Genomic DNA, 102,667 nt, shown 5'->3' on the forward strand with positions numbered 1-102,667 from the left:
AGCAGACTTTCTTTCTAGCATCTTTGAAACATGACTTGCATATTCAAAGTAATGATATGATAATTGGCAACCTTATCATTTATTGAAGACCAACCCCCCTTTTTCCAGCGTGAGCTACTTCTCATAATATAAAATCTATAGCTGTGTGATCATTATGTATTATGTAGCGGTTTCTATCAGATGCGAACATATCAGTAGCTTTGATGGACATCAAATTATAGTCATCCGTGCCAAAGCTTCACATCATCGGAGACCTGTCACAGTGTAACAGATCGTGTCCTGGAAATAAGAGATAAACGATCGAAAGCTCGCTGCGCTAGCAGCCAAATCGATAAGTTAAAAAAGCATTTAAAATAAAATAAAAAATGATTCCCAGTAAATTAAGTAATCATTTTGTGACCCCTAATATAATCATAGTTAATCCTTCATTCTCTTTGTCCTCAAATATAAACCCTTACATAAAATCACAATTTTCTATTTATAGTTTTCATTATATAAACCAAAAAAATTGAATCACGCAAAAGTCTGTTTTTTAAATGTAAGCAATCTTGGAAATTAAAGAGATCTTTTATGATTTTTCTTCGGCGTTACTGGATTTGAACTGATTGAAAAGTGCACTTGTAGTGACGTCATTGTACCGGGAGCAGGTAAATTTACGTTGGTCTCCTCCGTAAAACATTCAATATGCCTTCGGAATATACAAATATACAAATACATTCAAAGGGGAAAACCAACGGTCTAATCTATATGCATGCTTGTGATAAAATGCAGAATTATATATTTATATATTTTTTTAAAGCTGTCGCAGTTGTATTGTATCTCAGTCCTGTCTTTCTGAATTTGTATAGGCAGATCTCTGGTTTTATACTGACTTTTAAGGAGAGTTTTGCTATTGAATAGCCAGATTTCATTTAGTGTTTTATGGAATATTGTTAGTCTAGTATAAAGCCGACAATCTAGGAGTATACCGACAATCTAGGAGTATACCGACAGAAAGGTGCTAAACAAACAGTCAGACACAATGTAAATGTTGTGGTGTCTGTTACTTAAATAAGATGTGGGGTGTGGTCATTGCCAAGGGAACAACTCTCCACAAGAGACCAGTTGGCGCCAAACCCTCCCCTAACCTGGGACAGTCGTGAAACAGCATAAAACAAGAAACAGTGGCGGATCCAGAAATTTTCATAAGTGGGGACCCACTGACTGACCTAAGAGGGGCCCGCTCCAGTCACGCTTCAGGAATTCCTAATATAAGCAACCAATTTTTTTCCCCAAAAGGGAGGGCCCGCCCCCCCCCCTAAATCCGCCTCTGCACACTCGACAAAAGAATAAAATAATAGCACATGTGATAAGCAGCAACTAAGAACAACCACTAAATTACTAAATTTCAGGTTCCTGACTTGGGACAGTCACATATTTTGTTGCTCGAAGATGTTCTTGTTCTTGATATCTATGTCTTCGTCGTTTATGCATGGGTCCCCATTAGTGCCCATTTGTGTTTTATTAATGTTTGGGGACCTTGTATTCTTTAACTGTTGTTCATGGATTTAATGAACCCTTTAAATTTTCATCGGAAGTAAAACAAACACTCAATGATTTTGAACAGCAGTATACTCAGTGGCGAATCCAGAAATTTTCATAAAAGGAAGGAGACACGGACTGCCTTGAGGGGACCCGCTCTAGTCATTCCTCATGGAGTGATTCCTACATGTATATAATCAACCAAACTTTTCCCAGAAAAGGGGCCCCCTACTAAATACGCATCTGATACTATACATGTTGCCTTTGTTTATTCCATCATAAGGTTGCCTATGATTAAGAAAATATAAAAAAAATGCTTCTCTTAGGTTGTGGCCTGTTACCTTTTACCACACTACGTGACTCTTTTCTCTTATGGTTGAGGCCTGTTATCTTTTTCTTGCGCGAAGAGATATTTCTCGTATCACACTGTATTTAGTGTGATACGAAAAAAATGATAACACCCATCAAATGATAGCTCCCTTAGGCTTAGAGGAAAGGGTTTACATCTTGTGAGTTGGGTGAACGCTTAATTTGCATTGCAATGGTTTATCTATCTCTCACTATATATATATATACAACTATAATACGAGTTTTTTTTAGAACTACACTGTTTCATATCCACGTTTCCGTCGGATTTAAAGCGCTTATTTATTTAGTTAGTTTAGAGAAAAACTATATATTTGTATAGTTTTCTCCAATATTTATTGTTGCTGTTAATTATCATTATTATTGTTATTAAAATTAATTTAGTATTTCTATGATTGAATGGTGCGCATGGTTTGTACCCAATACCTGAGCAATACTAAAGCAAATCCAGTAGTACAGAGCTTATAGAATTTGGGATATCACAAAGTTTAGAAATCCAATGTATACCTCAATCAGAAATATAAGGACACGAACATCTAAAACTGCATTGTTTTTAATGAATTGTTCCATTATAAAAAAAAAAGGAGATGCTTTATTTATCTTAAGTTCCTTTTCTGATAAAAAAAATAATCCAAAAACAAAAATCGAAGCTTAAATTCGATTCCTATTCAACTTTTTTATGACTTATCTTTCAGGTTGGCTCCTTAAATCTGTCACATACAACGACACAAAGTGTCCTTGTATATTTATATATATCAGTATTGGAGCAGAAAATGCATGAGCACTCGGCAAATATCATGTACTAAGCAAAAGGCAGTTTACAAGTTAATGGATCGAAAATTAACCACAAAACATTTGTATATTGTCGGGTTATTTTTCTTCACCGATTTTTCGTCTTTTTTTACTAGGCACAAAAAAAATCTATATTCTATAACATGGAAAACAAACTTTTGAATTGTTGTTTTAAAATGAAGTTATTACTTTCAACAGTTTAATTTACAAAGATGTTTATGGAGTGATTACGTATATAACTCTTCTTGAAAATCATAAAAATTGCGATCTTATATTAGAACATATGTACGTAACAGAACGTTTTAATAATGACATATCCACTGCAAAGACTATAAAGCCTATATCAATCAGTCAAACTAAGAATTTAAAATAAACCCACATTCACGGAAAGAGCATCACAATAATGACTTTTAAGCACAAAGCTTGCGGATACAAGATCAATATCAAACAACACTGTCAATCTAAAAACAGTAGGAAATAAAGTACTCAATTAACAAATCAGTCAAACCGTTTTTGAAATCGATTTGCCAATAGAAAACATATTGACAATAAGCACCGCCATATGAAAGCTAACTGCATGACACAAAGTATATCGTAGAATTATCCAGAAAAACACAGCATATAAATATCTATGTTTCAACTGGAAATGTATTGGTACAATCACGAAGCGTTAGTGAATGAGCTTACCAAACACAAATAAGACACAAAAAAGAATAGTGTTGCACTGGTTGGGACCCATACACAAACGAGAACACGATTTCTAGAACAATTACTTCCTTGAGCAGCAAGATATGTAAATAAAAAACACCACAACATTAGCGGTGTGACTGATTATATGCTTGACACCTTCAATTGAAAAACACTCAAAGATATTTTTAAGGAGTAATACTAGACTAATATTGTTCCGTAAAATAGTAAACTAATGTATTGATATTCAATAACAATTAAAACACAATTCCTGAAAGTCATCATAAAAACGACATATTTAGGTAACAATTACGTATTGATTATAACTAATAAAATTAACGGTACCAATTTTCTTACACCAGATGCGCATTTCGACAATACATGTCTTTTCAGTGATGCTCGTGTCCAAAATATTTGATATCCAAAGCTTATATAAAAGATGAAGAGCTATAATCCAAAAGGTCCAAAAAGTATAATTTAGACCAACAAAAAAACAGTTAAATACATCGTGTCATCTCGGCCTCTTCTTAGTGTTCTACAACTAATATCTCAGTGATTTTAACTTCTATCAAAAAACTTATCATTAACTTTTGTAATAAAATATTAGAAAAAAGTGAAATAACAATTTTGTTATTGTATAAAGTTCTTTGGATGTTTAAAATAAATTACGTGCTTTTAATGGTATTTTTGATTCTGTTGACAGTTTAATTTGACTCTTCAACTCTTCAACACTACATAATCTTATAAAACAAATTTAAAGTTTCCTATTTAATGTAATGGTCGTTTGATACATCTGAATGCGAAAATATTTGTTTGCAACTCATTTAACATGTTAAAGCCTTCTTTTCTAATGAGAAAGATAAATACGCTATATATACTAACTGGAGGTTATAGGTATTCCTTTGGGCACTAATTGCGACCTTTTATCAGATTTTTTTGGTACTGTTATCAATCACAGGTTATGACGTATCACAGAAAAGAACCGTCTAAATTGCATTTGATTGATAAATTAAAAAAAAAAACTTACCGTTATCTTGATGATATTTGTTCGTTAAATAATCAAGAATTTTCTAAATATACTGCCGCCAAAAAATACCCAAAGGAACTTACTTTAAATACATCAAATGTGTTATTTCCTAGATGATTTCATCTGATGAGTTTATCCTTTTTTCAAATGATTTTTATAGTTTTTAAGTTGTACTGCCCCCACATATTTGTTTTTTCGTTCTATTTTTTAAACATAAATTAGGACGTTAGTTTTCTAATTTAGTTTGATTTACCTTTTTCATTCCGTTTGGGAAGCTAAAAAGGCCCCAATATGACAAAATGGGAAACAATTTAAAAGAGAAAAGGTACCGGATTCATGTCACGACAGTGAACTAAATATATATTATATCTGACAGACAGTGACCACCGATGGCCACACCATGCACACAGTGGATAAAAATTTATTGAGAATGTACTAGTATTGGGATTCAACATGTTTGTAGCGACCAACGAACCTCACCAACCATGAACATGTACAGTGGAAAAACTATGTACATAAGAACAAAAAGTAAAAATCCTTTTGTACTATTCATTAAATATGCGACCTTGACTGACTAAAAAGTAATTGGTAATTGACCAAGTAGGTGCTTGTTTTTATAGGATCTTTTGCAGCGCAATGTCCTATCAAATCATCAAAATTTCAAAGGTCTGGTATTTGCCAGTATTTACTGGTATTTAAATTTAAAAAAATATAGAACAAATATGTATTGATCTATATTTACGTCAACTTTGCTTCCCTGCATTTCAGCAAAATATATAATAAATCTGTCATAAATATGTCACAATAATGTCATAATAATATAAAAAAAAACTGTTCATATATTAATGTGTTTATATATACAGCTTAATAATCAAAGAAAAAACATGTTTATTGCTACATGTATGTTTCAAACTAGTTTCCCTTGGTTGATGTAATTGGTTTGCCCTTCTTTATTTATCCCGTATATGAACTCAAATCAATATATTGTTTAATACGTGTTTTAAACAACGATTGCGAAGTGAAACAAGAATATGATTATATATAACATATATCTGTCTAATTTGCATCTTCTTCAATTGATATTATACTAAATAACATCTCAATTATAAGGTTATTTTTTGAATATTGGTTTATGCAGATTTTTTACTGCACAAACTTGCTTGTGCAATATAAAGGTCACTCCCGATCAGTACCAGATGAATCTGAATTTATAAGAGAGGTGATCTTTGATTGAGGTTCAAAATGTAGATATGCATTACTACAGAGAAACACGAAAAGCATCAAGAGGGTGACATGACAAGACTAGCCTTGAAGTCATAAAACTTTCGTGTCAGTTTTTTATAATCCATAATCAACCAATTAAAGAGCTGGATTCTATGTTTCATTTTTGTGCTCCAAGCACTGAGCAAAGTTTAGTTTATGACTTCAACCCCTGGTTTTTGGTTAACTAGAGGTGACCTTTCTGTGGCACTTATTTGATAGTTTTTGATTATATATTCACAATGCATAGATTCTGAATGATTTATAACTTAATAGAATATTGTATACATGCAGACATCTGTCTAATAATTCGTTTAGTAGGCTAAGACTGTTGGGTGCCCTATATATACATATAATAGATGTCTTTTGGATTATAATTGCCTTTTGGCAATTAACTGTCTCGTTATTATAAAACTCATAATTTTTTTTCGTCTTATATACGTACCATGTATTTAAAATAGACATTGCATAGTAACCTGGTAACTTGTTGTTTTCATATGAAAGCTCGGTGGTTCTTACCTGTCATTCTGACTTTCTCCACCAATAAAAACTAGTTACCACGCAAATAGCGTAAATGAAGGCAACAATAGTATACCGCTTCAATAGCAATAATTCGGTTAAACAAAAACAAAAAGGGACTGTAGTTAACAACTGCCATATTCCTGACTTGGTACAGGACCTTTTAAGAAAACATGGTGGTCAATTTTATGGATTAAACATTATTTTATGGCTAGCCAAACCTTCCGCTTATATGCCAATGTTGGAAATACCGCTCAAGTGACAACACTATGGCTATAGTTTGCTGGATGTGTGTGTGTGTGTGGTGTTTTTTTAATTGAGTTCAAATGAAAGTATGATATTTAGGGTTTTTTTTATCATTAGGAACATATATAATATGTCATCGAGCATATATATATTAGCAGATTTTCTCTGGTATGATTGGCATAATAATACACTGGGCATGGTTGAATGACATACTAGAAAGCCAGTCAGAATTCCAATCGATCCTCTGTCTTAATATAAAGTAACTAATAAACTTGATTTTTGTTTGTTTGTTTTTTACTCTTTCATTAATGTGTTCAGTATAGGGGGAGAAAAGTTTATAAGCGAATACCTTGTACTTGTTTTTAAATATATAGATACAAAAGATCCATATTGGGAGTTATAAATAACCTGAAAAAAAACATGTTTGGAGATGTTGTTTTTAATTGAAGTTTATTAGTTTTTCTTTCAAAAGTTTAATTTATAAATCTTTCAATTGATAACGTACACGATTATCCTTTACAATCCTTATAATAACTATGTTATGACAGATCAAATGTACGTAAAAAGTAAAATCACAAAAATACTGAACTCAGAGGAAAATCCAATCGGAAAGTCCATAATTATTTGGCAAAATCAAATGACAAAACACATCAAAAACGAATGGACAAGAACTGTCATATTCCTGAATTGGTACAGGCATTTTCAAATGTAGAAAATGGTGAATTGAACCTGGTTTTATAGCGCTAAACCTCTCATTTGTACGGGATTTGCATAAAATTTTATAATATTGACAATGATAACAGAACAATAACAAGATATCAAATGGAAAGTAAAACATGTATCGTCAGTCTATCAAAGATTTATATACAAATATATCATGCTTACAAGGGGTATTTGCCAAAAATACCGGTTGAGAGGTACAAATTTCCAGAGCCGATAGGCGAGGGAAATTTGATTACCTCGAAACCGGTATTTTTGGCAAATACCCCTTGTAAGCATGATATAATTGTTTAATTCCACCGAATGTTCAACCCCAGTAAGTTTATTATAATCAGGTATCATATGTAATTTCTACTTGAATGTATAATTTTTGTATAAACTGCCGCTGTGCTATTTGCGCAGTCAAATTGCATTGACCGTATAATCATTTCTTGTCATCGTTTTTATGTACAGTCACAAGCTGACCTTTTTATGATAATTTGCTGATTCTCGGCTGACTACTATACTTAGTTCATCAGTTTGAGTGAAACGTAATACAAGTGGATTCTCGTATTATGAGACCAGTTGACAATTCATTTCCGTTGAATTTTATTTATGACGTCATTAAAAGTACAGGTTCGCGGAATTTTTACGTCATTCAAATGATGCTTTTTATCCTTAAAATATTTCATCTGGATCCGTATTTTTAAAATGACCATGAATTTGTCATATTAGAATAGGAATAATTCATTGAGCTATTTTTAGACATGGTGTTCCCCATCTGCCATGGTATTTGCTAGGGTATTCCCCATCTGCCATGGTATTTGCTAGCAAATACCCCGGCACATGGAATTCCCTAATGACAAATACCCCGGCAGAGAAAAGAAAATCTCAATACATCGAAATTGGTAAAAAATACCACGTCTCTCATCCAATCAAAATACAGCATTATTACATAAGGTGGAATTATAAAAAAAAAACCCACACAAACACACGGAAAGAAAATCACAATATTATAGCTTTTAACCACAAATCAGAAACATAGATCAATATCAAACAACACTTTCAACTGAAAACAGTAGGAAATAAAGTACTCAATAAAGAGATAGGTCATGCCTCTATAGTAATCAATCTGCCAATACAATAAACAGATTGACAAAAAGAACCGACATCTGAAACATTAGATAGAATAGATTGCCATGACAAAAGGTTTATAGTAGAAAGCTCCGAAAACCACGGAAAAAGACGGGCACATGAAAAATTCCGTAGCAACCAAATATTTGTTTCATCCGGAAATTAGGTACAATCACGAAGAGTTATTGAACGAGCTTACACGAATAAGACAAATAATAGAATATTGTTGCACTGATAAGGACACATACACAAACGAAAAAATACGATCTTAAGAACAAGTTAATTTTTTAGCAGCAATTTATGTATATAACAAACACCACAACATTAGCAGTGTGTTTGATTATATGTCTGACACATTGTATTGACAAGCAACCAAATATATAGGGCTTAAAACTTAATAATTTTGTTCCATGAAATAGTAAACCAAAGTATTGATATTCAAAAGCAAAACACAATTCTCAAAAGTCAGTTTAATCTTATGGTTGCGGCCTGTCCCCTGATCAGCGACGAATAGATATTTCTCGATCACTGAACTGAGTGTGATATGTATAAGTGATAAACTATTTTAATTTGTTAACAAAACACTCAATTTCAACCTGAACCTTTTCTTGTCAATTTTAATTATGAGCGTCCAAAGACCCAAACACGACTGTTGTAAAGGTTTTTTAATACCATAATCAACCTCAAAATGAAAATTAAGTTTGCGAAAACGAAACCATTTCACCAGGACAAAGACAACTGTACAACTGGAGAAATAGGTTTAACAGCTGGATAAATTGGAGATCACCTGATTTACCTCCCGTTATTATAGTTTAAATGAAAATAAATAAAATGAAATCGCCAACATCTCGTATATTAACATAATAAAATTAAACAAACCGAGTGAATATCAATTACTTGTAAACGATATCCAATTCTCTTTCGTTATGAAACATATATCAAAGTTACACAAGTCGAAGAAATCACTAAAATACGATTTACAAAGACAGTTTTAATGGGAAAATTTATAATCTCGTTAGTCCATATGTCAATCGGAAGCAGTGGTTACATGGATGGATTGAAAATAAAATTTATTGATTAGTATTGAAAGATCATCATGGACTTACGTACTGACTTATAAATACTAATGGGTTGATCTGTATCCAATAGAATAAATGAAGTGTTCAAATTAGCAAGCAATTAGTTAAACTAGCTTCAAAACGCAATGACATACAACGGTCACACGACGACATAGGTTTTCCTCGTTAATTTTATTGTTGATTGATTTAGATGCCTTAAATCAGCTCCTGATTCAGATATTGTTGCAAATTTGCTTAGTAGATAAACTCCATTCTGTTATGTAATTATAAAAAAAGAGCGAAAGATTCCTAACCAATAAGTAGCAGAGTAAGTGACAACACGGTCGTGCATGTCAAGAACGAAATAAATACGATTAAAATCAAATATAATCTTTGAGGATCTGGATGAATTGATTGACTATTTGTTTGTGATAACATTTAGGGCTTACGTAGTAGTTGCAATGGAACTTCTACTACAAAACAAGTGGAGAGGATGGAACCGCGACTTATATGGGCAATGAAATATTTGCAACCGGCAGAAATTAACATGCTTTCTAGATCACTCTCATAATTGTTTTCAGTATTATTTTTTGTGGGGGGGGGATTCATAAGAAAATGTTTCGTACCAATCAACAGGCTGTTTTCGAGCTAAGAAATCTACACAAGAAACACACAACACTTGCAGTTAGGTAAATATACAATCTATCTACGTTGGAAAATTACCATAACCGAAAAATACCCTTGTTGTTCTTAATTTTAAAAGTTCATTAGCTTTTACTTTCGACAGTTTGATCTTTTTAAAAGTCTTTCAAGTGTTTACGTATATAGCCTTTACAATCATAAAAATTAGGATATATCATGTAAATACAAATGCACGAACAAGAACCTGTTGATAACGACGTTTCTAATGGAGATTTGGTAAAACAACCACAATAAGAATAAAAAAAAATACACTACGTATAAAACCGCGGTAACAAAACCGAAATAATAGTTCCCATGCACATACCTGATACTAGAGCATTATCAAACAACACTGTCAACTAAAAAAGAGTAAAGTCATTAACGGTATAGTAATACATGATTTTGTGCAATGCCAAATAGAAACTATTACCCATAGTTTGACTATTTTATTAATTGTGACTGTTTATTTAACGCATCATGTAAATGCAGCGGAATTTGATGAGACTGTTATTGAAGTGAGAGGGTTAGCGATATAGAACCAGGTTTAATCCACCATTTTCTACATTTGAAAATGCCTGTACCAAGTCAAGAATATGACAGTTCTTGTCCATTCGTTTTTGATGCGTTTTGTTTTTTGATTTTGCCATGTGATTATGGACTTTCCAAATTGATTTTCCTCTGAGTTCAGTATTTTTGTAATTTTACTTTTTACTAGTAGTTTAGTCATTCTATCAGAAAAATCATACCTTTAACAAGTTGCAAATAAGATAAATCAATTTTCAGAAAACTACTAGACTTGTATATCTGATGAGTTTAATTACCAGTGGGTCAATGCCTCTGCTGGTGAACGTTTCGTCCCTGCGGGTATCACCAGTCAAATAGTAAGTACTTATAAGCTAATATGAAATATCTCACTATACAGACATTTTCTGTGAGTATACTGCTTATTCGAAACATATTGATGACCTTATCAAGATTTGGCATAACCTTTTCGTTATCTTGTGTTTTTCAAATTATCTTCAGCTTTATAATTATTTGGCCTTCCCAATGTTTTGATTCGATCGCCATTATGTATGAACATTCTGTTATGTAAAAAAAACTTATCATATATAACATAAATTTATATTGTTTGTATCTTTGGTAAACTTATGCACCGCACATTCAGTATTTCATATGCACGAACACGAATGTAATATCCCGAACCTTTTATGAACATTGTAACAGTAAAAAAAACCGGAACAAAAGATCAATTACGTCTTTGAAGAAGTCAAATATGCGCTTGTCAATGAAAGATATCATGCACACTTGTACATAAACGATTAACTTAAAAAGAATAATATTAATGATAGCAATATGTTATGTATCCTCTAGTTGCGACATATTTCTGCTTTCATGAATACGTGCTTTTCCCTTTATAGTGAACAGGTCTTACCTAAAGATACGGGTATAATAATGTAGTGGAATAAGAAGTACTTACTCACATTGATTTTGCGTTATTCAAGTAATTTTGATTTTAATCTGTCTATTTACTTAATAATTGTGTCCCATTGCCGATTGAAACGTGGAGTCACATGGTAGATAGTGCAAAAAAAAAAGTAAAATCACAAAAATACTGAACTTAGAGGAAAATAAATTCGGAAACTCCTTAATCAAATGGCAAAATCAAATAACAAAACGCATCAAAATGCATAGCATTAGACGACCCGGTTTTCACAACTTTTGGCGTTTGTGCAATACGCTCAATGTATTTGATTTTATTCTTGATTTTATTCTTGATTTTATTCTTGATTTTATTCTTGATTTTATTCTTGATTTTATTCTTGATTTTATTCTTATTAATGGATCTATGAGATTTGAACATCAATAATATACTTTTGTCTTTACTTATAAGGAGGTTTGAATAAAGCATTGGTATAATGACTTTATCCAATTAGCAAATGAAATCACAAATTTAAATAATAATGTATGTATATTGTTAAAAATGATGCAGATACCGATGACCTATAAAAATATGTTGTTAATAGAAATATAAAGAAGAATTTACCGAAAGCCAGGTCAATTTATTTTTAAAAAATATGGGCACCAGTGCATGCTTTAAGCACTTTTTGGTCTTCAGAACTGCAGGGTGGATTAACCCGATCAAGCCGCTCTTATAATAGAATTGAACGACTTGGTTTCAAACGACATCCCATTTAAAATCGTTATCAAACATAAAAGTGGCATAAATATCGTGCGCAGAAATCGACATCATAATGGGTTTTTTTAGGTAAATATTTAAATAAAATCACACAGTCCCTAAAGATAAAGTGCATTGAAATAAGGGACGCAAAAAATACCAAACGGATATACGAACTCATAAATCAAAAACATACTGACAATGCCATGTCATCAACCGAAAAAGTGACGTCATCAACCGAAAAAGTGACAAAAAGACAAACAACGGTAAAGTTACACAACTAAGAAGACAAACCACTGGCCAATAAGAACCCTTAGAGGGTATCGCAGGTGCTCAGAAAAAGTAAGAGAATCATGCTCCACATGCGAAAAACGTCTTTACTCATCAAAACGTATAAAACAGAAGTTGAGTGAAAAGGAATATCAAAATTGCGGATTGGTTGTTGACCCTAAGATATCATCCAAAATAATTAACCGTCAGGAAAGGAAAATTTTATCCCCTGTGAAAATTCTAAATAATTTATTTTTTTAATGACAAAGAATAGTTAAACAACACAACACAAAGATCAATTTAAATGTTAAAACTAAAGCATAAATCCTCATTAAACAAAACTATGGGGGATCTCAGTTGCTCTTGAAAGGTAGTCAGATTGTGCTCCAAATATGGGTTAATGAATGGATTCATAATAAGAATGGCCTTAATAATAGATTTTGAAGGATCATTATGGACTAACTAACTAACTTTTAAATCATAAATGTATAAAAAGGGAGGCAGGAAATAACACGTAGACATAATAAACTATAGAGACAAATAAAAACAACGAAAAGGCAAATACGTCTACAAAGCATTACATAGACTACGAAAAGCTTTAAACATCTGGATGAATTGAATTGCTTTCGTGTGCGAGAACAAGTCAGTAGTTTCAATGGCAATTCTCTTACATAGCTAGTGAAGAAGATGGCCTATGCAATGCAACATGGACAGGCACCGGACATGATTTCTAGATCAAATGCATAAGCAAACAACTCAAACATATGAACAGACAATTTCAACGTTAATGGATCGAAATCAGAGCTGCAAAACACTTGAAGTCAGGTATACAAAGGGAAGATATATGTTTGATGCTGACCGATAATAAAATTAAAAAAACACAACTTTTGAGATGTTGTTTTAAGTCGAAGTTCATAATCTTTTACTTTTAACAGTTAGAATTTTTTAAGAAGTTTAGCCCTTCAAATGTTTAATCATGTATTTTTAACAATCCTAAAAGTTACGATGGTATTTTAGAAAAAAACGCACGTAACATAAAGTTTAAGCATATCCAATACAGAGATGGTAATTCTTGTATTAATCAGACACAATTGAAATTTTGTACTTAATCCACGGGACACCTGATCAAATAATAAATCTTAAGCACAAAACAGATACAATTTCAATATCAACCAACTCTGTCAACTTAAAAGCAGTAGTGAAAATAAACGAATAAAAAGATCAATTGTGCATCTATGGAGATCAATCTTACCAAAGAAACCAAAGAAGAACCGCAAGAATGTGCAACAAACCTTTTGCAGAATATAATTTACCACTGTGCCCGATTCAATCATCGAGGAGTTGCATATATAAAATAACCTTTGGTGTGTGATTAGATGCTATGTAGAGTTGGTAGTCCAGTAAACTGTAACTTCTAAACTTACCCGAAAAGAGGATGTGCCATTAAATTTGCAATGCAGGTCGAGTTATCAAGATAAGCATACTTATGTTATCTATTGTCTTTATCTTTGCGGTATCGGCATTAGGGGATATAACAAATATGTTAACATTTCGTTCTTGGAAACAGTCAATACAAATCCACGGAATCGGACGAAGAACTGATGGTTGGTAAAAGGTTGACATTTAAGCCAATATATATATGTGCCTATAACCTGAAAAACCTTTAGGTATTTATATGTAATTGTGGTTCAATTTTGAGGTTTTCAAATATCCAAGTGTTTATCAACATATCCTTGAGCATTCTATAATTTACATACAAATAGAACTTGTTAATAATGACCTTCAAAATTATTTTAAAACAGGAAACATGTCTGATGACATCGCCTACATGTATCCAAGTACCAGTAATGAAAACTAATAAGTGTATCCCTGCAACAGGTTGGCACATTGAAAACATATATATGTCAACCGCGCTGAGTAAATAGGTTATGCAAATTAAAATGGATATGCTTTAACCAAATTATCGAAGTCAGTGAAAATATAAACATTTATACCAAGTCAATTCATTTTGTGATGTAAATGACTGGCTACATTGAAACAAGAAAATAAATCGATTTTTTTATAGGACTCACACATTCAAATAACTTAATTGAAGACAGCCTTTTGAGGACTTTTGATCATCAAAATTGACCGTTCGAGTTCATTTTTTCCTAAAACAAGTGCAAGTAATTTGGAATGCTTCTTTAAGTTTTCAATGATCTTCAAGTCAACTTTGGAATTCATTTGCCTATATGGGCTAATTTCTGTATGATTTATGCGTTACTGTTGAGTCTTATATAGACGAAACGCGTGTCTGGTATGCTAAATTATAATCCTAGTATCTCTGAGGTGTACGTTTTTGCAACTAATTGGGCGATGTCACTGTTGGTAAATATTTCGTCCCCGAGAGTGTCACAAATTGAGTATTCAGCACGTCTATGTTGACATCATATATAATTCAAACGTCAATTTCTTGGGTAAAATGTTTATAAATGGTAAATATACTTCGAAACTCTTTTTTTAATTTGTTCTTTTCAATGCTCTTCAACTTTATATTTGATTTGGCAATTCACCGTGAAGAAATCAAATAAAAAAGAGCATGGAGAACCCAAAATTGCAAATGGGTTTAACAAATGTTAAGGTTCCAATAAAGAATGAGTTATTGTACAAACAAAATTCATATATAATATAAACATGTGTTGTTAAACAGAAGTATGAAGGTGAAAATAACTAGAGAGACTGGGAAATTGTTTTTTTAAATGTGGGACACATTTTCATGGCAAAAATACCTTTAGGTAATGAGTACTTAAGGCTCGATTAAAGTACATAAAGATTTTATACCTGAAAATGTGACAGAACAAAATCAGTTTGTTATAAGAATGGTGCGGATAAAGTCACAAGGAACGAACCAATCCATTCTAAATTTGACTATTTAGGCATTTTTTAGCTACAGAAAATTTAATTGTTGATATACTTTCACAGAGCTTTCATCCACAGCCTATAAAAAATACATCCAGGTGGCTTAAAATATTTATTTTTTCGGATGGGTAAGTTTGGCATGGTAGAAGGCTGATGCCATGTGATATTATTGAATATCACACAAAATGAGACATGGTAAAAATCAATTCGAACAAAGTAGTGGTAAAATGCGTCGGCATGACTGGAAACAAAAGAGATAACAAAGACAATTTTGGAGGAAAAATTCACTAAACAAACATGAATCAGATGCAAGGCTGTCTCAAAACCAGGCGTGCGTTTCGCCTTCATAAGACTAAACACAGTTAGAATGTCAAGTAAAATACAAAGGTGAATAGCATTAAAAACCGAAAACCGAAAATACCTCTAGGGTAAACTAGAATAAAGTAAAACAATCTTAGTGTTCTGAATAATTAAAAAATCTATAAACGGTAAATTTTAATTCCCCTTTTCCCAACCTTTTTTTATTTTAAAGTTCTATTTCTTTTACATTCTTTATGAAGTAAAATAAAAATATGCAAGCTGAAGACGGAACAACAACGTACTCTTATGGCAAAATGGCATAAATGATCAACTTTATCGTAAAACACCAAAAAGGTCACAATTTGGTTCGTAAATGGGTCTATATTTTGTATTTCAAAATGCTAAATAAATCAGTTATTTTAATTAAAGTATAAAATATTCTACGAAGTAAGACCATTTAAGACATTTTGTCAAAAAATGATGATTTTGTTACATTTTCAGACCTAACAGCTAAAGTAAAACCTTGGCCGCCACCTCCAAAATGTTTTGTACCCAAAAGATTCCAAAGTATGGAAACAAATGGTAGATTCATTCTACCAAAATTGACCTTAAAATACAAATAATGTTTAATTAAGGGGTTATAGTTCATAAATTTAAAGGATTTTTAGTACAAAGCGTTGAATTTATTTGTGATCAATGAACTTGTTTTGGTTTTTTTAAATTCAACATAAATAAATATTTATTTCAAATATTGGCTTGTCACAATATCCTTCAGGAGTCCAAGCTCCTCCTGATGTTCCATGTTACAATCCACTAATCACTCAGGGTAGTGATTAGTTGTAAAATACAAATAACATTTTTAAAAGCATATATATGGGCGTTTTTCAAAAAAAGTGTAACTGTTAGATAAAAAAAAATGGAAAATCAACTTGTCTAAAATTTAATTTCCAGAGTTATTTTGAATACCTCTATTTTAAACCTGTTTGTAAACAAAAAGTGCAATCTTAAATATTCTTTAAAATGATAGTATTTTCATAATTTGTGTACTGTTTCAAAGGGGACTTTTGTCCCATACGAAACTTCTTCTAAACACACATTTTTTTTGGCAATTTTAAATGTTTCCTTTAGACATTCCAGTTTGTTTACTCTAAATACTAGAAAAATCTCATTTATTTCTGAATTGGAAAACCATTTTTATTGATAACGATTGGTCAGTACTTCACATATGAAGGTACAACTCATGTTACGTAGTGGACATTTTGATGCGTTTCGTAGTGGACAAAAAGTTTCGTAGTTGACATCAACCCTATAATATGTTAATAAATACATCATAAAAATTACATGAAACTAACCCTTGTTATTTGTTTTGCACGAATATAATTGAAAAAAGACTGCATGGTAGTGTTAGTGTCTACGACGAAACGTTTTTCTCCCATACTTGTGTCGTAGGGGACCGTTTCGTAGGGGACGGATTCGCATGTTGTTCGTTTTTTCCCACAATCCCTATATTGCAATAGTAACAAGACTGATTGTATTTATGAAAGCATTTATTAAGCTGTACACTGATATTTTTTTCATAATTTTAAAACCAGATACTGAAGGAGATTTGACCCGTTTCGTAGTGGACATTAACAAAAATACAGTATCATTCTGGTCCATTTGATGTGCTCAATTTTTCTTACCAACAATTTAATTGTCGTTATAAAAGCATCACTTTTTTTGTAAGACCCTAATGTTTATATCTCTTGCAAACAAAAATTACATTGATTTTATAAAACTGTTTATTGACAAATTTTAATGACTACGTTTCGTAGTGGACATTTTGTGAGAGACATACCTTCTGAAATTAAAAATTCGATATTGAAAGCTGTTTATTAAAATATGTTGGCTCTGAACATACTTTTGAATTATTAAAGAACTTATGTAAAGTAAAAATGACATTTATTTCTTATTTTTGTACGATATTTTAGAGTATGAATGTTGAACAGGCGGTCTAGGGACATGCCATTTTGGTTGTTTTGGACCATTCAGGAGTCATCTAACAATAAACTGTTTCTTTGCTTAAAAATGTTAAATCTAATTCAATGTACTGACTGCACAAAAAATTACTCAAAAAGATCAAACACATTTTTTTTAAAGTGGCTGGGACAAGAAAATACGTTTTTATTGAAAAAGCCCATATATGTTGTGTACAAGATGTAAGTTTGTACAAATTATAATTTGTACAGGGTCTTTGTGCTAGTTATAAATGTTTTTACACATACCTTCTTTCACCAGGTGAAACAGGTTGATCTTCTAAAATGTACCAGTTTAATGTTTTAAATTCATATTTACATACGTCAACCTAACATTTAGTGCTAATCTCCTTGTCCTCAATTTTGAAATGAGGATACCTGAATGGTTTAAATTCTAATTTTATTTTTCTCCTTATACCATATTCATACCCATGAAAAGTCTTTTTGTGGTCTTATAATATTTTTTGCACCTATTATCAGTATAAGACTGCATGATGATGAAGTTGTGAAAATATGACAGACATCTGCGAAACAAAAGACTGTGAGCTTGCATCATCCTTTTGTTCCAAAAACGTTTTAAATACGGACGCAGTAAAAAGAAGTGATCATAATCTTCTTCTTGTATACAAAAATTACAAGAACTATTGTTTTTTACAATTTTCCACCTGCATAAAAGTTTCTTTGTAGGTAGAATATGTTGTAGTAATTTCCATCTAAAAATTCTAAGTTTATATCTGAATAAAAATTTATGTAAATAGTTTTGATATAACACATCATCTGTATCAAATAGCTGGTTCAATTTTTTTTATTTATCAGAGGAATTTTTGTGAAAAGCTTTGAATTTATTTGTGATCAATGACATTTTTAAGGCTTTAAAAACTACGTTCGTCGGATCTAGGATAATGAACATGATCATGTTATTTCGTTCGATTAAGATTGAATACGTGTGATGTACGTTTAAAAATGTATTCTTGCTTTTATAGCAACATGCCGTATTTGACAAGCCGCCTTTTATTTTCACACCAGTTTTATCATGCAGAAATCGTTTCGTACTGACAGGTATTTGAATCAAAGCAAGATCTCATGTTTCGTGTGCTTTTTGTATATAAATTCGCAAAATTTGTGTAGCTTTGTTAAAACTAAACACCGTGTTTGAGTAAGAAATAGGAATTGTAGGCTTTGGAAACTCGGAAATATTCCAGTATCGCTTCTCGGCCTTTTGGCTCAGATACAAGTGTAGTATCGGTTCTTAATGTTTATTTAAGGGGTCATAGCTTTATAAATTTTAAATGAATGTGCCAAAAAAATATTTTGTTGTCCCAATTTAAAAAAAACCCAAAAACTAAAGGGTCAATTTAAATCCTTCGTAAACCTTCTCTAAATTTACATAAACCCAATCAATGTTTGAAATGTTGCCAGAGCATCCGTTCAAGAAATGACTATTAAAGGTGTATTTCCCTCACTACTTGTATACTATGGAGTATATTTTAGGTGCAACGTGTTGTTAACAGAACTCGTCACCAACTACATAGAACCAGACATTCACCAACTTGTACGCAAGGTTCTTCATTTTTGGAAAGGCTAACAAGCCGAAGTACGACTTAGCACCATTAAGGGTGTCACAGCGGCATGAAGAGATGATCCAAGAACATTAATTTTGTTCAATGCCAAACATATAGACTATCATCATCTACTTTATGGAGAGCAGACAGCATACAAAGTAACAATCATCTCGTGGTAAGTCTAAGGAATACGATCAAAATAATAACATATTGCTGAACCAACGACTACACTAACGCCATGAACGTCTTCACAATGTTGAAGTATGAACCAGTATGCTGGCATTGTCTTATGCTTGTTACCTATGGACTGTAAAACAAATATTTGATTTGTTTTGTTTGTGTTCTGTGTGTTATATTGATGTACGTTATGTGCTTTGTGTGCATCATTTTGTACTGTAGGTTCATTGTATTGTATCCCTTATTGTTATACATTATTTATTGTGTTTGCTTTATTGTTTTACCGTACTTATGTATTGTGTGTGCTTTATTGTTGTACTGTGTGTACATTGTTTTGTCCTTTATTGTTGTACATTGTGCTATCATATTGGCAACACATGATGATGATATGTATTGTGCACTTTTTGGTTGTGCTTTATGTACATTGTATTGTGTTCTTTATATTGTACACAATGCACTGTGTGTACTTTTATTTTTGTCCCTTTGTATATTGAATTATTCCTTTACTGTTGTACCTTGTGCTTTAATTCTTTACCAAATGTGTTGTGTGTGCTTTATTGTTGTACATTTTGTATTGTGTGAGATTGATAGTAGTACCTTATGCAATGTGTGTGCTTTAATGCAGGTATGTATTACCCAGTTCCAGTATGTGATTAAAAATTAAGTAGTGATTGATAAGTATTGATATGTTGTTCGTGGCATATCAAACTTATATTGCATGTTTGATGAGACCTACATTTCACCTTATATATGTGCAAAATCAAACATGAAAATTGTAGTGTTGACAAAGTTAAACCAATTAACGGATTAATCTTCGGAAGGTCTGAATTCTTCTGGAATACCAAAAGCTTTAACCGGTTAGTCGAACTCTTAAGATTCTCATACGATTTAATGGAAATGTGTATTGAAATCATACTGGCAGTGCCGTATTCGAAAATGACGATATATACCAGAGTGACAGTCATACTCATAAATCGAACATAAAGTGTCAACGCCATGGCTAATAATAAAAAGACAAACAGACAAATAATAGTAAAAAAACAAAAACTTGGGGTATTTCGGAAGGGTAAGCAGATACTGCTCCACATGTGGTACAATCAAGGAAGTAAATAAAGCCAATTGTCCAGTATATTGATTACTTGATCAACAATGAAAGCATTCCATTTTATATAATTGATTAGCACCAAGACGTATTGTCTATCACCTTTCGGTAAAATATAAAGTAAACACAACTTACATGGGGGATAGGTGTTGACAATACATATATTTTGAACAGTTGTTAGTGGATCAAGCTGAAAATCATTTCACATTAACATGTATTGTATGACGTAAATGTGAAATGACAATGCATATTTCATACACCTGATTAAAAGTTGTGTAACCCAAATTTAGTGTTTACTGATCGCTGTAAGAAACTCCTATACAGTATCATATACCCATATGCATGCATGCACAAAGAACTGAAGACACTATCTTTGATATTTTATCCAATACTGATTTACCGCTCACATATCGAATATAGATTAAAATTATCAAAGGGAGAAGAAATTATCTTTCAACCAAAGATACTAAATAGAAATGGTAGCAATTTCAACAAAATATTGTTATATTGAGTCTTATCTCAAATACATATATTTACATGATAATATGATAAGGTTATGGGAAAAGATAAAATCACAAAAATACTGAACTCCGAGGAAAATTCAAAAAGGAAAGTCCCTAATCAACAGGCAAACCAAAAAGCTCAATCACTTCAAACGAATGGATAACATCTGTCATATTCCTGACTTGGTACAGGCATTTTTTTTATGTAGAAAGCAAGCTAAACCTCTCACTTTAATGACAGTCGCATCAAATTCCATTATTTTGACAACGATGCGTGAACAAAACAAACAGACATAGATAACATTTTTGTTCGCTTTGGAGATTCCATATATCGTCAGGTTATCGGAATTCCAATGGGGACTAACTGTGCACCACTTATTGCGGACCTATTTTTGTATTGGTATGAGTTACATTTTATGACAAAAATCAGCAAAGACCCATCGAAACAACATCTGATAAACAAATCTAATAATACTTTTAGATATTTGGATGACATTTTGGCTCTAGATAATGACGACTTCAGTATGTATACTAAAGAAATTTATCCTGTTGAACTTACTATAAATAAAGCTAATACTATCAATGACCACTGTCCTTTCCTCGATCTTGATATCTGTATCACTAACGGAAAGCTTAGTACTAAAATTTATGATAAAAGAGATGATTTTTCATTTTCTATCGTTAATTATTCATTTTTAGATGGTGACGTTCCCTTGTCACCATCTTACGGTGTTTATATATCTCAACTTTTACGATTCGCTCGTGAATGTAACACTGTTTTAGATTTTAACGAGAGAAATTTATGTATTTCTGAAAAATTATTACACCAGGGTTTTCGATATCACAAACTAGTCAAAACATTTGCTTAATTTTATCATCGATAAAGGACATTATTCGTAAATATAGCTAAACATGCAAACTTCTTATACGTTTAGGTATTTCACATCCATTTGTTTTATGGAAATATTCTTTTAAAGCACAAAAATGTCGGTATTCACCGCAGAAACTAACAAAACCTTTGGGTGCAATCAACAGTTTTTGTCTATGACGTCATGTTTTTAGGGACCATGCATATGTGACCCTTACTGGTGGACTGATTAATAAAGATACTTGTATAAAACTAGATATCACTGGAATCAGAATGTTCTCTAGTTTATAATGAAATAAAAATAATGTGTACTTTTAATATATTATAAAAATTTCATCCAATGAACATGGGGGAAAAAAGGTATAATTGTAACATAAAAAACTTGAAATCAGGTCAAGTGCACACCCATGAAGACATGATCCATGCACATTTTTCATAATCAAAACTGTGTGAATTTTGTAGGTTTTTACCTGGCCTTTCAAAAAATTCTTGTTTCAGGGTACGGTTTCCTGCTCCGAAAAGAGCTACAGTGGCTGCAAATAAGTTTTCAATTTTCACTGCTAAAAAAACAGACTGTTTACAGTGTTGTCTCCCCTCGAAACATGTTTATTTAATATAATTTTTAAATTATTTCAATCATTCAACCTGTTTTAATTGAAAGCCAATTAACTAATTTTTACAATCAAATACAAAAAACATGATACTTTTTCACCAAGTAAGTAAATAAACAGGAGTTTTCCTCCATGGTTATTTTTAGACGGGGAATAACCCCTAGTTTTCAGTACGAAACTGTTTATAGCACCCTTAAGGCAAAACTTTGTATGCGACGAATTAAAATTTCTCAGCTTTTCAGAATCTGTACACTATACCGATTAAAATGATGTCTTACTTTAAGGATTGTGACCACAAATAGTGAAACTACAGCTCTTGTTTTTATGTCGCGTAGTAATGGCATTTTGGCCAGTGGCAAACAGTTTAACTGGCAAATTCCAAACATTTCCTCTATCCCTTTTTCATCAGTTTTACAAAGAAAATAAATCATAAAACAGGGTTTCTTTTGAATAAATAGAATAAAAACTATGAAATAAGCATGAATAAAGGTACTTAAAGCATATTTTGTACCTAGTATTATATGAACTAAGATTTAGGCTGATTTGAGAAAAATATTGAAATGGTGTTTTTCTTAGGAATGGCACTTGTGCCTTTTTGACTATAAAAAGTACCATTTATACAATATAATGAATAAAAATGTATGTTACTCTGATCAGTAGTAAAGGTCAAAGTAGAAAAAAATCTACACTGTTCATGTGCAACTTTTAGTTTCAAATATATGAGAGATTGAATAAAAATATCATGACGTCGCAAAAAGACGAAAAACTTCAATATTCGCACAGAGTCTGGTTTTCTTATTTCTGGTTGCTATGTACAAATCTGTAATATTTGCATTACATGTACCAAACTGATGCTTTTAAATTAATGTATACATGTCATATCATATTTTTCAAAATAATTTTACTACATTTGCTAACATATTTCTTTGCTAAAACATCATTATATTTTATGTTTGTCCCTTTAAGGGTGCAATCAACAGTTTTTGTCTATGACGTCATGTTTTGAGGGTCCATGCATATGTGACCCTTACTGGTGGACTGATTAATAAAGATACTTGTATAAAACTAGATATCACTGGAATCAGAATGTTCTCTAGTTTATAATGAAATAAAAAAAAAATGTGTACTTTTAATATATTATAAAAATTTCATCCAATGAACATGGGGGAAAAGGTATAATTTTAACATAAAAAACTTGAAATCAGGTCAAGTGCACACCCATGAAGACATGATTCATGCACATTTTTTATAATCAAAACTGTATGAATTTTGTCGGTTTTTACCTGGCCTTTCAAAAAATTCTTGTTTCAGGGTACGGTTTCCTGCTCCGAAAAGAGCTACAGGGGCTGCAAATAAGTTTTCAATTTTCACTGCTAAAAAAACAGACTGTTTACAGTGTTGTCTCCCCTCGAAACATGTTTATTTAATATAATTTTTAAAATTATTTCAATCATTCAACCTGTTTTAATTGAAAGCTAATTAACTAATTTTTACAATCAAATACAAAAAACATGATACTTTTTCACCAAGTAAGTAAATAAACAGGGGTTTTCCTCCATGGTTATTTTTAGACGGGGAATAACCCCTAGTTTTTAGTACGAAACTGTTTATAGCACCCTTTAAATAGACTTATTAAGAAGGGATATAGTTACGATACTATTGTCAGGTCATTAAAGATTGCATATTTTGGCGTTACTGTTGATTCACTTATAGGGTCTTTGCATCGGAACTAAACACATTTATTCAAAAGCCAGTTGTTGGCATGACAAGGGTTATGTTCTTCTCATATATGTTATGATGGTATGATACTAAACCCCTAACGGGAAGGATTGTGCCTGATATTCATATGATAAAATCATAATCTTTCAATTAGTTTAATTGAAGTCTGGAGCTGGCTTGTCAGTTAACTGCTAGTAGTCTATTGTTATTTATGTATAATTGTCATTTTGTTTATTTTCTTTGGTTACATCTTCTGACATCAGACTCGGACTTCACTTAAATTGCATTTTAAATGTACGTATTGTTATGCGTTTACTTTTCTACATTGGCTAGAGGTATAGGGGAGGGTTGAGATCTCATAAAAATGTTTAACCCTGTCGCATTTTTGCGCCTGTCCCAAGTTAGGAGCCTCTGGTCTTTGTTAGTCTTGTATTATTTTAATTTAAGTTTCTTGTGTACAATTTGGAAATTAGTATGGCGTTCATTATCACTGAACTAGTATATATTTGTTTAGGGGCCAGCTGAAGGACGCCTCCAGGTGCGGGAATTTCTCGTTACATTGAGAGCTGTTGGTGACCTTCTGCTGTTGTTTTTTCTATGGTCGGGTTGTTGTCTCTTTGATACATTTCCCATTTCCATTCTCAATTTTATAATAGGTAAAAATGTCAAAAATACAGCTCTCAATATTGTGCTATAATATAAATATAGAAAAGTGAAAAAAAATAACACGATACTGATACTTAAGAGTCAGAACCTATAGGCTGGTTACTTCCACGGAACTGTCACTGATATGGCCATAATCACATCTATACGGTTCCAGAACTTTAAATTTTTCGAAATAAGGACTTTCTATCGTAAACAAAATGATAGAAATAGATTACTTATCTGAATTTTTCGAAATCTTCGAAATTTTGGTCCATTATGCTCTTCGACTTTGTACTTTAGCCCTTTTTATTTTTTATTCGAGCATCACTATTGAATCTTTTGTGACGAAACTGGCATTCAAAGTCTTAATTCTGGTTTCTATAATTAGTGTATTTGCTACATAATTTGCATTAAGAATGTCGATTTTATATTGAAAATAACGTTCATTTGCAAATAGCGTAATAAAGTTAAGTTACAAATAAAGTCATCATAGATACAAGGACTAAACATTGTATATACACCAGACGCGCGTTTCGTCTACAAAATACTCGTCAGTGACGCTAAAATCCCAAAAAGTTAAGGCCAAATAAAGTACGAAGTTGAAGAGCATTGAGGACCAAAATTCCTAAAAGTGTTGCTAAATACAGTTAAGTGTTGATCTTTTTAAGATTTTTATTACCTATCTAGCTAATCTGCTTATGGATAACAAGTTTTTGGGAACTATTGTTTGTCTCTTAGTCTTTTTCTTTTTTTTATCTATGACATTGTCAGTTTATTTTCGGTAATGAGTTTAATGGTCCTTTGATATCTTTCGTCAATGCAGATTTTAAAAGTAATTTTAATTTAATCGAAGTGGGAGTACTCCTTCAATATACAAGGGTTCATAATATTCAAAAACTTGTTAGCTAAGCTTTTAGCTCTGTAATCCAAAGTTTGTAGTCTGTTTAACTTTACCCATGTATGTTCAGTGTCTTTTTGACTTATATGGAACTGATTCCTTGGGTATCTTTTTTCTTTAACTCTATATTGCGTCTAATTTCATTGGAGAATTTACTGGCTTCTTGCAAATTAATACTTTGGATTCAAAAAATTTTGAAGGCACATCATGTTTTGCATTGAAAAAAACCCTATTGAAATAAAAGTTTGTTTTAAAAATAAATTCTACATTATTCTTCGATAAACAGCTAAGTACGTGAACAATATTATCTAAGTTTATTGCTATTCACATTATATAATAATATTTAATTTGATATCAGTAAGAAAAAAACTTCTATTCATATTACAATCCAGTTTTCACTTGAATGGGTGAAAATACATTTAACAGTTATTCCTCAATAATTGTATTGTAGATTTTGGATTTGCCTTTAAAAATTGAGAAATTACACACTAAATTTGGCAGAAAATACTTTTTTACATGCTATATATCTGTAATCGTTTAATTTCACGATATAAAATTATATTTCACAATTTTAAAGTGTACATAGACATTCATATAATAAAGGTTAACATCACAATATAAACAAGATAAGAAAAGGAAAGAAAATATTGAAACAGATGTATGTCTAACCCAAGTTAACATGAAGCAAATGTTACAATTAAAATAGAAACAGTGTATGATAATCTCTTTATTTTACAAAACCATAGGATGAACATTCAGAATACAGATCATGTAATTCAAGTGACAGGGCCAAAATATATACCAAGAAAACAGATGTGCTGCTTACAAAATACCCTAATAGGTGGTACCTCTTACCAAATCACACTTTATTTTTTATGAAAACTTTATACTTAGTAGAACCACAAGTGGAGAAGTAAAAACTGTAAGGTTGGGTCATAAAATCTCAATGGAGATGTAACAATACTAATATAACTGCCTTTGAATTATCGTCAATTTCATATGAGTGGTTCTTCTTGCTTATGCTGTTACATGTCGCCTAAAATTGATTACTATCACTTCACTTTTTTTTTTCTTTCTTTTTTTTTTTTTTTAAATTATACATATTTTGATAATAATCACCTGTTACATCAAACCTCAGTTGCCTCGGGAAGAAACTTCACCACTCAATTTTTAACTATTGTGGATAGTTGTCTCATTAGCAATCATACCACATCTTCTCATTTATATATTATCACCAACTTTAACAACCTGCACTCTCACTTCTGCTTTTCAATGATAAAAAAGATTTTCAAATTTCAAAACATTGTTAAGATCATGCACCAATATAGTAATCATTCATACATTAGTCAATTATTACATTTGATGTATGTTTCATTATTATACTTTATTCTGATTGGCTAACTGCACATCACATGTTATTCCTTAAGCAATTGCATCACTCAATAAAACTTTTCATTCATGATAACACGTGGTCCCACAATAAAGTGCACAGGTGAATTGAATAAAAAGTTATAAAATTCGTGTTTTCTTGATCATAGCTAAAAATGTAATTATAAGTATTGAATGGTTCTTTTTGTAACTTCATAGGGTTGTAAAAGCGTTGACCGTGCGCACATTTTTAGAATGAAGCACTTCCACGCTTCATACAAACTGTACTTCGGTCAACGCTTTTACACCCCAATGAATTTACAAAAAGAAGCATTCAATTCTTAAATATATGTTTGACACAGTGGTATCTAAAAAGTATCAAAAACAGGAATGTTTCATTTTATTGCAATTGACCTTCTTCATCCTGAGTATTGGGCAGTACATTATTGTATATTGGTTTGTTAATCTTGAATTTTTAATATGTTTCTTTGTTCAATGTCCTCCATTTCTTTCAGAACAAATGCCACATTATATCGAAGTTCATGAAACTTTGATGTTGGTACCTAAAAGAGAAAAAAAAATGTTTTTGAAATATCAGAAAATGTCAAAATAATAATATTATAAGTTGACGAATAGACATGTAATAAAGAGAAACAGCAGTTTGTTTGTCAAGCTTTTCTAAGAATGGGTAGGTATTTACAACCAAATAAATCAAAATTATCGAAGCTGACAAATTCATTTGAATTCTAGCTATATTAAGGCCTGCCAAATATAAATGCAGGGTTCAACAAACTAAATATTACAATGCGATCAATGATTTGATACAATAAAATAAATGTTAAAAGATATTCTTATTGACACATGCGCTATAAGTTTCCCATCCTATCACAATAGCGGCGTAAAAAGCAGTTGCATCAAAAGTGTGTGTTATACCCCTTTTGTACAAATGCAATTGTTGCAGAAATAAAATCAAAATATTCAAAAAATCTAAATAGAAATGAGAAAAATGACGCTGAAGGAAGCATGCGGGAGGATATCTTAGACTTGTAAATTTTAGATCAAAAATGACTATTAACAGTTCTATAACTCTGGAATGACAAAAAAGACTTTTTTCACCTAACCAAAAACTGTAAATTTAGTAGTAAAATAATCCAAGCATACTTATGCTAGCATAGTGAGTGATATGTAAAACAAAATTGCCTTTTATAAATTTTAAGATCAAAAGTACCATAACTGTGCAATGACAAACAGGAAGATTTTGGGCTATCAAAAGAGCTAAAAAACTGCAATTACAAATTTGAAAATTTTCAAAATCAAGCATTATATTAATTCCTTTCAACAGTTCCAACAATTACGTAAAGTTTCCAGGAAATCATTCCAAGCCTAAACAAATATTAATGGACATGTGAAAAATTAACTCTACTTCAATCTGATAGCTAAATTACCGTGACTCTGGAATGCTAAATCAGAAATTTTAAACTCTTAAGAGAGCTTTTTTTGTTTATCAATTACAAAAGATAGTGTTAGGTTTTCAGGAAATCAATCATGGCATATGATACTGGAGAAACATAAGTCTAGTCTACGACAAATGTAAAAAACATGAGAAATTGACCAGTTCTCTTTGAAAGGTTGCGAAACTTCAATTATGATGTTAATTTGTCACATCATAAAGAGAACACTTTAAATACTTAACTGAAAAGATAAAAGGCTGTTCCTATATAGTCATTGTGATAATAGCTAATACATACATATCTGAAATTCAAGCTACAACACGATATTGTGGTCTTATCATTCCTACTGCTATTAGCACCTAGCACAATGCAAGTATGCAAACATTGTTGATTTGCGCTGCATTAACAAGACTTGAGTTAATTAAAATATCGAGCACAAATATTGTATTCAAGACTTAAAATTGCAAGCAAACTATAAAACAGAAATAAAAAATCAGAAATTTACTTGACTCTCATCTTGGGGGGATCATCTTGGGATATAAAGTTTATCGACCCCAAAATACTCAATACTATATATTTATCTCTGTAAACATAATATTCTGGAATATTTAAGTACACCTAAAATGATATTTAAGAGATAATAAATAAATATGTATTTATGTACTTTCATCCATTTGTTATTTAATAAGACAAGTAAGAGATCAAGGATTTAAAATAATTGTGGTTTAAGGGGGAGAGTATGGTATAGAAATAGATCAATCCCAAGCAATTAATATGACAATAAGAGCTTTTTTTATTGCCAAGAGATAAAGAAATATGTATAAAAAATTAATAATTTCGTCTGCAATTTGTGAGAGTTCTTCTGCACCTGAACAGGCTCTTTCTAATTGTCGCATTGCTTCTATTTTAGCTTTATGTTGCATAATTTCAATCTCTTGACTTTTTTCATTTTTTTCTTGCTTATCCACATGTTTAAGTTATGTAATATGGAATTTCATAACATACATAAAAAGTATAAAATTGTCCTTGATATATCATGGGTTATACAACCAAAGCTTTTAGTAATTTAGGCATATATTGATGAAAACATATTATATAGTATCTCTTGAGACAGGAAATAATACATGTAACTTCAATATCAGACCTCTAATGATAATTCATACATGTTATGAAATGATTTCTTCCTTTAATTATCTTAGCAACAATCAATAACAAATGAAACAAGATAGGTATTCATGATGAAATCTGGATGCAAACTTTTAAATAATGTAATTAGTTTCATAAAAATACCAATAACACATGGCCATTATAATAAAAAAAAAAATTGTCTGTCACGATTTCTTGGCATTTGATTTTTTTCATGTTTCGTTTTAAATTAATAGATTTTTTTTTTGATTTCAGGCAATTTCATTATTTTCTATTTCAAAACATACTAAATAGAAATCTCCCTCTTATATAATTATTTTTTTTGTGACATTTACCATACAATCTTTTTTTATAAAAGTTGATTCAGTAATATTGTAGTTTTACATTTGAGGAAAATATAAATCTTTAGAAATAAATCCATAATGGTTGGAAACAATATAAAAGCCCTTTGGAGAACATAAAACAAACCCACTATTATAAACCAGTTACATCACAAATTTAAGTATAAAGAACAGTGTATTTTTATGTATTTCCTCATTTTCACTACAGCAGCCATAATGAATAATACATTAGTAATAAGAATTCCTCAATTTATATATTAGACTACAAACATGATCAACATGTTTAACCCCGTCGTATTTTTGCGCCTGTCCCAAGTCAGGAGTATCTGGCCTTTTTTTGTCTTGTATTATTTTTAATTTTTAATAGTTTCTTGTGTACAATTTGGAGTTTAGTATGGCGTACATTATCACTGAAATAGTATATATATTTGTTTAGGTGACAGTTGAAGAACGCCTCCGGGTGCAAGATTTTTTTGCTGCATTGAAGACCTGTTGGTGACCTTCTGCTGTTGTCTGTTCTTAAATGGTCGGGTTGTTGTCTCTACGACACATTCCCCATTTACATTCTCAATTTTATTTACCTATATTTAGGTGTAAGTACAATATGGTAATGCAATCGACTTTACTTGATTCAAATATACCAATCAAACTACTTTGATATATCGATAAATTCAAGCGTCAGGTGTTAAATAAGCTTTTAATCGACTCATTCAACCAGTTATGTGAGGTTTCCATTTCAAACAAGACAGTCAAAGATTGCTTTTAGTCCGAAATGGACATGTACGACCCCTGTAATCTTGGATTTTTGTAAGATAGCAAAATTCCTTTTGATATTTAAATGCTTACCTCAAATTTATGAATGTTTCCATTACTTAAAGTCATTTCCATAAGTACTGTAGGTTCTAATGCTCTGTTTAATACACTGAAATCAAAAATAGTAAATTAAAATAGTTTTATTCAAAGAATATACTTCTCCAGCGAGTAAGGAGGAGCTATACACTATATGTATGTTACTTGTTGATGCTGTCAATGTCAGAAATTAAATTTCTATGTCAAGCTGTATGACACTAAATTCAGAAACAATCGAAATATTTTTTATACCTATATATGTTTAAAAGAAAAAAAATAACCATGACCAAAAGGTGACTGAACGATTAAATTCACCTAATAACAGTTTTGATTCTTTTTGCATTCATGGATTAAGTTTCGTACTCTCTGATAGCATTAGTGTATAAGTACTTGACTAACAATTTATATTAAAATAAACTTTAATTAAAAACTTAGTTATTACAGACAGACAGATAAATGACATGAGACAACAATAAAATGTCACACTTGACAAAAACAGATAGCAATAGTGCACACTGACAATGATTGATTTAATGTTGAGAGTTTTAAAAAATGATAGGTTTTACTACAATTATCAAATACACTTAACATTTTCAATAATTGATGACAATAAAGACTAGGTCAGATAGATACTGACAGACAGATATGTTTATAAGTATCCGAGAAATAGACCTAACTATGATAACTTGACATTGACCATTGAATGAACCATGAACTTGAGGTTAAATGAAACATGACAAGACATGACACCTTACAATCACATTTCATCAGTCTCTGAATGATGAAAAGAATAATAGACATAAAACAGACAGAAACTTAACATGGGGTATCTGTATACAAGGAATAAAACATCTCAGTCTTCTAGGTTCTAATATTTAAAGTTTTAAACAGACAGTTAATGCTGCTGTGGCCAAGTAATCACTATGTTTCCCATTCTGTGACTTTCTTTGCATGGTAGACAAAAATCTTGAATGCTAGAAAATCTTTATTATTATATAATATTCAACCAACCTTGTAGATATTGCAACATCTGCTCTCCACTTAAATGAATCAAGTCTGGGCAATCTGGGTCTGCTCTCCAAGGCATAGGTATCTATGTGTGGTCTCCTGTTAAATTTAATTTTATTTTGAATTGATTAAATATTACAGAAGGTTTATATTGTATTTTTGGGCTAATTGAAAGGTATTTATTGTATATCATAGATGGTAATATATGCAATCATAAGTGTTGACAAATTAAAATGTCTTCATTATTAGGATTATTTTAAAGGATAATGACCAAAAAACCCGACAATGAACCCAGAGAGAATGAGCTAGTTGTTAATTTATGTTATTTTCGTCACTTGTGGAGTTCTGTCTTATTGGAAATCATACTGTACAACATTTTCTTTTTTATATATAAGATAGCAAACAACCTTCAAAATATCTGGACAATTGTCCATCTTCCTAAGGAGATCTGTTGATTTTATTTTTCATATAATATGGAGAAATTAAAAGTGTTGCGTTTTTATTGCTAGTGTGTAAGTTAATCAGCCATGTTTATCTGAACTTTCAAGAAATAATTCAATGAGAAGTAAACAGAAAAATTATTAGTTAGTTTTTTTTTATCAGTTCATTCACAGTATAGTACATCAAATTTCAAAGGTATAAATGACATTAGATGTTTTTACAATATTCCGTTTTGTTTTGTTTGACCTTAGTGATATTAACGTTATACAATTTGTTTTGATGACCAGAGATTTATACATGTAATTGAACACTTATATATTGATAAAATATAGATCAACACTAACAATGATCTTATGATATAAACACTGCAGTCGTGCTGTGAAAATTATTGACATGAATATGATGTGATAATTTAATTTTCACTATATATATATAGCTTGCATTTTCAGAGGATTTTTTCCACCCAACACTGTGAATACATTCTTATTGGTTGGATATCAATCTTAGTGGATGTCTTGAATACAGGTGCACCACAAAATTAAATGTTCATCGCATAACAAACTTTCTATAGTTGTGTATGCAGTATGCAGACTCCAGCAAAACCAAGAATATAAATGTCCACGAACATGTTAGTTTTTCTTAATTCACGAAAATTGGTTCCCAAGAAAATAAATGAATTCACAGTTTCTTACTTTTGAGAAAAAACAAATCATAAATCCAATTTATGAAAATCATAAACATTTATAATTGTTTTTTTATTGATTATGTACTGCAACTACTCATGTATGGTATAAATATCAGAATATGTATTACTTTAATATCTATTGTAAACTTATGCTTTTAAACTAGTAGGAAAAACCTATTGGAAAGTTGATAGTCTTTTCATAATTTTATGTCTCTTACCAAAGAAGGAAAAAAGTAATGGAAATATTAAAACTCTTTTTCATGGAACGTATAAAAAATACTTGCTCCTTTAGAAAACAGTCATAAGAATTGAGGACAGGAGTCTTAAACATATTTTTCTATGTATTCATTTTTTTTTAAATTGTTATTACTGTGCTGTAATGTGTTTGCTTAAAAGAAAATTCTGTCACAAAACAATAATGTTTATATGACAAAAAAGATTTTTATTTGGAAACCAAACATAATATCATTGTCATGCACATAAGTACATTCATCAACTATTGAATCATAATAGGTAAGTGTCTAATTTCATTTGCAGTTCTTTGACCACATTCATTTTGTGAACCTATACTGTGTAAAATATCCAATCATGGAATCCAAATTCAGAGCAGTTTTAAGCTTAAATAATGTTGTGTCCATACTTGCTCAACTGTTTATTATTCAACCTCTGTGAGAAATAAAATTGAGAATGGGAATGGGGAATGTGTCAAAAAGACAACAACCCAACCATAGAAAAAAATAACTGAAGGTCACCAACAGGTCTTCAATGTAGCTAGAAATTCCCGCACCCGCAGGCGTCCTTCGGCTGCCCCCTAAACAAATATGTACTAAATCCAGTTTGCTATCACTCTGTCAGCCCCTTGAACAATGTATTATCTACATCAATTTTCACATGATTTAGAAAACAAGAATATATGTCCATTGAACACTATGCCCTGCTTTCTCAGTCACATTTATCAAACCATACAGGAGTAATTGTCCTTGAAGGATGAGTTTACCTGTTTTTTTATGTCAAAAAGGTCTAAAAGATCAAAAGCATTAAAATATAAGAAAAATAAGAATGATCAACATCATCATGGCTTTATATAAAATTTAGCACATGATTGTTGACTCTTTCTTAGAGCAAATTCCTTTAAATGATGATATTTACAAATATTCCTTTTTTTAGCAATGGGGGCAATGATAGTTTTCAGCTAGATCATTGAAAATATGTTTTAAGGATTATAGGTTCACGTTTGGTTCCAAATGACCCCGCTAGTTTCAGGGGCAATTTTTCATTTTGTTTAAAAGATGCAAACAGGGGACACCGAAAGATCACATTGACCTTTTGTGCAAAATAAAACCAAAGAAATCCTTCAACATTCAGTTGATTATTTTTTAACAATTGAAATTTAAGAGAGATATCATAACTGTGTGTGTTTGTTTAAAAATGTAGGCGAAAAAGGTGATTAATAGTGCTTGTAAATGTTCTGCACATAAAAATGACTATCACTGTTTTTATTTGTAGCATTTTTGTCTTAATGTTTTTTGTTTACAGGTTTATTTATTGTTATACTGGTAACAATTTTTTTTCAACAAAGTTTTCCTGTCAGTACATACATATTGACAATAAACTACATAACATATATTACTGTTAATTTGTTACATTATCAGCAATTGTATTTTGTTTACAGTTTTATATTATTGGTAAGAATGTTTTGCAACAAATGTGACACCTCTTGGTGCTTACACAATAAAATACATTATATATATAATATCTTAATATACTATAATCTGTGCATGTGAATTAACTTTTAAACATACATAATTATGTATATAGATGTTATATATCTCTGTATTCGATTGAGACATTGACACTAACAAAGGCTATGTGTCGAGGCAAAATATTTATCAATATCATTTCATAACATATTCTTCCTTTGGTTAAACTTATCGCTGTTATATTTCCACAACTTGATGCTACAGTCTTGTACAAAGTACTGTCACAAAATTTATATAAAAACACTAAAAATATATTTTGTGGACACAGAATTTGTGTTAATAATTTTGTTTTAATGTAAACCAAGCAGTTGTCCTTATTTGTAGTTTTATGACATAGAAGACAGTGCTTAATTTTAGGTTGAATAATATGAGTGTGTGAGTAGATTATCAACTGGATGTTTATTGAAGATAAACTTGTATAACCTGGTAAAAGTAGGTGTTTCAAAAAACGAAATTACAACTTGGACACAAAATTTATAAATATACATTAATAAACTTGTATGGTATGTATTGCTATATATAGACGCTAACATTATAAATTGATATTGTTGTTAATTATTTTCCTTAAATTTTGTTTACTGACTTATTCATTATATCATTTGTAAGATCAAATATGACCTTGGATGCCTTAAGGATAACCAACATTAATTTTTTTTATAACAGTTGCTAACCTTCTACATCATTTGGTTTTTGGTGTTAAGTATTTTTTTTTTGTATAACATCAGACCTTGAAGGCATAAAACTTTGCTCAGTGCTCGGAGCACAAAAATCATGCTCGAAACATGAAATCCAGCAACTTGATTGGTTGATTATCGAGTACGAGTACAAAAATCATGCTCGAAAGTTTTATGACCGTGAGACCAGGATGATTAAAATACTGAACAGTAAAAAAACATTACATCATAAACCATCAAATCCTCAAACAAAGGCAAGTAACATTGAAGTACATAATATAAATGTGACTCGCCATAACATTTCTATGCTGTTTGGTGTAAGCATCATGATGAGAAAGCGTTGAATAAAGGCAACAGTAGTATACTGCTGTTCAAAACACATAAATCCATGGACAAAAAACAAAATCGGGGTATCAAACTAAAACCGAGGGAAACGCATTAAATATAAGAGGAGAAAAACTATTTCTATTTAACAAAGTTTTCTGTTGGTACATACACAATATACTACATAACCTATAATACTGTTAATGTGTTGTACATGTATTATCAACATGATCAACACTTGTATTTTGTTTACAGTTTTGTAATATTGGTAAGAATGTTTTGCAACAAGTTTGACACCTTCTGGTGCTTACACAATACATTACATTATATATATAATATTAGATACAAATATATATATATAATCTGTGCATGTGAATTAATTTGTTTACCTACACAATTATGTATATATGTTATATATCTCTATAGTTGATAGAGACAATGACACTGATAAAAACTACGTGTTGAGGCAAAATATTTGTCAATACTATTTCATAACATATTCTTTGTAAATTACCATCATTCTTATATCAGTATTGTTGCGCAAATCTTCAAACTTATGTCTATATATATGTTGTTTACAAATTGTTAATGTTATGTTCATTATTTTTGTACAAGTAATCAGTTTTTTTTTGTGAATCTAATTACATATAATAAAATCAACGCTGTGTCTTTGGTTAAGGTTGTAACTGTTTTATTTCAACCTCTACATGCTACAGTCATGTACATAGTACTGACATAAGTTTATATAAATTACTCAAAATATATTTTGTGGGCATAAAATGTGGTATTAGTAAAAAAAAAAGATAATATAATCTAAACCAATCAGAAATCTTATTTGTACTCTTATGACAAAGGATAGTGCTTAATGTAAGGTTGAAGTATATAAATGTGTGAGTATATGTACATGGTTTAACATCAAATGGATAATTATTGAAGATAGACTTGTATCACCATGTGAAAGAAGGTGTGTCAAAATATTGATACATTATACAAAAACCCTGTACAGGTTATAATTTGTAGAAAATTACAACTTGTTCACAAAATATATAAATATATATTTAGAAATTTGATAGTTGTGAGTTGTAGCTTTTTTTAGGCCCTAACTTTATATTTTCATAATGTTTTTTATTATTTTCCTTGAATTTGTTTACTCATTGTATCTTTTGTAAGAACAATTTGTAACATATTTGACCTTTTGGTGCCTTTACAATAAACAACATTAATTAATTTTACATAAACAAGATAAAAGGTGATAACTTTCTTCATCATTTGGTTTTTGGTGTTAAACGTTTTTATTTTCATAATAAAAGGAATAAATAAAATACTGAACAGTAAAACAAAACACCACATAATACACTAACTCCCCTGGAAAAATTAGACCCCAAACAAATGCAACTTACATTGAAGTACATAAATGCTCCTGTTTTAAAAACAACTATAACACACCTGTGATATTGCGGGTCCGTGACTTAAATAAATTATAAAACTATGTGTAAGCCTTATTTTAGTATTGGTATTGTCATCTGATAAAGTCATGCCGATTCTGCTTTGAAGATACACAGTTTTCACTGCTTTCAAATCTTTCTGTTTAAACTCGTCAACATGAAACTTATCAATTATTGGTAGTATTAATTATTTGGAAAACAAAAGGTCCTGGAATGGAGTATTTTTTAATCAACAGCATTGTTCTATATAAGTTATAAATAAAGTTGAATTCTTTGATTCGCTGTTTTAAGTCATGCCCACTAACAATTTGAAAACTGTACCTATATGCTTTATTTAAAGTCCAGATTTTTTAGTATTCGTATTGTTATCTTAGAAAGTCTTACTGATTAAAATACTACAATAGGGAATAATTTGACAATGATTGAATTGAGTAGTGTCAATCCTGTGATTATGACCCGTGTATATATATAGCAAAATCTTTAAATACACCGTTTGGTGGTGTGCCTGTCAGATGCGAAACGTACAGATAAGGTAATAGGTAACAGGTTAGTGTTCTATTGGTAGCGGTATCGAATTCGACCCGGAACCTGTTAATTATTGGCAATATTAATTATGTGGATAACAAAAGGGTTTGCAGTGCTGTAATTTTTAATCTACACCATTGTCCTATATCAGGTATTTATAAAGTTGAATTCTTTGATTTGTCGTTTTTACCTATGATAGCTGACAAATTGGACCTCGTTATTTTAAAATTATAGATAAACAAAAGATTCAGGGAATGATGCATACATTATTACTGCTTCCAAGAGTTTTAACTTTTACAACTCATCCCAATTGCATGTTTCCAACAAAAAATAAATTAACAACAAAAAATACACTGTGCAACTATGTAGATGTCATGAAAGATACAATCACTAGTTTTACTCGACAATTGAACTATATGTATAATGTTCTCACCTTGATCCAAAAATAACACTGGATAAGTCTTCATGGTATGCTTCTGGTATTCTAGGCAAGAAAAGAAATTATACCTATGTTAAAAATGTCCGTTGTCAATTAATTGTTTATAACAGTTCTGAGTGAAAATAAGTACACAGCCAATTTTGCATATATACTATTTTTGTACTTAAAATCTGTAGTGCTAGAAATTTACTTTTGATATTTAGTACTATTTACATACCTGTATTTAACAGTACTTGATTTGTACTTCAAATTTTTGTAAAGAAATAATACCAAAAGCGATCACAATATTCCATGTTTGAAAATCATAATTTTAAGAGATTTGAAATAGACATTTCTATCAAAATGCTGAAAATGTAACATTGTAACCAAAAATATGAATAATTAAAATTTCAAGTACAAATCAAGTATTGTAAAATACAGGTACCTAAATATTACAATAATTTTAGAGTAACAAATAGTACTGAATATGAAAAGTAGATTTTCCAGTTCTTCAGATTTGTTGGTACAGACAAAGTACCTATGCAAAATTGGATGTGTATACAAATATTTAAACACTTAAAGCATTGGTCATTATTTCAATTCATTAATGTCAAACTGATTAACCAATATTAACTTATTTTGATCAGTACTTTCTGAGAACCGTGTAATGGAAATGTTTTGTTGAAAGAACAGCTTGACAGACAAATCAGCAGATGGACAAACAGGGTAAATCAAATATAGCCTTAGCTATAATTTAGAGTGGGGTTATAATATACATGTATGTAAATTAATGATCTATCAAATGTACATTGTACTACCTTGAAAGTGACCTACTGAACTAGACTTATCACATGGTTTGACAAATCCGGTGTACTTACATTAGCAAACACAGGTGCCTAAACTAAGTCTAGCGGAGCAGGATCTGTATACCCTTCTAGAGCACCCGAGTTCACCAATGGTTTTTGGTGTTTTTTGTGTTACTCAGTCTTTAATTTTCTTTTTTCTGGTTTATATATGGTTGGTTTTTTTGGGTTTTTTGTTATGCCATGGTGCTATCATTTTTTTACTTATAAGTTATTGCTTTGGTGTCTTTTGCATTCCTCTATAAACATTCCAAGTCAATTTTCATTAATTTCTAAGGAATTATTAAGTTTCAGAACCGTATATAAATTCATGGGATGTGACATTAAATCAGACAGCTTCAGCAATCTTGTGTGTCATCTATGATTTATAGGTTGCATGGCATGCAATATTATATTGACTTCATTTCATAATTGAATATTACATAAGCTTCTGTAATAGATAAGGAAGTGTTCTCAAATTATTAGTGCAACAACAGTTTTTTTTTTAATTAACTTCAAAAAAGAGGAATTACATGATATGAAAAAGTCCTAGTACATTTGTATTGTACATCAGGAAGTATAAACTCATAATATCATATTGAATTTTGAGGACAAACATAAAATATTTCCCATGAGCTGACCAAATTTTCCCACAAAAGGGGGTTGGGGGGAGGCTCACACTTGTTTCACATCTATTTCCTAATGTAACAGCTGCTTAATCTTTAAGGAAAAACATGATGCTCAGTTGCTAAAATTAAAGATTTTTGTCTGAAAAAAACTGGAATTGAAGACACATAGATAAGTACAAGGCTATCAATTTAATATTTCTCACTATATTTCAACTTAATTTATTGTACAGAAGTGGAGTAATTTGGACTGCCAAACAAGAAAGCCAAGTGAAGTATATCAAATACTCTAGGAATGGGGCTATAAAGTATGTGACTGTCATACAAGATAGAGGAATAGCTAGCTATAAAACAAGTTTTCCTCAGAGTTTGGTATTTATGTTTGTTTAACTTTTTAAATTCTTCAATTTTCAGTATATGCTATACTGTGTAGGGGTGCCCATATTCGCCGGGGACACAATTTCGCCGTTTTATGAATTTGAGGTATAAAAACTTCAAGGGATGGCTGAAATGAAAAACATATACCAGTAAATGATATTATATAACAAATATAATTATTTTTTAAAACTGAGACAAAATTGCGGCACCTACTGAAAAGGACCGAAAAATGGACAACGATTTTCGGCCAATTTCATGAAGAAAATACACGAATTCAAAGAAATATTTCTTAGTAATTCTCTGTCTGAATGCCCTAAATTTCAGTTCTTTTAACACCTTTGAAATGTCTGCTATTCATCTATAATGAAATTGATTTGATCAATGTTGTTTAAAGCTGCGTTTTTTTGGTTTTAAATAGATATGTAAAAACGGCGAATATGTGTCCCCCATTGACAAAAAATCAGGAAATTTCAAACACCCTTTAATCTAACATTTCAGATGATTATATTCAAACAAACACGTTTTCAAGCTTAATAATATTTTGCGTTTGAAGTTATCTTCATATAGAAATATCAGTATACTTCAAAAACATTTAGACCTAAACATAAACTGTAGAAAACATGAAAAGATGTGGCGAAAATGAGCACCCCACTCCATTTATTATTAATATCTAACATTGAATTTTGGTTAAGTTATGCAGGGATAATTATACTGCTATATAATAATAAAACTTACTGTAGTTCAACTAAATCATCTTTAAACATCTGAAATCAAAAGTAGAATAAACTATTAACATGTATTTCAATAAAATTGTAAACTGAAATATACCAAAACATTAAAACTAGAACTTAGCAGGGCACAGCTTTTTATGACCGCGCAGAGGTCGAAACCCTGAACATTTGGGGCAAGTATGGACACAACATTTAAGATTGATACAGCTCTGAATTTGGATTGTGATTAAATAGTTGACACAACATAGGTTTCTGACACAGAATGAACGTGGTCTAAGAACTTAAACTTGAAAACTTAAAATTTTTAAATTGAACATTTACCTATTATGGTCCAATATCCAAAATCTAAATACATGATTAGATACAGCATATGATAGAACCCCAAGAAATCAATGTTTGAAGAAATCATGTAATGTTCAATTTTAGACCCTTTAGACCTCATGGTGGACCAATTTGATAACCGGGCCCAAATATTAAAAATCTAAATACATGGTTAGTTTCAGCATATCAAAGAACTCCAGACCTACTTTAGCATTTTAGAATACATAATTGAAATAAAATAAATGCTAACAAAAATGTGTCCATATAAATAGTACATGGATGCCCAACTCACACTATATTTTTCTATGTTCAGTGAACCATAAAATAAGGGTCAAATTTTTCAGTTAAATTAGAAAGGAAAGATCATATCTTAGAGAACATGTGTACTAAGTTTCAGGTTGATTGGACTTAAATATAAAAAAAATACCATGACCAAAAACTTAAACCAAATCTTTAACCTGAATTGGGAAATAGGGCCATTAGGTGGACAAACAATTGAATGAATGGATGGACAAAAGAACAAATGGATGTACAGACCAAAAAAATATAATGCTCCTTAGTTGGAGAAATGAAAACAAAAGGGATAAAGAAGTAAAATAACAGATAGATAGTATGTATACCAATCAATTCTATCGGTATTTTTATCCCCAAAAAAATCTCCTTTTTAGATGCATACATGTACCGATAATTGGCATGTTTTAATAAGAGAAATATACAGCCAGTAGAAAAATATACTGAAGTTGCAAAAAAGTACAAATGTAAATTAAAAGCAAATTGAACATTGTACTGTAAGATTTAAAATAAAAACAAAAGTTATGGTTAAAGTTGAGAATGGAAATGGGGAATGTGTCAAAGAGACAACAACCCGACCAAATAAAAAAACAACAGCAGAAGGTCACCAACAGGTCTTCACTGTAGCGAGAAATTCCAGCACCCGGAGGCGTCCTTCAGCTGGCCCCTCAACAAATAGCTGTTATAATGTGCTTTCAGAAAAATAAAAATAAAAATTGGATTATAGATTTCATTTTCTTTTCATCCAAAAATTAGGATTGGTACATTTCTTATTAAAATTGGTGTCATTTGGGTTATCACCCTTTAAGGCTAAGTTTGAAAAAATGAATTAATCAAACAAAAAGTTATTATGCATTGGTAAAAAAACAGTCATAAGTAAAAGATAAATCACATTATCCTGTGTAACTAATAATATTGGTAGTTTGTTTTTTTAAATTAGATAATAAAACAATATGAATGAATTGTGTTCCTTGCTAAATAAGAAGTTCATTTAAAGAATATAACCAATAGAATTCCGCTATTTCAAAATCCAATATGGCAGAAATTGTTTTGGAAAACTGAGAGTACAAAAACAATTGTCGATTACCATTCATAAATATTGTAATTTCCATTATTATCAAGGATTATCCCATAATCAATTTCTCATTAACAGCTGATTATTTTTATAAAACTCACACACTCCTTTGTCTATTTCATATATTTTGATAATTGGCTTCTCTTTTAATAACTTTGGAAACAAAAACATAAGTAACTGGAGGCTCCAAGTATGTCGATTTCAGTCTTTGTGACTTAATTCTAAATCTTGGTGTATAGTTTTCCTCTATTTATCAATAGTTTTCAAGATACTGTGAATTCATTCATTTTCATGGGTACCAATTTTCTAGATTTGATAACAAATAGATTCTTTGAAACTTGATTTTATATGAATTTGGTTAAATATACTTACCATGAAATTACATCTATACAAACTGATAGATTTAATTTTCACATCAGCATAAATGTGGAGTTAAAATCTTATAGGATTTAGTATAGTATGTTTTATTTTATCACCTTGCACTTTCAAATGTTAATTGTTCAATTTGTTCAAAATTCTGACTAGTTGAACAGTTTGAATTTATATAACAAATTGCAATTTGGTCAGAATTTTGAAAGAGTTGCAATAGTCAGAGAGAGACACTAATAGTCAATTTACTGTACACAAAACATCAATTATTCATTCGCTGTTCTATTTTAAGCAATGTTGGTAGGCTGCTGAGATCGTCAGATATATCATATTGTACATTTACTCAAAGGATATTTGTGGCTAGGTTGGGTTCAAATTGACCCAAAATGTATACATATATAGAGCAGGGGAATTTTGTAAAAGTTAATGGACAGCAATGGACAGCAGATGGAGGAGGTCAAGTGATGAGAGTAGCTGACACTGATATTTTGCAAAAATATTAACAAATAGTTTTATTTTGTTCTCCAATACAAAAAAGCTGAACACTGGAAAAGTGAGAGCATCTGAACAACAAAATTATCAAACTGAATGAATACTTGATTATTTTTAATTGTAAACAATTGTCACTTTTCATTCATAAATACTATCATTTCCTTTATCCTCATGAAGTAAATCATTTTCTCATTAGCAACTATTTATTTATGCAAAAAGCATTCATTGAATTAATCATGCCCTGGTCTATTTTATACATTTTTTAAATACATATGTCAAAATGATAATTAGCACCTCTCTTAAAAGGATGTTCGCTCCCCTCCCTAAATTAAAAGGTAGAAAAAAATTACAGGTCAGAGTACTTATTCTTATTAAAAAGAACAAGGATTTGATAAGATTTTCAAAAATTGCTTTTTATACTAAATATATGTAATCAAATTGAAAAAAAAGTATTGGCACTACACGGATAAAGCTATTTATGGAATCTGAATATCTGATATAAAATTAAAAACAGGAGTAACAAACATCCTTAATTCCCTACAACAAAAACAAATGTGAAACAAGAATGTGTCCTCAATACACGAATGCCCCACTCGCACTATCATTTTCTATGTTCAGTGGACCGTGAAATTGGGGTAAAAATTAGAAAGATCATATCATAGGGAACATGTGTACCAAGTTTGAAGTCGATTGGACTTCAACTTCATCAAAAACTACCTTGACCAAAAACTTTAACCTGAAGCGGGACAGACAGACGGACGGACGGACGAACGGACGCACAGACCAGAAAACATAATGCCCCTCTACTATCGTAGGTGGGGCATAAAAAATGTGAAAACATTAGATACCTTAATTTTGATAATTTAATCTTGAAGATAGAATACATATAGTCAAACAAATAGCCGTAGAGGATATATAGTCAAACAAATAGCCGTAGAGGATGTGAACTTTAGGGGCTTAAATATTATCTTGGTGTTTATTTAAGTTAAAGTAGAGTTTTTGTAAATCCAATAAACTTCATAAGATAATAAGAAATTGAAATGAGTCAATTGATGAGTTCAGTCATATAGAATTATTTAAAGATCCTGATCTTATTATTTTTTATCATCTTTGCTGTTTACAAATACACTTATCCTCTACGGTTTTTTCAAATGCCATGACAATGACTTATATAGACGTATTTACACTTGTATGCAAATTTGTCCTCAAATAAGTAGAATCACACAGGTTCCCGTAAACTTTGACATAACAATTCAAAAAATTTGACGTCACAATAATAAAGAGATTGTTGCTTAACGTCATAAGGTTAATCGCAGGCGATCTAAAGTCATTTGAAGACAAAATACGAAAAGTGTAAATACGTTTATAAGGAGTAGTGACCATTTTAGCTATGTTAACTTATTTTAAATTATATGAGATGTATCAAATAGAAATCAACCTTATGCAAGTTATACATGCACATATATGTTTTTGTTCATGGATTTTCGAGTTTTGAACATTACTCAAAGATGTGTCACGGAACTTTTCTATCCAAAATTCATGTATTTGGTTTTGATGTTATATTTGTTATTCTCATCCGATTTTGCCTAATGCTTAGTCCATTTCTGTGTGTTTTACATTTTAATGTTGTGTCGTTGTTCTCCTCTTATATGTAATGCGTTTCCCTCAGTCCATGGATTAAGGAGTTTTGAACAGCGATATACTACTGTTGCCTTTTTCTTTAATTGATTTTTGGAACACTCAAGTACAAAATAAATGTTGAATAGCGTTTTTTTTTTTTATGGTTCTTTAATCAACAGTAGCAGACTTTGTATTATAGAAATTTAATCAAAATAGGTTCACAGATGTATTGATATTCGTTTCCATAAAAAAAAGTAGAATCGCAAAAATACTGAACTCTTGAGAAAATTCAAATGGAAAGTCCCTAATCAAATGGCAAAATCAAAAGTTCAAACACATCAATGGAAAGGATAACTGTCATATTCCTGACTTGGTTCAGGCATTTTCTTACACAGTTAATATTTTGCTGATTAGTTTTACTGAATCATCAATTGAGTTATAATACAATAATACATGTACTCTATTTATAATAACTTCCAAGATATTTTGAATTCATTTATTTTCATCGTTAACAATTTTCATAGATTGGAGAAAAATATAGATATTTGATTTTCATTGCCAAAGATTCATTCCTATGAGAAAGGTATGTGTTATTGAATTCTTTGTTTTATCAGACTTCAGTTATTTATTCCAAATATTTCATTCTTAGCAATGATTACGAAATGTTGGTAAGCAGATGAGATTGTCAAACATATTTTGTTAAATAGATACTCCAAGGATGTGTGTGGCTAAGTTTAGTTTAAACAATATTTCATTTTTCAAAAGTGCATAAAATACAATTATACAACAGATTAAATACTGAGATTTTGTAACAATAATATATAAATCTGTCTTCCTTGAAGTTGGCTAAGTTTCCTTCAAATTGGTCCAAAAATTACAGAGGAGAAAATTGTTGTAACAGACAACAATTGACAGCAGTAAACTGAGGAAAGGTGAGGAGAATAACTCACATTGTCATTTTGCAATTATAAATAATAAAACTGGAAAAGTGAGAACACCGATTGAAATGAATACCAAGTACTTTGAAGTGTAAACAATTGTCACTTTTCATTCATAAATACTATCATTTCTTATCCCATCATGGATAAATCATTTTCTCATTAGCAACTAATTATTTATGAAAAAAATCTGTCATCAAATTAGTCATGCCCTGGTCTATTCAAAAAAAAATTAAATACATTTATGTCGAAATGATAATTGGTGTCGCTCTTAATTATTTATAACAAAATCAAATTTGAAATGGTAAAGAAGTAAGATATTTACTCACCAATGCAAACATACATGACATAAGATTTAATATAAGCTACTGCTCCCTTATACATATTCTGGTGTTTACTTTTGAAAGTAGAAAAATATATCTTGAAACTACAGGAGATCAAAGAATAATGATATCATAAGTATCAGAATACCAATATCTACCAATCTATAAATGTAAGGAGGTGAGGTTTGATAGCCAATGAGAATATTTATTATTCACAAGTGTCCAAATGATGTGAATCGACATTTTTCATGTCAAAGCTTTTCATAGCAGACTATACAGACCAGGTTTTTCTCATAGTTGAACACAGTATGGTTGCCTAGTTTTTGCTTACATCTACTTTGTTTGAACTTTGGTGGAAAGTTGAAGGCCATTCAATGACCTACAATTGCTTATGTCTTTGACTTTTAAACTAAGGTAAATAGTTGTTTCATTGCAAGGCAATCATACCACATCTCCTATTTTTTTTATAAATAGTAAGTGCACAAGTAGACTTCCTCTGGACTCTAGTGGACAGTCTTAATGGTAATAATGATTTATCATGTATCTCCTATAGTTTTCAGGTGTAAACCAAATAGTATATGCTTTTCTCTCTTACTTAAATCAATTCTGGCCATGTCTGTTAAATGATTATATGAACTACTGCAAAAGTCATGAGGAATATTTAGGTAATTATACAATCATACTAAAAGATAGATCCAGTGAAAACCCTCAGAGGCTAATTTAGGGGGGTGGGTTATTTGGGGAAATTTTGGTTGGTAATATTGGGAATCACTGAAGTGTGACAGGAGTATAGGCCCCTTCTATGCAGTCCTAGGCAGTCAGTGGGCCCCCACTTATGAAAATTTTTGGATTTGCCACTAACTCGAATGATTCAGTCCTTATATTCAACTGATCTACAATCAACACCTGGCAATACCATAAAATAGATCGATTACGGGGAGGGACTGAATTACTCAAGGTAATCTTGTGATGACACTTTGCGTACAAGGATCTGATAACACTCTTCCCAACTTTCTGTTTAAAATAACTTTCGAAATCCACTAGTTTTCTGACCAGGTATAAAAAGCAAACAAAATTTATGATCCCATAGACATTATTTTTTTTAAATACATCTGATAGAGTACTGTGGATTCATTTATTTTCATGGGTATCAATTTTCGTGGATTAAAGAAAAATTGAATATTTGTGGATATTGAATTTTGTGGTTTTACCCAAGTCTGCTTACAAGCCTACAAAAAAAATGTATTTTGTTGGGTTTTTTTTATTTGGTGGTTCACCTAAACCCATAAAATCCACAAAGATTGGTATGCAACAAAAATAATGAATCCACAGTATAAGGGGAATTTTCAAATACCTTTGCAAATATAGAAAGCATGGGAGACAACCTAAATAGTTAACAGTGTTTGTTCATATGCTCAAACATCTCATAAATTTCATCTATGCAGATGCATGCATTTAAATTTGTATTATTCTAAACAAAAAAGTGTCAGAACTAAACATTTTTTTGTCATTGTTTAAATGACATTAAATTATACCAACTTTTTACCTAAAAATCTTGATGAATATCTTTAATATTTTAATGGTTAAAACTTTAAATTTTGTAACCAACTCACTAATCAAACATAAAATTCATGTGATGATAAATTTGATTTAAAAAATTTAGGACAAATTTAAGCCGTTAGCTGTACATGCAATAGCAAATGGCCTTTGTAATGTTGTCCTAAATTTTTTATATCAAATTCATCTTCACATGAGTTAGTGTCAAAATCTGAACTGTAAACCTGTTAAATATTATGGATATTTATACAAGTGCATGTACTAGCAATTTTTAAAGGTAAATTTACTTTTTGGTCCAGTTCAATTGTAATATTCCTTTTGTAACAAAAGCACATTCAAAGGGAGATAATTCAACGAGCACCTGAAACAAGAGGCTCATATAATGTATAAGCTTATGAACTGTAGCTACACAATAGCATGTCCATCATATTTAATGCAGAGTGTTTTGAATATTTTCAAATTACTTTTTTTAACCTTGTTATTTCAAACAAGAAATTATTTGCCCTTTGCAAGTACCTCTTTCATCTAATATAATGTCTTATATGATTTATAAACCGAGGATTCCTTCACCTTAAAATTAGACTGTGATATTCTTCTTTACATAAGATACTCATATCTGAATTCTAGTATAAGGAATACTGTAAATTAAGAAATTATTGTGAGGTTTTTATTAATGGTTATAATGTGACTGGTTGGGTATCGCAATAATAACCAGCATTCTAAAATTTGATATATATATTTGTTTGTAGATTGTCCTATAATCGCAGTAATCAATCTAGCAGTTTTATTCATTCTTCAAAAATCCCCATTATAAATGCAATCTGATTAAAATCCAATGTTGTAATATGGAGAGTATCACAGGTGAAAAAAAACAATGATTTTTATGAGATTGTCATAAATGCATGCAATACCTAATTACTGAATTACAGTAATCAAAACCTATCTGTTTTGTAGCTGTTTGTTCAATGTTTACAACTGATCACAATTATTTTATCTACAGTCAGTGATACTGGAGACAAAAAATTGAAAACCCAAAACCAAATACACCCTGAGCTGGTAAAACCAAAATGGACCAGAAGCAAAGTTAAAACCTTGGGAAGGATTCAAACATTGCATGTGGGGGCATTCCTTAATCCAAAATCATTACCAAACTCTTTAATGTTACAGCTAAAAATATTTTATCATTACATACTGAAGAACTGTGTATCTAAAATAACATCTTTTTAACTGTACATTAGATTTATTATTATTTGTAGGATACCAATTTTCGTGGAATAAGTGGGTATGGATACACCACAAATTTAAAAATTCAATGAAATACACATTTTCTAAAGGATTCTCCAGATTTTGGCATATCCACAACAACAAATATTTGTATAAAATTGGTACATAAAAACCAGATGCTATGCAGGGTGCTGTTTTATACGACAGCAGAGGTAGAACCCTGAATGCTTGTGGCAAGTATGGACACACCATTCAAGCTGGATTCAGCTCTGAATTTAGATTGTGATTAAATAGTTCACACAGCATAGATTTCTGACACAGAATGAATGTGGTCTAATAAACTTAAACATTTTTTGTTTGCTTTTGAAAAACTCACTTTGGAATATTAATCCTCTAAAAAAATGGTTTGAAGAAATTTTCTTTTTATTTCTGAAATCTGAAAAATTTGAATGCCCTCCAATTTTTTTTATTCACCCCCTTTCCCTCATTCCAAAAGTGACCTCAATTCAAATTTCTAATGAAGTTTGCAACAATAACTACTCATTTAAATATATCATAAAATATTAAAATATATAATGTCATGGTTAAAATTAAAATTAATTAATAATTACTTCTAAAAAAATAAATGGGGAATGTGTCCAAAGAACAGAAGAGAACAGAAACGAAAAACAAATCTTCAATTTTTCCACCTGTAAAGGGGCATAACCCTAGAATGGTAATCAAAGTGCTTGTAATCACTGAATGGCAAAGATTGTTTTAATTTTTCAGTTGGTAGTAAAAGTGAATGTTGCATTGTATATTGTATATTGCATTGATTTAAGTTGATTCAACTACTATTGTGGACAAAGAAAGATAACTCCAATTTTCAAAGAATAATAATCATGGCTAAAAAAAAAAAAAAAAGCTTCATCAGCAACATTTTATATTGGCAAATTTCCAATGAAGTTTATTAAACTTAAGTTATTGGCAAATTTCCAATATACATAATTTAAAAGCAATTTAGGTGAGATAAACAAAAAAGCTTCAACAGCAACAATTTATATTGGCAAATTTCCAATGAAGTTCATTAAACTAAAGTTATTGGCATATTTCCAATGGAATTTATTAATAATAAAATATTTGGCAAATTTTCATTATACATAATTTAAAAGCAGTTTAGGTGAGATATTCAAATGAGTTTCAATTACTAACCTTACACTGCTTTTTAATTATGTTTTGTACTTAAGGTGGTATGGGTGTCTTTCGCCATCTTTGATTGTAAAAAACAGAGAATCTGAGGTCCATATTTTAAATCAAATAAGGAAAATTTGATGCAGAAATGCAGATATTTCATGTGAATTTTCATTCAAAAGAACCAATTTATAAGAATATAACTTATAAATATTAATTATTTTACAAGTGTAGACTATTTTTGGTTGTTTTTGAATATTTTCAAATTGGCATTTTAAGGGGAGGTAACTCTAAAACAGTGCATTTTCTGAAGGAATCTACATGAAATATTCCTATTTTTGTCTTTTAGCTGGAAAAAACTTACGGTGACCCTATCTTTTCTTTTGATATTCTAAAAGCATTGTCTGAAAGCAATCTTTTCCTAATTAATTTTACAATACTCTCATTTTGTTTAGTGTCTATTCACAAAATGGTGCTTTTTCCATACAAAATGTGTCATTTTGTCACCTCCTGTAGCTCGAGAAAATGTGCGGTGACCTTTCATTTTTATAATATTTTGAACATGTTTCAATAGATACTACATTTTGATAAAGTATGAACAAATTCTATCATTTTTATTTTAGACTCCAATACCACCTCAAGTAATTGTCCATTAACCTGGAACCCTTTTCCCCCTTTTTTGCACCTTATTCCTGAGCGGTTTAAACCTTAACTCCAGAAGAAAATTTGTACCATCCCTTTGTGATGTTCCAATATCTTTTGTAGTCATACACCTTGTGTTTAAATTGCATAGATTTCTATTCACTTATACTCCAGTTATTGTGCGAAAACCAAAATGAATGCTAATTTGGGCCCTTTTTTAGCCCCAAATTCCAAATTTGTTGGTACCAAAACTCCCAAAATCAATCACAACCTTTCTTTTGTGGTCATAAATCTTGTGTTAAAATTTCATAGATTTCTATTTACTTATACTAGAGCTATTGTGCGAAAACCAAGAAAAATGCTTGTTGGACCCTTTTTTGGCCCCTAATTCTTAAAGTGTACAGACCAAAACTTTCAAAATTAATTCCACCTTTTTTGTTGTTGTCATAAACCTAATGTGTTTAAATTTAATAAATTTCTATTTACTTATACTAAAGTTATATTGCAAAAACCAAAGGTCTTCAGACAACCATGACGACGCCAACGTCACACCAATTTATGACCGCAAAAACTTTGCTGTCATATAAAAATGAATCCACAGTATTGTTACTTCAGAAATAATTGCGAGGTTTTTATTATTGAGGATAATGCGACTGGGTGATTATTGCAATTATAAGAATTGGCATTCTGATATCTGATAGATATATATATATATAGATGTATGAAGAATTTCCTTTCTTCAAAATATACAATAATAAATTCAGGCAATAATTTCTAAATTTACAGCAAAAAAATATTGTACCTACCTCTGGTTTAAGAGAGACCAGTGGTAATCTCATTGCTAGCTTTAACAACTGGATCATCCCTGTGTATATGATACTCAGTAATTCTTCATTGAAGTCAGATGTCTCTAACTGTTTAAGTTGAGAAAATTCTACATCCTTCCCTTCCAATGAACTTACTATCACTGAAATAACAAAATTTTGATAAATTACCCTCAATATTACGATATTAACATTCCTTTCTTTGTTATCATGTAAGTATAAAAAAGAAGATGTTGTATGATTTCCAATGAGACAACTCTCCACAAGAGACCAAATGACACAGAAATAAACAACTATAGGTCACCATATAGACTTCAACAATGAGCAAAGCCCATACTGCATAAGAAGCTATAAAAGGCCTCGAAATGACAATTTAGAACAATTCAAACAAGAAAACTAAGTTTGATCTCTGCTAAAAACAGAAAACCAGAGAAGGAGGAAAATTTTAAGAATATATATTTAATAGTAAATTTTTGGAGAAGACTTAGGGGAGATAATTCAAACCTACAAAAGAAAATATAACTCTTACAAATTTACTTCTACACGTTTATTTATGAGGGTTGGAATGCCCTTCATCTTCTGACGTCAAACAGTCATTTTTGGCTACTGTTAGCGTTAAATTGGTTACAATTTTACCCTGATTCATCAAAATATCCTTATCCTGATTCGTCAGAGGTCTCAAATAATTATTGTCAATGTTATTTTTGGAAAAGAGTGTGTACATTTTATTATCATGCACCAAAAATTAATGTTAGCGTTATTTGGCAAGACTTTTTCTCATTATTCCTAATGAAGGTCTCCCCATTACTACCCTCATATATATTATTACATTAATCTTCAAAATAAAAAAAAAATACTCCTAATGTATGACCCTTGACACAAGTTCTGTGTTGATCAGGGTATTAATCAACCACTATTTGATGATATTCTGTGTCAAATTAATTACATTTGTTGAAAGACATATTCCTCTTAATTTTATTAGAGATCTATATCAATCCATAATTTTATTTTGGCTAGGAAAATGTGAAATAACAAAAAAAGACCAAGACCATTAAATTTGGGTTATAGACCATGTGACAATTTATTGAATATATATTATCCCAATTCAATAATGAGACTTAAAAGACAATTATTTAAACCTGCAAGTACAGTCCTATTTTTTGAATGTCAATACTACTCAATTACAAACAAGAGCCAACAAAACTAGAAACAAGAAAAACTTAAGGGTTTATTAATTATAATGAAATTACAAAATAAACACTTCCTTCAAGTACAAATGTACTTCTGTCCTGGTGAATAAAATATTTCAAGGCTACATGTACATATGGGTTCAGTTAGTATCTAACAGGTACCAAAAGGTTTGTGGGCGAATATATTTCCTGTACTTCAGTGAACACCAGTGACCTAAAGTTAATTAGTAAATTGTTTACAACACCTAGGATATCACAGGACCTGATTTTGACTAAAAAAAACTAGACAAGATGAAATGGTTAAATATATAGGAAGAACTATAATATTTTATTAAAGCTGTACAGTATACAACCAATCTGAGCAAAAGATGAACTTTGGACACTTAAATTGATTGAGTCAGTCCTGAAACTATTTGAAGACGGGTGCTAGTAATTATTAATAGAAAATTATTATAAGTGTTAAAGTTATATAAGGAAGCCTTATTTAACATATTCATTGTAAAATTAAGATAAGAGTTTGCAAATTAAGGAAGCCTTTGTCTATATGCATAAAGAGTACACGAAGTAAGTCAGGGAGAAACAAGGGAAGCTCTATTCTTTAAGTTTTGATGAAAAATAATTAAATATCAAGTGAATTATTTTTAGATACATGATGATGTAAAAAGCAATTAAAATCAGGAAGCCTAATTCAGCATACATAAGTGAGAATACACTTAAAATATGGTAGTTTAGCATCATGAATTTAGGAACCTTTTAAAAAATAAAAATGTCTCGCCTTCTTTACTAATGCTTGACATTATGTTAAATTAATAAATCTAAATATAAAGTTTTTTCTACAACTATCACATAAACTTAACGTAGTCCAAGACAAAAGGCTGTCACAACAACAGCAAACCGAATTTATTAACATTTATTTGTTTCCTGGCAATATCACAAGAACCATAACTCCTAAATGGTAAAAATAAAAATAGACATTATTAAACTTGACCTCCATTTTGTCATCAGTAACAACATATTAAAATTTGGGAAGCTTTGGTTGAACAGTTCATTCGTAAATGCATGGACATGACTGGAACTGCCATTTTCAATCTTTCAAGAACCATAACTCCTGAACGGTAAAAGTCAAAATCGTCATTATTTAACTTGACCTCCATTTTGTTATCAGTAACAACATATTAAAATTTGGGAAGCTTTGGTTGAAAAGTTCATGCGTAAATGCACCGACACGACTGGAAACACCATTTTTAAATCTTTCAAGAACCATAACTCCTGAACGGTCATGACGGTAAAAGTCAAAATCATTATTATTGAACTTGACCTTCATTTTGTTGTCAGTAATAACATATTAAAATTTTGACAGCTTTGGTTGAGCAGTTCATTGGTAAATGCAGGGACAACATTTGGTTGACACCCACCCGACTGCCAGTCGTACATCCCCAAGTAATAACTGACATTTTTAGTTAACTAGAGGCTCTAAAGAGCCTGTGTCGCTCACCTTGGTCTATGTTAATATTAAACATTGTACACAGATGGATTCATGACAAAATTGTGTTTTGGTGATGGTGATGTGTTTGTAGATCTTACTTTACTAAACATTTTTGCTGCTTACAATTATCTCTATCTATAACAGTAGTTTCTGTGGAAAATGTTAGTGAAAATCTACAAATTACTTACTTTGCTGTACATTATTGCTGTTTACAGTTTATCCCTATCTATAATAATATTCAAGATAAAAACAAAAAAAACAGCAAAATTTCCTCAAAATTACCATTTAGGGGCAGCAACCTAACAACCGATGATCCAATTCATCTGAAAATTCCAGGGCAGATAGAGCTTGACCTGATCAACAATTTTACTTCGTGTCAGATTTACTCTTAATGCTTTGGTTTTTGAGTTATAAGCCAAAAACTGCATTTTACCCCTATGTTCTATTTTTAGACGTGGCGGCCATCTTGGTTGGTTGGCTGGGTCATCGGACACAATTTTTAAACTAGATACCCCAATGATGATTGTGGCCAAGTTTCAATTAATTTGGCCGCGTAGTTTCAGAGGAGAAGATTTTTCTAAAAGATTACTAAGATTTACGAAAAATGGTTAAAAATTGACTATAAAGGGCAATAACTCCTAAAGTGGTCAACTGACCATTTTGGTCACGTTGACTTATTTGTAGCTCTTACTTTGCTGAACATTATTGCTGTTTACAGTTTATCTCTGTCTGAAATAATATTCAAGATTATAACCAAAAACAACAAAATTTCCTTAAAATTACCAATTCAGGGGCAGCAACCTAACAACGGAATGTCAGATTCATCTGAAAATTTCAGGGCAGATAGATCTTAACCTGTTTAACAATTTTACCCCATGTCAGATTTGCTCTAAATGCTTTGGTTTTTGAGTATAATAATATTCAAGATAAAAACAAAAAAAAACAGCAAAATTTCCTCAAAATTACCAATTCAGGGGCAGCAACCTAACAACCGATGATCCAATTCATCTGAAAATTCCAGGGCAGATAGAGCTTGACCTGATCAACAATTTTACTTCGTGTCAGATTTACTCTTAATGCTTTGGTTTTTGGGTTATAAGCCAAAAACTGCATTTTACCCCTATGTTCTATTTTTAGACGTGGCGGGCATCTTGGTTGGTTGGCCGGGTCATCGGACACAATTTTTAAACTAGATACCCCAATGATGATTGTGGCCAAGTTTCAATTAATTTGGCCGCGTAGTTTCAGAGGAGAAGATTTTTCTAAAAGATTACTAAGATTTACGAAAAATGGTTAAAAATTGACTATAAAGGGCAATAACTCCTAAAGTGGTCAACTGACCATTTTGGTCACGTTGACTTATTTGTAGATCTTACTTTGCTGAACATTATTGCTGTTTACAGTTTATCTCTGTCTGAAATAATATTCAAGATAATAACCAAAAACAACAAAATTTCCTTAAAATTACCAATTCAGGGGCAGCAACCTAACAACGGAATGTCAGATTCATCTGAAAATTTCAGGGCAGATAGATCTTAACCTGTTAAACAATTTTATCCCATGTCAGATTTGCTCTAAATGCTTTGGTTTTTGAGTTATAAGCCAAAAACTGCATTTTACCCCATTGTTCTATTTTTAGCCATGGCGGCCATCTTGGTTGGTTGGCGGGGTCACCGGACACAATTTTTAAACTAGATACCCCAATGATGATTATGGCCAAGTTTGGTTAAATTTGGCCCAGTAGTTTCAGAGGAGAAGATTTTTGTAAAAGTTAACACCGGACGCAGGACGACGACGACGACTGACGACGACGACGGACGACGGACGCCAAGTGATGAGAAAAGCTCACTTGGCCCTTCGGGCCAGGTGAGCTAAAAATGATATCAGGAGGTCAAATAAACCAAACTGGAAATACATGTTCACCTTTAATACAATCATTTATTACACCAAATATGCTTTAAATATACATGTAGTTGTCTCAACTTATTGGATACATGTATCTTAGAGACAAACTTAACCAGGAAAAACTAACATTGGTAGAAAAAAAATTCTCAAATAGTCATTGAACCATGAAAATGAGGTCAAGGACAATGGACATATGACAGATGGAAACTTAATAACATAAGGCATCTGCATAAAAAGTATGAGTTTACTTTTCTACATTGGTTAGAGATATATGGGGAAGGTTGAGATCTCACAAACATGTTTAACCCGGCCGCATTTTTGCGCCTGTCCCAAGTCAGGAGCCTCTGGCCTTTGTGAGTCTTGTATTATTTTAATTTTAGTTTCTTGTGTACAATTTGGAAATTAGTATGGCGTTCATTATCACTGAACTAGTATATATTTGTTTAGGGGCCAGCTGAAGGACGCCTCCGGTGCGGGAATTTCTCGCTACATTCATTGAAGACCTGTTGGTGACCTTCTGCTGTTGTTTTTTTATTTGGTCAGGTTGTTGTCTCTTTGACACATTTCCCATTTCCATTCTCAATTTTATGAGAATGTCGGTACATGTATTCTACCTTCTGAAATATTAAGCTTTTAAAAGGTTAGCTTACAGCACTGCTGCCAGATCACTATCCCATGTTGAGCCTCCAGCAACAAAAGTTGAAGGCTCTACAAAAAGTAAAAAGATAGAATTCAGAATGAACTTAAAGGAAGAACATATCAAGTACCAGGTTTCAACAAACTATATTTTAAGTTACCAAGAAAGACCCAAAGAAACTACAAACAAAGCTAGAAGAATGATGTACAATGTAAAAATGTTAGAAGATCCTGCCATGAACAGAGCACCTCTCATTTATAGCTGTAACTTATATATTACCCACCACTTCCACTTGTACAATCCCCAACTCAACACAGAGGGAGTAATAGGGCTTCTGTAATTATTGTGGAGAAAGGAGAGTACTCAGTAGTCCAAATAATTATGACATCTTGGAAGGCTATCTTAAATTTCTGCTTTGATGCATTCCTGCAACGTTAGGCGTCAAAGAAAAAATATAATAGCTTTTCAAGATGTCATAATTATTCCGACTATGTACTCAGAAAGAATCTCATTGCCGCTCTTTTGAAACTGGAAACAGAATGACTAAAGAGATTGATGACAGGTGCTTCCATTCAAAGTACCTATTCCATTTTAAACTCTTGTCTTGGTAAGGGTTGAAATATTTGAAATCTCTGCTTTTTAAATCTTAATTTCTAAATGAGTATAATGAGGACTTGGTCCTTTATGAAAATATATCATGAAAACTCACACTGAAGCATTTTTCTGAAAGTCTGTTTGTCTAGTTTAGCCAGTGGTTTTGATAGTTTCTTAATTTCTGGTGGAACTCTTGTTCCGTAAAATGGTGTACGATCAACTGCTATCCTACCACTGCTGCCGGTTACTTGGATTATCGACATTTTGTCAAAATTAAGATTAGTGAAAACTTCAATACGGAATGGGGAAATGTGTGAACTTCAAATAACACTTGTGTCAAGACATGACAATAACATTAAGTAAAATATATCAGTAAAATTAATCTGATCTCAAAAATTTCGGGTATCTGCCCCCATCCGGAAGCGGAAGTTTCTGTAAATTTAGGATTTGCTATAACCTGTCCGGCAATCCCGTGTTACACTAATGACTGGACCGGATGACAGGGCAATGACAAGACCAAAATGAAAAAAAAACTTGTTTTATTTCTCAAAGGATAATCTCGAGTTTGACGGATTTAAGAATTGTTTTTAGAATTTCGATTTAAAAGCATTCCAAAATGTGCCATGACCAACTTTGACAATGACAGGACCAAATAAAAATTCCGCTAAGTAACTCTTTTACTAATTTTTCAAGGGAATTATCACAGATTCGAAATATAATATGAGGAAGGTGCTAGCTAAAATGCCAGCTTCATATCGAGACTATGTGCTGTATATTGATTGGTTGTTTGTTGTTTATTCTTAACGTCCAGTAGCAAATATTTCATGCATGTCCTACATATATACGGTTTCTGTCTAAAATAATAAGTTTAGATGGAAAAAAATAAGGGAACGATCATTGAACTTCACAAGGCAGGAGGGGTATGACATTCACCCCCTTTTTAAAGCTAAGTGAGTCGTGGTTGCTCCCTTACTGCGGATTGATTTTTGTTGAAAATTAATTATTGGTGACTTTAAACCAAATTTACAACAATATTTTTGTACAATCCACACTGAACTTTGTCAAACTATGTTTTTGTTGATTGTTTATGAAAAGGTGATATCAAGGATTTGAAATATCTATTTCAGCAATTTTTTTGTTTTTGTTTGTTTTGTATTGCAAACAACGTTTCTGCATTGAATTATTTTTACTTTGTAAATTAACTGGATGTTCCTGTTGTATTTTAGTTATCTGCATCTCATATATGTCATCAGCAAGAGGATCGATTCTGATTGTTAAAAGTTTGAAAAGTGAGCCTGTTTAGAATAATGTTTTGATCAGGTTTTTCGTTTTCATCTAAGCATAAGGAAGCATACTAGATTGTTGGTTGAATATCCAGGGGCGGGTTGAGGCGGGGGCGTGGCGGGCGGGCGCCCCCCCCTAAAATTTGCAAAGTATGGGTTGTCTTCAACTTGTTTAGTCAGTATCAGAAGAGACCATTCCTTCTTAACATTCAAAGTATATAAAACAGTCAGTTTAACCAGGGACTTTCTATACTAAGTAATCAGTAGAGAGCCGTGGTGTAGTGGTTAGTGCATCGGACTACTAACACAAAGGTTCCTGATTCGATTTGGGATGAAAATTTCAGGAACTCAATTTTCGGCTCTCCCTTAACACCATTCGCGAGCATGGTCTTGAGGAAACGATGATAGTCCGTCGGAAGGGGACGATAAATGGCTGACCCGTGTCCCATATCTCTTGCACGTTAAAGACACCCTTGTAGATTTCGAAAAAAAAGAGTAGGCTAATGCCGCTACAAGGCAGCACTCGCACCCGCAAAGTGGAAAGGGATTAATATAAGTTGCAAAACTTGTTTCCCAATCCACTCTAAATAAATATGTTTAAACTAAAACAAAGTAACTTAGTAACAGAATCAACGTGTTTACTAATCAACTGACCGGCTACGATTTATTCAAGTTCTATAAATATTATATACTTCACAGGAAGGTGTCTGACTGAAAAATAAAGTCAATGTTTTAGCAGTTAGAGTACAAAAAATGGTTACATTTTATTTGCCGTTTTTATAATCAATTTCTTTGATAATCGAAGTGCCGAATTATGTATACCGTATTACATGCATGGCCGAGATCCTCACAAAATAAAAATAACTTCGTAAATCACGCGGCGTCTAATTCTGATTTTAGTGGTTTGTGGCGAACACAGACTCAGTATATATAAAGTCTGGCACGACCTCCGGAAAGCCAAAAAGCAAAAACATATAATGAAAGGACAATTGAAAATCACGGCGAAAAGTGGAAATTTTCGTTTGCAAAATCTAATTCTAGTATCTTGTATTGGTCATGGGAGCTGATGTGATCTGTCTTGTCTCACTTTGCCTCCGTCGATCCGCCCGTCTATCTGTCAACTCTTTGCATTTACATCGTCCTAACCAAGTTTGTCGAGGATGGTGTTATGTAGTGTTAAAGTAATTCTTAAGGTAGATTGATGGTATACCGCAATCTTGGATTGTACAATCACAGTACAAAATCGGTATAGTTATTTGCCTAAATCTGCAAATTTGGAGACAGATTTGCAATTCAATGGTTAGACTGTTTTTTCTATTTAATGAAACTTGTTAATTGATTGTATTATACAACATATTTTAATAAATATCATTTGTTTTGTGTTTAAAAATCATTTATTTCAAATAAGCCATTTAAGGGGAGATAACTCTTTTAGTACAAAATGTATACTGGGCTAATAGGGATTTTTTTTATTTTTACTTGTAGCAAGAAAACAAATTCGGTGACACCATGTTTTCTTTTTATTTTCTTAAAACATGTTATGAAACCTTTCTTCTCACAATTTATTTCAAAACTCTATCTCATAGAATTTTTTTTATGCACACTAATGTGTTTTTTCATGAACCAACTAACCAAATTTTGGCAATTTTCAACGACTCATAGCTTGAAAAATAGCACGGTGACCCATACTTTTTATTAAATTTTTTAAAAGAGCATAGTAAAATCTTCATTTTGGCAAATTATAAAAAAATTCTGTCTCAAAAAATATATACTGGTGATCTACCTTAAGTGAACCGGTTTCATTTCACATAATTGAAACCATGTTGAAATGGCTAAGACACATTGACGATCTGCAAACAAGGGCTTCTTATTTTTGTGATGTTTCTGGTTTTGAATTTCAGTTTATCACAATTACCAGCACCAATGTCTTTCAAGGATTGGTTGACATATATTTATGACCTTTTATTGATATATAGATTATTTTAGAAGTCCTGGTGTCTTGAGTGTAGATTGGTTTGCATAGGATCACAGGCACAAAATAAAATGTTCGAATGATCTTCAGCTTCTGTTTTGGGCTGCAGCTTTATAAACTCTATCTAAGATATGCAGAATGTATCTCTTACATGTAGTGCGTAAGTTATTGGTGTTAGGAGATTGTTTCATGTTTGTAGGAGACATCGCCATCATAACTGAGAGGTTTTTCGCGGAAAAGGAACATATTGTTTTACATCTGTCCGTCCATGATACTAGTGATTGTAGATTGTTGTCAGGTTGGACTTATGTGGTTTCTACTTGAAACTTTAATTTCTTGCTAACTGTACCTCACGATAGTTCGAAATACCTACATTGCACCCCTTTAGAAGAATATTTAAAAAAAAATAACCTCAAAAAAAATTTCGTTTCGCTCCGCTCGACGAATATAAACATTGCGCGCCCCCCCCCCCTAATCTGCAATCTTGGATCCGCCCCTGATATCTAACGACTACTTTTGCTATTTTCTAGGATGCTCTTTAAAATTTGAGGGGAAAACACTGACTATAGGGTTCAATCCACTGCCCCTCCTGTTTGAACAGGTATTAGCACCAACGAAGATACTAATAGTCTGTTCTGTACCATGGTTGACTGGAGATAATTGTCTGGTCATGTCAAAGGACTAAATCGGACCGTTCAGTAGTTGATGTATACGATTGTAACTAGGATTGAAACGATTGCAAATGTTGAAGGATATAATTCCTTATTAGTATCTGCTAGAGACGACATCAGGGATTTGGGCTTCTCTACAAAATCTGGACCAGACATGCGTCCCTGCCATCTTTTTACTCCAGAGTTGAAGGTTCCTTGATTGTCCGTCAAGTCGTGTGTTAATGTTTCGTATAGTTTGTCTATACACTCTGCTGTGAAAGATTCCAAATGTGCAGGTACAAGGCCTTGAAAACGGTCAAAGTTATACAGTAAACTTCCTGTGAGTTTTCCAATGAAATAGTCAAGAAAGGAGAAATACAAGACTCGCTTCCAATACTGACTTGGAGTGTCAGCTGGATACTTAGCCATGTTGCTTAGTCTTTACTGATTTTTCTATTTTGTGTCTTCTATACTATTATTTGTCAGTTTGTCTTTTTATTAATAGCCATTACGTCAACGTTGTAATATTATTTACAACTCTACGAGTATGACTATCCATCTGGTAGTCCGAGATTACTCTGACGTCCAACGGCTGTGTTGCCAAACAAGCTGGGACTATCCCTCTGGTATCTTTCGTCCCTCTTTTCTGACTTGAGTCTCTTTTAAGTTGGAATTTTATTTCTGTTTATTTTATTTCGATCTTCAATAGTTTTAAGGAGAGTGAAGATGGACAATATGATTAAAATTTGATAAAAAAAACAACTTAAAAAAGTACTTCTCAACTTATTGGTGCTGGCAATTTTGGCTGTATCAAGTGTGCTCAATTTATGCAGTCAAATCTTCAGATGAAACTACTATATACCAGATAAATATAGAGTAGAATCAACTTGTCTGTACTGTATTAAATTTTTCTGTTGTGTCATAGTTTGACTTTGACATTTCATCCAACAAAATGCAAGCCTTTAGCTCATTTTAGTGAAGTCAAGCAGAAGACACCCTAAAATGCATGGTTATAAAAATATGAGGCTAAACAGGGATCTTTGACCCATGTTAATTTATCTTCTATTTTCTACAACAGGCTACCCATAGAATCAATTTTGTTAGGTCAAAAATCCCTAATATAAAATCTTGAAACAAGAGGCTAGCCTGAATCGCTCAGCTGTAATCTTTTGCTTAAATCTTTCATCAATGATTATTTTTGCTTTTCAGTAATATTAATCAGTGGCTTAAATATTCCATTTAAAAGTTCTTTGAATCTGTCATATTTTCTTCAAAAGCAAATAAATTGCTTCTATAGGCGGATCCAGGGGGAAGGCCGCCCCTCGTTGGTGGGGAAAAAATGGTTAATTATACTATATAGGGAATCACTGAATTTGGATTATAATTAATTATTTGACACATAATAGGTTTCTGACACAGAATAATTGAAGTCAAAGAACTAAGAAATGGTATTATGATTTGGAATTATATTCAATTTGTTGACTAGCTGTTGCAAATCGAAAAACAAAAATATTGAAAGAAATTTTTCAAATTCATGTTCACTGATTTTAATCAAATTCTCATATTTGATTAAAAGCAATGAAAAACATTTATCCAAACTTTTATAAGTTTAAAACAAACAATTAACAGGGCACATGCATGACAATACTTAGCTTTGTTTCGTGTATATTTCAGTCAAGATGCTATCTAATTAACTATCGGGTTGACCTCTAAAGTCATCCCATGACCATATAAGTGATATAAACATAAATATAGATATAAATAGATAGAGCTAACTTGTGCTGTTGGATTTTTCTAGGTCTATCTAATTTCATATAATGAATGAAAAATAAAAGTTCATCATGGTTTTTACCTGTAGAAGAATGATACTTTGAGGATCCAATCAGTCAATCAAATGATTTACCTTTGTTTCACTTTCTATGTTGACATTCTTTAAATTTTTAAACTTTAGGCATACAATTTGTGTGTTATCCACCTTAAGATAAGGGGTTAAATTGAAGTTCACATGAATATGGATTCAATGAGATCAAACAATTCACTTGCAAGTGAATAAATCATTATCATTTTTTTGTTAGCTTATTTTGACAAAATTGAACCATACTGCAGTGACGGATCCAGAAATTATCATCAGTGGGGGCCCACTGACTGCCTAAGAGGGACCACTCCGGTCATGCTTCAGTGATTCCCTATATAACCAATCAAAATTTTCCAAAAAAAGGGAGGTCTGACCCTCCCCTAAATCCACCTCTGTACTGGCTTCTAAAAGGGAATTATTATTTCACTATTTGCATTCCATTAATGATTTTCGCATTAAAAATAATGTCTTAGATTTTTGATATATCTAGTGCCCTTTTAAATTCTGAAATCTTGAGAAGAAAAATTGTCCCCCCCTCCCTTTTCCTCAAAAATCTTTCCCTCAAGATATGGTCATAAGCTCAATTTAAATTTCCAATGGACTTTGCACCCATAACTACCCATTTTATGCATGTACAATGTATATTATTCAGATGGCGGATCCAGAAATTTTCAAAAGTGGGGGCCCACTGGCTGACTAAGAGGGGGCCCGATCTTGTCACGCTTCAGTGGTTCTCTATATAAGCTACCAAATTTTTTCTCAAAAGGGGAGGCCCTGGCCCTCCCCCTAAATCCGCCTCTGTTATTCTAGAAACAGCTAAAAAATAATTCATACTAACTTTACTTAATGTAAAAGCAATGTAAGGGGGGTAATTCAAAAATAAACTCTTGTTTTTCCTCCTATTCTTAAACGATTTAAGTCTTAACCCCCAAAAGCTGGTCCTTAACACTTCGTTGTGGTATATATATATATGGAAACTTGTGGCACAGTTGCAGAGATCCATTTACTTATTTGGGCCCTTTTGGCCCTTAATTCCTAAAATGTTGGGACCATTACCCCCAAAATTAATCCCAACCTTGTGTTTAAAATCATAGATTTCTAATTACTCATACTAAAGTTATTGTCCGAACACCAACTGTCTTCGGACAACAACTTGATACCAATATACGACCTCAATTTTTTTGCATTTGTATCAAAATTTAATCATATTTTGCTGTGGATATGCACATTTACATGTTTTGTCTTTATTATCTACAATGTTTCATGAAATTGTGTTGTATGGTTTCAGTGGAGTTGTGATGGCAAACTGTTGCAGCAGTAAATTGAGGCCAATAATTTCAAAGGGGCATAACTCCTAGAACAAGAATGTGTCCATATTACATGGATGCCCCGTCTGCACTATAAATTTCTATGTTTAGTGGACTGTGAAAATGGGGTTAAATCTATAAATTGAATTATAATTTCTTCTTGATATGCACATCTACATAGTTATTAGTATAAAGGGCATAATTTAACAAAATTGCAATGACAAGAACAGCACTAATGGACTGACTGGCGGCAGTTAAAACTTAACATTAAAACTGACACAATTAATTGCCTGGGGCAAAGCAGTAAATATCAATTATAAAAGCTTTGGTTTGACCAAGTTTGTGATTTGAACTTCAAACTCAAAGCAAGCATTCACAAAAGGACTGAGGCATAATAATTTAAGTAAACCATTGAAAATATAACAACAGTTTCAGAGATATTCAAACCTTTTATCCAATGATTCTATCTTGGTAGTATATAGTTAAGTAATAATTTCATTTTCACATAATCAATAATATTACAAAATACACATTATCTTCATACTGCTTTTATATACAACTTTTATATCGAGAAAAATATTACAATATACATTTTTTTGGGCTCACAGAGCTCTATAACATGAACAAATATATCATTATTTAAATTTCATATTCCCGTTCTCAAAATTTAATTTAAAATTTATTATTCATTTTTAACTGTCATGACTTTATATACATTGTACCTACAATTACATATATAAACAAATTTCAAAACATTAAATTAATTTTGTAAAGTATAATTGTTATTGGGGTTTGAGTGCCAGCCTCAATCTTGATTTAGCAGTAAATTACCAACTGTCCAATACAGAGTCACCCATTAGTAGAAATAAAAGGATATTGTAGGGTTAATATTATGGGAGACCCCAGTCTATAAAGTTAAAATATCTATCATGTCAGATCTTCAGTAATAAACAAACATTCGTCTTGGTGGTTAATTCAATGGCACCAAGTTTAAATAAAATGAAATGCTGATTTGTAATATCAGTTCCATGCATTGTTAATTTTGTAATTTGGATATATATTATAGTATGTTATTATTATGATTACATGTACATGTATCTTTAATTGTTTATACATGTAAAACAGTTAATCAAATGTACATGATGTATATGAGAATTTGATTCAAATTGTTAAACATGAATTTGTCAGCTAATGCACCCTTGAAAAATTTGCAGGTGTTGAAATTTTGAAATTTGTGTAATTAAAACTAAGAACCTCTTCAGAAATTTTGGTTTCAACTCTTCATACTACATGTATTTTAAACAACTCTTTATAAGATATTATACAGAACTGACCACTTATAAGTAAATAGGGTAACACTTCAATGATTACATCTGTAAAATCAAAGCCTTGTTACCCCTGGTTAGAAGATACATTTTTTTGTAAATGTTATCTCAAAATTTTAGAAACATTGTAGAACAACATAATATTTGAATAAATAATGACATCATATATTAATCATTAATGATATCTAAAACCACATTTATCATTTCCAGTCCTCAGCTGATCTGTCTGGTTCATTTTCAGTTTTTTTCCTAAAAGAAGGAATATTATTGTATATCTTATATGTGTAATAATATTTGAATGTCAATAATGTTAGAATACCTCCTAAAACAATAAATTCTTTATCAATTTTTAGTCTTAATTTTGGCATAACTAAATGAAGAATATCTAATTGAAAAGTTCCGAGATTGAAACTTCTGCAACTCATTTATAGATCTGTCAGCTATCTTTTCACAGTACCAGTCTACGCCTTTATTTCGACAGGTGTGTCCTTTTGAATTTGCTATATAACAGCTATATATATAATATCATAAAATCGAGACGTTTGCTTAAAAAGCAGAAGATCCAACAATTGTACAAGTAAGAACTTTTATAACACTATGGACGTAGAATGTTAATTTATGACTTCACTCCAAACTGTTCTTTCTTCTCGCAAATAATGTCTGCAGTCAACTTTTGTGCACAAAAATTAAAGTATGAAACAAAACACTTATTTATGTCTTCCTAGCTTTCTTGTTTTTCTAAGTATTTTTCTTAGCTTTATCCTTTGGCTCAAAGTATGTATCAAGTTCTTTGTGATGTCTTCTTATATCCCACATCATTGCATTCCTGAAATAAAAAAAAAGTAGTTTAAGATGATGAAAGAAAATTCTATAGGCTTAAAGGAGTCAAATGCGGTTGGTCTATACAAAAAAAAGTCAATCATACTCAACTTAACAGTTCAAATTCAAACAAAACATGTACTTTAACAGTGTTAATTTGTTTTCAAGGGGGAGGGGTTCATAAAAATCTGGGAACCCCCTGGCTACAGGTGTGATTCCTTGATGTAATATATGAAACAATAAGCACAGATTAATTTTAGTTACTTTTTTTATCCCATTTAAACACCACCTTCTGTCCTCCAAATACATTTTTTTTGTAACAATCAGTGAAGGATATGATTGAAATACATTTTTCTTATAGAATCTTCTCAAGAGATTTGTCCTCTGTCCCTCTTTATGCATGTAGATAATTATGCCTTGTCTACTTGGAGACTATATTATGTTTAACATGTTTAATAAAAGTGCACTGGTATGTCTGAATTGAGGTATAATCCACTAATTACCGGAAGAAGTTTTTTTTTTACCTACCTATGATGAGTTTATATACTTTCCAGCTTAATGAGTTGTCAAGAGATTGAAACCATCAATAAATAATTAACACGAAGTTAATATTTTTTATATTAAGTAACACAATGGATGCCAGTAAAAGAGCAGAACTTCTACAAATATTCTTTCTATTACTTTAATTCAAATTCAGTGTTATTTAAAAAAAAAGTCATTATTTAATAAAAATGCATAAACACAATTAAACTCTAGTGAGTTCTTCAAATTGACTGATTTTTTATTGGAATTCACTACCTGAAGCAATAGGTATGTCCGACACCCCGGAATCCTTCATAAGTGACATGTTCACTCTAACATTTGAAGGACCCACAACAATTACATTGACTTATGTATGACAACCACCAAGGACACTGTACATAATGTATATATATTATTATAAACTATTTTTCTTAATTATATCATTTTAATTTTAATTAAGCACAAAGCACACAAGTTCCAGGAAGTTTTCCATTCAGAAGAAGAAGAAGAGCTGCAGTGTTTTCGGGACTGTTGGGAGACTTATCTTCATTAGGCAGCAACCATTTGATTTTCTGGGGGGGGGCTATGGTTTTTTTTTCTGGACAATTTTTTTTTTCGCCTGTGGCGAAAAAACAATCTATTTTTTTCGCCACAAGTCGAAAACAATTTTTTTCTTTCAATTTTAGCATTACATATAGTGGCAGCTGAGGGTGAAACAAACAATTTTTTTTTCACAGAATCAAAAACAAATTATTTTTTTCTCCAAAAACTGGAAACAAACTTTTTTTCTCCAAAAAAAACCATAGCCCCCCCCCCCCGAAAATCAAATGGTTGCTGCCTTATCGTGCCATTCAGAATGATGTATGTGATTGTATTTTGTATGTATTTAGGTTACAATAAACCATTAGATTTTATGGGCACAGACATTTTATGAGCATAACATGCATGGTATTCAGAATTAACAGTATGGCTAATCCTGATTGGTCGTTATGTGTGCCCATTATTTTTTATTATTAGAGACTTCGTGTACTCTGCTTTAAACAAAAGGCAAAATAAATTATTTTCCTTAGCCCTTACGGAACTGAGATGTCTTTTCAAGGCTAGGATGAGACAAATATTTTTAAGTGCAAAATTGATAGGCATAGGAGATAAGTACAAATAAAGCTAAGAAAAGCAATGTGAACCTATAACCAAAAAATACTGTCCTTATAAGTTATAACTTTTCTTTAATTCTAGCAATGTTAAAAAAATCAAATTTCTAAAGTCTGTATCTCGAAAAAGGCTACCATTGTCGCCTATGAGGAAATTAATTGTTTATTTCAATCTTCACCTCTTGTTTCACATGTGAGTGTGACAGATTGTTTTTAAAAGTAAAGCTGAGCATATTGTATATATCGTCTCGTATTGTGTTTTCAATCGTCTTACGTTTTCAACCTAATTCTACTTTCACTTCCCGTATGCTGCGCATGCCCGCATGACGTCATATACGGCTGCTATACTTAGTAACAATAGCAAATGATACTTAAAAAAGTATTTACGTTTTTTAATTTGATTTCATATTTTTGTACCCTTTCACTAATACTAGTTTTACCTTCCAAAAGAATCGGTCTAAAATAAACAAATTTTCTAAACTTATGGCAGAGGTCTTTTTGCATGCATAGTTAACTTCAAGGTCATGAAGTCACATGACTGTCAGGTGGTTAGTTTTTATACTTAAAGTCAATTTGAATACGGAAATATGCATGCTCCTTACAGGTTTTTACTGAAATATAAATTTTAGTTAATTTTTATTTAAAGAAAAACAGTCTGTCAGTGGAAATTACAGACAATACTCAACAACCTCACTTCACAATGCATTAACTAAAGTATTAAACAAAAACATGAATGTATACAAGACCATGCAAGGCTTCCAAAGTACCTCATTCTGAAATGTGTACAACTTGTCCAAAAAAGACATCAAAATAATATTTTATATCTTAAGTTATAGTTGTATATTTAACCATTTAATTCATTAAGTCACAAGTTTGATCGCCTCTAACACTTTGATATAAACTTTGGTATCAAATTTATAACCAATTCAGGATTTGTACGACATGTCGTTTACGACGTTGACCCGTTTTTTTTTTAGATAGGTCGAAAACACAAAACGCTTGTATTTGTCAACAAAGGTGCCATCGATCTAATAAACTCAAATAAAAAAATAAATTAAAGATCGAAATATATTTCCGTAACAATTATTGTATGCATAAGTATACTAGTGACTCTCAAAATATTAGGTATGTCTATGTTCAAACATATAAAAGGAAAATTTCGGAAAAATATATTAGAAGGTTGAAAATACAATACACGAGTATATATATACATTTATCTTACCTCTAATACATTTCTAGGAATATGATTGGTTAAAAGCGTCCTCGTGGAAACCGTGTATATTTAATATTAGGTTAGTTGGGAGGCGGGGCTTATTTCATACACTGTTAGTAGTGGAGTTACGACCCTTTATATTCCATATAAGGTAATAAGGAGGCGGGGCTTATTTCAAACACGGTTAGTAGTGGTGTTACATCCTTTTAGAAAAACAAAACAGTACTGAGAAAAAATCTTTTTAAGTTTCGACAGACAAAGAAAGTGATGATAAAGTGAAATAAATTCATAAAAAACATTTAAATCTAACAAGTTGTTGTTGTTGGCATCTGTTTTTGTAGGATCAAAGGAAGTAGTTTCTAAATCATGTTAATGCTAACTGTATTGAAGTCTTGCTCACTAGTCTAAATATAACACGTTAAGATAGTCGGTAAGATAAATTCGTTACATAGTGTGCTAGTGACGTAATACGGTATATATGGGGTCAGGAATAACCACCAATTGGTGGATTATACCTCAATTGACGTATCATCCACCAATTGAGGTATATTGGTGTAGACCAATTGACGTATAATGCAATTTTTTTTGTAATAAAATGCTAGTGTGAGATAGGAGCATGATTTTGCAACTTGCAACCTATTTTATGACCCTTAGTGAGTCCTCCAAAAGTTTCCGTTTTGTCAAAGCCTGCTGCATCTCTTGAAAATGTATGTGTACAACAATTTTTTTGTTGAAACATTTGTACTATTGACCATGATTGACTTTTGATAATGAAAGTTAAGTATTAACAAAGAGCTCCATTCACCTGTGGAGTTGTACTCATGATCACATGACTGCAGACAGTAATGATGTCCATTGACAGGTGATTACAGGTAAATTTGCCAATCAAGAATTGACAAGATAACAATAGGAGAAACTGCAAATACAATTATTCATTAAATGCAATATGTTATGTCACTATACTAAACTAGGAAATGTTGACAAGTGGTCATACCATAATATGGTTTTAAGAAAACAATGCTCCATTTTGGTGGAATAATTTGCTTTGAAAAACAAAGAATTATACACCAATTAGTCTATACCATTATATGTCAATTGGTGGATTATACGTCAATTGAGGTATAATCCACCAATTGGTGGTTATCCCTGACCTGTATATATATTGTATGTAAAAAAGACGGCGTCATATGTTTTCCTATGAAATAAAAATTGGATCATTACACCATTGTACACGGACAGGAAATGACTATAAAATCCGGAAATTAATATTTTCGAAAGTCCTGGTTCTGGTGATCGCTTGAATCATAAAAAAGTTATTTAATACTTTTCAGTAGTTAAAATTACTAGTAAATAGTTTAAGGTTGGTGTTTCATTAGCTGAAATTGTTAGATTTTGATCAATTTCAGATTGGCACCTTCTTTGTACAAAATACATTATTTTTTTCTAAAATAAAATGCATTTTTCAAAATTTAGGATTAAATATAAAAAGTTAAGACTGTTTTCATTTTCATGTATCAAGGATGTATAAAAAGAATTGTCAGTGAAATATTGAATAATTAGATTTTGAACAACCATTTTATATAAGAACCCTGTTAATTTTCACTCGCTGGTTTGTAATTAAAACGGCCAAAAAAACACATGACAGTCACATGTCTTGAAGATCTGGAGTTGATTTCACAAAAAAACTTACGACTAAGATTTATCTTAAGTATACTGAATCGTTCATGACTTATGACCAATCTTAGCCGTAAGTTTCTTTGTGAAATCGACTCCTGGTGTCTGACAGGCAAAGAACATGTATATCTGGACTTTATTTTAACCCTTCAGAATTTTTTCCCACAACTATTCTAGTGATGAATATTTTTGACATTAAATAAAAATGGCTAAATAGGTCAGTTTTATTAAATTTGTTCTAACGTCTTTAAAAAGCGACGTTGAAGATGTTTTAAATTTGTCAAGTTGTAGTGGTGTTGTTGTGCTAAATTTAGAAACCGAAAAACACGTCACAATGTATGTGTATGCAGTCAAAACCAACGAAATGTGGTTGATACGAAAACATATGACACGACGATACCCTATTAGGTCACTAGCACACTATTTAACTAATAGTATATATTGTCATGATTGTCATATTGTATACACCTTATCGCTAATCCGCCCGCTTGCACTTTTGATGCATACAACAATCACTTTTCCATTGAGGCGTCAGATATTTTATCTTGTGACGTCAAAATTTTACGGGAAACTGTGTGATATCCAGTAATGTCAGACAACATGGACAAATAGCGATAAGGTGTATTATTGACTTATGTGAAAGTTAAGATTTTTGATTGGTTAGTTTGAACAGGAACATAGATATATTGTTCCCAGGATTGAGGAACTTTTTTATCCAGACAGAGGAGGAAGACACAAAACATCAACAACCTACCTTGACGACCTATATTTTGACCTGGGTCACCTTGGCAGAAAAAACCCACCTTTTTATAGTTATTTATGAAAGGCTTAATATGAAATTCTTACGTTAGAGCAATCGTAGTTATAATGATGAGTGTGAATCTTCCTGTGTGTTTTAAAATAAACTTTGGATCATATTTGTAATGTTTTTTTACTGGATTCATCGGCTTCATGTCTGTTCATTCCGTCACTGCCAGTGTCGACACTTTTGATTGGATTAAAATTCGAGCAGCCAATCATCTTACAGCTGATACTTTGGTAAGCAAACATGTCTGCGCCCAAGTCCCGTTATCAAAAACTTTTTATTCATCAAGTTCTTTTTATTATACTTTGTAATGCATTCATTGTTTTCTCCTAATTACTTCCTGCATTCAATTGCAATATGTTGCTTGCCTCTTTGTCGCATTGCGATCCCCTTTGCCGAAAATAATTACAGAAATAAGACATTTCGGCCACGAATTCAGTTCGTCCCTGGTCGTTTCGGCCATGTACAACATCGACATTAAAAAGTCCCAAGCCGAGCCTAGCTTTTTCATATTTTCGCTGTTAAAACAAGTGCCAAAGTATTTTTATGCCCCACCTACGAAAGTAGAGGGGCATTATGTTTTCTGGTCTGTGCCTCCGTTTGTTCGTTCGTCTGTTCGTTCGTCCCGCTTCAGGTTAAAGTTTTTGGTCGAGGTAGTTTTTGATGAAGTTGAAGTCCAATCAATTTGAAACTTAGTACACATGTTCCCTATGATACGATCTTTCTAATTTTAATGTCAAATTAAAGTAATGACCCCAATTTCATGGTCCACTTCACAAAGAAAAAGATACTGTGAAGCTCAGGTTAAAGTTTTTGGTCAAGGTAGCTATAGTTTTTGATGAAGTTGAAGTCCAATCAACTTGAAACTCAGTACACATGTTAACTATGATATGATCTTTCTAATTTTTATGCCAAATTAAAGTATTGACCCCAATTTCAATGAATTTCATGGTCCAGTGAACATGTAAAATGATAGTGCCAGTGGGGCATCCATGTACTATGGACACATTCTTGTTTTCTAATCGTTATAAGTGTAACAGGAGGATCGGGTGTCTATGCGTCACCGTTCCCTCGTGAGTACTTATGTGAACCTGGAATCGCCAACAAAATCCAACACCAACAACCTTTGACCTTAAACCAGTGTAAATGTAATTTATTCCATTTATAACCCAAAATACTGTTAACGACGGATGCCTTTAATATTGGTCTCAATGGCAAATATATACCACAAACTTCTGAGTTAGCAATTCAGGTTTCTCGTTCGTTCCTCTGGGAGATTGTGTTTTGGTAGAGAAGACTCAAGATTTATTAAGTTCAGATACTTTATATAGAAATAACATAAATCAACATGTAACAATTAACAAGTGTAAACGAGATCCAAAATCAATATAATTATATCAAAAAGACAAAGAAAACTATAAACAGTTTTCTTCAATTTAACTTCAATAATCGGTACTTTGTTTACACAAAAATAAAGCACCAAACAACAAAATATACAAAAATAAACTTATTGCTTTCTTTAAATTGAATTTATATAAAAAAAAGTGTAGCTATCTAAATATTAGTGTTGAAATATCGGAACACCCTCCCTACGGAAAGTCGAGTGCACCGCGACACGTGGATGAATATGGCTATTCTATTTATAAATTAACATCGCAAAATTACTAAATAAATCTAGAATCAGAAGAACACACTGCGGTGGACGATTGAAAAGTTCTACTAAATAAAATTCTACATTTTTATCTTAAATTTAATCAGTCTACTTAGAAGGGAAACAATATTTAATTAAACTTTAATCCCTGACAAAATCTCGGCTATGTATATAGAGAGAGGAGAGAGAAGTAGACCTTACTCAAGTCTCTGGCCAAGAGACAAACTTAACTTTGAAACGGCCGCTTTTATACCCCCGTTGACCAATCAAATTAATTATTCAAATTTATTTTCCTTAACCCATAATTAGCCAATGAAAATCGCGGTATCAGACATCATTCGGAATCAGTGCCAAAATGGATGACATAATAACATTTGAAGATTTCCAAAATGAAAAATCGGAACTATCTACTTAAAAACACAATTTACACCCAAAAATATGTAAGACAAAGTTAAACTAGATGGTAAGTGACAACGTCTCTCCCTCTTATGTGAACACGAACTATAAAATTTAAATTATATACGAAAAACCGGCAAAAGTTATTTTTACAGGCAATTTTATCAAAACAATTAATTTGCATAATCCAATTCCGCTACACTCCTCCCCACTTAGATCAAATTATCTGTTATAAAATTAAAGATAATTTTATCAACTTAAATATATTTCCAGGTTAAATTTTATATAACACAAAGTCTTTGACTTTACTTTAAAGTTTCAATTTCTCTCTTATAGCACCTATCAATATAATATTAAAACAAAACAATATAAAACATGTAAAATGGCAATCTCAAAACATTCAAAACAAAAATGGCAATTATTAAAATCTCAAAATGTTCAAATAAGGATAATAGCAATTTTCAAAACATAAAAAATGCAATTATTGAAATCTCAAATATTCAAATAAGAAAAATAGCAATTTCCAAAACTTAAAAAAAATGGCAATTTCCAAAACATAGAAATGACAATTTTCAAAACATTCAAAACGAAAATGGCAATTATCAAAGTAAAATTATTCAAAACTATAAGAAAAATATCAAATTATAAAATAAACATGTATAAAACGCAAAATCAAACAAAGTTCACAATAAGTCCATATAACAATATCACAGTCGCAGGTACATTACACAATACGCTACACCACAATCACTTGTATTCTGGGCACCATCCAGGCTTGGCCTTCAACTGTAACCTAGGTCCCAATCCCGGTACATCAAAAATATACGCCACTTTGTCTCGAGGGACTGTAATGGCACCTTCCAAATTTGGGAATTCCACTTTATGCTCAGCGGCATACAGTTCACGATGGCGGCGTGCCGCTTCTCGCGCTTCCACATTAACACGGGGTTTTGCCTGTCGTGGCAAAACATCACCCGGATCCCGGTAATGCATATTTGGCAGCTGTTCTGGTTGCACCTTAAATAGTTTGGCATTTGTCTCTTCCACAGTCAGGTGGTGAAAGAACCTAAAATGACGGGTCAACTCACATCTCCTGCCAAATCTTGACTTGCAAATGGAACACTGATAAACAGGAACTACTGGAATATGTTTTGCCTTCCAGTGTTTTATGTAAATAGAAAGCGATGAAAAGATAGGAGTTTCACACCCCTCTACTTCACATCGCATTCCCTCTGGTAGCCAGTATTCCCTTTTCTTTATGTTAAAACTAACTGCCGTTAATTGAGCTTGTGCCATTTTGAAAAACTGAAAAATATAACACTTAAATATAATTTCAAAAAATCAAGATTTACATGCATTTAACATTATCTTAATAAACGTATCTATTTACTTAATCAGTTTTTTTTTTTAGGAGGCAATACATCTCCGGGAGATACATAATTATCATTAATTATATTCCTAACAGTAACTTGAGCGAATTTATTTGCCAGTTGAGCGCCATTTAGTTTATGAACAAATCGAAAATGTCTATTGAGAAGGCACTTTCTATTGAATGTCATATTACAAATTTCACATTCACTAATTGAAATGTACTGTGTGTGTATCTTTTTCCAATGCTTAATGTATGCACGATATGAGGTATATATATGCGTGTTACATGATGGCACATTGCAAGCCATTCCTTCAATAGGCCATGGTTGTCGGAGATCATCATCTAGTCTCATCATTTCATAATCCTGAACTTCTAATTCGTCCATTTTGATTTTCTACAAAAATTTATTTAGATATTTATTTCTCAATGTGTGTGTTGTATTTCAGGTTTGTGAACAGCAAAATAAAAGCTTAAAATCGCATTGTTTCGTCTTCCTTATCTGTTTATATAACAAAAATAGACTAGACACCCTTACTCTATGTTCAGAAGTGCTATTTAAGTCTTCCATTGACATCTATTCCTATCCATATAACTGTTCATACTTATACATGTATAAATCCTCTATATTATTATGTGCAAATTTCAAAAACTAGACTGAAAGCCCCTACTTTATTTTTCGGAAGTTTCATTTAAGTCTTAATATGACATCTAACCTATGAAAATTATACACTTTCCTTTATTCTATTTTTTTCTTTTTCTTTGGGAAATAAGCCTTTTACTGTTGAGTTCCCATTTCGGAAGTTATCACCCCTACTTGAAAACTGTATACCTAACTGTTTCACACAGAAAAATGTATTTAAAAAGAAAATCTATCTCCTATCTAAGTTTATTTTATTGTATCGTATATACCATAAATACAATTAAAAAAATATAACAGAGTCATGATGAACGCTAGTACTAAAATTTAATTCCTGCCTTCATTTAATTCACTCTATTTATAGAATGTATTTTTTTTTTCCTATTGGTTCTCGCATTATTTACTTTACTCAATGTCACCCTTACCTAACGATATTTTTTTGTTATCTGTGAATTACTTTGTTGACATATTACTGTAAGAACATTTTTACATATTAACTATACACAAGACATATATCTGAACTTATCATTTATAAAAAATATATACAATCTCTCCTGCTCTCTATAATGACGGGGAATACTTAAGGGGCTTATGTACTGTACGACCGCAGCGTGTTCTTCTAGGCGGCGTGACCGGTTCAACCGTGAACTCTCTCTCATTAAAAGAATTATCAAGAATGGGGTTACCAATTTCATTAATTTCTTCGACTTCAAAATCGTCGGGTAAGAAATCTAACGTTTGCGTATCATCATAAATAGGCTCGTTTTCAACCTGTTCATCTTGAACTTGCCAGATTTCAGGTATTTCCCTCCCATTATAGGGTTTCAAATGGTCTACATGGACAACAATATCTTTACTTTTAGGATCCCTTTGAATTTGATAAGTGACTGAAGTTATTTTTCTTTTAATTAGATATGGTCCTATCCAGCCTAACCCAAATTTTATATTAGCACGAGGTGGGTACCATCGCCAAGCAAAATCCCCTTCAGAAAAACTACGCGGTTTTACACCGCGGTCATAGTGTTTCTTCTGACGGTTAGCTGCTTTCTTTAAATTTTCATTAGCAAATGAATAGGTAAGGTTAAGGGTATATTTTAACCACTCTATGTACTGAACAGGACATGTTTCACTTTTATTTTGTGTAGGGACTCCTGCAATTATATCAATGGGACATTGCATGTCACGACCAAACATCATTTTATGGGGAGAAACTCCTATACTGTCTTGAATTGTAGCCCGAAAAGCCATCAAAAGATAGGGAATATGATCGTCCCAGTCATTTCTATTTAAATTTGCGAAAATAGACAACATCTGTTTTAAAGTTCTATTCATACGTTCGACGAGACCATCAGACTGAGGCCTATATGGGCAAGTACGGGTCTTTTCTATTCCAAAGAGAGAACACAAATTTGCAAACAAATCAGATTCGAATTCACGACCTTGGTCAGAATGTATTTGACTTGGTAAACCAAAACGACAGAAAAATTGTGTAGCTAACTTATCTGCTACGGTTAAAGCGTTATGCCTTACAACAGGATAAACCTCTGTCCATTTTGTGAAATAATCCTGAACTACTATCATATACTCGTTGCCATCTTGAGTAATAGGACAAGGACCAACAATATCAATTCCAATTCTATCAAAAGGGGAACCTACTAACGACTGTTGTAGAGGGGCCTTGCCTATACCGGGTCCCCGTTTACATCTTGCACATAAATTGCACTGTTTAACCCAACAAGCTATGTCAGAAGACATTCCAGGCCAATAAAACCGACGTCTTATAGAGTCTAAAGTTTTATCTCGACCCATATGTCCTGCGGTTCGTTTTTCATGTAATTCACTGAAAATCTTATCCCTTATTTCTTTGGGGGCAACTAAAACTAACTTTTCTTCCCCGATTTCTGAATGAAACTGGTAGAATAAGAGACCATTTCTTATTTCTATGGACTCCCATTGACTCCAAAAAATCCTACATTCATATGATGCATCTTCAATATAATGTTTTGGGGGCTTATTATCGAACAAAGATTTCAAATCTAAAATTTTCTTAATATTTGGGTCTCTATTTTGCATTTCAGCAATTTGTTCATGTGTCCAAAAAGTCAACCAGTTACAAAACAAATTTTCATTTTGACTATTTTCGGTTTCCTCTGAAATATCTAAATCCTGTACTGAAGCATGTGGGTCTTCCATATTTTCTTGTGTGGCCATCAATGGGGTCACAAAGAATGAAGATTTTGCATCTTCTCTTAATATATTTGACACCATTAAGCTTTCATTAGTACAATCAGGACAATCTGTCCTGACACATTTTCTGTGAGGACGCCGGGACAACCCATCAGCATTACTATGAAGGCTTCCTTTTCTGTGCTCTAAAGCATAATCAAACGTTTCTAGGATAGTTATCCATCTAGCCAAAATTCCTTCTGGATCTTTGAAATTTTTAAGCCATATCAAAGAGGCATGGTCAGTTCGAACTTTAAAAGGTCTTCCCCACAAATAATGGCGGAAATGTTTAACAAAAGAAACAATTGCCAAAAGCTCTTTGTAAGTTGTACAGTATTTTCTCTGTGCATTATTTAAAGTTTTACTGGCATAGGCAATGACTTTTTCTTCACCATTTTGAATTTGGGATAAAACAGCCCCTATTCCGTTGTCACAAGCATCTGTGTCAAGAACAAATTTACCCTCCATATTTGGATAGGCTAAAATTGGAGAAGAAATTAATTTCTGCTTTAACTTTTCAAATGCATGACTACATTTATCTGAAAACAAAAATTTCTTGTTTTTCTTTGTCAATTCTGTTAAAGGGGAAGCTATTTCTGAAAAATTTTCTATGAACTTTCTATAATACCCCGCTAGCCCCAGAAAACTTCGGACTTCTCTTATATTTGTCGGTTCTGGCCAATGTTTAACTGCCTGTATTTTAGCAGGGTCACAGGAAATACCATCCCCGGAAACTAAATGCCCTAAAAATAATACTTGATGCTGAAACAGGGAACACTTTGAAGGTTTGAGTTTGAGATTTGCCTGCCTAAACCTTTCAAAAACTAATTTCACATTCTGCAAAGCCTTTTCAAATGTGGCACCGTAAATAATAACATCATCCAAATAACATAGACAATATTCCCATTGATATCCCCTTAACACCAATTCCATCAACCTTTCGAAAGTAGCTGGAGCATTACATAAGCCAAAACTTAAGACTTTGAATTCAAAAAGACCTTTATGGGACGAAAAAGCTGTCTTTTCCCTACTTTCTGGCTCGACTTCGCATTGCCAATAACCTGACGTTAAATCGACGGTTGTGAACCAATTATTACCTCCTAACGTATCCAAGGAAGTGTCTATTCTTGGCAAAGGATAGGCATCTTTTTTCGTAACTGAATTTATGGATCTATAGTCTAGACAGAAACGCCATGCAAGCTTTCCTGAGGGATCAGAAGGGTCGGACTTTTTAGCAACCAAAAGTATGGGTGAGGACCAAGGACTATTACTGGGTTGAATTATGTCTTCATCTAACATTTTTTGAATTTCCGTTTCAATTATTTCTTTCTGAAACATTGGTACCCTTCGCGGTGGAATTTTAATCGGCTTAGCATCGCCCGTATCTATAGTATGCTGAACTAAATCTGTACGCCCAAGTTTTCCATCCGGTCCGGTAAAAATATCCCGATATTCCAACACTAATCCCTTAACTTCATTTTTCTGTGCCTCAGTTAATTTTGAAGATGTTTTATCAATTAAAGGTTGTAAATGCTTTGGCAGATCAACTTGTGATTCTATTTTATTTATAGAATTGACTTCCGGCCATTGTTTAATATAGTCAACTTTTTCTAAAACGCCTAATGTGGTTTTACGACTAAGTTTAATTGGTTTGTTAGACAAATTAATTGCGTTTACACACATCTTAGTTTCTGGTTTACTTAATAAAGTCCTAGCAATGAATAAACCTTCCTTTTGTAATCTTTTACAAGGTTCTAACACTCTCAAATTTTTATCTATCAACTCAGGAGTGGGAACTTCAAGTGTTATTTCAGACTTAGGGGGAATAACTGTTTCACTATTTAATCTAACAAAAAAAACAAGAGTTATGTCCCTGTTTATAAAGTTTAACTTTATGACCTGACAAGACCATTTCAGGCTTCGCAATTAGAACTTGTGCATCATTTATTTCTAAAAAATCCATACCAAGTATCCCTGAAATTTCATGAATCCCGGCAACTATGAATTCATGTTCAAAAACTTTACTTGACATAATAAATTTCAAAGTTATTTTTCCCAAAATTTCAATATTGCTTCCATCAGCAGCTGATAGAGTTGTTTTAACTCTTTGTAACTTTGAAGGAGCAATCCTCATTTTATCAAAGATAGTTTTTGAGAGTATACTAGCTACTGATCCTGTATCAACTAAAATTTTAAAAGTAACTTTTTGACATTTGGCTGTAGCAAATAAACAATTTTGCTGTATTGCACTAATTCTAATTGGAGGCCTTTCTGTTTCAATTTCATTTTCAAGGTTTTCGGCTGAATCTTTGGCCCTAAGTCCAGCCCTTAATCGTTTCCCTTATCTTTTGAACCTGTCTGGTCATTAAAATCATTTACTTTATTAGTTGTCCTACAGTATTTTGCAAGATGTCCCCACCTGTTACAATTAACACAGTGAGTAGCTGGTGCAGCACAATTTCTATAATGATGACCAAATTTGTCACAATTTTGACATTCTGTTTCTTTTCTACAGAATTTAGCAAAATGTCCTTCTTTGCCACATTTATAACAAGTAACTTGACTGGGGTAATTTCTTGTTTTTCCTACTGTCAAATTGTCTAATTTATCAGACATTTTCCCAAAACAACTACTAATTACTTCAGTCAAATCTTTAATTTCAGTTTGAGGACATGCTGATATTTCTTTCCTACTATTTTCAGTTTTCTCTTTATTTTGTTTATTTCTATTTATATTATTGACTGGCAGAGACAAAGGATTATCATCTTTTGGCTTTCGCGGCGGATTCATTTGTGCACCGGTAAATGCTTCAAATTCCACGGCACAAGCAATAGCAGCTTCTAATGTTTGTGGATGTGCAAATTGCACATGTTTTTCCATTTCTACGTTGGATAACCCGTTTATAAACTGATTTATCACTAACTGTTCTAATACAGTGTTATACTCTCCTTCGGGATAAGCCAAACGAACTAATCGTCGTAACGCGTAACCAAAATCGGCTAACGATTCTCCTCGCTTGCGTATCCGCGATCTAAACTCACATCTATACGCGGTAACCCTTTCTTTTGGATTAAATCTCTGAGCTAAAACAGACTTTAAGCTATCGTAACTTTTAACCAAATCGGGTTTTAAATCCCCTAATAACTTCTGTGCAGTTCCGCGAAGACTCATTGAAAGTTGTTGAGCTTTTTCATGTTCCGTCCAACGGTTCCAAGAAGCACATTGTTCAAAGTGTACAATGAAATCTTTCCAGTCTACCGATCGGCCATCAAATTTTTCAGGCTCTTTCTCACGTCGCGTAATAGAAGTAGCACGTAAACCACCAGTGTATCCCTGTGGTACATATGTAGCGGGTCTAGATGGACCATAAATAGGCATATGCTGTGATAAATCACGTTGAAAAGGATCCCGTGAATATGCATACTGTGGAGGTACATTACGATTGTAATTAAACTGCGGATCGAATCGCGGTAGTGGAGAATGTCTATCTTGATAACGACCAGTTGGTTCATATACTTGCGACTGTTGATTATTGTAATCTTGACCTATATCATACATGTCCGTATCGACTTGTCTACGCGGTTGTCTAGCAGCAGAACTTGTATGAATTCGTGTACTCGGAGCTTCATTCTCTCTACTTAATCGAAAATAATTTTCATTTTCGGCTCTCGGTCTAGGACTAGATGTCCTTAATAAAGGTTCATGCAAACCTGTACTTTCAAAATACTGAGGGGGTCTATACGGTTCCCTTGACGGATATAAATCAACTCTTTCATGATTACCCGCAATAGGAGACAGGTTCTCGGCTTTCCGACTAGTCTCATCATCCTGTCTTTTTCTAAAATTTAACTTTGGAGAACTATCTATATTACGATATTCACCATACCGTGGCTCGTCGACAGATATCTCAATTTCGGATCCGCTTTTTGCATGAGAACGACCATCAAAATCAGGGAGGCTATTTGCTAACCTTTGCGGACCTGCAGAAGGTATCTCTATCGTAAGCGGGCTTAATGAATCAATTGGACTTTTAGGATCCATATGTTCGGCTCGTACTCTTTCAAAATCAAATTCTGATAACCGATAATCATGAGGTGGACCAAAGCTAACGTGTCTCCTCTCATCGGTTCGTAAACTACATAATACGGGACTCTCAAAACTATGTACATCTATGTTTTCTTCAGATAGATAACCTGCGTAATCTCTGTCAGCCATTGTCCTTATTTATTCTATTTTAATTTACAAAAATTATAAATTTAAATTTCTCCCTATTTAATCTATTCTTTTTAATTTTTAAATAAAAATAAATTTATATATTATCCTAGTCTTCTCTACAAATTTGAATCACATATCTCCCCACATTGGCCACCAAAAATGTAACAGGAGGATCGGGTGTCTATGCGTCACCGTTCCCTCGTGAGTACTTATGTGAACCTGGAATCGCCAACAAAATCCAACACCAACAACCTTTGACCTTAAACCAGTGTAAATGTAATTTATTCCATTTATAACCCAAAATACTGTTAACGACGGATGCCTTTAATATTGGTCTCAATGGCAAATATATACCACAAACTTCTGAGTTAGCAATTCAGGTTTCTCGTTCGTTCCTCTGGGAGATTGTGTTTTGGTAGAGAAGACTCAAGATTTATTAAGTTCAGATACTTTATATAGAAATAACATAAATCAACATGTAACAATTAACAAGTGTAAACGAGATCCAAAATCAATATAATTATATCAAAAAGACAAAGAAAACTATAAACAGTTTTCTTCAATTTAACTTCAATAATCGGTACTTTGTTTACACAAAAATAAAGCACCAAACAACAAAATATACAAAAATAAACTTATTGCTTTCTTTAAATTGAATTTATATAAAAAAAAGTGTAGCTATCTAAATATTAGTGTTGAAATATCGGAACACCCTCCCTACGGAAAGTCGAGTGCACCGCGACACGTGGATGAATATGGCTATTCTATTTATAAATTAACATCGCAAAATTACTAAATAAATCTAGAATCAGAAGAACACACTGCGGTGGACGATTGAAAAGTTCTACTAAATAAAATTCTACATTTTTATCTTAAATTTAATCAGTCTACTTAGAAGGGAAACAATATTTAATTAAACTTTAATCCCTGACAAAATCTCGGCTATGTATATAGAGAGAGGAGAGAGAAGTAGACCTTACTCAAGTCACTGGCCAAGAGACAAACTTAACTTCGAAACGGCCGCTTTTATACCCCCGTTGACCAATCAAATTAATTATTCAAATTTATTTTCCTTAACCCATAATTAGCCAATGAAAATCGCGGTATCAGACATCATTCGGAATCAGTGCCAAAATGGATGACATAATAACATTTGAAGATTTCCAAAATGAAAAATCGGAACTATCTACTTAAAAACACAATTTACACCCAAAAATATGTAAGACAAAGTTAAACTAGATGGTAAGTGACAACGTCTCTCCCTCTTATGTGAACACGAACTATAAAATTTAAATTATATACGAAAAACCGGCAAAAGTTATTTTTACAGGCAATTTTATCAAAACAATTAATTTGCATAATCCAATTCCGCTACATAAGAATAAGAATACTTTATGGTGACTTGAGTAACACCGGTATCACTCAGATTACAATTCCACCTTGACAGGTAAGTTTGTATTTAACCTATAAAATACTTATTTAGCCTTGAGAATTGAAAGGTCAGTTTATCCCATTCATACAATAGAAGTTTACCTATGAGGGTCAGAATGGGGTTTACAGAATAGAGAATACATGTAAAAGCAAAAAAAAAAATAGAGAATAGAGAAAATGAACAACAAAATAAAGAATAGAGAATAATGTGGTGCAAAAGTATAAAGAATCAGTGGCGGATCCAGAGGGGGGGTTCCGGGGGTGCGCACCCCCCCTTTATTTTGGCCGATCAATGCATTTGAATCGGGACATATGTTTTGCACCCCCCCTTTGCCCTGGGCTAGCACCCCCCCTTTCGAAAATTCCTGCATCCGCCACTGAGAATAACTGTACAAAATAACATTGTTATTCCAAGACTTAACTAGATACTAGTCAAACTGGTTTTGAACTAGACATCTAGTCAAACTGGTTTGGTAAAACTGACTGCTTCATGCTCTAGATGTCTATTTCACAGTGACCTTATGTGTTTGTGCTAAGAGTACATCATACTGCCATATTTATTGATTTTCTGTTGGGACATGACCTTCAATGCAAAACAGTGGCTTGAGATTTCAAGTTTATAGGACTAAATATAATCTTTAAAAGTTTATTCTATATGAACTGATATTAGTATAATAAATTAATATTTGGAATTTTATATCCTGGTTGATGTTTTTTTTTTTATTCTAACCTTCAATGCACATTTAAAGATAGAAAAAAAATCAGCTCTCATTTAAAATATTTTGCAACTAAATAATAATCTGTCAGATTTGGTGTTAACAAAATACAAGACATTTAATGTGTAATAGATAACCTGCAAGCATAGTCTATTTCTATAAAATCAAGCAGATTTTTTTTTTTATATCTGAAAAAAAAACTACCATGTAAAGAAATATGCAATTAAAAGGCCTAAAATAACCCTAAACTCAACTTTAACATATTTTGAACAATTAAATCAAGATGCACAAAGTTTTAAGTATTGATCAGAATATAGGGTTCTTTTGTACTTTAACAATATCACAATAACAAAAAAGTGACCTTAATTTTGGACAAGGTAAATGGCATGAAGCCAAATTTATCAACTTCTATTGTATGAATGGGATAAACCGACCTTTGAATTCTCAAGGGTAAATAAGTATTTTATAGGCTAAATACAAACTTGCCTGTCAAGGTAGAATTGTACTCTGAGTGATACCGGTGTTACTAAAGTCACCATAATAATCCAATTATGGACACTTGCGTGTTTTAAATTTCATACAATACACCTTATCGCTAATGTCGGCTTAACCCGGCCGCTTGAACTTGAGATGCATACAACAATCACTTTTCCATTGTGGCGTCAGATTTTTTGTTTTATGATGTCAAAATTTTACGGGAACCTGTGTGATCCAGCAATGGCGGACAAATAGCCATAAGGTGTATGATTACAATGATTTGTGTGTAATATAACTGAAATAATAAAATAAAATACATCACAATAGAACACTGAACAGTTATTGCATGCACATGGAAGAGAAAGTAATATGGGAGACAATCAATTTTTGTAAGGATTATTCCCCTTTAAACAGATATGGTGTTTTGAGCTGCATAAAAATGAAATGCAGCCCCAACTGATTGGATATAATGGTAGTTTTCTCCCATGTACACACAGCAACCAATTACTAGATATTTATGTATATAATTTTTTTTTTTTTACAATTGCAAGAATTATGATAAGCTACTTAAAAATTTAACTGCAGTTTATTAACGGATATATAAGCATTTACATATATTTATAGATGAAATATGCATACACTGTAACAAAGATAGAGTATAAATGTGTATTTAATTTAAATTTTTGAATTTTAAATATATATGGATAAACTAAAAGAGATTTAGCCATCTGCTGAATTTGTGGATCTCAATGCAAAACTCTGTTTAAGAAAAAAACTTAATTTTTAAGTATATGTTTATCCTCAGTGGTCATTAACCATAAAAATTTTGATTTGCAGTCGTAAGTTTAAATATTAAAATTTTGACAATGCTCATGAGCTTGTGGAAACAATAATTCCCGACATTTATTATATAATGGACAGTTTATTAAAAGATGAAACTCATCTTCTGTATCATTATGAGAACAAAAATTACAACACTTATTTTATCTCTTAAAATATATCTTTTAAAGCTTATCAAATTATCTAATCAAATATACAAACGTATTAAACTGGTTGAAAAAGGAAGATGGCACTATGTAATTATATACCCACTGTTGTTCATTATATCCAGAAAAAAATATCTGGAAAGAAAAATTATCATTGGTCCAGCATAGCAATCAGATGGTCATACTACATCTTATTTTGATAGGTTAAAGAGTATGATGTCTTAACCCTTACCATGCTGATTTGTTTTCAGAAATTGTCTAAATTTCAAGTATTTGCAAAAATATGCAAACGATATGCAAATGAGCTGTATCCTGATGCTGATGCATACTGATTGCAATGAATCTAAGATAGGGCATCACGGGGTGGGGTGAGGAGGCGGGGAAGGGTGGGCGGGAATTTGCCCCAAAGTTGGTCCTCTGGTGCAAAAAGTGTCAATTTTGATGTTTTTTCGTTCTTTTTCTTGACCTGTAAGTCCGAGAGATGCTAATAGATGCATCCATCTGTAGTTTTGATGTAGAGTGGACACCAGTGAACACTTTTATCACAACAGTTGTTAGGTCGGAGTGAAACTGATCTGGGATTATCAGTGTAAAGAAGGTCCTTTGCACCAAAATTCACAAAATTTCTGATTTTTTTCTTATTTTGAACTTAAACTGGACTTTCAACCGGAAGAAAAGGTTTCCTCGGCGTATTTTGATAATAAACACGATCAGTCTTTAGGTCAACAGTATTTGTCAAGGTTTCAGTTCTCTTAACTCCGTGTTTCAGACCTTGAGGAAATGTGCATACACTACGAATTAAATGGCATTACGATGACCTCTAAATGTATGGAGCGCCATTGATGCTAAAATAAGGGTGGTCTGGGTACGGCCGTAATATTACCGCCCCCGCACGACAAGGGTTAATAATTTTAAGAACATGAATTGTTGGGGTGTAAATGACTACCACTTCATATTCTTTATAAAAACTCAATTAAAGTCATATGAAACTTCACACTTAATTGGTTCAAGAATTGGATTTACAAGTACTTTAATTTTCAACAGTCACTTGTTTCATATGACTTTGAATAAGAATACTTTACAAAAAAAAAAATAATATACTTATACAAGTAGTACTTCAAAAAACAAAGTATAGCCATCTTGTCACAAAGGATAAATGGTAAATTAACTTGCAATTTAGGTTTCTACCTTCTGTTCATCTAATTCGGATGGCTTGGTGATAGAAATTAAAAAAATCTAGTGAAGTTTTTTATTTCTAAAATATATAATGCTTTTATTTTTTTCTTCTCTAGGACATGCTATGCCTTAAAACTTTACAAAACTTGTTATAAGACTTCCATGGTCTAACCTATTCACAGCAACTATATTTTTTAAAATTTTATACATAATAGCCAATTATTTTGGTTTGGAATGAAGTGACAGACATGCATGTACACGCCAGATTTCCAACCAATTTTGGTTCATCAGTAAAGTATCAATATGAATCATAAGATTTCAAATTTTTTAGCCTTAAAATATATTACTTTCACGTTTCAAAAGTTATTTAAAAGAATTAGTTGATATTTAAACAGAGAGATTATTTATATTAATTTGATTGTATACTTTTAAGGAATAATTGAAGATAGATTATAATTGTGGACTGGATTTTGATTCCAGAAAATGGGAGCAAAAAACAAAAGAAAACATGCACAAGAAGATGTTGTCAAAAAAGATGCAAAACGAACAAGGTAAGTTACTGTTGGCTACAATTTTTCTGTTTAGATATTTATAATACATTGTCGGTGTTAAGAAATACAGTATCATTAACCGGATTTTTGTGACAAAAATGTAGGTTATTGATTTGGAGATGTACGGCGGGCGGTCGGTCAGTCGGTCGAGCGGGCGGCAATCAAATGTTGTCCGTAGATTAACTCATGATCTGTTCAACCAAAGCTTTTTAAATTTTAATATGTTGTTACTGACAACTAAATGAAGGTCAAGGTCAATTATGGCGATTTTGACTTTTACCGTTCAGGAGTTATGGTTCTTGAAAGATTGAAAAATGGAGTTTCCAGTCGTGTCCGTGAATTTACTCATGAACCGTTCTACTGAAGTTTCCCAAATTTTAATATGTTGTTACTGATGAGAAAATAGAGGTCAAGTTCATTAATGACGATTTTGACTTTTACCGTTCAGGAGTTAAATGTATGGTTCTTGAAAGATTGAAAAATGGAGTTTCCAGTCGTGTCCGTGCATTTACACATGAACTGTTCTACCAAAGCTTCCCAAATTTTAATATGTTGTTACTGATGACAAAGTGGAGGTCAATTTCAATAATGACGATTTTGACTTTTACCGTTCAGGAGTTATGGTTCTTGAAAGATTGAAAAATGGAGTTTCCAGTCGTGTCCGTGCATTTACTCATGAACTGTTCTACCAAAGCTTCCCAAATTTTAATATATTGTTACTGATGACAAAATAGAGGTCAAGTTCAATAATGACGATTTTGACTTTTACCGTTCAGGAGTTATGGTTCTTGAAAGATTGTAAAATGGCGTTTCCATTCACGTTGTTGCATTTACTCATGAACCATTCAATCTAAGCTTTTCAAATTTTAATATGTTGATACTGATGACAAAATGGAGGTCAAATTTGATATTGACGATTTTCACTTTCACCATTCTTCAGTAATGGTTCTTGTGATATTGCCAGGACACAAATAAATATAAATAAATCCGGTTTGCTGTCGTTGTGACAGCCTCTTGTTTTGATTATAAGATAACAAGTTTTGTGCTAATTGGTCAATTTCAGAATTTTATCTCTATATGAAATTACAAAGTGTAAACTAATTTAAAAATAGTTACTTATTTTTAAATTTATGATTATTTTATTATATATCAAATCAAGGATTTGTATAGCCAACTTAAGAAAAGAATAAGGAACTTATTTGCTCCTGAGCGTCTTAAAAAGAGCAACCTACAATAAAAGGGAGATAATTTCATAAAATAAATATGTAAGATAAAAGCTCAAAATTTCAATCATTTGCTCAATCAGGTCATAAGAAAGTCCATTGAAATAAAGATAAACAATACTAATGCCTTATCTTCAATGATGATTATGACCTTATCTTCATTATTTAATAACAAGGGTCTGACAGTTACTGGGATATATATACAATGTAGGCCAGTAATCAGTATCCTATTATGGACTTTTGACATGTTTGAAGTGTATTCATAGCAACAATTTAATAGAGTTGTCAAGCAAAACATTTTCCACTGGACTGTATACACATGTGAATAAGGATTAAAACAATAGGCATACAAACAAGTTACCTTTATCCTTTAATAATGTTTATAATTATTTATTGCGGTCATCAAATTTCTTCTGATATTACCACCTTGCAGATATAAAATTTAAAATTACATTTATTATTATTTTAAAGATGGAAAAATAAATATTGATATTTTTTTCAGAATGCAGGAAAAGACAAAAGGAAAGATATATAAGTTTTACAATTGTCAGCTTTTGAGAGACCATAAATTAGTAAAAGATAATCTGTATGTACGAGATGGTGTCATTATCAACCCTGAGAAATTATTTTTTGAAGAAAAATTACCACCAGATGAACAAATTGACTGTAATGGGGCCATTATATGTCCTGGATTTATTGATATACAAATTAATGGTAAGACCAAATTATAAACTTAAGGACACCATCATGAGTGTTGCAGTTAAGGAAGTTTGATACTCAGTTTCAAAATAACAAGCTTTTCTTAACACTAGTATATATTGATAGGGGATAAATAAAGGAACCAAAAAAGCCAAAAAAATATATAGGTCAATGTGCTTGTTTTCCAGATATTAGCCTTTAAAATTTTTGCGGGAAAATGTTCTTTCATGATTTTTCATAGCTTTATCATTGACAAGTTTAAGTTCTCAAAAACTATTAAAAAATAACAAAGATTTTTATAAGACTTTTACAGATGGCTTATAAATATTCATGTAAAAGATTTATAAAAAGAAAAATGGAGGTCAACAGGTAATTTTTTTTAAGGCATTCAAATGGATAAAACCAGAGGATTATGAAAATCTGACAAAAATCACAAAACATGACAAGGGAACATCCTTAAGCCTACTGCAAAGAATACTTTTCCTCAACAGGGAATAGTATTTGATACAATATTTGTTTTGGGCAACATCAATTTTAATTGTTTTTTAAACCAGCCAAGTCTAAGATTGCCATATTTTTTTTAATTTTTAATGTTTGTTGAATTGTTCATCAGATTTTGTATGAAATTAATAAAGGTAATTCCCCTCTGTCACGAAGTTTTCAGCCTTACAGTACCTGTTTTATATGGCCACAATTATCATAATTGTATATGTATTTACAAAGTTGTGGTTGTAGTGATTGCTTTTGTCTTTCAGCTTTTTGAAGCAATTGCCTTATGCAGGTGACTTTTTGTATCTAATTATTCATCAAATATTGGATATATTTATAGTTATAATCATGGATATCTTATAGTCATCATTGTTCATCTTATCTTGTTAACTAATAGTCAGAAATCACTTTAGTAAAACATTTTGCAGTTTATGGTAAAAAATATTGGTTTTTATTGAATGTGAGATCCCTCTGCAGCATCTGATTTGACAACTCTGAACTCAGATGTACCAATATAATTGAATTCAGTGCTTATTGTTACTTGAATTTTTATTATAAGTTTTTAATGTTTCATTTTTTTTTGACACATTCAGATTAAAAGGGGAGATTAAGCATTTACTAGACTTGTTTATACTGCCATGTATTTATGTATGTTTATGATAGTAATTTCAATGTAGATCATAGTTATATATTATTTATTTACAGGTGCTTTTGGTGTTGATTTTTCCTGTGACGTGGATACGATTGAGGAGGGATTGAAGATTGTTGCCAAAGGATTATTACCACATGGTGTTACTTCATTCTGTCCAACAATAATTTCATCCAAGGAAGACATATATAGGAAGGTGAAATGAAGTAATTTTGGTTTCATAAACTTTTTACGAATTATTTTAGACAGTGAGTTTGATGAAGTTTTTCTCAGTTTGTTGAAATCTTAATTGGTCTCTCATATTTTCTCCCAAGAGTTGGGATTACAAAGAAAGTATATGATTCACACAATTAATGCAAATTTTTGAAATAAAAGAAGATCAATCCTTTTTCATGCCTGCAGCCCTAGGCCTGCTCTCACAAAAAACTGTTGTTTCTTATATTCAGTTAAATGCTAAAAAAGTGTACTTTATGATAGAACTAAGTATAAAGAACAGTATTTAGCTGGTCCCTCATAAATTCAGTTCCTACACAAATGATCATTGTTCAAGATGGTCGTCAGTCTTTATTCAATAATTGTTTGATGGAACATGTTGAACATCTGATTTAGAAATGCTTTTTCAAAGTGTTTTTTTAATATGTTTTTTTTAGAGTACCTTCCAAATCATAACTGGCTGTCTTTTATATAATACAAGAAGGCTGCCAGAACCTCTGAAACATTTAACTTTTGCAATGAATCTAAAATATTGACTGATCTGTAAGTGATAAAATTTAAAATGAAATTTTTCAAAATTAAAGTGCTTAGTTAATAATTAATGTCATCAATTTAAACAAGATTTGGCAAATACTTTTTTAATACGCCCGTCGTCTTTTAGACGGGACTTATTATGGTATACCGTTGTCCGTCCGTCCGTCGTCCACACTTCGGACAATAACTCAAAAACGCTTTCACCAATTTCCATGAAACTTAAGTGAATTGTTTATGTCTATTGACGTAAGCTCCCTTTCGTTTTTTTTTAATTTCAGATTTTAAGTTTTGGATTTATGGGGCTTTATTCATAAAAAAGGGGGGATTTTCAACACTTCGGACAATAACTCAAAAAGGCTTTCACCAATGGCCATGAAACTTTGGTGAATTGTTTATATCTACTGATGTAAGCTCCCTCTCAATTTTTATAAATTTCAGATTTTAAGTTTTGGATTTATGGGGCTTTATTCATAAAAAAAAGGGGGATTTTTAACACTTCGGACAATAATTCAAAAAGGCTTTCACCAATGTCCATGAAACTTTGGTGAATTGTTTATATCTATTGATGTAAGCTCCCTTTCAATTTTTATAAATTTCAGATTTTATATTTCCGTGTTATGAATTTTTATTCTTAAAAAAGGGGGGATTTTCCAATTTTGGGACAATAACTAACACTTTCACAAAATTTTATGCAACTTTGATAAATTGTTTATATCTATTGACCTTAATAGTGCCAATTTTTTTTGCATTTTTATTTATTATTTGGGGGGGGGGGGGGGGTATTTGTCAGGGCTCACACTATTTCTAGTTGATCATATAAATTCATTTAAAGCATAAAAGACAAGTTAAAAGAGCAACGGGCGTATCATGCGCTAAAGCGCAGCCCTTTATTTATTGATTCCTGAAAGATATTTCAGTAATGACTTCATTGGAAAAGTAAAGTGTTTGCTTCTGGTACTACTTTAGTACTTAACTTTGGTTTGATTAGGATAGACACCCCTTATATTATGGGGAGAGATCCGTTTGCGCCAAAAATGCGTCCTTTTGCTCCACAACTTTTTTTCTCTTATGCTACTCTTGCGCCACCTGTTTTAAAATTACATGGTATCATTTGCCCCAAAAATAAAATATACGATTGCGCCAATTTAAAGAAAAACATTCCTTAAGCAAAGAAAACATTTTTCTATTACAGTTTCCTGATTTGGAAGGCAAAAGGCAATATAAAAGTTGAATATAAATTAAATGTCCATTCCTGAATCCATGTATTGTATACAATTGCTGGAAATACTTCGGACAACACTTAAATGTTCCATCAGCAAAAACATCTTCTGCCCCGCATACAAAGAAATTTCAAGTTAGCTTCACAACCGAGAATTACAATGCCACTTTCAATATCATGTACTAAAACAAACTCTTCTTCTTCATTTGTGATCACTCCTACCTCACTTAAAATTTCTTGAAATTCTACTGAACCTTTTGGTTGGAAAGGGTACAGTTATCTTCTCTCTCTGTACATAGACTGTCTCATGCACTTCAAGTCATTTTTCTGTAGATGTTCCTCTTCATGATGGAATAGCTCCGAACATATGATCTTAGCTGGTCTTTCGGATATATTTTCTGTAGCTTTTCTTTTGCATGCTGTTCGTAGTATTTGACGCTCTAACTTTTGTGGGTCTGTCTCATGTATATGTGCAAGATTTCCACTCAAACAAAAATGATACTAAATATATATTAATCTTTAATATGTACGATCAATATGTGTTCAGGTAAATTGGCGCAAATGAGTTCCGAAAACTGGCGCAATTGATACATTTTGGAGAAAAAAAATTTGGCGCAAATGATACCCCTGAAAAACAGTAATTGGCGCAAAAGGAGTGCTGCCATATTATGATAATCACTTAGTATAAGTATTACAACTGTTGATCATAATTATATACATACAGGTAGGCCATAGGATAAAGTTGACCATTAGTTGCTCTTTGGAGGCTTTAGTGAAGACTTGATATATTGAAAATTAAAAGGAAATGGCTATGTACTAAAAATATTGTCTGGTTTTTTTTTTTAATTTTTGTCTGTTTTATTTCCAGATTGTACCAAAAATAAAGAAAGTGGATGGTAATAAAGAAGGTGCAGGCATATTAGGTATTATATGTACTTTAAATTAAGATATTATTGGAAATTTTTATGATTTTATTGTTTTGAAAAAATTATGATGGAATAGGTTTTTTCTTTAATAGAAACTTTATATTTTATTATTTACACACCTAATTTGATATTTATAAGCAGCATGTACTGAAATCTAATAAATGGATGTTCTAAAAAAATCTGAATTAACAATAATTTTATTTTTACCTGTGGTCAACATGCCAAATAAAAAAAAATAAACTGATATTGTCATTTGTCTGTCAAACCTCTTAACCTGCAAAGCAATTTCAATTATAGATACAAACAGAGGCTTTAACTTGATTTGTACCCTCCCCCGCCCCCCCCCCCCCAAAAAAAAAATTACCAAGAATTGTAAAAATATTTCCATTATCAATTTGACGAAAGCGTTATATAAGACCTGAATATCTGTGGTGTAAGTTAAATAATTTGTTTCATAGAAAGCTACCAAAGAACAGCGACCATTAACTGAATAAAAAGAATAAAGGCAAATATAATACAAATAGAAATTGTTACATGAAGATAAGTCTTTCATGTTAAAAGGTTTTGAACAATTGTTCTAATTGTTTCCCCTTTTGATATGTTGGCAGGCCTGTCCTTCAAATCAAAACATGAGGTGCATGTGTGTGATTGTGTGAAAATATGAACAAATATAATGCCAGGCCATGTAAAAATTGAGCATAGGGGATGGTTTCTATCCCTAGTTCTTTGGCAAATAATGCACAAAAGAATTTATATCAGGAATACTCATATATGAGAATATGAGTCAATTCAGTAAAAATGAATTTGACAGCTTATACCCGTTTAATTTTCTATAAAACTGTAAGGGTTTAATGAAGATGATGTTGATGTCAAAGATATGAAAAATTACCTCCCTTTCATGGAAAAAGAAGAAAATAAGGTGAAAGAAATATTGAACATTCAGAATTATTGCTTTATCAAATTTGTATGAAATATTGTTATTTGAGAGTTGTTTATTTTCAGGTGCTCATATAGAGGGACCATTTATTTCTGTTGAAAAAAAAGGGGCTCATCCTGAAGAGAACCTCAGACAGTTTCCCAATGGATTTTCTGATTTAAAAGATTTATATGGCAATCTTGATAATGTTGCTATGGTTACTATTGCACCAGAATTAGACAGATCAGATGAAGTTATTAAAGAGCTTGTGAAAAAAGGCATTTCAGTTTCCCTTGGTATGATTTTGTAACTAGACAAAATGAGTTTTTTATAGATTTTGTATACTGTAAATTAAGAAATTTATGCATGGTTTTTATTATTGCGAAAACTGCGACTGAGTTGTAAATGCAATAATTAAACTCGCATATTGAAATATTTTATATGAATTTAACAGGATTTTTTCGCAAAATCTTAAAAATCAAAATTGCATTTAAGTCTAAAATGACAAAACCGCAATAATTTCTGAATTTACAGTATTTTACAATTAAATGTTGATAGATTTTTTTCTGATTTTTGAATTAGAATGTTATTGTCAAATTATTGACTGCTAAATAAGTATATTTTCATAAAACCCGTACATGACTTTCTATCTAATAACATTTAATCATGACTGCAACTACCATTCTCCGATATCCCATAGAGCGCTGCTCACTTTTCATACCCTCATTTACAGGATGTATAATGGTATACTGTTTGTCCATCTGTCCATCATCAACATGTCGGACAATAACTCACAAACACTTATACCAAGTCACATCAAACTTTGGGGAGGTGTTTATATCTATTGAAGTGAGCTCCCTTTTGAGACTATTAAGACAGCCTCCCCCTAGTTTTTCATGAAATTCTGATATGACATTGAGAAGTTATTGAAAGTTATTCTTTGTAAAACCAAGGGCGTATTATGCGCTCATGACACAGCTGTTTATTTAAAATTGCCAGAGATGAGTTGTGTTTACGGCAGGGAGTTCTATGTTGCAATACATGGTTTGAATGTGTTTGTTATGCAAAGTATGACAGCATTTTTAATGCTTAAATTAAATGTTAAAAGTGTTATTATAAATTATTACAAATGTTCACAGCAAATTAGAAAATCCTTCACGTATGCCGAACATATCAGGTTGGGTTTTTCAACTTATATATGTGTTGTCAAAAAATACCTGCACTAGAAACTAACATTTAGTCAGGGGTAATCAGTAATATATGTGTAATTCAGGTCTCAGAAAGGGTATATACTGTCTGAGACCTGAATAACATATAATATTTTTCTAATGCTTTTAAATTCCTCTAAAATAAGATATACAATAAAACATGAAAAAAGGTACAAAGTTGATCAGTTTAAAGTTTTCTGAATTATTTTAGCATAACTTTAACATAACCTGGCAGTATTTTCAATTGCCACAGTCCAAATAAGAGAAACCAAAAATAATGAAAGCTTTTTTTTATATGAGCTTAATCTTTTTCAAGCTGTACAAGGCAAATCATGCAAGGATTTTATATTTTCAGGACATACCACAGCTAATTTAGTACAAGGTGAAGATGCCATTCGAGCAGGGGCCTCATGTATCACACATTTATTTAATGCCATGGTTTCAGTAAGTAATATTGTAATTCTTAAACCTCAAAACAAATGTGTGATAAAGAAGTGAACCCACTCATTAAAATCAAAGGCTAAATGTAAAAATGAGAAATTAAACATTGAAATTAAAATATTTTTAAAATAGCATAGGAGTCTTTTTGATATATAGGATAAAAAAAATATATCAGAAAACAGTAGGCCTTGATGTTTTACTGAGAGAAGCAGATTTTTAGGCATGATTATAAATTCATTTGTAAGACTTCAATGGCTTTAATTGATTAATATGAAATGTTATTCAGTTGATTCTAAATTTTTTGAACATAGCCTTATAAGGGAATAATTCAAATAACCTTCTTCTATAAAGGAATGAACAGTACAAGATCTTTCAAATTTTTCTACAGCATGAAAAAAAGCATGATTACCTTGTCTGACAGTCAGTCCATATGTCTCCAAAAAAGTTTATTTTCAATAACTTTATACACAATGCTTATGACAAGAAAACATAGATCAAGTTCTGGTTTGGTCACTTTTACTGTTCTGGAGTTATGTCCCTTTATAAGTGTGGGCATCATCTGTGTCCCATGGACACCTTCATCATTTTTTTCTTTTAATTTAATAAAAGCATTTCATAATAATAATTTTCGAAGTTTTCTTTCTTTTCATATTATAATGCCTTTTTTATTGCATAATCCATACAAAACATTTTGTAGAACCTTAATTTAACATCACAAACACTAAATGTATTTATATTTGTGTTATTTCAACATTACTAATTGATGAACACATTTGTTTTATAGTTTCACCATCGAGATCCCCACTTGATAGGTTTGTTAACCAGTAAATTCCTGACCGATAGACAAGTGTATTATGGACTGATAAGTGATGGAGTACACACACATCCTGCTGCAGTTAGAATGGCTTTCAGGAGTAATCCTAGAGGTATAACATAATTAATACAATTAACTCATGCTGTATGGATGAAGTAGAATGTCTCCCTGTGACAGTAGTGTATGCCCTTATATATTTGACAGTTAGGGTATTTTGCTTGTGACAGAGGTGTCTTCATACTCCATTGGTCTCTTGTGGAGAGTTTACTCATGGGCAATCATTCCGCATCTTCCTATTTTTACATTATACTTACGATAAGACAGCTAAAACAAGTAGAACTTCAAGTCCTGTGGAATCATTATTATTCGTTGGAGCAATTTTTGTGGGTTTCGTCTGTTCCAATGAACCTCAATTCAAATGTTAAACGAATACCATATTTTTAGTAGGCTTTGTATACAGAGATTGGCAAAACCTCAAAATCAAATATCCACGATAATGCAAGTTTTCAGCAATCCACGAAAATTTATACCCAGGAAATTGAATACCTATTTTCCTGGGTTTCCTGGGTTCAGATGAACCTCAATTCATATGTTCAACAAACAACATATTTTCAGTAGGCTTTGTATACAGAGATTGGCAAAACCAAGAAATAAAATATCCACAAAAATTCACATGTTCAGCACCACGAAAATTTATACACACAAAAATCCACAGTATTCTAAATTAATAGAAAGTGGAAGAAAAATTATTTCAAAAACCATTTACATGGTTAAGAATATTCACATGAAGCTTAATAGCAAATTTTCTGGAAAGTCTTTTTGTAGTTCAATGAAAAAATGTGACAAAATATTTCAGTAATGGCCTGTATACAATGTTTAAGTATTTTGATATCAGGAATTTGATGACCAATGAAACTAAGACCACATCCACTTTTATTTTTTGTCTATCTGATGAGTTAAGCCTTTTTCAATAGATTTTATAGTTCGTTCTTATATGTTGTACTGTTATACCACTGTCCAAGGTTATGGGGGAGGGTTGGGATCCCGCTAACATGTTTAACCCCGCCACATTATTTATGAATGTGCCTGTCCCAAGTCAGGAGCCTGTAATTCAGTGGTTGTCGTTTGTTTATGTGTTACATATTTGTTTTTCGTTCATTTTTTTACTTAAAAAAAGCCGTTAGTTTTCTTGCTTGAATTGTTTTACATTGTCTTATCAGGGCCTTTTATAGCTGACTATATGGGGTATGGGCTTTGCTCATTGTTGAAGGCTGTACAGTGACCTATAATTGTTAATGTTTGTGTCATTTTGGTCTTTTGTGGATAGTTGTCTCATTGGCAATCAAACCACATCTTCTTTTTTTATAAGACCATGTCATACAGGAAAGTATGCTGACATGAAGACATCAAACAAATTTCAGAAAAGTCAGATATGTAGCTTCTGAGAAAAATGTGACACAAAAAAGTCAAGATACAAACTTTGTATATTATGACGATTTGGGTATTATTTTGAAGGTTTTACTGGCATTACATCTATAATTATGTATAATACAATGGAAATTGAATTATTAAACATTTTTTTGGTTTTTCTAGGATTTATCGTAGTAACAGATGCCATACCAGCCATGGGGCTGCCTATAGGGAAACATCACATGGGTTCACAGTTAGTTGAAATTCAAGACAAGAAAGCTTTCATTGCTGGAACTAACACTTTATGTGGAAGGTATGATCTTAGTTATTTAAATAGAAATAATTTCATCCATTAATTGTCATGATTTAATTTTGCCAGTATTTATTTCAAAGAAATCTTCATATAGAGTTTGTTTGATCAATCTGTAGTGACAAAATACAATTGTTAATTTTGAAGCACATATGTCTGGTGACTGCCACACATGTAATTAAAAAAACGAATATATATTCCAACAGGGTTAGCCTGGTAAACTGTAAATCTATTTAAAGGAAACTTACATATAAGAACAAGGAGGGAAATTCTTTACAAATAACATGTAAAAAGGAAACACCTGTTTAATTCAAATAAAATCTATACTGATAGACATTGTTTAAAAGTATTATTCTTGTTAATAATAATATTTGTAAACTTTATTTTTCAGTATAGCTACAATACCTAAATGTGTTCAGAATTTAAAGAAAAACACAGACTGCACTACAGAACAGGCATTGGATGCTGCAACCCTCCATCCAGCAGAAGTTCTAAAAATTACTGATCGTAAAGGGACAATGAACTTTGACACAGATGCTGATTTTCTTATGTTAGACGATAACTTAAACGTGATGGCCACTTATATTGCTGGAGAACTAGTGTGGCATCAAGACTGGCATCCTGCTGCTTCTGTATTAAACAGACAAATGTCTGAGCGAGTAGGGTGTGAAGAAAGTGCAATTAAGAATAATTTTTGATGTAACAGGAAGTAATAAGGAAGTTGAGATATATATCCTTCTTAACTGTAGATTGGTGCTAGATTATATAATGGTCAATGGTATAACTATCAAATTCATTGGACAAAAATGTTGGATGAAAAGAGGAAATTTGGAAATTTAATTGGTACATTTAATTATGTAAATCATCAAAATTTGAATGAAATGTAAAATATAATAGAAAAAATAATCATGATCAGAATATGTTATAACTGTAAATTCAAAATTTTTTGTTTGCATTTATAATTACTATTCTTCAATGTAACAAATAACAAAATAATTAGTTTATTATTGCAATTTCGGGAAATGCTTCATATATTAAAGAGCTTAGGCTATCAAAATTTGAAACTTATCCTGCCAATTTTCACTAATAATGATAAAAACATTACAAAAATTTCTGAATTTACAATATTCATAAAAAGAATGTAATTACGCAATTTATGTTTTCATTACTTTGTGTAAATTTAATTTTTAGTAATCTCATTTATTCAAGGCTAGCATTATATTTATTATATTTAAGTTGTTCATAACTTTGTTTCTTTTTTTGTCATCGGTAAACAACTTTAAACTGATGCTTATTCGTTTTTTTCAACAAATGTATGTCTCTTACAGGATTGCTTGCCATAAATTTATTTTCGATGATTTCTGCTGGAAAACCTCTAAATTTGCTTTTAATATATACAGTTGTCATATGAAAAGGTAGTTAAAGAATAATGCTGTTTTAATTATTGAACGCGAGACAAATATCGATGGTGAGGACTTATAATACAACTTGAAGAGGACTCAGACTTCACCAAGGCTACCAATTCTGTTTAAAAAAAAATTAATTTGTATAAGATATTTAGACTTCTTTAATAACATTCCATGAGAATCCTAACTGCAAAATTGATATTGGGTAAAGTTTCATAACAAATATGAAAAGGACTTTTTTTTTTTATATATCTATCTTTTTGCCATCCCCATGTCCCCATGTGAACAGGTAGTTCACAGAAAATATATGGATGGATACCTTAATTTCGTAGTACCATTGGTATAAAAAAATCTTTAAAACTGAAATCAAATTAAACCTTTTTAAGTGTTCAAGAAAATATCTTTATTAGTTCTTCAATTTAATTTTGCTTCTTAAAAAGCACTGGAAATATTCATAACAACAGAAAGGAATTAATTAAAGTAATGGTTCTAAAGGCAAACCATAAGAACCCTATTGGTAGAAATAACATTTAAGAAATACATTGTCAGATTATGCCAGTATGTGATATTGTATTGCTATAAAGACTTGATCTGTGCAGAATCATATGGAGTCTCACATTTTTATTTTTGTATTTTTGCAATATTTACTGATGAATATTTATAGTATATTATTTGTTATCATGTTTACTTTAGGGGCCATCCATAATTGTCAACCCTTTTCCAAAGTGTACAAAACATACACTTTTTCAGACCCCCTATCCTTCCTTAAGAAGTGTACATCAACCATTGTCAGATTTCAAGACGAGATTCAATCATTCTTAAAAAAAATAAGATCAAGTCTATTATAAAATTGAGAAAGGAAATGGTGAATATGTCAAAGCGACAACCATCCAACCATAGAGCAGACAACAGCCGAAGGCAACCAATGGGTCTTCAATGTAGCGAGAATTCCTGCACCCGTAGGTGTCCTTCAGCTGGCCCCTAAAAATATGCATAATAGTACAGTGATAATGAACGTCATACTAAACTCCGAATAATACACAAGAAACTAAAATTTAAAATCATACAAGACTAACAAAGGCAAGAGGCTCCTGACTTGGGACAGGCGCAAAATTGCGGCAGGGTTAAACATGTTTATGAGATCTCAACCCTCCCCCTATACCTCTAGCCAATGTAGAAAAGTAAATACATAACAATACGCACATTAAGATTCAGTTAAAGAGAAGTCCGAGTCCGATGTCAAAAGATGTAACAAAAGAAAATAAATAAAATGACAATAATACATAAATAACAACAGACTACTAGCAGTTAACTGACATGTTAGTTTAATTATAGTTTAGTTTAATATAGAAATTTGCATTGAAAATAACTGAAACATATCGAACTGTTTAATTTGATAAATAAAAAAAAACGTACTTTAAAAATGTTGATTTTTAACCCCCTCCCCCCCAAGTGTATGATTTGTACGCTTTGGAAAATGATTGACAACTATGGATGACCCCTTAATGTTTTTGTACTAATTATTGAGTTATAAACTAAAGGTACCCTTTACAGATATGAAACACTTGAATATATGATTCCTTGTTATTGCATTGTTTATATTATTGTTTTATTTAAAAACAGAATTTATGATAGACAGAATTAATTGAGTAGAAGCAGGATAGAAATTGCTTTCATGCAACTTTTTCTAGTCGTTAATGTTAATCTTTTGGATTTTATAAACTTGTTCTAACAGCTTTTAAGAGATAATAAACATTGAAATTCCTAACCATCATCTTGTTTTGGTAGTTTGTTTGGTTAACTTCTATCAACTCTGTGTCTTCATTTGCCCTATCTATTAGACAATCCAAGACCTCCAAGTCTACATACTGTATGAGCTGAGTGATGAAAGCTCACAGGCGTGGATCAAAGAAGGGGGGGGGGGGGTCCCAGGGGTTTGAACCCCCCTTTTTTTGGACGATCAATGCATTTGAATGGGGACATGTTATTGAACCCAACCCCCCTTTGTCCTGGATTAGGAACTCCCCTTTTTTAAATGGCTGGATCCACCCCTGGCTCATTTATTTAACTTGGCCATGATCCTCCCAAATTGTTTTATAGACACAATTCTCAGCATCCATTTCTATGATTTTATCTTTTAAATCACCACCAATCAAAATATCAGTCACTGGTGTAGAATGCAGATGTCAACAAAATAATATTCACGATTTTCACTGGTAGAAAAATTAGGCAAATAAAAATAGTTAGTTTTGGACTATATATCACTCAAACTTGAAAATGACGTAATTGAATTGCCTTGAAGTGGGCTTAAAGGGGCTAAATACAAAATATAGTTCCTGTGAAAAATAAGCTGATTAAAAGTAACTGCAAAAAACATCACCTATGCTACCTTAGCC

The 102,667-nt window shown here is 31.7% G+C and overlaps 2 protein-coding genes, 1 long non-coding RNA gene and 1 pseudogene across 6 annotated transcripts; 2 read left to right on the top strand and 2 right to left on the bottom strand.

Moving 5' to 3' along the window:
- The first annotated feature begins 18,852 nt into the window (after positions 1-18,852).
- LOC134698480 (U2 spliceosomal RNA) lies at positions 18,853-18,977 on the top strand (annotated as a pseudogene).
- Positions 18,978-25,966: 6,989 nt separating this feature from the next.
- Positions 25,967-57,849, bottom strand: LOC134697354 (COMM domain-containing protein 5-like). Its single transcript, XM_063559578.1, has 7 exons — positions 57,520-57,849; positions 51,575-51,735; positions 40,751-40,779; positions 38,185-38,235; positions 31,901-31,996; positions 30,887-30,962; positions 25,967-27,665 (listed from the first exon to the last, which is right to left on the bottom strand). Exons 1-7 carry the CDS (start codon positions 57,665-57,667, stop codon positions 27,564-27,566), a joined length of 663 nt encoding a protein of 220 aa, XP_063415648.1. The 5' UTR covers positions 57,668-57,849; the 3' UTR covers positions 25,967-27,563.
- Positions 57,850-65,531: 7,682 nt separating this feature from the next.
- Positions 65,532-72,160, bottom strand: LOC134697069 (uncharacterized). Its single transcript, XR_010103062.1, has 2 exons — positions 72,022-72,160; positions 65,532-66,622 (listed from the first exon to the last, which is right to left on the bottom strand). It is a non-coding gene; the product is annotated as an uncharacterized LOC134697069 (long non-coding RNA).
- LOC134697068 (N-acetylglucosamine-6-phosphate deacetylase-like) lies at positions 72,127-102,199 on the top strand. 4 transcript variants are annotated; one of them, XM_063559093.1, is made up of 10 exons: positions 72,127-72,213; positions 87,744-87,814; positions 89,540-89,751; positions 90,931-91,070; positions 93,709-93,763; positions 94,769-94,978; positions 96,246-96,334; positions 97,116-97,257; positions 98,739-98,868; positions 99,257-102,199. In XM_063559093.1, the coding sequence occupies exons 1-10, from the start codon at positions 72,127-72,129 to the stop codon at positions 99,561-99,563; spliced, it is 1,443 nt and encodes a 480-aa protein (XP_063415163.1). In that variant the 3' UTR covers positions 99,564-102,199. The 4 variants fall into 4 exon arrangements, with proteins under 4 accessions (XP_063415163.1, XP_063415164.1, XP_063415166.1 ...); XM_063559094.1 differs by having other exon boundaries at positions 72,195-72,213; positions 87,697-87,814; XM_063559096.1 differs by lacking the exon at positions 72,127-72,213 and adding an exon at positions 72,269-72,287.
- Positions 102,200-102,667: the final 468 nt, after the last annotated feature.

The sequence above is a fragment of the Mytilus trossulus genome, chromosome 14 (genome assembly GCF_036588685.1).
Source record: "Mytilus trossulus isolate FHL-02 chromosome 14, PNRI_Mtr1.1.1.hap1, whole genome shotgun sequence".
In the NCBI taxonomy this organism is placed as follows: Eukaryota; Metazoa; Mollusca; class Bivalvia; order Mytilida; family Mytilidae; genus Mytilus; species Mytilus trossulus.

What these genes read in the sequence shown, in the direction of transcription:
- LOC134697354 (XM_063559578.1), bottom strand. Translation starts at nt 57,667, where the DNA reads ATGTCGATAATCCAAGTAACCGGCAGCAGTGGTAGGATAGCAGTTGAT. An exon ending in TGGTCTCTCTTAAACCAGAG is followed by an intron (nt 40,780 to 51,574) that starts GTAGGTACAATA and finishes TTTTGATTTCAG; the next exon opens with ATGTTTAAAGATGATTTAGT. An exon ending in GATGATTTAGTTGAACTACA is followed by an intron (nt 38,236 to 40,750) that starts GTAAGTTTTATT and finishes TTTCTTGCCTAG; the next exon opens with AATACCAGAAGCATACCATG.
- LOC134697068 (XM_063559093.1), top strand. Translation starts at nt 72,127, where the DNA reads ATGTCTGTTCATTCCGTCACTGCCAGTGTCGACACTTTTGATTGGATT. An exon ending in TATTGATATACAAATTAATG is followed by an intron (nt 89,752 to 90,930) that starts GTAAGACCAAAT and finishes ATTTATTTACAG; the next exon opens with GTGCTTTTGGTGTTGATTTT. An exon ending in TTTCAGGAGTAATCCTAGAG is followed by an intron (nt 97,258 to 98,738) that starts GTATAACATAAT and finishes TGGTTTTTCTAG; the next exon opens with GATTTATCGTAGTAACAGAT.